At 37.0% G+C, this 126,643-nt stretch overlaps 9 protein-coding genes across 11 annotated transcripts; all 9 read left to right on the top strand.

Moving 5' to 3' along the window:
• The first annotated feature begins 19,133 nt into the window (after positions 1-19,133).
• Positions 19,134-24,247, top strand: LOC114520967. Its single transcript, XM_028541332.1, has 2 exons — positions 19,134-19,249; positions 22,457-24,247. The coding sequence occupies exon 2, from the start codon at positions 22,469-22,471 to the stop codon at positions 24,149-24,151; it is 1,683 nt and encodes a 560-aa protein (XP_028397133.1). The 5' UTR covers positions 19,134-19,249; positions 22,457-22,468; the 3' UTR covers positions 24,152-24,247.
• A 436-nt stretch (positions 24,248-24,683) lies between these two features.
• LOC114520817 lies at positions 24,684-26,939 on the top strand. Its single transcript, XM_028541150.1, has one exon. The coding sequence runs from the start codon at positions 24,684-24,686 to the stop codon at positions 26,811-26,813; it is 2,130 nt and encodes a 709-aa protein (XP_028396951.1). The 3' UTR covers positions 26,814-26,939.
• A 2,110-nt stretch (positions 26,940-29,049) lies between these two features.
• On the top strand, positions 29,050-40,665 carry LOC114520818. The gene is made up of 4 exons (XM_028541151.1): positions 29,050-29,161; positions 34,232-35,031; positions 35,293-35,740; positions 36,186-40,665. Exons 2-4 carry the CDS (start codon positions 34,281-34,283, stop codon positions 40,663-40,665), a joined length of 5,679 nt encoding a protein of 1,892 aa, XP_028396952.1. The 5' UTR covers positions 29,050-29,161; positions 34,232-34,280.
• Positions 40,666-46,271: 5,606 nt separating this feature from the next.
• On the top strand, positions 46,272-49,593 carry LOC114520819 (the record flags this gene model as incomplete). Its single annotated transcript, XM_028541152.1, has 5 exons — positions 46,272-47,158; positions 47,444-47,521; positions 48,203-48,653; positions 49,144-49,216; positions 49,489-49,593. Coding segments are annotated over exons 1-5 (1,470 nt in total), but the record flags the coding sequence as incomplete, so codon positions are not given.
• A 13,353-nt stretch (positions 49,594-62,946) lies between these two features.
• On the top strand, positions 62,947-73,093 carry LOC114520966 (probable serine/threonine-protein kinase irlA). 2 transcript variants are annotated; one of them, XM_028541330.1, is made up of 11 exons: positions 66,733-66,820; positions 67,542-67,633; positions 67,741-67,779; positions 67,886-67,967; positions 68,538-68,584; positions 68,712-68,805; positions 69,419-69,510; positions 69,652-69,762; positions 70,049-70,300; positions 71,182-71,304; positions 72,095-73,093. In XM_028541330.1, exons 1-11 carry the CDS (start codon positions 66,751-66,753, stop codon positions 72,917-72,919), a joined length of 1,827 nt encoding a protein of 608 aa, XP_028397131.1. In that variant the 5' UTR covers positions 66,733-66,750; the 3' UTR covers positions 72,920-73,093. The 2 variants fall into 2 exon arrangements, with proteins under 2 accessions (XP_028397132.1, XP_028397131.1); XM_028541331.1 differs by lacking the exons at positions 66,733-66,820; positions 67,542-67,633; positions 67,741-67,779; positions 67,886-67,967 and adding an exon at positions 62,947-63,117.
• Positions 73,094-75,551: 2,458 nt separating this feature from the next.
• LOC114520821 lies at positions 75,552-82,891 on the top strand. Its single transcript, XM_028541153.1, has 3 exons — positions 75,552-76,339; positions 82,034-82,051; positions 82,821-82,891. Exons 1-3 carry the CDS (start codon positions 75,574-75,576, stop codon positions 82,889-82,891), a joined length of 855 nt encoding a protein of 284 aa, XP_028396954.1. The 5' UTR covers positions 75,552-75,573.
• A 174-nt stretch (positions 82,892-83,065) lies between these two features.
• On the top strand, positions 83,066-88,874 carry LOC114520964 (ankyrin-3-like). Its single transcript, XM_028541328.1, has 4 exons — positions 83,066-83,518; positions 84,291-84,378; positions 85,537-86,622; positions 87,536-88,874. Exons 1-4 carry the CDS (start codon positions 83,169-83,171, stop codon positions 88,343-88,345), a joined length of 2,334 nt encoding a protein of 777 aa, XP_028397129.1. The 5' UTR covers positions 83,066-83,168; the 3' UTR covers positions 88,346-88,874.
• Positions 88,875-89,985: 1,111 nt separating this feature from the next.
• LOC114520907 lies at positions 89,986-101,124 on the top strand. 2 transcript variants are annotated; one of them, XM_028541256.1, is made up of 3 exons: positions 89,986-90,184; positions 94,388-94,646; positions 95,791-101,124. In XM_028541256.1, the coding sequence occupies exon 3, from the start codon at positions 95,809-95,811 to the stop codon at positions 101,011-101,013; it is 5,205 nt and encodes a 1,734-aa protein (XP_028397057.1). In that variant the 5' UTR covers positions 89,986-90,184; positions 94,388-94,646; positions 95,791-95,808; the 3' UTR covers positions 101,014-101,124. The 2 variants fall into 2 exon arrangements, with proteins under 2 accessions (XP_028397057.1, XP_028397058.1); XM_028541257.1 differs by lacking the exon at positions 89,986-90,184 and adding an exon at positions 93,353-93,389.
• A 14,944-nt stretch (positions 101,125-116,068) lies between these two features.
• On the top strand, positions 116,069-120,461 carry LOC114520822. The gene is made up of 3 exons (XM_028541154.1): positions 116,069-117,963; positions 119,995-120,321; positions 120,390-120,461. The coding sequence occupies exons 1-3, from the start codon at positions 116,074-116,076 to the stop codon at positions 120,459-120,461; spliced, it is 2,289 nt and encodes a 762-aa protein (XP_028396955.1). The 5' UTR covers positions 116,069-116,073.
• Positions 120,462-126,643: the final 6,182 nt, after the last annotated feature.

The following is a 126,643-nucleotide window of genomic DNA, read 5'->3' on the forward strand; positions in this document are numbered from 1 at the left end:
CCTCAATTGCTATCACTTTTGTATCATTCACGACAACTGGCGCCACACATTTAATCCCATATTAAATGCCATTCTCTCACGGTTCACAGTTTTCGTATTAAGCTAACACCCGCTTTACACTGTCAAATTTCCTGCGATCACAGTTGGAATTTTCAAACAACAAGTTTTAAAAGATTTGTTGAAAATGCTGGAGGGAACTGTAACACTATAATTAATACGAAGTTATTTCATCCTATATTCACTACATAATGCTTAAAACTTTCGATCTTATAACGCAAAATTGCAACTGTGATCACAGAAACTTTGACAGTGTAAACCGGGCCTGAGAATCATTGCCCCATGTAATTCTTTCAGGGACTAAATTGATTTTACGCAAATAACTAAACTGAATGTATCTTACCCCCTGTGGTATGGTTGCGTAAAATCGTACCACGCGAAACTTCAAAGTACAATATTATGAAACTATGGTTTTGTATTGAGCAATAACTTTCAGTTAGAAAAGGAGAAGAATAAATCAACGCGAGTGTGGGTAACACTGCCCAAAAATCCGTTTTTAAATGTTCTGGTAAATATTTTGTATTTCGCTTGTACCCACACATAGCCCGCATATACGCCAATAGCGTCAGCAAAGAATGCACTGTTATGAATGAATTAACCAGCTGAGTCTTTAATAATTTTATAAGCTATTATTGTCCAGAACTTTTCGAATTTTCCTTCGGTCATATAGATTGTAAAATACAGCTTTGCACAATGTATGCAATTTACCATACTTTAATAAGGTGCATAAACCAGTGGCGTTGCCAGCCCGACAATTAAGTCATGCTATGCTAATATTTTGGTGTTCATTGACTGTGAAAACAATGGATTTCTAAAGACATGAATAAATGATAATAACATAAAACTTGCATAGCATGACTAAATCGTCAGGTTGTCTACGCCACTGCAAGAAACCAACATCCTAGATTAAAGTGGTCTTATAATCGAACGTTACCAATTCAAAGAGTTCCAGGATCGCGTTTTTGTCTTGTGATTATGATCATCATTATGTCATTTGATTTGCTGCAATCAACTAGAAATGTTATAAGACATTACTAAAAGACTTTATTTCGGGATATGGATTGGTTTGTGGGTTCTCGTATAAAACCTTAAGAGCAAGTTTGGTGAGTATATTTAGTACAATAGTGCAGGATTAGTGCAGGATTGCGAGGCAAAAATTATCACTACGAAGACATGCATGCACAGAAACTGCTGTCGCGTGTGATAAATAAATAATTTGAAGCAATTTAATTTGAATTGAATAGATAAGTTATTTATAGTCTATGGGTCTTAGTCTTATACTAACTATTCTATTATTAATAATTATTATACTAATTATTCTATTATTATACTAACTACTCACTATTAACTTCTTATTAACCGAACGCGAGGTCTTTACCGCGAAATATCGGACCGAGGTTAATAAAAAGTTTATTATATGGCATGGTGTAAATCTTCAGGGACTAAATTGATTTCTTTCAAATAACTAAAATTTATCTTGCCCCCTGTGGTGGTTGCGTAAAATCGTACCACGCAAAACTTCAAAGTACAATATTATGAAACATTGGTTGTGTGCTGAGTAATAGCTTTCAATTTGAAAAGAAGAATAATAAATCAACGCAATTGTGGGTAATACTGCCCAAAAATCCGTTTTTAAATGTTCTGGTAAATATTTTGTATTTCGCTTGTACCCACACATAGCCTGCACATACGCCAAAAGCATGCATTGTTAAGCTGATTTTCCACTAGCTATATTTTTCGCGCGAATCGACATTTTACTTTTGTTCCAGAGCTCTCAACTGCAACCATCTGGAACAAATTGCTCAAATACAAAAGAATAAAGTCGCTTCGCGCGAAAAATATCGCTAGTGGAAAACGGGCTTTATGAATGCATAAACCAGCTGAGTCTTTAATATAAGCTATTATTGTTTATTGTCCAGAACTTTTCGAATTTTCCATCGGTCATATAGATTGTAAAATACTGCTTCGCACAATGTACGCATGAATTTGCCATACTATTAAGTTGCAAGAAAGTAGAAACCAACATCCTAGATCGAACGTTACCAATTCAAAGGGTTCCAGCGTCGCGTTTTTGTCTTGTGATTATGATCATCATTAATATCTCGGTATTTAATTTAATTGAGTTTGTCAGCAAAAAGTAATCCTTAGGTTAATGTAGTTTATTTGTTGAGATTCTTTATAAGGATTTTGAACGTCTGGCAACTTAGCAAAGGAACAACACAATGAGACATTTTTGTGGCATATAATTTGGGCAGGAAGCGCTCGAAAAAAGGTCTAGAGGCTCTAATTAACCTAAGTTTTTCCTAGAGGAACAGGAGGACCTCTAAGTTGCAGAGGGTGTGAGCCAGCTCTGTGCATGTTGTTCAGTGAGTTGAGACCTGATGATCTAGGGACCACCATTAGTTATACTGAGACAGTAAGGGCACTCAAAACCCGACAGAGCATGCAAAAACTATAGGTTTTTCTAGAGGAACAGGCGGACCTCTAGATAACAGGGGAACAGGCGGACCCCTGTTCAGGTCAGTCAGCTCGACTCAAATATTGTCTGACTGACCCATCGAGTCTCTAGGTCAGGTCATCAGGTCGCGTTTTCGACCAAAATGACCTGTACGAATGCACTTCACGTTGTGAGGTGTTGTCCAGAAGGACAGCACTTTCTGCCATTGTTTAATCACTGCAATTCATTACAAGTTACAAGAAGAATATCCATAGACTATCTGGAGATAACATATGAATAAACATAACGTATCAGTATATTTACATGCGGATGCCACAGCGGCCAGTCCTTCGCTGTGGGGAGGTGGGTGGGGTTTATTTTTGTAATTTTTGGTTATAATTACTTTTGAAACGCAGATATATGTATTACTGCCTTTCGATAAAGACCTTTAAATATTTGACCGGCGTTGTGGACGCATTGGCTGAGGTCTTGCCAATGACCAATGCATGCATGGGGAGCAGGCAAAATCCTTGCAGAAAAAAGGGGGCCATTGTTCAAGTCCACGTGAAGGGAAAGACCGTCAGAGGAGATTCGATTGGCCGTAACACAAGTTTGCATACGTTGTTCACATGCTAAGATGCCAGAGTTCGTTCAGATTTTGGACTTTATAACTATTAACATGGCTGGTAATGACTGCCTTGTTCTATTGAGGCCTTGACCTTGCCCGGGCTAAAATTAGTGCATGCGATAACTATGACAGCTAGACCAGAGATGGTCCATATGTAGGGTGAAATAGGACCTTCTAGAACATATTACTCCATTTACCGCAAATTTATAACTTGCGTATAAATTTTTTATATAAGGACACATCAAGTTTTTGGTGTGAAAGGCATGTTTGCCAAAACAGGGGCACATTTTCACAAGATCCAGTGTACCATATTCCGGCATATTTGACCCAACCAAGTTCGATCGAATGAATAATATATATTCCGGTATATTCAAACATACCAAAGTCGAGTATGCCAGATTCGACCCTATCAAGGTCCATCGAATGACCCGAGGTCGAATGATTCCGTATTTGGGTATATACGACCATGGTGGAATACCATATTCTTTCGTCTAAATTTACCAAAGCTTTGTTCACAGGGAAACTACATGTAGATCTCGGAAACACTGCTAGCGTGAATCTGTTTTTTGCCACCAAGGCCTGTTTATTTGTAGATTATTATTTGCTTACTATTGTAGATGATTATTTCTGTTTTAGTTTCAGGTTTGGAACAAACATTCCCTAAATGGCGAATGTGTTTTCCGGAGATGCTCTACGAGCAAGTGCTTCGTTTACGGCTGGTGGGAAATTCGTGATAGCCATTAGCACAGATAACGTAGAAGTGGCGAAAGAAGTGTGTAAAACTGTTACTATACTTGGTTTGGGTCTTGGCGCTCTGTATGCTGGTTATAGTTTATTGAAACCAGTAATTGAGGGTGCGGTTGCAAAAGCTCTGGGAGGCAAACGTGATGATCAGGACGCTCGTGACATTAAACCAGGATGTTTGCATGTTGAGTTACATTGTTTCACAGACAAAAGGTTTCTGGAAGTCTTGGCGGATTACGAATCAGAGAGAATGAAAGAACGCTTTCAGGAAGAACTTTTGCTGGTTGGAATTAAAGTGGAAGGACTGAAGGTGAAGATTGAAAACATGGAGGAGGTGTATGAAACAAAAGAAGCTATTAGTACAAGGTACATGATAAAGCTCCATCTTAGGATAGGTGAATAGTTACAAGTTAATAGTTAATGCGCGTTCCTTTGCAATATAATAAATCAAAATCAACGTTATATAAGTATTCTGAGAATGGTTTCACTGACCGGGATCAAATTACAATGGCATAACGCTATACGTTAGCTATTCCAACTGTGCAAAGGGAGAACAAGAGACTGTTAGGTAGGTCTCATTTCCTTCATGCATTTACGAGGTTTAAAACTCCTATGAATTGTTCACTCTTTGCATGTCTTCTTTAACTTTGGTATTAGCAGCTTTTTAACTTTGTTATATCTATTTCAGTAATATATGTAAGGTGACAGTTTTAACATCGGGGGGGATAGGGCCTCTCTTTAGCGCACTGGCCTAAATTATTGATGAATGATAGATATTTCAAAATAGTTATTACTCGGTTTTGCCGCAAATTAGTTAAACTAGTATGACAAGACTTTCGGCGTATATGATGATTTAGGGGCTGTTTACATGAGCCCGGTTACCCGAGATTCAACGAAGCGTGAGAGGACTTCGAGGCATTGAAATAAGTCTTTATGTATGTATGTAATGTAAAACTTTATTAACTGACGCTAGCCTTGTCAACAGCAGTTGTTGATTTCCACAAGGGGCGTTATAACTATGAGAAAAGTTCAATTACAAATAAAGAAGAAAGAGATAAGATAAAAACATAGCTATATACAAGGGATTAAGTTGGAGTGACCCGTTGGTATATAAGGCCCACAGTTGATTTTATCTACCTATTAAGTCGTGCTACAAAATATTTGAAAGAGTATATTGATTGCGCTTCCTTATTTTCACGCGGAAGATCATTCCAAAGTTTAGCACCACTGTACTTAAAACTTTTTTTAAGAAATTCGCGTCTCGGTTTAGGAAGGGCCAGATCAGTGTAAGAATTTCTGAGGTCGTAATTAGTTTGAAGAGAGTTCCTCGTCATCAATACCTCCTTCAAGTTTGGTGCACTACAATCGTTCAGAATTTTGAACAATAATATTGCCTTGCTCATAGCTCGTCTTGAATCTAAGTTTCCCATTCAAGAGCCCGAAGAACGTCAGCAGACCTGATTTCATAACTAGCGCCAGTTATTATTCTGACGGCTCGATTTTGGAACTTTTGTAAATTATCTCTCAATGTTTTGTTACAAACTCCCCAAAGCGGAGAACAGTAATCGAAGTAAGGCTGAATCAGAGCATTATAAATTGATATCAAAGTATTTGCAGGAACATAAGCCTTGATACGCCTTAAGATTCCAATGCCCGCTCCGACTTTCTTGCAGACCATTTCTATATGCTCTTCCTAACTCAATGTTTCATCAAGTTTAACTCCTAGACATGGAATTGAGTGTACTCTGGGAATCAATTGATCATTAATCATTACGGGAAACTCGTTGTCAATTTTAGCAATATTATGATTTGATCCGACATACATTATTTTGGTTTTTGTTGAGTGGTACTGTAGTTTATTTTTGACCAGCCATTGACTAACATTGTTTAAATCATGATTCAGATTAGCATTAAGGTCTAGATAATTTTTCGCAGATGAAAATATCTGTGAATCGTCAGCGTATAAGCATGGGGTTGACTTTTCTAAACAGTCAGGCATATCATTAATATACAGTAAAAATAATAAGGGGCCTAGTATGGATCCTTGAGGGACCCCACAGACAATTCTTTTAGGTGCTGACATTGCGCCATTAACAAATGACACTTGTTCTCTGCCGCACAGATAGGATTCAAACAGTTTTAATTCAATATTTGAAATCCCAAATTGTTCTTTCATTTTGCGCAAAAGAATATTGTGACTAATAGAGTCAAAAGCTTTTCGAATATAAATAAAAACTACACCGTTTAATTCACCATTATCCATATTTTCATACCATGCATCACACATCTGAATAAGTGCTGCCAGCGTAGAATTTTTTGGGCGAAACCCAAACTGATGTTTAGAGAGAAGAGAGTTAGCGTTTAGAAATTCATACAATTGATTGAAAATAGATCTCTCGAAGATTTTGCTAATAATCGGTAAGATTAATATTGGGCGATAATTTTCACATTTTTCCCTATCTTCAGATTTGTGGATAGGTACAACCCAAGCCTTCTTCCAATCGTCGATATAGAGTCCGGTTTTAATACAAAGATTAAAAATCCACGTTAGGTGAAGGGCTAATTATTTCAGCTGAGATTTTAAGTACCCTTGCTGGGATAGAATCAAGGCCTGTCGATTTTGAGGTCTTAAGATTACTTAACATAAGAAATACTTCGTATTCGCTTACTTCGTTCAGAATAAATGGAGTTACTGGACTAGAAACAAGATTTTCTGACAAGTCCAGAGAATCATGGTGAATTTCAGCGGATAGTTTTGGCCCAATGTTGACAAAGAAGTCATTAAAGGCCTCAGCTATCATTAAATTATCAGAGATAATAGTGTCGCCTATTTTTAATTGGGAAATGTTGTTTGATTTATCATTCCTACCTAAGAGGTGGTTAATATGGTGCCAACTTTGTTTAAGATTTTTAGCCTGGGCACAATCCTCAAATTTCTCCCTAAAGTAGCACTTTTTGGCTTTACACAATTCAGAGCCCTGAAAAATTAATTGCCGCTCCAATTCGGATAAACAAAACATAAACCATTAAAGGACCAACCGAGATATCAAACACTCAAGGAAGTACTCCAAATATATAGTGTAAATAAGGGTAAAGTTACCCCTTTGACTGGTTACAGACTTACAGCTTTATACATATAGTTCAGTAGTTTATATGGTATAATCAATTATGTAGTCCTGGCCAAGGACTCTGATGTCCTCAGGGGTCGTGGATACCCATGTTGGACGTCCTCAGGGGTTTAGCAGCTGCTTCCCAGTATTGCTGCTTCACCCAAAAAGAGATCATAGCTCTCCAGATGGGTATCCTAAATGGCCGAAGGGGTCGTGGATCCCCATGGTGCATGGTCATTGTTTACTTTAAGTATGACTAGAATGTATGTAGATTTATGCAAGTCTATGGGGTAGAGGCTGACCGGGAGCACTCCATATTAATTTACTGAAAAATACATTGAACAAAATTTTTTTATGGGTAAGGTAGATGTATCTACATCTCCTATGTCTGTATGGTTCTAAGATTAGTCAAAAAGGACTTGGTATGTGTTAAATTACCAATATTCTTTACTTTCTTTATTCCATAGATTGCAGGAAACTACACATTTGAAAAAATACCAGAATTTAGAAGCAACGGATGAGGAAGAGTCGCCAGAGGTAATATAAAAATGTGCATGTAGAGAAATATTCTCCTATACTCATTTAATACTTCTTCATGCAGCCACATTGCTTTACGCTCCTGCAGAATTTCCCTAGTCTTCCTACTGAAATATTCTTGGATGTTGAGAGTCATGATTTTTGATGCCTCTTATTCCAACGTATATAATTTCATTGATATATAAGTGTTTTAACGTGCAACAACAGCTCTGAAACCTGAAGTCTGAAGTTGTTGTATACTTTTTAGCTGCTTGTATACACGATATAACAGGGTTTTATTGGCTATGCGTCAATTGCAACTCGCGAAAGGGTGTAATTACTAATGGTAATAGTTAACATTCACCAAAGGCGTTAAACGAACGCAAAGTCTCATTACTAAACGAAACAATCTTTAAAATACAGAACGTTTAATAACGTTCGGCTTAATTTATTCGTACGAAAGTTGCCAGCTTGGAGAACTGAACGCTTGCTTGCTTACGTACGGAACGCGAACATCGAATTTGCTTGCATGAGATGTTATAACTCTGGGGCCGGTTGTTCGAAAGGCGTTAGCTTAAACGGTGAATAAGCCAAAGTTTAAAATTACTCTCATACATCTTGTGAATGACTAAATCTGCATCGTATGCATTCAATATGTCCTTCCATTGACATTTGACAATTAAGTAAAGCTATTTACATCAAAATACTTCAGTTCACTTGTTCAATAAATATAAAGTTTTGTTTTCCATTTTGAACTTATCCACCGTTTAAGCTAAACACCTTTCGAACAACTGGCCCCTGGACCTGTGGCGTGTCAAAAATTTTATTTTTCACAACTCAGGGAAACGGTATATAGCTTACTCGCTAATTTTCTAAGATAGTCGTGCATGTAGCTCTGTGCGAATTAATCCCAGTTTTGAATCATAGTACTGGCTTGAATATACTGTATTACGAAAATATTTCAATTCCAAAGGCAAAAGTACTGAATATTTTATTATTCTTAAATCTGATCGTGAATCAAATGATAATATAGAATAACATGTATATAACGCGTATTCTGATTGGTTGAAGCCAGAAAGAAGAAATTTCGCGGGAATTTAATCCGCTCGTGTCTCGCGCGCTTTTCTTAACTCTCGCAACATTCCCGCGTGTTTGGATCAGGCCATCCAAACACGGAAACCATTAAGTAATTGTATATTACTAGACTGTACATGTATACAGCGATGACAAAATTAGTCGGAAACTTAATCAACTTATGGCTGGAATTTGACAATTCCCTGTACCCATGCATGTGTACAATCAACAAGACGTGGTTAATTGATGCGAACTCGACTCACCCTGTTTAGATTAGGCGTGTAGAGGTACCGATAGCTACGTTGACATTAGCGATAAAAATAAATTCTTCAGAAATTGCATATTCTACAGAACATTTACATATATTACAAATGCTGCCAATTAGAATTTAACTTCATACGTTAGAAATTTACATAACTGAATTTACGTTTGTTTGACGTCTTTGGTGAATGTTAACTATTAGGGAGATTTAATATGAGGACGTGAACGTCAAAGACGACGTTAAAATGGCGAATAAATGGCATGATGCCTCCAAATATGGACATGCCACTCCATTTTAAAGTCGTCTTTGACTTTCACGTCTTCGTGCTAAATCCCCCTGATGATTTTAAACTTTTACGTGCGTATACGTATATACGTACAAAAAAATGCGACAGTGCAAAACAGCCCTTATGAAATCAAGGAGTAAATAGAATGATAGGGTTGGATTCTGTTGATGTACTTACACGAACGTAAAAGCTTTAAACCTTCTTAGCGCCTGTTTACATGGAGCGAGTTATCCTGGCTTATAGGCGAGGTAAAACGTGCATCACATGAAAATTCTTATTCATTTAGAAGCGTTTGCGAACCTATATTTATAAACTGCATAAAATTATAATGTAAGACTATAATCAGGTTAAGCCTTTCATGTGATGCGCGTTTTACCTCGCCTAGCCAGGATAACTCGCTCGTTTTGCCGTTACTGGGAACAAAAATCTTGCTCTTTTTCGAATGGGTCCGTGATTGATCTGGGCTCTACATGGATTTCTTCTTTGACTTTGTTTATTGATTTTCTCACAATAGAGTTTCTACATTTTTTATTTTCTTTAAAGAATTTTATTCAAACGAATTCGTCAAAAAAACACAACAACTGGCTAACCGTTGGAGAAATAATCAGATTGATTAAGGAACCCGTCGCATTATACACCTGCAATACCATAGAAAAATGGCATGCAAAGCTGTGTGGTTCTTTGCCAGGCAAATGCTTAAACCCTGTAGATTGTGAAAAGAAAAAGAAACCGCTTGGCCTGTGTCCCTCTTGCAAGCAATGGTACGACGAGCTTGCCAAATCCCACCGGAGAAACGATAAAGGGCAATTTAAAAGCGCGTGGCGCCAAAACTGCGACACATCAAAGTGGCCGAATGATGCTTGGGAGGTTGCCAAGTTCTTTATGCCCAGCCTTGGGGACAACAAAAAAAATGTTGAAGACGCCGAATCCACTGATTTATCGTCTCTTCTGAACGTGCTTGCATGGACGGAAGATGCGGTCTTTGCCCCAGACAGACGTGTTGATCGTAGCCTCGTTGAGGACCTTCGTTCAAAGGTTAGAAACCCTTGGGCGCATGCACCTAATCAAAACCTAGACGAACCCACTCTTAACGATGCTCTTTGTATTGCTGATAAATTTGTTGCCGACCTAGACATAGTTTTCAGTCGTGAAGAAGTCAAGAATTGTATAGAGGATATCAAAGCTTTGAGAGAAAACAGACAAACCAAAGTCACAGAAAACGAGTTGAAGAATCTGAATTTGCGCGAGTTACGTGGAGATGACAGTCAGAAGAAAGGAGAGATGGAAAGTTTGAAAGAAGAATTAAAGTGTTTAAACGATGATCAAAATTCTAATTTACAGGTTATCAAGGAACAGGAGGAAAAATTTAAAAAATTGGAGAGAGACTATGGGTCATTACAAGATCTCATGAAATCATTACAAGATACGGAAAATGTTCAAGCAACTAATCAACCGTGCCAACTGAAGAGCTGTATTCCTGACAAACCAGAAATTTTCATTGGTCGCGACGCTGTTGTAAAGGAACTGATTTCTTCTTTGGTAGAGAATGGCTGTGGAATTGTATCTATCGTAGGTGGACCAGGTTTTGGAAAGAGCACCGTTGCAAAAGAAGTTTCCCATAATTTAAGCACAAACCATGATATTATCGTAATTTTCTCATATTTGCAAAATATTTCAGCTGTATCCGATGTGACACGATGTCTCTGTCTTGACGTCGGCGTTACCCCCGGAGAAGATCCTGAATCATCGTTGATGTCGCGGTTGAGGGATATTGAGCAGAAGGTCGTCCTTGTCATGGACAACATCGAGCAGCTGCTGGAAAGCGACGATAAATCCCAGTTCGATAAATTAGTGCTTAGACTGCGCCAAAATTCACAGCAACGTGTGCAGATACTAGCAACGACAAGAACCGAATTTTTAATTCCTGGGCAAAAATCCGTAACCCATCAAATAAAAGAATTGGATGAAAAATCAAGTGTCGATCTTTTAAAAAAAATGGTGGAATTGAAGACACGTACTTTTCTGAGTTGGCTAACCTATGTGGCTTCCTTCCTCTCGCTTTGTGTCTCGCAGGAAAACGAATTCAAGATCTTTATGATCCTTGGAAGTTAACAAAATGGTTAAGAAAGAAGCCTATGGAGACATTGAAGCCTGTTCAACAAGCCGTCGAATTTTCTTTTCTGATGTTGAAGGATGAAGAACAAAAAGCTTTGGTTCGTCTTTCTGTGTTTGATGGGAATTTCCGAAGTAAATCCGCGAAAAAGGTTATCGGGAAAAATAGTTTGGAAACCATCGATTTTTTGAAAGATCTTGTTGGTCGAAGTTTAATACAAAATACCAGTGATAAGGGATTTGTGATCCATTCGCTCATCCGGCGGTTCCTGTCTGAAAATGTTCAGTTTCATGATGAAAAGGCAGAGGCTCAAGGATGTATGGTGAGTCATTTCCTAAAGATGTGCCATTTATGGACATGGGAGTGTTATTCGTATAACGGGTTTACTGGCGCCAGGGAAAAACTTAAAAAAGACATCCACAACGTCGAGGAAACGCTCAAAATATGTAGTCAAGATCCGGCAACCAATCCAAACACAATCATCCTAGAGTCATTGGCAAGTAGTGACATTTACATGTCTTCATACAGATTTTTTCACAACTTCAGCTGGGATCTTCTTCCAGAAGCAGTTTTGGGAAATTTCTTCGAATCTTGCACTAAACTAGCCAGAAAACAGGAACAAGTAGTTATTGAAATCCTTTTCCAATGTTTAATAGCAGATCAAGAAGGTCGTAAATCTTCGCGGGATTCTCCTGAATACGCCAGCCAAATTGGGATACTCGAGGCAGCGTTTCATAAATATGAAATGGATTTGAAAGACGATAGATTCGTTTTTATGTTTTGTTACGAATTGATTACCCGATATCATTTCAACAGCACACAAAATAACCAACCAGCAGATCTTCCTTACAATAATCTTTCTTCTTTGCCTGAAAGCGAAGAGTTAAGTCTTGAAGAAAAGGTGGCGGAAGCGTATATTTTAAAGAAGAGGGGAAATATTTGCAAATTGCAGGCCAATAAACTGTTCCGCAAAGACGACAAACAGTACGAAGAATACATGAACTCTGCAAAATCATTTTACAATGAAGCTCTATCTTTAGCCCAAAATGCCTTAGGCGATCACGAATTAACATGTTCTCTCCACAAGCTTCTGGGAGATCTATATTTTAACATGGATATGAGAGAAGAGGCACTTGCGTGTTATACCCATGCTATAAATCTACACAAGAAACTACAACTTGATTCTAATGAACAGTTTGTGATGTTGCTCAAAAATTTAGGAGGATGCCTCTCATTTAGTGGTCGCTTCGAAGAATCAGTGGAAAAGCTAAGCGAAGCACGCGATATAGCAAACAAGATCACTGAGGAAAACGCCCATTTTAAAGCCCTGGTGTATTATGAGTTGGCAAAAACATGTAGTTCCTGGAAGCCCGAATGTCAAAAAGCCGTAGAATATGCAGAAAAGGCAATGAAAATGCAAAAGTTGCGGGACCCGCGCAAAGTAGAAGAATTGAGGGAGATCATTGAAAAGGCAGAGGTCGTAAAAAAATTCGTCAGTTCATTACAAGATATCGTCAACGTTCAAGAAACTGATCGGTTGTTTCAATTGAAAAGCCGCATACCCAACAAACCACAAACGTTCATTGGTCGTGACGTTGATGTAAACCAAATAATAACCTCCTTGGTGGAGAATGGCTGTGGAATTGTCAATATTGTCGGTGGAGCAGGTTTTGGAAAAACCACTGTCGCAGTTGAAGTTTCTCATCACTTAAGCAATGACCATAATATTACCGTCTTTTTCTCATCCCTGTCTAATGCTTCAAGTGTTGCTGACGTTAAACGACGTCTTTGTCGTGACGTGGGCGTTATTGCTGGAAAACATCCTGACACATCTTTAACTTTCTGGTTAAAGAGTATTAAGAAGAAAGTTGTCCTGGTGATGGATGGCATCGCGCAAATGCCCAACGGCGATTTTCAATCCAAGTTCACTGAATTAGTGCTTTCCCTCCGTAACCATTCACAGCAACGTGTGCAGATCCTAACAACTTCAAGAATTCAATTTCGTGTTTCAGAAAACGCGGTAAACTATAAAACAGAGGAATTAGATATGACATATAGTGTGGAACTTTTACAAAAGTGTTGTCCTGATGTAGAAGATGAAGATGCATACCTGTTGGCGAAGCTGTGCGGTTTTGTTCCTCTCGCTTTGTGTATCACAGGGACACTAATTCGAGATCTTGATGATCCTTCAAAGTTGATACATTTGTTCAGAGAGAAACCCATGAGAGGGTTGCGGAACCCCGACCAGTGTATCCAGCAAGCCATCTGGGCCTCTATTCAGAATTTGAAAGATGAAGAGCGGAAGGCGTTGGTTTGTCTTTCAGTATTTGTTGGAAATTTTCAGAGCAGCTCCGCAAAAGAGGTAGTTAATAGCAGCTCCGCAAAAGAGGTAGTTAATAGCAGCTCCGCAAAAGAGGTAGTTAATAAGAGTGGCGTGGAAGCCGAAAATTTATTAGAATGTCTCGTGAGACGAAGTTTAGTTCAGGAAATTGGTGATGGGCGCTACGTAATTCATTCGCCTATTAAAAGATTTTTAGCTAAACATGATGAATTTCAAGATGAAAGGAAAATGGCACAAGAATTGATGGTGAAACATTTTCTGAAGCTGTGCCATTCGTTAACCATGGACGGTTATTTACATAATGGTTACACTAGCGCCAGAGAATCACTAAGGAAAGACATCCACAATATCGAAAAAACGTTAAAAATGTGCACCGAAGATAAGGGAAGAGCTCTAGCCCCAAATATCGCAGAGTTGGTGGCGAGCAGTGATCTTTATAATTCTTCTTGCAGGTTCTTTTGCGAGTTCAGCTGGGATCTTTTTCACCCATTCGTTTTAACAAAGTTCATAAAATCTTGTGTTGAACTAGCCAAAAGGAGAAAGCAACCGGCTATTGAGATGACATTTCGATGTTTGGTAGCAGATCAATCAGAGCATACATCGGGACGGAAGTCTCCGGAATACACTCGCCTCGTGCTCGTGGACGCCATCGCTAAAGAATCGCAGAAAAATGACGCGTTATGGAAAGAAGATAGGTCTTTATTTATCCTCTGTCATTATATTTTTTCCCTGTTTGACTCTGATAAACCAATAAATGAGGCACCTCCTGATCTATCAGAGGATAATCTTCCACCATTGGATGAAGACAAATCTGCAAGTCCTATCGCGAAAGCTGCTGAAGCATATTTTCTGTTGGCGCGTGCTAATTTGAACAGGAAACGTGGTATTAAAGTATCCAAGGCTAAGAGTGCCAACGGAGATTCCTATGAATTCTTTAAAAATGCAGAAACACTTTACAACAAGGCGTTGGCGTTGGCTAAAGAGTTGTTAGGTGACCACGAATTCACATGCCGTCTGCACCTACAGTTAGGAGACCTCTATTTAGTAATGCACGATAACACAAAGGCAATAATGTGCTTTACCGATTACATAATTCGGCGCAAGAATCTGGAACTTTATTTTAACGAAACCTTCGTGTATTTTCTCAAGAAATGTGGAATCTGTCTGGCTTATCTTCGTAATTTTAATGCATCCGTGACAACGTTAAAGGAGGCTCGTGACCTAGCTGGAGAGCAAACGCGTTGTAGAGCATTTTTAATTTATGAGCTAGCAAAAACCTATAATATGTGGAAACCTGGCTGCTGTGAAGCGGTGGAATTTGCTAACGAAGCATTGGAGATGCAAGAATTACGGAAAAGCGAGAAAATGGTAAAAACATTAGAGAGGATTCTTCAAATTGCCGAAAAAAATACGGCGTCATTATTGGCGGATGGAAACAATTAGTGATAACATATAAGTACGATGAGAATCAAGTTGATGGTAACCCGGCGAATGCATTAGACTTGACCTTTTTAGTATATTTCTGATGTTCATGCCAATTCAGGACATATCGCAGTGCATTTTAGCCTGAATGAACAAGAGAAAACACTACACTATATAGTAAACATTATATATTCAGTATGAAGAAATGCCTGGCCTGAATGAACAAGAGAAAACACTACACTATGCAGGGTGTATCAGAAAAAACTAGAAGATTTTAAACTGTCCAGAAAACTATCATTTTATCAAAATATCTCAAAAATATATTTACGTCTAAGTATTTTAGCATCTCCTGTCTTATCTAACAGTAAAAACTATCAGAAAAATTAACCTAAAAAAGCGGGAAAACGGTTTGTAAAAGCCTCATTTTTAACCGCTTGCGCAAAGAAAATGAGAGGTTCAAAATCCAAGTTCATTTAAAGAGATGAAAGTTTGGACCCTTTTGTGCAATGTATCAAAATTTCAGAAAATTTGATAAGTCCGCCGTGAAACGTTTCAAAATTGGACTTTTTCCGTTTACTCCGCTCTCGCGTAACCTTTTTTCATGCAAGAATGATTACATGCAGGAGTGATGGTTCGAATGACGTACTTAAACATAACTAACAATGAATACTCTTGTTTCATTGTTTTATTTAACAAAGAGTTCTGTTAATTACACCTGGATAATGCAAAAGATATCCTGTTTAGGAATTGCTAGCTTATTTTTCATATCAAACATTAAAAACAATGCAAAGGCCGCAGTTTGAACCACAGCAAAGGCTTTTTTGGTAACTGAATACCACCGTAGTCATGGGAGCGTAACAAGAGTGCTCGAAAGGTTTCGGGAGGAGTATCCTGACGTACGCTGTCCATCACATGGTACAGTTTACAACAATGTTGCTAAATACCGTACAAACGGGACAAGCTGTAATCTCAACCGGGGAAGATCAGGACGTCGAAGAACTGCGAGGTCTCAAGAAAACATTGCAGCTGTGCGAAATGCGATTGAAAATCAGCAGCTAAATGGAGCGAGAATTAGCGCTCGGCGAAATGGTCTTGGTTTATCTTCGGCCACCTTTAATCGTATAACACGGCTGGACTTACGATTTCACCCATACCAGATGATACGACGACATCAACTGCTTGCAGGAGATTACCAGCGGCGAGAAAGGTTTTGCCAGTGGCTTATGAACAGACCAGCACAATTTCTTCAGGACGTACTCATTGGTGACGAAGCTGGATTTGCCTTAAATGCCTCTGTTAACACCCATAATATCAGAGAGTACTGCGCTCGTGGTGAACGACCGTTGCACTTTCAGTATGAGCGAAATGATGACCGTCACAAGGTTACTGTTTGGGTCGGATTGATGGCAGGTTCCAGCGCCTTTGGTGGATACAAGACGGAGCACCACCTCATCGGAGACGCATTGTTTCCGAGCGCTTGGAACAATTATTTGGAAACCGATTTATTACTTTAAATCGTGCGGTAGAATGGCCACCGCGATCTCCCGATTTGACTCATTTGGATTTTTTCCTTTGGAGCTACCTAAAGTCGAAGATTTATGTCACACCACCGGCAAACTTGGAAGACCTTGAAGCAAGAATTCAACATGAGATGGATATCCTAAGACAGGACAGGCAAATGGTTCGGCGTGCTGTTTTCAGTATGATATTAGTAGGGCAGAAATTTGCGTGCAAAGAAATGGAGGACATGTTGAGAACTAACAACAAATTTTGTAAACTCTAGCTGCTCTTGTTTGCAATTGTGTACTTTTTGACGTTTTTGTGTAGTTTATTTTTAATAATAGCATTATTAGATACAACATCAATGTAAGGTATAACAATAGCATTGTAAGTACGTCATTCGAACCATCACTCATGCATGTAATCATTCTTGCATGAAAAAAGGTTACGCGAGAGCGGAGTAAACGAAAAAAAGTCCAATTTTGAAACGTTTCACGGCAGACTTAATGTTTATCAAATTTTCTGAAATTTTAATACATTGCACAAAAGAGTCCAAACTTTCATCTCTTTAAATGAACTTGGATTTTGAACCTCTCATTTTCTTTGCGCAAGCGGTTAAAAATGAGGCTTTTACAAACCGTTTTCCCGCTTTTTTAGGTGAATTTTTCTGATAGTTTTTACTGTTAGATAAGCCAGGAAATGCTAAAATACTTAGACGTAAATATATTTTTGAGATATTTTGATAAAATGATAGTTTTCTGGACATTTTAAAATCTTCTAGTTTTTTCTGATACACCCTGTATAGTAAGCAATATACATTCAGTATGAAGAAATTCCTGGCCTGAATGAACAAGAGAAAACACTACACTATTAGTAAACATTATATATTCAGTATGAAGAAATGCGCACTAGTTTTTCACTATTTTATCCATGGGTTTACTTTAAGATTGGATTCGAAGCTATTACACTTAGGGGACTGCTCAGTCTGATGGGAAACTCATATGCTGTATATATGGCATGTTTCCTATATCACTTGTAATGAGTTGAAAGACCCACATGCAATATAAAATATGTATACTTGTCGATGATATTTGAATATTTCCATGCTTTGTAATTAGGTACTGTATATTTTTCTAGAACTGTATGTAAACCATATTTCAATACGATTCCCATGCTAACTTGTCGATCATTTTTGTCGTTTCATTCAAGACCCAGCCGGCGGCGATAGTTTACTTCAGCGCTCAAGAAGGCGCTTTAAAAATAACTTAGCTGAAACATAAACCTTGGATTTTTTTATATTTTTTTTAAATTTCCAAGAAATTTCGTGATCCAGATCTTTAAGCAGCCTGGATTCTTGAATCAATAAACGAAACGTCTCAATATTGTCGCCGTTCCGGTATTTATGCCTTACACCTAAAAACTCCGAGACTGCGGTTTATCAGCATGGAGCAATGTTGTGCTGCCATTATTGTTCACACTTATCAACAACATTAAACAATATTGTTGAAAATGAATCAGGTTTAGTTGTTTAAACGTTGTTTAAACGTTGGCCGAACGTTGGCGCCAAACGTTGGCTGAAAGTTGCATTAACGTCGCCGGACATTAATTAGGTTATATGAACATCGAGTTGAACGTTGTACGGACGTTGTATTAACGTCGCGCTGTAACGTTAATCCTAACGTTAATACCACGTTCCTACGAGTTCACAAAAAAACGTTTACCCAACGTTAATAAATAACGTTATTCAAACGTTCGACGAACGTTAATACAACGTTCATACAACGTGATTGTGCTAGCTGGGATATGGGATTATAGCAAAACTATATGGAATTTGCTGAATGTGCTTTCCGCCGTTTTTTATTTTATTTACATGAACATTGTGTTGCGTTTATTCTCGTTCACGTTTACATGCAAATATTTATGGGCGACTGCATGTTTGAATGTTGCTGTATAGCCTTTCATAGAGTAATGAATAAAGACTCTTGAAATTGAAATCGTTTAAAAGGTGGTTTGATACATAAAACGATCATGTGTTATCTCGAGGAAGTCCCAAATAAACCGCTCCAAATCAATAATTTGCGTAACAGTTTGCATTGCCGAGAAAGCAAGCCTATAAAAGCGCACAAAAAAACATAAAATTCCTAGCTGCGTGACATAGTCACTACGCGTAACGAGGATCCTACTTATTGCTAACGTCATTAATTTTATAAAACAGCGCCATGTTATCAAATTATCTGGTGACCTATGCTGAAATTTTGCTAAAATCTTTTATTTACCTAAAGCCTGAAAAAATATGCAAAAAATGCCAAAATGTTTTATTGAGAAGGCAACATCTTCGCATTTTTTTAGACTTGTGTCCATAGTCCGTAATCCGTACTCCTTAATCCGTAGTCCGTAATCCGTAGTTTGTAATCTCATGTCCTTAATCCGTAGTCCGCTACCAGTGTTTTCTACCATGCCAGATTGGAGGGACAAATGATTTCAATTTTATATTTCCTGTCCCTCCAAACAGGCCATAGATGCTTTGCGGTTCCCGACTAAACCCAGTACCCTGCTGGATTGGGAAATGGCTAATTAGTATGAAACCTATATGGCTATAAATCACAAAACTCCTTATTCTTTGCATTAATTCGGACTCGAAGATGTGATTTTCATTCAATCTTCAACAATTACAATCAATAACAAATTCTTTAAGGGATTAAAAAATCGGTTATATGGGATGTCTTTGGGCTTCCGCATAAAAGCAAACGACGTATTTGGTGAGTATTTGGTATATTAATTAATGACCAGTATTAGCAATATAAACAACGTACAAAATGTGACTATAATGGATGGCGTGCCGATATTGAAAAACTCGTGTTGTGTAGAGTCATTTTAAAGCATATTTTGTCGATTTGAATGAATGATTCCTGCGCTTTATTACGTTGGCCTCGAAATCGCGCGTAAGCCTCCTTTATAAACAATACCTCGGATATTTTGTACCCGGTCGCTACGTTTTATGTCGTTGAATACAAAATCAATTTGCTACTACATGAATTCGTGCAGTTTGTCTTGTTAATCTACATATACATTCAGTGAGACGTATAGATAAGGAATTCGGGGAATTTGAGAAATACCTATTGTAACACGATAACTAGCACCACATGAAAGTAAATTAAGGGCTGATTTTCACTGTCGCGTGCTTTGTACGTACGTATATGCACGTAGAAGTTTAAAATCATTTAAATGCTACTTAGGGCTGCATTCCACTGTCGCGTTTTTCACACGTACGTACACGCACGTTAATGAAAATCGTCTTGTAAATGTTGTTGCAAATTTAATTTTATGCTAGGATAAACACATCAAATCATGAACAGAATATTCAATCGTTGATTTCACAAGTATCAATTAAGTGATTTTAAACGTTTACGTGTGTATAGACGTATACAAAAAACGCGACAGTGCAAAACAGCCCTCATGAAATCAACGAGGGAATAGAATGATAGTGTTGGATTCTGTTGATGTACTTACACAAAAGCGCATCACATCAAAGGCTTAACCTGTCATTATGATTTTATGCAGTTTTCATCTCACCTAGCCGTGATAACTGCCCCTGAGTTGTTGTATGATTAATTTTATTCCCGAAAAAAGGCACCAAATCATCAAACAAAATCCAACCCTATATGCATTTATTCAATCATTGATTTCATAAGAATCATTTAAATGATAAATAAATAAAAAAATAAAAATAAAATAAATATATAAAATAAATAAATAAACTTTTACGTGCGTGTATTAGTCATTTCCGAATCGAGCAGGGTACTGGGTCTAGTCGCGCACCGCAAAGCATCTATGGACTGTTTGGAGGGACAGGAAATTTGAGTCTGAAATCATTGTCCCGCCAAACAGTCGATAGATACTTTGCGGTTTGCGACTAGACCCAGTACCTTGCTCGATTGGGAAATGGCTAATACGTACGTGCAAAAAACGCTTATAAAATACTTAAAAGTTTATTCTGTCCCATGTTTGCGCGTCACGAAATCGTACCACTACACGCTACGATCAAAATACAATCTCATGAAATATATAAAAAGGCCAGCTCTAGCGTGTGGCAGTCTTTTTATACATATACAATCGTTATCATTAAGGTTGTCCATGTTAATATATATACAAATATATAAATATCAATCACGTGACCATTACACATGGGTTATTTCGTTCACTTTTAAAGAACAAGAGTTCTTTATTGATAAAGAACAATGCAAACAAATGCGAGATGAAAACTGCATAAAATTATAATGTAAGACTAACCAGGTTAAGCCTTTCTTGTGTGCGCGTTTTACCTCGCCTAGCCAGGATAACTCGCTCGTTTTTCCGTAACAGACAACAAACCTCTTGCTCTTTTTCGAATGGGTCTGTGTTTGATCTGGGCTCTACAAATGACCACAGTTATTAGAATATACATGCATGGTTTGGAGACTAGATGGAAGTACAATACAACACTATTTATTGTCCAGGTTTATGCAAAAAATGGTTCCTTATCCCTCACATGTCTATTGTATTTTTGCCCAACTAACCAATAGCAAAGGCTTGGCTTAGCTCCTCAACCGTGACTTGAACAACATGTTAATTCAGATCTTACTATTGGTTTATTTGTTCAAAATACAATAGACACGTGACGAATAAGGAACAATTTTTTGCATAAATGTTCCCCGACAATGAGTTTTATTGTACTTTTAGTCTTATGTAGTTTCTAAACCATGTATATTCCATAACTGTGACTGAAATGACGGAGGAGTAAATCGCTACAATCATCCCTTGATAATTCGTATCAGGACAGGTTCTTTATGTCGTTTCTAACAGTCTGAACTTTGAAGAATAGTTATAAACGAGGGTTACGTATAATAAGCATTTTGAAACATTCAATTTTCACGTTTTGACTAAACTATTATAGTCATCATCAGGTAAACTGCATGAGTCTGAGAAGTTTGGATGAATTTGAGAACATTAAATTTGATGTGTCCACGTATGAATAAGGTTGTTACAAATCCCCCAAAATTTGTTCCCTAAAATAACTTGCCGAAATAGGAAAATAATATGTTTTAATAATGTTATCTAGAAAAACAACCTTAGAGAGTTTTTCTTAGTATCGAATCCGTTGATTCGCTAAAAAGGAGCAACAAATTCAGTCGGCTTCATCAGCTTGTTTTCATGAAGGAGCGAACCTGAACGGATGACCTATATTACGTTGCTACAGCTAATTTAGTTGAACATCTTTGCATCAAATTCCATCCTCGTCTGGGATATTGTTTAATTGCTTTTTTTCACAGTCAATGAACACCAAAAATATTAGCATAGCGGGACAAATCATCAGGCTGACTACTCTACTCATGCAATTTCGTGCTACGTCATGTATCATTATTATTTATATAATAACGTTAAGAATTCAAGAAATTTCATTGGTCGAGATAATATCTATAATCTGTAAGAGGACAGACCACAGACGCACGGAATGACCTCACAGATAATTTTAACGAATTTAATCAGTAATCTCTTGCTTCATTTTGTTAGCTAATCACATTTTAGCATGTGTCTTAGCTCTTAAGCTAGCCATGCAATAGCATTTCTTCAATCTTATAGATCACGCCTGATATCTGCAAAATTTCTACTTTGACACTTTTCCAAGTGTTGGGGAAACTATTTGACTGTTTAATTTCGGAATTTTTTCGATTTCATTATATAACACAAATAGATAACACTGAATTTGTGATAAGAACAATAGTGGTCACGAGCCGCCGTTTTAATTCAAGAATGCAGAGCGGAAACAGATATTGTTTATTTGCGAAGAATAATGAAGAATTTCTTTCAACTAAAATAAACTTGCATGTAGTATAAAATTAATGATAAAAGATACCCTTTATTATCTTTGACTTTGTTTACTGATTTTCTCACAATTTAGTTTCTACATTTTTTTATTTTCTTTCAAGAATTTTATTCAAATGAATTCGTCAAAAAAACACAACAACTGGCTAACCGTTGGAGAAATAATCCGATTGATTAAGGGACCCGTCGCATTATACACCAGCAATATCATAGAAAAATGGCATGCAAAGCTGTGTGGTTCTTTGCCAGGCAAATGCTTAAACCCTGGAGATTGTGAAAAGAAAAAGAAACCGCGTGACCTGTGTTCCTCTTGCAAGCAATGGTACGACGAGCTTGCCAAATCCCACCGGAGAAACGATAAAGGGCAATTTAAAAGCATGTGGCGCCAAAACTGCGACACATCAAAGTGGCCGAATGATCCTTGGGAGGTTGCCAAGTTCTTTATGCCCAGCCTTGGGGACAACAAAAAAAACGTTGAAGACGCCGAATCCACTGATTTATCATCTCTTCTGAACGTCCTTGCATGGACGGAAGATGCGGTCTTTGCCCCAGACAAACGTGTTGATCGTAACCTCGTTGAGGACCTTCGTTCAAAGGTTAGAAACCCTTGGGCGCATGAACCTAATCAAAACCTAGACGAATCCACTCTTAACGATGCTTTTTGTATTGCTGATAAATTTGTTGCCGACCTCGACATGGTTTTCAGTCGTGAAGAAGTCAAGAATTGTATAGAGGATATCAAAGCTTTGAGAGAAAACAGACAAACCAAAGTCACAGAAAACGAGTTGAAGAATCTGAATTTGCGTGAGTTACGTGGAGACGACAGTCAGAAAAAAGGAGAGATGGAAAGTTTGAAAGAAGAATTAAAGAGTTTAAACGATAACGAAAGTCCTAATTTACAGGTTATCAAGGAACAAGAGGAAAAAATTAAAAAATTGGAGAAGGACTATAGGTCATTACAAGATCTCATGAAATCATTACAAGATACGGACAACGTTGAAGGAGCGAATCAACCGTGCCAACTAAAGAGCTGTATTCCTGACAAACCAGAAATTTTCATTGGTCGCGACGCTGTTGTAAAGGAATTAATATCTTCTTTGGTAGATAATGGCTGTGGAATTGTGTGTATCGTTGGTGGACCAGGTTTTGGAAAGAGCACCGTTGCAAAAGAAGTTTCCCATAATTTAAGCACAAACCATGATATTATCGTAATTTTCTCATATTTGCAAAATATGTCAGCTGTATCCGATGTGACACGATGTCTCTGCCATGACGTCGGCGTTACCCCCGGACAAGATCCTGAATCATCGTTGATGTCGTGGTTGAGGGATATTGAGCAGAAGGTCGTCCTTGTCATGGACAACATCGAGCAGCTGCTGGAAAGCGGCGATAAATCCCAGTTTATTGAATTAGTGCTTACTCTACGCAAAAATTCACAGCAACGTGTGCAGATACTAGCAACGACAAGAACCGAATTTTTAATTCCTGGACAAAAATCCGTAAACCATCAAATAAAAGAATTGGATGAAAAATCAAGTGTCGAACTTTTAAAAGAGTGTTGCCAAAATGATGAAATTGAAGACACGTACTTTTCTGAGTTGGCTAAACTGTGTGGCTTCCTTCCTCTCGCTTTGTGTCTCGCAGGAAAACGAATTCAAGATCTTAATGACCCTATGAAGTTAACAAAATGGTTACGAAAGAAGCCCATGAAAACGTTGAAGCCTGTTCAACAAGCCTTTGAGTTTTCTTTTCAGATGTTGAATGGTGAAGATAAAAAAGCTTTGTCTTTCAGTATTTGATGGAAATTTCCAAATGAAATCTGCAAAGAAGATAATTGGTCGAATTGGTTTGGAAACCATCGATTTTTTGAAAGATCTTGTTGGTCGAAGTTTAATACAAAATACCAGTGATAAGCGATTTGTGATCCATTCGCTCATCCGGCGGTTCCTGTCTGATAATGTGCAGTTTTATGATGAAAAGGCAGTGGCTCAAGGATTTATGGTGAGTCATTTCCTGAAGATGTGCCATTCATTGACCTTAAAGTGTTATTCATATAACGGATTCACTGGCGCCAGAGAATTATTAAAAAAAGACATCCACAATGTCAAGGAAACGTTAGAAATTTGCAGCCAAGATTGGGCCAGCAATCAAAACCCGAACATCACCAAGTCCTTGGCAAATAGTGACATCTACCTGTCTTCGTGCACGTTCTTTTACAACTTCAGTCGGGATCTTCTTCCAAGTAGAATTTTCAAGAATTTCTTCGAATCTTGCATTGAATTTGCCCAAAGTCGGAATCAACCTGTCATCATGGTAATATTTCAATTTTTGATGGCAGATCAAGAAGCTCGTAAGTCTTCATGGGAATCTCCAGAATATACCACAAGAATTGAAAGTGTTACGGAGCCTTTTTTTAAGAATAAAGCGCTGCTGAAAGAATATCGATCTCAATATATGTTTTGCTACCATTTACTTGCCCGATATTACATTAAAACACAAGATAGCCGACTTTCCGGTCTAACGGAAGATGATCTCCCTCCGTTGCCTGAAAACACAGAACTGAGCTCTATGGAGAAATCGTCCGGGGCTCAAATTCTCATGAAGCGTGGAAATTTAAGCAAAATGCGAGCAGATAAAACACCGAAAGAAGATCATGAAACGAAGAATAAATACAGGAGCGTTGCAGAATCTTGTTACAATCAAGCTTTATCTCTTGCCAAGGAGGTTTTGGGAGATCACCAATTAACCTGCACTCTCCATAAGCTTATAGGAGACCTATGTTTTAAGAACGACAGAGCAGTGACACATTATACTGATGCCATAAATCTGCACAGGAAACTGAAATTTGATTCTAACGAGAAATTTGTGATATTGCTCAAGAATCTCGGAGCGTCCCTGGCGTATAATGGTCGCTACGAAAAATCAGTGGAAACGCTAAAGGAAGCTCTTATTATAGCTGAGAAACTCGTTGAGAGAAACACTCCATGCAGAGCCCAGGTGTGTTGCGAGTTAGCTAGAACTTACAGAGACTTTAAACTTGATTGCCAAGAAGCTGCAATACATGCCAAAGAGGCGATGAAGATGCAGAAGTTTCTCCACTTTCAGGACAGAAAAAGGTTGGAAAATATCATAAAATCGGCAGAGGAATATACTGTGGTGCTAAAGATTATCGAGCCGTTTAAAGATAAAGTCGATGTTCATGTAAGGACTCGAATAGAAAGCTGTATACCCAAAAAACCACAAACATTTCTTGGCCGAGACGCTGAAGTCGACCAAATAAAAACTTCCTTGATGAAGAATAACTGCGGAATTGTCTCCATTGTCGCTGAACCAGGTTTTGGCAAGAGCACGGTTGCCATTGAAGTCTCTCATCACATAAGCCAAAGTACTGTCGTCATTTATTCGTTCCTGTCAAATACTTCAACTGTTTCTGAGGTGATCGTACGTCTCTGTCATGACGTTGGCATTGTTCCTGGAGAAGACCCTGAATCATCGTTATTGTCTTGGTTGAAAAGCATTGAAAAGAAAGTTGTTCTTGTTATGGATAACGTCGAGCAGCTGCTTGGAAGCGATGTGAAACCTCAGTTCATTGAGTTACTGCTTACGCTGCGCAAAAAATCACCCGAATATTTGCAGATCCTAACAACATCCAGAACAGAATTCCAAATCCCTGGGCAAACCGTAGTAAACCACCAACTACAAGTGTTGGATGTCAAATCTAGTATTGAACTTTTGAGAAAGTGTTGCGCTGATGAAAAAATTGAAGATATACGTTTGTCTGAATTGGCTAACCTGTGTGGCTTTGTTCCTCTCGCCCTGTGTGTGGCAGGAACACTGATTCCTAACCTCGATGATCCTTCAGAGTTGGTACAGTGGTTAAGAGAGAATCCTATGGAAGCATCGAGCGACTCCAAACAGTGTGTTCTTCAAAAAGTCATCGAGTTCTCGTTTCAGAAGTTAAGTGATGACGATAAGAAAGCGTTGGTTTGTCTTTCGGTGTTTGATGGGAATTTTGAGACAATTCATGCAAAAAAGGTAATTGAAAGAAGTACTAAGTTAGAAACCCTCGAATTTTTGAAAAATCTAGTTTGTCGAGGTTTAATACAAGGTACTGATGATACGAACTTTGTGATTCATCCCTTCGTCAGACGGTTCTTGGCTGATCATGACCACTTTCAATTTGAAAAGGCAATAGCTCAGGGATTGATGGTGAAACATTTTCTAACGATGTGCCATTCGTTAACCATGGATTATTATTCACACAACGGATTTACTAAAGCCAGAGAATCGCTGAAAAGGAACATTCACAATGTTGAGAAAACGTTAAAAATCTGTACCCAAGATCAGACCACCATGTTGAAACCAAACATCCTCGAACTGTTGGCAAGTAGTGAGATTTACAAGTCTTCATCCAGCTTTTTTACTACTTCAGCTTGGACTTTGTCTCACCAACGGTTTTAAGAAATTTCTTTGAGTCTTGTATTAAACTAGCTGAAAGCCGGGAACAACCAGCGATTGAGATCACATTCCATTGTCTGCTAGCAGAACAAGAGGGTCGTAAATCAGCGCGGAAATCTGCTGAATACATCGAGAGAGAGAAAAGAATAAAGGCAGCATTTCAGGAGAATAAAGACGTTTTGAAAGACGAGAAGTCTTTAGACATGTTTTGTAACTATTTCTTAGCTGACTCTGACATCGGCAGAACAATAAATGCACGCTGTTCTGATCTTCTAAAAGATCATCCTCTGCATTCACCTGATAGCAAAGAACCAAGTAATATCGAGAAAGTGGCCAAGGCGCATATGCTGATAAACCTTGGAAAGCTGAAAAAGAGCCGTGCTAAGAAAGCGTCTGACCACAAAGACGAAGAAGGATACCAGGAACACATGAACTGCGCGGAATTATATTACAGCGCAGCTTTGTCGTTGGCCAAAGGGCTTTTGGGCCAGCACAAACTTACAAGCAAGCTCTATACATTATTAGGAGACTTATATTTAATTTGGAATAGGAATGAAGAAGCACTTACGTATTACAAGAATGCGATAAGTTTACGGAAAGAACTGAATCTTGTTTCGGATGAGATGTTTGTGTTCTTGGTCAAGAATTGTGGGGCTTGCCTTGCGTCTCTTTGTCGCTTTGATGAATCAATTAAAACGCTGCTGGAAGCACGTGACCTAGCTGGCAAGCTCGCTGAAAAACACTCTACTTGTAGAACCTCAGTGCATTTCAAATTAGCAAACACATGTCGCCAATGGCAACCTTGTAAATTTGCAAAACAATGAGTCAATGTTTTATTTTTAGTTCACTCAATTGCAATTGAGGAATTAATAAAGCATTTAGTACTCATGGTTAGTTCGAAGAGTCCATCTTTCAATGTTTTCCACTACGTTTGCTCTGTGCAGCCTGGTACTGTATGTGGTATTCAAAATTGCTTTAATTCGACCCTGGACTTTCAAAAGTGTCAATCCTAAAAAAAAACCTATATTCGCTGATAAAAACGTTTAACAAAGTGCTCAATGAAAAACTTTATTTCAATTGTGGGATTCTACTTAGTCATCCTTACTGGCAACGCTTCAGACTGGTGTAACATAAGCCTGAAGAAGGACTGTCCGACATGTACTGTGTATAATCTAATCCATTAGGGTTATAGTATTTGGGTAGGAGTTATTATATTCAAAAATTCTGAGCATGGATTATTACCAAGGATTTTTCCTGCTAAAACCTTGGTTGGTAGATTATAATAAACATACTTGCAGGGAGGTGAGCCCGTTTTAGAGAGTTTTAGTGGTTAGAACGATTGAATTATTGAAGATTAGCATCCATTAAACACTGAGTTTCGCTGTTAAATTGCTTCTATTTTTTCTAATGCTTCATGTTTTTAAAAAATCAAATGTCATTTACATCTGGATTGAAAAGAACCGGCTCCATTTGAATAAGCGACTATCGAATTATGATGCCATAGTAAACCGCCATATTGCCAACCGTGTTATTGCGTAGTGGTAGCCGCTTCTTAAAGAAAATCAGTAAACTCATTCATTTAAAAGTTAAACAGGCTAGAAAATGACGACAAAGAAAATTTGGATATCCAATATTGCCAATATGATGTCTACTAGGAGTGTTTATTTGTGATACGAATTACGAGACGCTTTTGCAATGACAAAACGCAGAGGTAAATGAGCAACGTGAAAATACACCTTCAGCGGTTGAAAACGTGAACCGCAAAGGTCAAACGGCAAAATTTGAACCTCAAACCGTGGCTCGCGGTTAAAGAAAAAGCGTCAAAATAGAGCTCTCAATTTAACGCACCGAGGGAGTCTGGAAGTTTCCCGCCTCTCGAGGTGCGTTAATCACAGACTCACCAAACCTGCAATTATGTTTAGTTTTAATCTCATGCCTTTTCGGGAAAAAGTGTTCAGAAAGTTACGCATTAGCCTGCGTGCAGTAGAGTATGAGATAACTAAATACATTAGTCAAGTATTTATTAACATAAATTTGTTTTCCATTTTCAAAAAAAAGAAATCAAAGCCCACTCTATAACGATGTTTAATTTTTCGGTAACTTCACCAACCCTTCTGGAACAAATTTCCAAATGGATTTTGAAAAGCCAAAAATAAAATTGGAGGGAAGGTTGTGGAAGAATTGTGGAAGCACTTAAATTTAGAGAAGTTAGGAGATTTTTGGAGATTTTGAACTGAATCAATGAATCTCTAAAGTGGTTTGTTTAATTTAGATTATCAGTTCCTTTTCATTTAATTTACAATATCGGCTCAAAATTCGATCAATGAATTGTTTCTTCTATTCTGCGTTTGGTAAGTGTTTTCATTTATATTATATCTAAGTCATTCAACTTCTAAAACTCGTGCAAAGTCAATTAACCACTCTTCACTAATATTACACTACAATGTGAGTTGTGTAACCAAAAATGTGACCAAGACATTACAACTTGTAAACACTAAACACTATAATGAGTTCAATATTAGATTATGAATTAGATTTGAATTATGAATGTAACATTTCATGTGTCTGAAGATGATTCTAAAATCTGATATACTGATATAGAATTAAACCACTACTGTAAATTAAGTGAATTTCAATATGACAGTCAAGATGTAAAAAATGTGCAATCTCATCCTGAACTTTATCTAAAAAACTTTCGGAATTACTGGAAGGTGTACTAGAAGTACTTCATGTTGAAATGGAATTTGTCAGAGTCATTTAGTGCTATGCATTATAAGTCTTGAAGTTGAACTTCTTTTGGTAAACATGTATACATATTATGTAAGTACTGGAATGGATTTCGTAAGGTCGGGTAAGCATTACTAGTATTGCAGTGAGATTTTGCTAAGGGTAAGGATAAACAATAACATATATTTAAGTGGAGTTCCCCAGAGTTAAGCATATGGTTCTGGTATATATAGTAGGGGAAAGCATGTGCTCATATAGAAGGGGTAGGCATATGTTACATTAGAACATCACAAGGTAAAACTAAATGAAGTGGCCTTTATTATTATTATTATGTGAATCCTTCCAGAGGATTAATTAGCATTTCAGTGATCAAACAAAACTGCTATCAAAATAAATGTGTTATGTGCACTTTATCTATATATGTACATACATGTATAAATATAATTTAAGAAAGGCAAATATTGAAAATCATCGCTTAGAATGTTCACTCAACGAGCTTCGAAACTTACAATAGTTTTACTCGCATCTTCTTTCAATAGGCAAATAATGATAGGTTTTTGCATTATACAAAATTAAATGATTGCCTGGCAAGTTCCAATATCACTTTTGGAATACTCACTGGAAATATTTCTGGTGTGGTGTTATGTTCATTATGACCTCTAAAGTAATCAGGAAAATTTGTACAATTTTGTTTGTGCAATCTCTATCCAAGTTCATTGAGTGCTGGAATTTATTTTTCAATGTAGAGGAGTATATGTTAATGAGTTTATCAACTGTGCACGTGGCTCTAATATAAACATGCATGCATGAAAGCAATAAACATTTATTTGATGTATATCTATAGAGCGCCAGCGGTAATCTCATTTGTTTGACAACTCTTCACAATTCTTCACTATAATACACTACAATGTAAGTTATGAGACCAAAAATGTGACCTTGTAAACTTGTAAACACTAAACACCATAATGAGTTCAATATAAGATTATGAATTAGATTTAAATTATGAATTTAATATTTCATATCTCTGAGGATGGTTCTGAAATCTGATATAGAATTAAACACTACTGTCAATTAAGTGAATTTCAATATGACTGTCAAGATGTAAAAAGTGTGCAATTTCATCCTGATTTTATTTAAAACTTCGAAAATACAGCAGGTGTACTAAAAATACTTCACGCTGGAACATGTTTGAACCTCTTTTGGTAAACATATATATACATATTATACTTACTGACTGGTACATGGATTTCTTAAGGGTGTGTGAGCATTTAATACTAGTATTGCATTGAGATTTTCTAAGGGTAAGCATAACATATATTTAAGTGGAGTTTCCCAGAGTTATATAGTAGGGGAAGCATATGCTGGAGTGGGACATCTCAAGGATAAACATATTGAAAGAAATCCTCCAGATAGGGTCATATGAGATGAAACTTCTCTCAAGTATGCATACTAGAGTGGATTTTTCAAGGATAAGCATATGGTATGTTGTACCATTTAAAGTCTGAATCTTTCCAGGGGATTAATTAGCATTTCAGTGATCAAACAAAACTGCTAACAAAATCAATGTTTCCTTTATCTATGTATGTATAAATATAATTTAAGAAAGACAAATATTGAAAATTGTCACTTAGAACGTTCACTTTGAAACGAGCTTAGAAACTTACATTAGTTTTACTCACATCTTCTTTGAATTGGCAAATACATTTTTTGCTTCATACGAAATTAAACAACTGCCTGGCAAGTTCCAATATCACATTTGAATACTCATGCACTGGAGAATTTATTTCTGGTGTGGTGTCTATTTTTTTTTATCTGAGCATTTCCTCCATGTTTGTGCAATCTCTATCCAAGTTCGTTGAGTGCCAGAATTTAGACAAAAGGGTCAGACATGCTATTATATGATTTCTTATAGTTATCAAATTTTTCCGCATTATTAGATTCAGATTCTATTTGTAAAGTAAATATAGTGTTTCTGTTAGTTCTTCAATGTTCCAAATAACATAACATTTTCTTCCTTGAATGTTAAAAAAAGATTAATGACCAATTTATTCTTGTCAAAGTTATTTTAATACGAACGACACTTTCCAGCTTCACTGAAATATTATTCCAAATTACGGAATAATTAATTGGCATACACAAAAAGCTGACTCTGACATGATCAACAAAGTTTTTGAAAATATATAAAAAACGGTGACGGTCTCAATAGAGCCTTATGGACACCCCGCTACACACTGATGTTAAATTTACTCGATCACAGATAAACCACTTGAAGCAAATAATCAACTTTCCCATATGGCGGGAGTTTACTAAACCAAGTGCTGTGACTAACGCCTGTATTCAAAAAGCACACTCACACTCATTGAGTGTGACATTGAAATTTTATTACTAGCCTCGTTTTCGCGTAACTCGATAGTATTTTTGAATAGCTTTTTTAAAGTGCATATGACATTACCATTTTTTCACCAAAAATTCGCAAAAGTCGGGCGATTTGATTGATATGTATCATTCCCCGGTCGGATAAATATAAACAACCATGTAATTATTTACTACTTTACTTCTTGGCTTACTAGTTATTTTGTCATAAAAGTTGCGTAAAAGTAAAATAGTTGTTATTGCCAAGTAGAATATTGTTAAATTTGTTTGTGAAGTAAAAGATTTTTTTTGCCAACATTATGTTGGAACGGACGATGGACCTAACAAGATAACGCAGAAATGCTCCCTTGTGGGCGAAAGAAAACGGAACTGCAAATTGTATGTGCCAAAAGGGAGTCACCAGTTGTTATAAATATAGAGCTAGATTGTATAAGCGGGAGATTGAGATTGTGATTGTGAGCAGATTGTGAGCAGATTGTCAATAGATTGTCAATAGATTGTCAATAGATTGTGAACTGATCGTGAATAGATTGTTGTTAGAACCGAGAATTGAATGTAATGAGATAGAGAATTCAACGTAAATAAACGAAAATGCGAAAGATACAGTCCCTTGAATTAGGAACCAGCGTGTGCGAGCTTCCCTGAACGCGATTGTGGGCAAAGTTCGCGAAATATTCTCAGTTTACTAGCTTTCCTAAATTTGAAAGATTGCATGTAAAGCTGTGCGGCCTTCCACTGTGGCAATGCTCAAGCCCTATTGACTGCGAAACAAAAGTGAAATATTGCGACCTATGTCCCATTTGTAAAGGATGGTATGATGAGCTGGCAAAATTCCAACAAAAAGATGATAAAGGAAAGTTCAGAAGCATGTGGTACAAAAACGCCGACTCGTCAACCTGGCTGAATGATCCTTGAGGGGTTGCCAAGTTCTTTATGTCCAGCCTTGCGGACAACAAAATGAATGTCTGAACGTCCTTGGAAGGATGGAAAATATGACTTTTGCTCCAGACAGCCGTATCGATGACAACCTCTTTACAGACCTTCGTTCAAGTTAGAAACTCTTGGGCTCATGCACCTATAATCAAAAGTTAACCGAAGACTTTCTTAACGATGCTTTTGATATTCCTATTAAATTTCTTACCGACCTTGACATAGTTTTCAGTTGCAATTCAGTCAAGTAATGTGCGAAGGATATCAAAGAATTGAAAGGACTACGAAATCTCACACGAGTGTCTTAAATTAGTTCACTGTGCATTAAGTTAATTGCAAACATCAACATGATGAATGAAGAAATAAAGCTTCTACAAGAAGATCAGGTTCCAACAGTATAGAAATAAAAAAGTTTGGCGAAAAGCTTGAAAATTTAGTGAGCCACTTTGGGTAATTAATAAATTTTGACAACGTCCAAAAAACTGATCGACAGTCCCAAGTAAAGAGCCGCATTCCGGACAAACCACAAATATTCACTGGCCGTGACGCAAATAATATCCTCCTTGGTAGAGAAGAACTGTGGAATTGTCAGTGGGCTGGGTTTTGGCAAGCGTTCTTTAGCATTTGGAATTTCCCATCACTTAACCAGTGACTATAACATCGTCGTCATTTTCTCCTTCGTGTCACTGGCGTCGACTGTTCGTGAAGTGATGGCGCGTGTTTGTCATGACGGTTTGACGTTATTCCTGGAGACGATCCTGAGTCACTGTTGATGTTATTATGGACAAAATCGAGCAGCTGCTTGAAAGCATTATGAAATCTTAGTTTACTTAATTAGTGCTTAATTAACCAACGCAAAAATACAAATTAACACTTACAGATCCTGACCACGACAAGAACCAAATTTTATATATCTGGGTATAACACCGAGTACCATAAGTTAAAAGAGATAAAAATCTCGTGTTGAACTTTATACGACCGGCTCCAGTAATCGAAGTGACCTTAAAAATCTTTGTTTTCTCCATGCTTTATACTTAAGAAATAGAAAACATTTTCTGTGTTTCCACACGCGTGGGAGTTTGGGAGAACAAGAAATAATTAGTGGGGAAACGAGCCCGTAGGAGGAAAAATTTTTTCTATTTCTTTTATAATATAACTCAATAAAAAGATTTTGTACAAATATTATAACTCGATTCAATTACAAATTCTCATTACATCGCTTCGCTTGTCAAGTTCGGCGGGAAAAGTCCCGTGTTTCTATACAGTTATAGAAACACGCTTTTTGACCAATCAGCACGCGCGTACTATAAATGTTATATTATAATTGGTTATATAAAATTTGAGTCATAGGTTTTGTTACTATTAATAATGTTGTATTTTCTTTGATGTAGGAATTAAACGATTTCCTTTATTCGTTGGTTTTCCATGAAAAGCATGTAAATGGCAGTAAGACCCTTCTCAAAAGAAGAATTGAATTTCTTCAAATTTGCATCCATCGTTCACGATGAATTTCCAAAGATGTTACGTTCGACATTTGTGGCATTGTGGGACAGGAAGATTGCACCGTTGCCTGGTTACCAAGTTTGGGACGACTCACCCGCAGTTCGCACACTTCTTTTGACGCTCGAAGGCGGTAAAACTCCCATACCAACCAATAAATCGTTCAAGGATTGGGATTGCACAGCCCTGTTCCAGGCAACTATTTACTCCAAGACCTTTGGAGGCTCCACCAAGACGACACTTAGTGATCAATTCATAAGGGGAAAGAAACCCAGTACTTTCCATTCTTCGCTTACAAGTTTAACTAGTACTGGGAACCAGGATGAAATTATAACTTTAGCAATCGACCAGGTTCGACTGCTTAGAAACTGCTTATGTCACTCGCCTGAGTCAATCTTAAAAAAACATGATTTTGATTATTATGTTAAACTTGCTAAGGATGCTTTTGTCGCAACTGGATTTTCGACAGACCAAGTTGATCATATTGGTAATCTTAAGGAGAGCGACTTTCCAACTGAAAGGGTTAATGAGTTGAATCGAAAAATTAAGGCTGTCGTGCTGGAGAGCAAAAAATTTCTTGAAGAAAGGGTAGAAAAAGGAATAACGAAATTAACGGATGGTCAAGAAAGTGTTATACAAAAACTTGATGAAATTAATAGGAATGTCATTAGGAACCAAAATTCCAATGCAGGTATAAATATAACAATAGTAAATATGTTGATAGAAATTTCTCTTTTGATGTCGCAAGGTTATTCGTCGCTAAATATACCTATGTTTTAGTTGTCGAAATATACGTATTTCTATTTCGGGTTTTTTTTTCATTTTTTGTAAAAGTCTTTAACAATATGCCTGCAGTTTAAAATACAAAAATATGCATACAAAAATATGAGATATTTCGGTTCTACTCTACAATGACTTTTCTCTATTTTTTTCTTCTCTCGGAATTGTTCAGCAACTATGCAAGAAAATCGAGGGTTTGCAGCACTAGGCGCTCTGGGTCCCGCTGTGAACAATGATGAATGTATTATCACATTCAAAATTACAGCAGAAAAAGTGCGACTGGTTAAAGATATTGGACTCGGTACTGTTACTCTCATCGACATTTTCAATGCATGTACAAAAGCTCACCCGTCCGTTTTCCAAGACGCTCTTAAAAGAGGTTTCGGCGATGAAAAAGATGATCAGAAATTTGGGGAGATCAGCCAAGGATGTCTCCTTGTTCCACTGCACTGTCTTACAGATGAAAGATTTCTGGAGGTTTTGGATGATTTTGAATCTGGAAGGCTGAAAAAACGTTTACTTACAGAGTTTTCGCAAATTGGAGTTGAAATAGAAGGATTAGAGATTGAGATAAAGAACATGAAAGAAGTAAACAAAAGGAAGGAGAATATAAAAGGAAAGTACGTATATAAGATGTTCTTTACCTTTGTTTAATTGATGTCATTAACTATAGTATAAAGTAGAATGGCTTAGAAGTGAAATTAAGTTTGGACTGAAATTAACCTTAAATACTATTCGTATATGTAGACTAGTTAGGATCCACGAAAAAAATCCACGTTCTGTGGTCATAATATAAGCAGTGAGTTGCCAGGGTGAGAATGATTCGATATTACCTATTCTTTACTTTCTATTATTCAGTCCAGTACAAATTTTGAAAAATATCGACAAGATAAAATTTTGAATAGTATACGCAAATGTGAGCAATTCTAGACAATTGTGACATACACTAAATTCGCTGCTTGCTTTTTTTTATCGGACTGCCAGGATGCATTTCTCTAGCACAACTTCACGTTAGGCATCGAGTTGCCAGTGCGAGAATGATTCGTTCTTTACTTTTGTATTCAGATTGCAGGAATTCAGTGCAAAGTTCGTTAAATATCGACAAGGTATTGTCAATGTTCAAGGAACTGACAGACAGTCCCATCTAAAAAGCTGCATTCCTGACAAACCAGAACTATTTATTCGCCGTGACACTATAGTAAATCAAATAGTATCTTCCTTAGTCGATGATGCCTGTGGAATTGTTTCTATTGTTGGTGGACCAGGTTTTGGCAAGAGTACTGTTGCAATTGAAGTTTCCCATCACTTAATAAGCAAAGAGAGAGACATCGTCGTCATTTTCTCGTTTCTGTCACAAGCTTTCACTATTCCTGAAGTAATAACGCGTCTCTGTCATGACGTTGGCGTTATTCCTGGAGAAGATCCTAAATCATCGTTAATGTTTTGGTTGAAGAGTATTGAGGACAAAGTTGTCCTAGTCATGGACAACATTGAGCAGCTTCTTGAACGGCATGTAAAGCATAGCTTTCTTGAATTAGTGCGTACGCTTCGCAAAAATTCACAGCAACATATACAGATTTTAACAACGTCAAGAACAGAATTCTCAATTTCAGAAACGCAAACCAAATTTCAAATACGAGAGATGGATGAAACAACATGTATCGAGCTCTTAGAAAAGTGTTGTCCTGTTGAAGTCGAAAAAGCATTCTTGTCTCAATTAGCTGAGCTGTGCGGTTTTGTTCCACTCGCCTTGTGTATTGCAGGAACACTAATTGATGATCCTGATGACCTTTCAGAGTTGATACAGTGGTTAAAAGAGAAACCCATGGAAGCATTGAGGAATTCTGACCAGTGTGTTGAACGAGCCATCGAGTTCTCTTTTCAAAAGTTGTGCGATGAAGATCAGAAGGATTTTGTTTGTCTTTCGGTATTTCATGGGGACTTCCACAGAGAGTCTGCCGAAGAGGTGATGGAGAAAACTGGGGTGAAAACTCACCACTTCCTAAGAAATCTCGTTAATCGAAGTCTCTTACAGCGTAGAGGTGATAAGCGTTTCGTGATTCATTCGCTCATTCGGCGATTCTTGGCTGATTGTGACCGATTTCACGGTGAAAAGGCAAATGCAAGAAGCTTGATGGTAAGCCATTTTCTGAAGATGTGCCATGAGTTGACCAAGGTTTCTTATACACGTGACAGATTCACTAGCGCCAGGGAAACACTTAAAAAAGACATCCACAACGTCGAGGAAACGCTCAAAATATGTAGTCAAGATCCGGCAACCAATTCAAACACAATCGTCCTAGAGTCCTTGGCAAGTAGTGACATTTACATGTCTTCATACAGATTTTTTCACACCTTCAGCTGGGATCTTCTTCCAGAAGCAGTTTTGGGAAATTTCTTCGAATCTTGTACTAAACTAGCCAGAAAACAGGAACAAGTAGTTACTGAAATCCTTTTCCAATGTTTCCTAGCAGATCAAGAAGGTCGTAAATTTTCACGGGATTCTCCTGAATACACCAGTCAAATTGGGATACTCGAGGCAGCGTTTCATAAATATGAAATGGATTTGAAAGACGATAGATTCGTTTTTATGTTTTGTTACGAATTGATTACGCGATATCATTTCAACAGCACACAAAATAACCAACCAGCAGATCTTCCTTACAATAATCTTTCTTCTTTGCCTGAAAGCAAAGAGTTGAGTCTTGAAGAAAAGGTGGCGGAAGCATATATTTTAAAGAAGAGGGGAAATATTTGCAAATTGCAGGCCAATAAACTGTTCCGCACAGACGACAAAAAGTACGAGGAATACATGAACTCTGCAAAATCATTTTACAATGAAGCTCTATCTTTAGCCCAAAATGCCTTAGGCGATCACGAATTAACATGTTCTCTCCACAAACTTCTGGGAGATCTATATTTTAACATGGATAAGAGAGAAGAGGCACTCGAGTGTTATACCCATGCTATAAATCTACACAAGAAACTACAACTTGATTCTAATGAAAAGTTTGTGATGTTGCTCAAAAATTTAGGAGGATGCCTCTCGTTTAGTGGTCGCTTCGAAGAATCAATGGAAAAGCTAAGCGAAGCACGCGATATAGCCAACAAGATCACTGAGGAAAACGCCCATTTTAAAGCCCTGGTGTATTATGAGTTGGCAAAAACATGTAGTTCCTGGAAACCCGAATGTCAAAAAGCCGTGGAATATGCAGAAAAGGCAATGAAAATGCAAAAGTTGCGGGACCCGCGCAAACTAGAAGAATTGAGGGAGATTATTGAAAAGGCAGAGGTCGTAAAAAAATTCATCAACTCATTACGAGATATCGTCAACGTTGAAGAAACTGATCGGTTGTCTCAACTCAAAAGCCGCATACCTGACAAACCACAAACATTCATTGGCCGTGTCAGTGAAGTAAAGCAAATAATATCCTCCTTGGTGGAGAATGGCTGTGGAATTGTCTCTATTGTCGGTGGAGCAGGTTTTGGAAAAACCACTGTCGCAGTTGAAGTTTCTCATCACTTAAGCAATGACCATAATATTGCCGTCTTTTTCTCATCCCTGTCAAATGCTTCAAGTGTTGCTGACGTTAAACGACGTCTTTGTCGTGACGTGGGCGTTATTGCTGGAAAACGTCCTGACTCAACTTTAACTTTCTGGTTAAAGAGTGTTAAGAAGAAAGTTGTCCTTGTGATGGATGGCATCAAGCAAATGCCCAAAGGCGATTTTCAATCCGAGTTCACTGAATTAGTGCTTTCCCTCCGTAAACATTCACAGCAACATGTGCAGATCCTAACAACTTCAAGAATTCAATTTCCTGTTTCAGTAAACACGGTAAACTATCAAACAGAGAAGTTAGATGTGACATATAGTGTGGAACTTTTAAGAAAGTGTTGTCCTGATGTAAAAGTTGAAGATGCATACCTGTTTGAATTGGCAAAGCTGTGTGGTTTTGTTCCTCTCGCCTTGTGTATCGCAGGGACACTAATTCCAGATCTTGTTGATCCTTCAGAGTTGATACATTTGTTCAGAGAGAAACCCATGAAAGGATTGCGGAACCCCAACCAGTGTATTCAGCAAGCCATCTGGGCCTCTTTTCAGAATTTGAGAGATGAAGAGCGGAAGGCATTGGTTTGTCTTTCAGTATTTGTTGGAAATTTTCAGAGCAGCTCCGCAAAAGAGGTAGTTAATAAGAGTGGCGTGGAAGTCGAAAATTTATTAGAATGTCTCGTGAGACGAAGTTTGGTCCAGAAAATTGGTGATGGGCGCTACGTAATTCATTGGCCTATTAAAAGATTTTTAGCTGAACATGATGAATTTCAAGATGAAAGGAAAATGACACAAGAACTGATGGTGAAACATTTTCTAAAGCTGTGCCATTCGTTAACCATGGACGGTTACTTATATAATAGTTACACTAGCGCCAGAGAATCACTAAGGAAAGACATCCACAATATCGAGAAAACGTTAAAACTGTGCACCGAAGATGAGGCAAGAGTTCTGGGTCCAAATATCGCAGAGTTGGTGGCGAGCAGTGATCTTTATAATTCTTCTTGCAGGTTCTTTTGCGAGTTCAGCTGGGATCTTTTTCACCCCAATGTTTTAACGAAGTTCTTGGAATCTTGTGTTAAGCTGGCCCAAAGGCGAAAGCAACCGGCTATTGAGATGGCATTTGGATGTTTGGTAGCAGATCAATCAGGACATACATCGGGACGGAAAACTCGGGAATACACTCGCCTCGTGGACGTCATCGCTAAAGAGTCGCAGAAAAATGACGCGTTATGGAAAGAAGATAGGTCTTTATTTATCCTCTGTCATTATATTTTCTCCCTATTTGACTCTGATAAACCAACAAATGAGGCACCTCCTGATCTACCAGAGGATGATCTTCAACCATTGAATGAAGACAAATCTGCAAGTCCTATCGCGAAAGCTGAGGAAGCATATTTTCTGTTGGCGCGTGCTAATTTGAACAAGAAACGTGGTATTAAAGTATCCAAGGCTAAGAGTGCCAACGGAGATTCCTATGAATACTTTAAAAAAGCAGAAACACTTTACAACAAGGCGTTGGCGTTGGCTAAAGAGTTGTTAGGTGACCACGAATTCACATGCCGTCTGCACCTACAGTTAGGAGACCTCTATTTAGAAATGCACGATAACACAAAGGCAATAACGTGCTTTACCGATTACATAATTCGGCGCAAGAAGCTGGAACTGTATTTTAACGAAACCTTCGTGTATTTTCTCAAGAAATGTGGAATCTGTCTGGCTCATCTTCGTAATTTTAATGCATCCGTGACAACGTTAAAGGAGGCTCGTGACCTAGCTGGAGAGCAAACGCGTTGTAGAGCATTTTTAATTTATGAATTAGCAAAAACCTATAATATGTGGAAACCTGGCTGCTGTGAAGCGGTGGAATTTGCTAACGAAGCATTGGAAATGCAAGAATTACGGAAAAGCGAGAAAATGATAAAAACATTAGAGAGGATTCTTCAAATAACCGAAAAAAATACGGCGTCATTATTGGCGGATGGAAACAATTAGTGATAACATATAAGTACGATGAGAATCAAGTTGATGGTATCCCGGCGAATGCATTAGACTTGACCTTTTTAGTATATTTCTGATGTTCATGCCAATTCAGGACATATCGCAGTGCATTTTAGCCTGAATGAACAAGAGAAAACACTACACTTTATAGTAAACATTATATATTCAGTATGAAGAAATGCCTGGCCTGAATGAACAAGAGAAAACACTACACTATACAGGGTGTATCAGAAAAAACTAGAAGATTTTAAACTGTCCAGAAAACTATCATTTTATCAAAATATCTCAAAAATATATTTACGTCTAAGTATTTTAGCATCTCCTGTTTTATCTAACAGTAAAAACTATGAGAAATATTAACCTAAAAAAGCGGGAAAACGGTTTGTAAAAGCCTCATTTTTAACCGCTTGCGCAAAGAAAATGAGAGGTTCAAAATCCAAGTTCATTTAAAGAGATGAAAGTTTGGACCCTTTTGTGCAATGTATCAAAATTTCAGAAAATTTGATAAGTCCGCCGTGAAACGTTTCAAAATTGGACTTTTTCCGTTTACTCCGCTCTCGCGTAACCTTTTTTCATGCAAGAATGATTACATGCATGAGTGATGGTTCGAATGACGTACTTAAACATAACTAACAATGAATACTCTTGTTTCATTGTTTTATTTAACAAAGAGTTCTGTTAATTACACCTGGATAATGCAAAAGATGTCCTGTTTAGGAATTGCTAGCTTATTTTTCATATCAAACATTAAAAACAATGCCAAGGCCGCAGTTTGAACCACAAACAGCAAAGAGCTTTTTTGGTAACTGAATACCACCGTAGTCATGGGAGCGTAACAAGAGTGCTCGAAAGGTTTCGGGAGGAGTATCCTAACGTACGCTGTCCATCACATGGTACAGTTTACAACAATGTTGCTAAATACCGTACAAACGGGACAAGCTGTAATCTCAACCGGGGAAGACCAGGATGTCGAGGTCTCAAGAAAACATTGAAGCTGTGCGAAATGCGATTGAAAATCAGCAGCTAAATGGAGCGAGAATTAGCGCTCGGCGAAATGGTCTTGGTTTATCTTCGGCCACCTTTAATCGTATAACACGGCTGGACTTACGATTTCACCCATACCAGATGATACGACGACATCAACTGCTTGCAGGAGATTACCAGCGGCGAGAAAGGTTTTGCCAGTGGCTTATGAACAGACCAGCACGATTTCTTCAGGACGTACTCATTGGTGACGAAGCTGGATTTGCCTTAAATGCCTCTGTTAACACCCATAATATCAGAGAGTACTGCGCTCGTGGTGAACGACCGTTGCACTTTCAGTATGAGCGAAATGATGACCGTCACAAGGTTACTGTTTGGGTCGGATTGATTGGTAATGGATCTATCATTGGTCCTTTTTTCTTTCGCCACAGCTTAGACGGCGAAGAATACATGCAAATGATTAATGAGCAAGTCGTTCCAGCTGTAAGCGAAATACGCCGTTTAGCTCCCAACGATGATGGCAGGTTCCAGCGCCTTTGGTGGATACAAGACGGAGCACCACCTCATCGGAGACGCATTGTTTCCGAGCGCTTGGAACAATTATTTGGAAACCGATTTATTGCTTTAAATCGTGCGGTAGAATGGCCACCGCGATCTCCCGATTTGACTCCTTTGGATTTTTTCCTTTGGGGTTACCTAAAGTCGAAGGTTTATGTCACACCACCGGCAAACCTGGAAGAGTTTGAAGCAAGAATTCAACATGAGATGGATATCCTAAGACAGGACAGGCAAATGGTTCGGCGTGCTGTTTTTAGTATGATAAGTAGAGCAGAAGTTTTCGTGCAAAGAAATGGAGGACATGTTGAGAACTAACAACAAATTCTGTAAACTCTGCTCTTGTTTGCAATTGTGTACTGTTTGACGTTTTTGTGTAGTTTTTAACTAGTCTATTTTTAACAATAGCATTATTAGATACAACATCAATGTAAGGTATAACAATAGCATTGTAAGTACGTCATTCGAACCATCACTCATGCATGTAATCATTCTTGCATGAAAAATGGTTACGCGAGAGCGGAGTAAACGGAAAAAAGTCCAATTTTGAAGCGTTTCACGGCGGACCTAATGTTTATCAAATTTTCTGAAATTTTAGCTAATACATTGCACAAAAGGGTCCAAACTTGCATCTCTTTAAATGAACTTGGATTTTGAACCTCTCATTTTCTTTGCGCAAGCGGTTAAAAGTGAGGCTTTTACAAACCGTTTTCCCGCTTTTTTAGGTTAATTTTTCTGATAGTTTTTACTGTTAGATAAGCCAGGAGATGCTAAAATACTTAGACGTAAATATATTTTTGAGATATTTTGATAAAATGATAGTTTTCTGGACATTTTAAAATCTTCTAGTTTTTTCTGATACACCCTGTATAATAACTACAATGAAACACGCAATTTGATTGGTTCGTATGCGTGCAGTATGAGACAATCCTGCACGGAAAGTTTACAATGCCGCTTTGCGCAGGAAATTTGACCGTCGTTTCATTGTAGTTATTTTAAAAAGAGAACACTAAATGGTTTTCCGTGCAGGATTGCGTGATACTGCACTTGGGAAATTGCTCGACTTTTAGAAAGCGTGTTCTCGCAATTTCCCGCGTGCAGTATCACGCAATCCTGCACGGAAAACCATTTAGTGTTCCTTTATTTCATTATTTTTACATATTATTACGTATAGACAGGAAAGTATGCTGCAAAAATGACATCAGCGATGTGATTTTACGTTTATATTTTGTGCATGGAATGACAATTGCAAACTTTCCGATAGCTTAAACTGCGCTATGGCTTCTGCGCAACGGTTCTGCTTTTTTACAATAGGTAGGCTACGTGTTTAAAATTGCTGAAATTTAACATTTTCTTCTTTTTTTTTAACAGTAACTTAATTGGCGAACAAACGTAGTGTTAAAAAAATAGTGTTAAATATAGGCTGTATGTTCTTTAATCTGGATACTTTAAGAACTTTAGTGATTCAAAACGTAAATAAGCGTTATGATTACAGACTGTAAGTGTGAAACTGTCTGTATGTAATTTTCCTGTTTTGTTGTCTTATTAACTGTCTTTAATATTTAAACACACCCCTCATGGAAACCAGCCTAGAGTTGATGGGGCTGGCGTGTTTCTTGGTTTTAAATAAAGTTTTACCTACCTACCTACCTACCTACCTACCTACCCACCTTTATGTAAATATCCCCGTAAAGCCGATCTTTTCTTTGCATTTCGAACACTCTTTGCTAATTAACATCCCTCAAAATTATAATTGCATTCCAAGTTGCAAGGAAAATTGCATAGTGTAACACCACCTTAAATGGGCGGTTATGACAACATTAAATGGGCGGTATAGGCCGTTAACATTAGAAAACATTTTATGCTAGGCCTCTCGCGCGTGTTTCATTCGGTGACGTCACGGATTTTTAAAACCCGCGCAATGAGGCCTAGGGGCTAGGCTGGAATGCAGGGCGCGCTAAAGAGGACTAGTGACTAGTCTGGTGTGCATATAAATTTTTTTGGTTCCGGGTAGTCGATAAATGAAATTTAGCTGCATACCACAATAAAATGTCTTTAGGATAGTGAGTCATCCTATTTTGATGATTTCTTTGTATTCCATTATGTGATTTAAATCATTTTTACGTTTTACAATTGTTACAAATTAAGTTATTACAAATTAAGAAGGCTTATTTCGTTATTTGGAATGGCTTGGCCCACAAAGCTTGGGCTCTCGTTCAAAATGCAACGTATTTGGTGAGTATTTGGCATAATAGCCACTACACTATATATCGACTGATACTAGCTAAAATGTGGTTTATTAAGAACTCTTGAGACATGTTTTGTTATCTTAAATTAATAATTCGTTGCCTCCATTTGTTCATCCATTGCCTTAATGTGTTCCAGACATGCTGTTTATAGTACAGCGACAAGGCCAGACCGTATTCTTTTCCTTGGCTTAGGCTAGTACTATATAATCTTCATTTTAAGAATCACATAATTATTGACAGTAGAATCTCGTTATACACTCTACTATATTACAGCGTCCGACGTAGTGTATAGCCTCAGCTAACTGAGCCTAAAATATCCTAGTTATAAACGGATTCTTTGTAGTTTAATATCCTGTCGCGTAGTTGCTAGTCGTTGAATACAAAATTAAAAATGTGCCATTGCCATTGGTATAGCAGAGCGACTGCATACATAATTCGTACAGTTTACTATCCAATTCTATGTTAATCGCTTTGTCTCGTTTTATAATGCCATGCATTTTGTGCTTGAATCTACGGTTTCTGTATTCTAAGAACCATTGTTTTGTCTTTGATGATGATGATGTAAGCGACTATAAGCTAGTTTATATATGCAGATGCATAATGTCATGCATTCCAACCGTAAGTCCTAATGACATTCTGTCATTCATGTCTCTTCCTGAGCCTGAGAGCAATTTGGTACAAACAAATACGCACATATAGTAATATCATCAATCAAGTTCTTAAAACTTTGCCCAACGTTAGGGTATTACCTTATGCTAATGCAGTGTAAGGTTATTAAAACAATATTAATATAGCTACTTAAAAAGGTTTTGTATGCCATCTGCATGGCAATTTCTTACAAAGTTAATGGTATAACCGCGACTATATAACAGTATAACTGTTAACGGTAGAACTGTTCTCGCCGTGTTACATAATAAATCAGTGAAAAGTGGTCTGACACAATATATAATACAATGTACAAAAACTATGTACAGTTTTGCAATACATGCAAAATACAAACTGAGCACTAAAATATATCACTGTTTGCCTTACGCTGTGTTTTGGATCGATACGATGATTCTAGTCTACGATTGCTTAGCACCTGTTCGGTTCAACAAATTAAACTTGAAATATATTCGTTTACCACACCTTATACCATTTCCTGTCCCTATCGAAACTAATGCATCAAGTTTAACTTGTGCATGAGCTTCAATTTTTGGAATTTGGAAACATTCAATCGTCACGGTCAATCGTCAATCCGTCTATGAACATGGCAAATGACATGCAGTTGTAATGACAGCGTACCACAAGTATCAACTAAAATTCGTCATCGTCCTATATACCAATTTATAATTAACATGCTGGGCCCGGTTGTATCAAGCCATTTTACCTTGAACGGTGCTCAGTTAAAAATTAAATAACACCCTTACGTCCATAGCTATTGCTCTCTTGAATGAGTTAGCTTGAATATTATGCACTGAATGTGTAGTTGTATAAAACAGTATCGTTCTATTAAAGTTAAGACATTTAGTTTGTTTGTTGACTAAAACGATAGATTCGCTTTCTATTTTAATTGAGCTTCCAAGGGAACATTTAATAGTGTTTGTGTCTTGAAGCCCGAAATCTTGAATAGGTTAAAACAAATGAAATCGGTAAAGACAATAAAATTGAAAATATTTTGAAAATTGAAACGAGGGACGCTTGACCTGCATTTACTAAAGCAGAAAGAGTATTTGGAAATCACAGAGATCAGGTACGATTCCTGGCAGGCCGGACTTCTGTATAAGGCAGGCGCTACATCCAACCTTTGTACGACCATAGGATAGAACCTTGACATTTTTTTACAAAAACGCAAATAAATTTATATTTCGTCACTTCTAATGACACTGTCTTTTCTTTGATGTAGGAATTATAACGATTTTCTTTATCCTTCGGTTTTCACTGAAATAGCATCTAAATGGCAGTAAGACCCTTCTCCAAAGAAGAATTAAATTTCCTCAAATTTACATCCATCGTTCACGATGAATTTCCAAAGATGTTGCGTTCGACATTTGTGGCATTGTGGGACAGGAAGATTGCACCACTGCCTGGTTACCAACTTTGGGACGACACACCCGCAGTCCGCACACTTCTTTTGACACGCGAAGGCGGTACAACTGCCATACCAGTCAATAAATCGTTCGAAGATTGGGATTGTACAGCACTGTTTAAGGCAACTATTTACTCAAAGACTTTTGGAATCCCCACAAGAAAACCCATCAAGACACTCAATTATCAGTTCATAAAGGGAAAGAAACCCAATCCATTTCATGCCTCGCTGACAAGTCCAGCTGGAAACTGGGTTGAAACTATAGCATTGGCAATCGACCAAGTTCGACTGCTTAGAAACGAGCTATGTCACTCGCCCAAGCTCACCATGACAAAGCCTGATTTCGATTACTATGTTCAACTTACTAAGGATGCTTTTACTGCAGTTGGATTCCCAACAGATCAAATTGATTATATTGCTAGTCTTAAGGAGTCCGACTTTCCAACTGAAAGAGTTTGTGAGTTAAAGAGAGAAGTTAGATGTATTGAGCTGGAGTACCGCAACTTTCTTGTCATTCTTGATGAAAAGTTAACAACAACGTTGACTGATTTGTGTGAAATCCAAACTCTTCAATATGATTGTCTTCGTGAAATTCAGAAAAATGTAATGAATAACCAGACTACTAAAACAGGTGAATTATATGAGAAGTATAAATTTATATGGAAGTTTCTGTTTAAGTCTCAAGACTTGCTAACTAAAGCTTCTCGTGGCTTAATATGTTATTGGTTTTAAACATTTTATTTCATTAATTGCTGGCTATGTGTAACCTACTCGCAGGCTAATTTTTAATTATAAAATAAAACCTGCAATATACATTTTGCAGTACTAACTACGTTATGTTACTGCCACGTTGCAATGACGGAGCTCAAGTTATTCTATATAAACATGATTGTCCGTTAAATTTTTCCTTCCGTAGAATATTCAGCAATTGGGGATGAAAATTGTGGATTCTCAGCAATCGGTGGTCTACATCCCAGTGTGAGCAGTGATGGAGGTATTCTATATAACAATGATTTTGATTTAAATTTTTTCCGTAGAATGTTCAGTATTTGTAGGAAAATCGTGAATTCGCAGTATCTACTTATCGTCCTCTTTATTTATTCGCCCGAACTGATCGGGAGCGTCTCCACTTTTTTGCGGCGGATTTTTTCGCAAACCAATCACATCGCCGGATTTCAGATATAGCTTCGCGTCGTGCGAATAAATTCGCCTGTAGTGGAAAACGGGCTTTACGATGTGAACAGTGATGGAGGTATTATCGTATTCTGTGTTTCGGCTGAAATGGCGCGAGTGCAGCCTCGTACCCAGGCGCTTTAATAGTAAAATATATAACGTTGCACTCAGGTATTGTATAGATGTCAGCTGAAAAAAGCAAGCGCACAAGGGTGCTTGGGGTGGTTTTGTTTAGCGAGGAAGCTTCCTTTGCCAAAACCACCCCAAGCACCCCCGCGTGCTCGTGTTTCTTTCAGCTAACCTTTGCAATAACTGTATGCAACATTTTTTCACTATTAAAGCGCCTGGGTACGAGGCTGGCGCGAGTACTTAACTAACGGTGGCCTTTTTTACATCCACTCTCTACTATGATTTTAAAGTTGGTAAACAATTGACAAATTTTGTAAACAATTTTTCAAGAAATTGAATATAAGCACGTCTTACCATTTAATGTTTTCCCCAGAATGTTCATCAGTTGGGCAGAAAAATTGGGAACATGGTGCTCTGGTTCCTGATGTGAGCAGTGATGGAGGTGACATCGTATTCCGTATTTCAGCGAAAATGGCGCGAAAGGATAAAGATAAGGTTTTAGATACTACTACTCTTGTTGAAATTTTGTGTTCATGTGAAAAGACTCAACCGTCAATTTTCCACGAGGCTCTCAAAAAGGGCTTTGGCGATAAAAGGAATGACCAAAAGTTTGGAGATGTCAAACCAACGTGTCTTCTTGTTCCACTGCATTGTCTTACGGATGAAAGATTTTTGGAGGTTTTGGATGATTTTGAATCCGGAAGGCTGAAAGAACGTTTGCTGGAGGAATTTTCGCAGATTGGAGATCGAATAGAAATAGCAGAAATCGCGTTAATGAGAATGGAAGAAGTAAACGAAAAAAAGGAGGCTATAAAAAGAAAAAAGTATGTAAAGTCTTTCACTCATTTGAACAATTAAACGTTGTATAGTCTCCTTCGGGTAGTTTCCGATTTTACCGTTTCAGTCTTTTAGGTTTTATATCACTGTGTAATCAAAATTATGAATCCATCAAAAACCAGACCAACTCTGTTGCCTTCACGAGAAAAAACCGGCTGGTTGAAAATTCTCTTAAGCAAGTTTGTCGAGAAGTGTCAAATATATTTATAGAAAACAACTAATTTAGATGATGATTGGTTTATTTTGGCCAAATCATCGGAGACGGGGTTTTTTTCTGTTTTCCAATTCTGTTGGATACAGGCAACTGTTGAATACTTTACTCAACATGGAATTACGAAAAAAAGATACGAAAAAATAAATTTCCTATCTAATGTACATGCCTTACTTTAAGTATAACCCCCGGAGGTCCGCAACCGCCGTTTCAGCATTAGTCAGGAGTGATTTCGTATGTGACAATGATGATTTTTTACAATGTAGATTGCAGCAATCGATTGCCCGTTTAAAAAAAAAGTTGGAAACATTACACGATGTACATCAAGCGTTTTCAGAGGTAGTATTCAAGGATTGTGCTAGAAACAAGTCACGCTTCTGTATACTTCCTTCCTTTCCGTAAGAACATGCAAAGGAACAATTAAGAAACACCTGGTGCTTTATACAGCAATTAATGGATAGCCAGCCGGGTTATAAGGTTGTTAGGGGCCACAGGCCTTAAATGACAACGGCTGCATTCTACTTTTTTGGAAAATTTCGGCTTTCCCAGTACTTATTTCAAAGATTCCGGCAAGGTTTCCTTTTCAAAATGAAATAATTCTTCCTTAACAGGGCACTGATGTGTATGTCAATAGTACTCGCAGCTTGACATCTCTGGAAGATGAAAGCGAAAGGCAAATGAGTCTTCTTCAACGAAGTATTGGTTTTCGTCATGAAAGAGAAGAAATCACGCCCAAAAGAATGTCCTTAAAACATCGTAGTAAAATTCAAAAGTTGAAAACATTGAGCGAATTAGAGAAGGTAATAGTACAGAGTGTACCAGTTAAATGTTAAATCCGGTGTGAAACCTGTTATTGTATCGAGTTGTTGTGTTGTTGATGGTCGTAATGCGTCAATCTTGAGGTCTTATTAGTTATCATTCACCGAAGGCGTTAAACGAACGTAAATTCAGTTATGTAAATTTCTAACGTTTGAAGTTAAATTCTGATTGGCAGCATTTGTAACATATGTTAATGTTCATACGCACATATCGTTTATACTTTATACTGTAGAATGTGCAAATTCTGAAGAATTTATTGTGTTTCAATTCGCTAATATCAATTTCGGATCGAACGTAGCTATGTCGGTACCTGTACACGCCTAATTTATAGATCATTAGATTTGCTAACTTATCGTGTCGTAGATGTCAATTAAGTTGTTCATAATCGTGCAGAGTTTAAAAATATGAAACGTTTCTAGGCACAGCCACAAGAGTCACAAGGGAATAACATTAGTTATTTGTGCGGCCCCGACAATGTAATAAAGAGCAATAAAACTTTCTGGCGATCCTTAAAAAACTTGTTTTATACCTTGACCCCCTGTGAAATATCGATTTGTTATTGCATATTGACATGTACAGTCTAGTAATATAATTTGATTCACGATCAGATTTAAGAATTCCGAAATATTCAGTACTTCCGGAAATAGAAATATTTTTGTAATATATTCAAGCAAGTACTATGATTTAAAAGTGGGATACATTCGCACAAAGCTACATGCACGACGATCTTAGAAAGTTAGCGAGTAAGCTATAATTATACCGTTTTCCCGAGTTGTGAAATATAAAATTTGTGACATGCCACAGGTCAGAGTTATAACATCTCATGCAAGCAAATTCCATGTTCGCGTTCCGAACGTAAGCAAGCGAGCGTTCAGTTCTCCATGCAACCTGGCAACTTTCGTGCGAATAAATTAGGCCGAACGTTATTTAACGTTTGTCCAATAAGAGCTTGCTATTCTCTGGATTCAGCGCTGTTAGCCAATGGGAAACTGTTTTTTAAAGATTATTTCGTTCAGTAATAACGTTTAACGCCTTCGGTGAATGTTGACTATTATAAGGCTATGGGTAAGTTTCGTTTTGGAAATTTATGTAAGTGCATTGTTACGCTGTGCATGTGATGCGGCACTTTGACAGTTAATAAGGCGAATAACAACTGTACTCTTCCTTGTTCTTTTTTAAAGCGTAGCTAAATGCGTATTGGGTAGTTTTGTATTTTAGAGCACGCATGTTGTAAGTTTGATAGTAACTAAAAATTAACAGTAGCTATATGACAACTATTTGAAGTTATAATACTCGTCATCGCGAGAAAGGCCAATTGGAGGTTTTGCATGCATGTATTCCTAGTAATGACTTATTTCAGCAACTATGTTCCATCCCTGTGCTAATTTTGATCATATACTATATTTTCGTAGGCCGAAATACCGATGCAGGCTTTTGTTATTAGGAGGGAACTAATAATAGGCCAGGGTGGTTACGGCACAAATGTTTATGTTGGTATCATGGAGGATGGAAGTGAAGCTGCTGTTAAGAGGATGATACGAGGTGTATCCATGGACACAGCTGAAAACGAAATGAAAATCTTGCGTCTTATTAAAACAGAAAACTCTCCATTTATAGTGAACTATCGACATTTTTACTCTGACATGACCTTCTCATATCTTGTTTTTGATCTCTATGAAGAAAACTTGAAGGAATATGTTCAATTACAAACTATTGAATATCTACAAAAGCATGGCCCACGCATGATAAATGAAGTTCTATCCGGACTTGAATTCCTTCACAAAAAAGGAATTTTGCATAGAGATTTGAAACCATCAAACATCCTGGTTGATATCGAAGGTCACATGAAATTGGCAGACTTTGGGATAAGCTGGGTTATGGCGGACGATGAATCAGAAGTTGCAACAGAAGTTAAAGGTACTGCGGGATGGTTGGCGGCAGAAGTAATTAACGCGATAGGCAGTGAAGTGTGTGTTATCGGTCGGAAATCGGATATTCAAGTTGTGGGTATGACTGCCTTCTTTATCTTAACCCGCGGTGAACATCCTTTTGGTTTGCGGCTTGAACGAATGACTAATATTTCAAAAGGACATCCTGTCAATTTGGAGAGACTTACTGATTGTAAAGCTCGAACGTTTGTGTCGTGGCTGATTAATCACAGGATTGAGGAAAGACCTTATGCTCACGAGGCGCTGAAAGATCCTTTTTTAAATAATGCCGCTTAACTATGCTATTTCGAACGACGAAGATGCACCAAACATTGCGAGGAATTATCGCAAATATTTTCCTATTATGAAGGTCGGGCTACCTGAAAAATATTTTGTGGACTTTGGTATCTTTTTCATAATTATAACAACAATATAACAACAGTATATTTTGTTTTATCTTAGGGCCTCCACAGACTAGGGATTTAGTTGTCAACTAAAAGTTATCGACAACTAAATAAGTCCGATAAAGGATTCCATACATGCACTGGCGCTCAAATTCTGATTTAGCAACCGAAATAGCGCGGAGATTAAAAGTAGTCGACAACTATAACAAAAGTTTTCACACACTAGAAAAACGCAAAAAAATGAGGCCCTCGAAAAGGGAAACTGCTTAGTTGTCGACAACTAATAATTTAGAGTTTAGCTGCCGACAACTTGCGCGACCGACTACGTTTTCTAGTTGTCGATAACTTTTAGTTGTCGATCACAAATAGTTGTCGATAACTAAATCCCTAGTCTGTGGGGCCCTTAAATTGTGTATACATGTAACTCAGTCTGATTAATCTGTTTTTGTAACCACGAGCAAATATAGTATTGAACTTTTAAAAAAGTATTGTTCTGGTTAAAAAGTTGAGGAATGCATTTTTTAGCTTTATTTTTAACCTTTTAGCTTCGATTTTATTGTGAATTTCACAATCTGAATAATTTAAATCATTGTAAATTTTATAGTAATCACCTTCTTAAAAAACTTTATTGTAAATGCATGGTAGATGCATGGTATGGTAATTAATTTTTACATAAAATACAATTGCAAATCTGGCTTAAAAGGTAACTTACAATTACCTATACTTGAGGTTACATTTTTTTACAATAGCTAAACTAGATTTCACATTACACAATACATCTTACAATGGACCTTTTCGGTAATTACGTCACAACATTATCGCTTTAAATTTCGAACCACCTTAAATGAGATGGATTTCAAGTTTTACTCACAAGCCACGTGGAAAGATACAAAACATCCTTCTTCAACACATGCATGAAAAAAATTTTGACAAATAAGCATGGGAGTACGACATAACGCGAGAACGAGGCAATTCTATGTCAAAAACACCAAGAGAACTGATTGTTAGATTAATAAATTCAACGGATTTCAAATGCTTCGACCTATTTGCTTCGAGACTAACTCATCGAGTGGACCAATACGTCTCCCGATTCCCAGACCCTGGGGCGATAGCAGTGGATGCTTTTCTCCAGGATTGGAGCAAGTAGAGGAGTCTCATCCACCCCCCGGTAAACTTTCTTCTTCGAGTTGCATGCAAAATTCGGGACTACAAGGCGACAGTGCTGGTGATAGAACCCAACTGGCCTCATCAACCGTGGTTTCCACAGCTTGTTCAGATGTTGGTCGACTACCCGTTACGACTCCCAACCACCAAGTCATTACTTTAGCTCCCATTTGATCTGAAGGCTCACCATCCACTGTGGGCATCATTCAACCTGACAGTCTGGTCAGTAACCGGGGACTGACGTTTTACAACAACAGGCTTTTCACAAGATGTTGTCGAGATTCTCCTCTCGTCATGGAGTGAGTCCACTCGGAAGCGATATGCAGGGCCTTGGAGGGCTTGGTCAGACTGGTGCACAGAGCGTGGGTGGTGTCCCCTTTCAGCACCTGTAACAGCAGTACTAGCATTCCTAGCTGAGCTCTTGAAAGAAAGAGATCTGGAGTATTGAACAATCGCAGTGTATAAAGCTGCTATTTCACAGACGCATGACCCGGTTGGTTCAGAATCGTTGGGCACCCTGCCAGTTGTATCTCGTTTCATGAAGGGGGTTTTCAGGGCAAAACCTCTAAAACCGAAGTATTGTTCTTCATGGAATGTTTCGACAGTGCTAGACTTCCTGAGAACTCAGGAACCCCTTGAAGAAATCTCCCTAAAGATGTTTACCTTTAAGGTTACGGCCCTTATTGGCCCTCACTACTGCGGCTAGGGCCCATGAACTGGCAGCCCTTGATCTCGACGTTGCCTTAATGAAGGAAGACGCCTGGGAATTCACAATTCCGGATCACGTTAAAAACTCTAGACCAGGTCATCCACAGAGAAAATTATATCTACCAGTTTTTCCTCAGGACACCTCTATTTGCGTTGTGAGAGCTTATGAAAGTTTATGTTGAGCGTACTTCAATGATTAAAGGCTCAAAAGCTCTTGGTGTCGTTCATCGTCCCACACGGTTCTGTTTCGAGTCAGACAGTGTCACGTTGGCTTAGGAAAACAACCCACCTTGCTGGTGTTCCTTTGCAATATACCGGACATTCGACAAGAGGTGCCTCTACATCCACCGCTGCAACAGCTGGTCTGTCTTTGGATCTTATCATTGAAGCAGATGATTGGAGTTCTGCTAGGACATTTGAGAGGCATTACAAACGCCTTGATCGCTCGGTTTTCGCAAAGGCTGTCCTGAACAATAATTAGGAACTGCCTAACATAGTTAATAGATAATGTAACTTCGTTATGTTGAGAATAATCACTTGGTTACCTCCTTATCGCTGAGTATCTGGTTTCTTCAGTCCAGTAGCTATCAAAAGTCTGCACTAGTATTGTGAGTATCAGTCGAGAAGGAGTGAAGGAGAAATGAAATTTCCCCGAAAGGTTAGGTACTTACCTGACGGGGAGATGTAGTTCTCCGAGCTCCTTCGAGAACTGATACGAACAATACTAGTGCAGATCGCGGCGCGAGCGGTCTGGGTACCACGAATATAAATGTTGTCCACGCATGCGCATTCATCCTCTGACTGAGTAAGGTCGCTGAGGTCCAATTCAGGTACCAGTAGCTGGGTGGGGAAGGACTAGCAGAGAAGGGACACTAACTGGCGATCGGTCCCGCTAAGTACGGTGGGGATCGTATTGTTCGTATCAGTTCTCGAAGAAGCTCGGAGAACTACATCTCCCCGTCAGGTAAGTACCTAACCCTCCGGGGAAATTCCATTTCGCCTCCGAAATTACCGCCACTCCGCCAGTAAAATATAATTGCAAATACTAGTAATGTTTGTACTGTATTTGGGCACACAGAACTTGTGCTTGATCAATCATCAATGGTCGTGGCAAAACAACCAATTAAGCTTGAACAATAAGATTTCCTAGAGGATCGTACAATTAAACATTTTGTCAGACTTTAATTTTGGCATAGCGAAAATGTCAAAATGACGCAGATGGTATGTTCTGCCAAAGAATAATTCTAAAGTGTCGTAACAGTAAGACACTTTCCAGACACGATGAAACCAACCGCAATTTATATAGATTCCGTGAGTAAAATTGCGGGTTATGTTTGCTTGTCAGCATGCATCTGTTGGATTTATTTGATTACCTCAACCTTCAAGTCTCAAGCCAGTCATTTTTGCAAAATAAACATTATTGTATACTGAATAAAGTACCCTGACAATTGACACAAAACAATAGCTTGGAAACGAGGCGGGCAATGTAAATTATGTAATCTATTGTTAGTGGGCTTGTTTTCATTGCCCGAGAACAAATTCGGGAAGTGTCTGTATTTATATATTAGTAACCGTGGTAAATCAGCCTGTGATATGTTCATTGAATGGACCTATAATCAATATAGCTCTTAACTTTTGCCTGGCTATTTTCAACAAAATTTGCTGTCCAAAATGTAGTTTACAAGAGTCAATTTTAAAAGTTATAATATGGCATTATAATTATTCTCCCCTAGTCCGGCCACCCAAATAATTTTTGGTTTTTACTAAATATGTCAGTTATATTAGAACCAGTCAACCTGAACTTAATGATGTATCCATAGTGTAAAAACTTACTGTCATGACAAAGTAATGTGTTATGTTGTCATAACTTTTAATGAACATATCAAATATAAACATGGAAAGAAACCTCGACTCAGATATTATACCTTACATTGACAGAAGATTCAGGAGTATTCTTCTTGGTCCGCCCATACTGATTGTTTAGATAGCTATGGAATCGTGAATAAAAAAACCTCTCTTTCCTGGTCAATTTAATAAGACGTCCTAGGAGTAGAACTCCTAGAAGTACTCGTCAGTACTAATTTGTAAGAAAAGATTAGATTGATTAGTTGAACAGTGTACATAACCTTTTTCAATATATGCACATGACAAAAAAGCAAGATTGTTAACAATATTTGTTCTACAATTACCTTCATACCATTCAGAAAACCAAATCTGTTCTTTAATTTCCCCATGTATTTCACCAATAATGCAAAATTCCATGGCAAAATGCATGGTAATAATTAACATACATGCAATTTTGTGACTGTAAGATTCCTATATTTATTATCATTCACTGATGCATAATTTCCCAATTATGACAATACACTTTTTATTTCAATTATTATGACAAAATTTTTTTTCATAAGGCAAGGATTCTGTTTTTAAATAGTTAATCTTTCATTTATGCAAAATTTTTGAAAGGCCATTTTAAATATGAATGGACTTTTGGCACCTAGTGTACGTCATTTATTGGTCGTGACGCTTTAGTAAGGGAAATAGTATCTTCCTTGGTAGAGGAAGAAGGCTTTGGAATTGTCAATATTGTCGTCAACGGTTTCTGAACTAAGACTACGTCTCTGTCATGACTTTGGCATTAATCCTGAAAAAGATCCTAAATTTTCGTTGATGTTTTGGGTAAAGACTGTTAAGAAGAAAGTTGTCCTTGTCATGGACAACATCGAGCAGCTGCTTGAAAGCAATATGAAATCTGATTTTACTGATTTACTGCTTGCCCTGCGCAAAAATTCACAGCAACAGTTGAGAATCCTTACAACAACGAGAACCGAGTTCTCGATTTTTGGGCAAACAAAAAACTATCAAGTAAAAGTGCTAGATGAGGTATCCAGTGTCCAACTTTTACGAGAGTGTTGCCCTGATGAAGATATGAAAGATGCATTCTTGTCTGAATTGGCTAACCTGTGTGGTTATGTTCCTCTTGCCTTGTGTATCGCAGGAACAATAATTCCAGATCTTGATGATCCTTTGGAGTTGATGCAGTGGTTAAGAGAGGAGCCTATGCAAACATTGAGGAACTCCGACCAATTTGTTGAACATGCCATCAAGTTCTCTTTTCGAAAGTTGAGTGGGGTAGGTCAGAAAGAGTTGATTTGTCTTTCAGTATTTGATGGGGATTTCCAAAGAAAAACTGCTGAAGACGTAATCGAGAAAAATGGGCTGGAAACTAAAACATCCTTAAGAAATCTCGTTAATTGAAGCTTGGTACTGGCTAATAAAGATAAGCGCTTCTTGATTCATTCACTAATCCGACGGTTCTTGGCTGATAATGACCAATTTCAGGATAAACCGGCAATGAGGCAAAGATTAATGGTTAATCATTTTTTAAAGATGTGCCATACGTTGACCATAGATTGCTATACGCACAGCAGATTTACTACTGCCAGGAAATCACTGAAGAAAGATATCCACAATGTTAAGGAAATGCTAAACTCTGCAGCCAAAACCAGTTAAGCAACCGAAGTCTAACCTTCGAGTTGTTGGCAAATAGCGAAATTTACAAGTCTTTGTCCAGATTTTTTTACAACATTAGCTGGGATCTTCTTCCCGAATCAGTTTTAAGGAATTTTTTTGAATCTTGTGTTAAACTGGCCGAAAGTTGACAGCAACCAACTGTTGGGATCACATTCCAATGCCTTGTAGCTGACCAAGAAGGTCGTAAATCAGCATGGAAATCTCCGGAATACATTGGTAGAATGGAGAGGATCAGAGCAGCGTTCCACAAATATGAAACGGAACTGAGAGCTGAGAGGTCGTTGTTTGAGTTTTGTTACTATTTTCTCGCTTGTTATGATTCTAACATATCAACAAATACACAGCCTCCTCCAGATCTCCAAGAAGCTGATCTTGATTACAAAAAACTCAGTACTATCGAGAAAGCGTCCCAGGCATATATGCTAATGGAGCGTGGAAATTTATGTAAGAAACGTGCTACAAAAGTGCTTTCAAAAAGCGAAAAGTACTATGAGCACATGAACTGCGCAAAGTCATTTTACAATCAAGCCATAGACGTGTTGGACGACCACGAATTAACATGCGTCCTTCATAAGCTACTAGGAGACTTATTTTTGGATCTGCATAAGAACGATGACGCACTGAAGTGCTATTTCCGTGGTATAGAGCTGCGCGAGAAACTGGAACTTGATTCTAACGAGGCGTTTGTATTCTTGCTCAAGAATTGCGGGGCGTGTCTTTATTATCTTGGTCGTTTTGAGGAATCAGTGGAAACGTTAAAGAAATCCTGCGACATAGCTGACAAGCTCTCTGACCAGGACACCGTTTGTAAATCCCGGGTGTATTTTGTGTTAGCAAAAGCGTATCGTAACTGGAAACCTGATTGCCAAGAAGCCGCAGAATATGCTAAACAGGCAATGGAGATGCGAGAGTTGTTGGACTCGTACATTATAGAGAAATTGGAAAAGATTATTTTAACGGCAGAAGAAAATCGTGGTAAATCGAAATAAGTTGCAAATAGTAAAATTAACAATGCGAACGTCTAGCTTGAGGACGTGTCGTGCTGATGACAGAAAGTGACGTAAATAGACAAAAATAAATGCTTCTGAAAGTAAAACAGGTTGAACAAAAGGCACTTTTTGCACAGCGAGTGGTAATTTTATTACCTTCGGCTTTCTAATAAAAAGGCATAGTTACGCGTAGCTACATGGCTACGTGATTTAACGCACGCACGCACCTTATATAAACGGTGGCAGCGTAATATCTATATATCTATCTACAAAAAATATCGTATCTAGTCGAAAATTTACGATCTTGGAACTTTCTAAAAGGTGGAGAGAGCTTTGCGGTTGAGACTTTATCTTTGAACAAGATAGAGCACCATGTGACAGAGAAAAAAGCCCCACCGAAAGAAATATCAATCAGTTCAGGGCAACGAAAGAATTCTGACCTAAACCTGTTCGAATATCTCTGGGAATAAGTGAAGAAGAGGTCAGATAGAAGACCATCTCGACATCTGGAAGAATGAAAGAGACCATTTTCGCATCACGTGAGGCTGTTGATCCAGATGTAACAAACAAGCTTGTTACGTCAATGACTGGGCATTGTGCCGCAATAATGGTCTCTCATGGTGGCTGTACCAAGTGCAAGACCACTACAAGTCTTTCTACCTAGCATGTTTTGCAATACTATGAATTTTACTAACAAGTGACAATTTAACTGGGGGCCTAAAACTTTTGCACAGTACTGTATATATAAAAATATATAAATAAATTGGAAGCTGTACATCTCATATATGTGTACATTTCATTATGATAATTACGTTATATTGTCGCGCGAGACGGGCGCTCGGGTTTAGACATTCGGATAGTTCCGGTTTAAACCGGAAAACTGTGACTTGAGGAAAAGGGAGAAATGTGAGTTGTGTGAAGGCAGTTTCGTAAATAAAAAGGGAAAATGATGGGATTTATAAATGCTTTTTTTGTGTTGGGAACCCAGGGAGGCAGTTCCTGACATATATGCATATATGTTATATTGCTGGATTATATAGCTGGTTTATATATACACCTTGTGTAAAATGCAAGCGTCCCTCCCATGCAATTAGTTCCTTTAGCTATACTATAGGCCATTTCCCAGTTCTCATATCAACGGAAAGTATTCTTAGTGAAAGTACGATAAAAATATTCATGGAATTTTAGGAGTTCTTTCCAGTACAAGTTTTCCATAACAAGTCGTGCGTTGTCTTTTTTCAATTTATTCATTAAATTTACATTAGGTTTTCCGATGCTAATTTAGATGCAAGCTAGCAGCAGTAACCATTCGGTTAAGCGAGGCAGCTAGTATAATATTATATTAATGTTTCTAATAAATAATTGAAATTAACACACAGAAGAATAGATTAAACGTCTGGGGGCGGTTGTAGAGTTAATCGTAGTTAACTAGAAAATACATTATTCTGATTGGCCAATTCTGCCACTAAAGGTTCGGCCCTAGAAGTTGTTCATATATGAGAGAAAGAATTCAATAATTACTAGTGCATTACTTTTATCTTATCACAAAGGAGAATATGGAAACTCACTTATTTAACTATAATTACATGTAGTTAGAAAAGAATATTGCTTTAATTTGTTTTCTTAGTTTTGACAATCATTCCTTGTATTTTAGCAAAATAACTTGTTTAACCTCAACTTTAAATTTTGATGGACTTGTTTAACCTCAACTAAAAATGTTTGATTTTTTTAATTAACTCTTAATTTCGGGCTAATGTTCAATTTGATCGACAAAATCAAACCTTTTGAATTTTGATTCAACTAATGATTCCATTAATGCTCTTTGCTTTTGCGACAAGTAATATGATTTTTTTGCTATAAATCTCGGCGTCTTGTAATTGATATAAGCTTAATTTGATAGACCAAAAACCATGACCAGCCGACAATTTAAGAAAGTAAAAGTAAAAAGCAAATTCCGAACAAACAAGACATCTTGAGAATCAAAATATAATTCAAACAAGACACAGATTGAGACTGTAAATTTTCGACTTTTTTACAAAGTCATCTTCAGACAGACTTTGTAAGGCATATAGGCTCTATAAGACATAAACAGGGTACAACTTTTGAATCTGACTTGAAAGTGGTTCTTCAAGTCCATTTCATGTAATGATATATAATTAAGTCATTCTACAAGTAGCGTGATGATTGTACGGATTTGGATTTGTACTCGATATTTTATAGACAGTTTACAGTTAAACTGTTATCTCAAGACATATTGCTAGTTATACAGTGCGTCCCCAAAAAAGTGACACTATAGAAATTATTCTATTGTTTTAATTTAGTAATTTGTATGCCTGAGCGCTAAATCAACAGATGCATAGACATCAGCTTCTTGAATTTGAAATAACTCCAATTAGAATAAAAGTCCACTTAAAATAAAAACATGGCTCAACTGACAAAACAGAGTCTTTGTACAGGGTGTTTAAAAAAACCCAAAAACTATTGAAATCACTCGTTAAAATTTGTATGCCGTGTTCACGAATTACAGCCCGTGGATTTAATGCAAATGATAAAATGCTAAATGCTTTGTGTTGCTAGAGAAAAGGGACATGTCGAAGGTCATGGTCCTTGAGATTCACATTTACGTATTGTTATCCATATTTGTAAATTGTAAATATTGTTAATAAATATCATTTTTGCGTACAGGCAAATTTTACTACATCATATGCATGCATAAAAATGCGTATGGCAAACATTTATACACCTGTGGGTCCCAACACAATGCTTGGGCATTCAAACTCTAACAATTGCATTGTTATGGGTAATTTCAATAGTTTTCGTTTTTTTGAGACACCCTGTAGTGTAACACAGTATAATTTCAATAAATTCCCTTGTGCATAATTACGCGCGTTTAAGAGAGGTTTAAAAAACAAGGAGATAATTTTGAGAGAAACTTTTTTGGGACACACTGTATGTATTCGCCATTCCCTTCTTTGTTAAACATATTTTACTTATGTGTTGTAATGCTATTTACATATATAGGTATTTGCATCAGTTAATACAGCGAACTAAAACTATAATCTCAACTAAGTCAAATTTGACCTCCAGGGGCCGGTTGTTCGAAAGGCGTTTAGCTTACACGGCGGATAAGTTCAAAATGGAAAACAGAATGATCTCTTTATCGGACAAATGAGCTGAAATATTTCGATGTAAGTAGCTTAATTTTCGATTGAAGTACGTATTTAATGCATAAAATGCATGTTCAGGCACTCACAAGTTGTATGAGAGTATTTTTAAATTTTGGCTTATCCACCGTTTATTAAGCTAAACGCCTTTCGATGTTTTATTTTAGCTAAAACTTTCTATATTGAGGTTAGTTTACGATCTTAGTCAAATATTTTGCTTGAAATAAACTACGGGAAATTAATTATGCTGCCAGGCTTTGAAATATTCATTAATAAAAATCTGCAAAACACTTAGGATGTGTGTTAAAATAAATTAAAGTATATGCAATTTGCTACAAAACTACTGTTAGAACCATGTATGTAGCGTGCTCCAGTGGCGCTGCCATAATGCCATTTGACTATGCAACTAGCGACGTAACTTACTATATTACTGGGAAGGATGGAAACTTTCGCCTCATTTTTCAACATGTTGACAAATTAAAACACAAATTACTATAGTAAAACGGCACGTCGACTGCTAAATGCCTACCGTAGGTTTAAGTTAAATAATCAAATTATACTTTCATAATAGAAATAATGCTGAATTCAAAAGAAAGCGCTGGAAAAACGTACACAAAACGTACGTAAATTTGCCGAAATTTTCGTGAATACATGCGGGATGTAAGTACCTAACCAAAATGGTGGCGGCAGAAGAATCTGATTGGTCGAGAAAAGTAAACAAAGTATGATCGACTAATCAGATTGGTCGAGAAAGGTAAACAAAGAATGATCGACCAATCAGATTCTTCTGCCGGCCGCCATTTTGGGTAGGTACTTACATCCCGCATGTATTCACGAAAATTTCGGCAAATTTACAAGGTTTGTGTACGTTTTTCCAGCGCGTTCTCTTCAACATGTTGAAAATTGAGGCGAGAGTTTCCATCCTTCCCAATAATATAGTAAGTTACGTCGCTAGTTGCATAGTCAAATGGCAGCGCCACTGGAGCACGCTACATACATGGTCCTAACAGTATTTTTGTAGAAAATTAAATTGCATATACTTTAATTCATTTTAACACATATCTCAAGTGTTTTACGGATTTTTATTGACTTCAACTCATTTGTCTGGGCTTCCTATGGACTATCGAGTAAACTCGAGTCCGTACGTACATGGGCGGTTATGTCTTATGAGCCGTTAACATTGGATTAGAAAACATTTCGTGCTAGGCCTCTCACGCCGGTTTCATTCGGTGACGTCACAGATTTTTAATACACGCGCAATGAGGCCTAGGAACTAGGCTGATTAGTTCATATTATGAGAAAGGACTCGGTTCTAACTCGGAAAACTTAGCTTCAAATATCTAGTTCCGGGTATAGCAACTGCACTAACTGCACTAACATAGCACAATAACACTTCTTCGGGTTATTTCAGCCGCTGAATTCTAATTTGATGAGGTTACTTTCATTTGATTTGCTTCAATCAAGACTTTATTTGGGATATGGATTGGTTTGTGGGCTCTCGTATGAAATCTCAAGTGCAAGACGTAGAATTTGGTGGGTATATTCATAGGCAGCCCAATGGCGAATGGTTTTATTTGATTTAAAAATGTACACTTTGATGAAATTCACACATATGTCATTTATTTATATGCTAATATACTTTTGTTACTTAGCCTACAACGGGCGACTTGCGTGTCTGAGAAGGCAATGTAGGTAGCTATTATATATATAATATATACTAAGGTAGGCAACTTCAATCACAGTATTCACATCGACACACGGAAACAATCCGAAAATACTTCAATTTATCCCTAAAACTAAGCTAAAATAACAACAGAAATGAAATCTACGATAATTTTACTATACACTGACTATATTCTAATATTGAAAACAAATTATGGAAGCGAGAAAAAAGCGAAAAGTTTTTGATATTTTACTCATTTTTTGAATGTGCCGATGCTGGACCCGCGCTGTTGACTTCTGAGAACGTTTGAAAATGACGAATACGTAATCTCATTGGCTGTTTTTTGTTCTCGCTGTGACAGTCTACTTGGGTCATAATAATAGACCAAGTAGGCTCGTGTACACGCGCGAGCGCCACGAGAACGAAAAAATGTCTGGGCTGCCTATATGATATATATATATATATATATATAATTATATATATATATATATATATATATATATATATATAAAATAAATATATACTATATAATGCCTACATTGTCTGAACACTGTCAGGCACGCGAGTCGCCCGTTGTGTAATACACAGGATGGCAGGATTTTAGTTAGCATGAATAATGATACATGTTTCAGTTTAATCAAAATACGGATAGCTTTGTTCTAATTTTCAATGTTTTACTTTTAGTGCACTTTTATTTGAAATAAAACCATTCGCCATTGGGCTGCCTATGGTATATTTGGTATATTATAGTGCAGTATTAGTAATTGAGAGGCACAAATTATCACTATGAAGGCATATATAGAAACTGGTGTCGTCTGATAAATTATTTGAAGCAATATTTTGTCTTAGACCTGCTGATCGCGTCTGTTTAGCGACAAGGGCAGACTTATCTTCACAGAAAGATAAACTGGCAGCAAATTCTCGTTTTTACACCCTAAATTACTATCACGTTTGTAACAAGATGACTGGCGCCGCACGAATGTTAACCTCACATTAAATTAATGCCATTCTCAGTTCACGGTTTTCGTGTTAAACCAAGAATCATTACCCCGTGTAATGCTTTCAGGGACTAAATTTATGCAAATAATTAAAATTTACTATATTACTCCCAGTGGTATGTTTGCGTGAAATCGTAACACTGCAAGAATTTGCAGTGACAATAATATGAAACTCTGCATGGTTGTGAGTTATAACTTTCAAAGCAATAACTTACAAGCAATAACTTTCAAATTGAAAAGAGGAATAATGAACGCGATGTGGCCGGCAATACTTTCCAAATACCCGTTTTAAAAATTTCTACGAAATAATTTCCTTTCCTCTTGTACCCACACCATGCAAACAGCGCCAGCCAAGAACGGCATTCATCGTTCGCCCTGTATTTTACAGGATCACAAAAGTGTAAATTCGCACAAAAGAGCTTCATGGACAATTTCTTTAAATGTTTATAAAAGCAAAATCGCTTCTCGGAGGATTCCAATATAGACTTCAACCAATTTTTGTCTTGAGTTTATCATCAACATCATCTTGGTGTTAAACTTAAGTTCAACAATGATCCATCGTTTATTTAAGCGTTGTAACTTCAGGGCTTTGATTCATGGCATCGTCAGGTTTAAATACGAGGTGTAGAGTTGTGTGTCATCTGCAATACATATGAGAGTAGGGAAGGGTGACATTCAAGTATTATCAAATTGTCTGCTTGTATAAAATGAAGAGCAAAGGACCTAAACATGAAACTTGCGCTATCCCCGTAATGCAAATCAACTGTTATCGACGTTACTCCATTTCCTGCGTCCGGTAGGGTATATGGAAGAAATACTTTTGAAAAAAAATCCTTAGTACCAAAGGTTGAATTGATTCAACTAAAAAAAAATTTTGAATGAAGTCTAACATTACAAGTAACACCACTTGCTGTTATTAATTAATACTGCTTAGTATTATCCATCATTCTTTGTGATCCGAAAAAATAGGGGGCCACCGAACTCGTTTCAGATATAAACTTGATTAAACTCTATTTGGCGGCCAATTTAAAACGCCTCTGTTGCTATAAAAACGGTTGCCAATGAAAGTTCGGCTTTACATATGTTGACGTAAAGTTATATCAAAGTGTTGAGTATTTGACAATTTCAATAAACTGTAGGAAGCCACCTGTAGGGAGCCACAATAGGCAACATCGTAATTCAAACGACTTAATGAATTATTAATTACGTATCAAATGTCACAAAAAAAACCCACTAGAGTAACCGAGTCAACAAAAACACTTCTAGACTTGATAATCTGTAAAATCGATGACACGAAAACAGTTTCAACAGATGTTATTGACCTTGGTATAGGTGACCACAACCTAGTTTACATCTCTAGAAAGATAGGAATTCCTAAAAGAAAACCCAAAATCTTTGAGACAAGGCAATATCACAAATTAAACACCCAATAATTTCAAAATGACTTAAAAGAGCATTTTCTCAATTCAAATGTAGGGTATGATCTATTTTTGAACCAACTACATAGCTCCTCGAGATGTTTCTCAAAATCTTCCTTATTTGTGAGCAAATTTTCGTGAGTCGCCAAACCTGACTATATACTATAGATCTTTTAATGTGTGCGAGTGTGATGACTCATAGTGTAGATATTGATGGCAGTCAGTGGGCTTACAAAAAAAACTTGTTCTGAACTGACCATCATCAATTTCCATTGTTACATCAAGAAAATTTACCTTGGTCTGCGAGTACTCATAGGTAAATTCCAAGCTGGGATGGAATTCATTAAAACTATTTCATAAACTTTAATAGTTTATCCTCACCTTCTAACCAAACAAAAAAATATTTACCTCTTGTTGTTCCAAAAATTCCTTTTCTATCATGTCCATAAAGATACATGCATACGACGGGGCCGTATAAAACTAGAAGCTTGTTATATTTAGTTTACTTGATGAAGATATTAAAGTCGAAACGTTGATAATGATTTTGTGATTGACTTATAAATGGCTTTTTGCCAGGCGATTGCCTTATATATCAAATATAGCTTGAATTGCTGCATGATAGTTCTATATATAGAGAAAGTTAATTTGCCACAGGTGAATTATCACATTATCAAGTCTATTGCTGAATTTCATTGGTGAATCAGTGTCTGCCTATACAGTTGTATAATATAAGTCTCGTTTACACTACACTCAACTTATTGACACGGTATCGCTAAAATGGGTACCCCTGCGTGCCCATTTCATTCGCCCTGCGTGCCCATTTCATCCGTGCCCGGCCTTTGTACTGGTATTCTGAACACTAATAAAATAACGCACTGGTACCCATTTTACCCGTGCCGTGCCAGTATTACTATTAACTGTAAACGGGAATATAGAGTCAAAAGTGCCAGGTTTGTACCGAACCTGACACTATTTCATGGCAATATAGCAGCATCTTTCGAAAAAATGAGGGCATTTCGTTGGGATAAATTAACGTCAGTCGAAAACTAAACTCTTTTCATAGACATTCAGGAACAATGATCGTCTAATGGTACATCGTCAAACTCATTCATTGAGATTAGATATCGACGGCAAAAAAGGCGAAGACAGTATTCCCGGTAAGATGACGTTTTAATATTCAAAGTAAAGGCGCATCTGCTCAATTTCTCAGATAAGATTTAGAATTTTGAACATTATACTCATATCATATGACAAATAACGCTCGATATATAACGCAAATATTCAAACATGTTTCGAACTAATGTAGCTATGTTAATTGTCAAATACATTTGGGAAGAGATAAATTTTGTGTCTAAATTTACTAAATATAACACAAAATAAATTGCCATATAAACTATATATCAGTTAAAACGCAGTAATATACATGTCAGGTTTATAGATTTGATATAGTAGAGTAATAACTTCAACTCTACCTGTTGTGCTGCATGTGACTTAGCAAATTTATCAGAAATTTAGAATTTCTTTTTCTTTTAATCACACAATGAACATATATTTAAAAGTTAAAGCAAAGTTGGGCATTTTAAAAATTTGCTGATGGTATACATGCAATTGCGCATTAATTTCGGCTGTTTTACCTTCCAGCCAAAAAATACAATGAAAATCTGAAATTTAATTCAAGAGCATGCTGGCTCCTTTTCTATCTTAGTGTACTTGGCAAAAGCTACTTTAGTGATTCATTTTCGTTCGAACAGCTCTGCAAATTGTAATTTGTAATTTGGCCCTTATAAACCATGAAAGTTGACTCTTATTCTGTCAACTGTTTATTCACAAATTCACATCGTATTCTTCCGTTACAATTACACTAAAAAATGTCTTTAGATCAAACTCCAACACCAACAAGGTTTTTCAACAACTGTGATGAACGAGGATTGCCTAATAAACTGGGTGAAAATTACGATCCATTTAACATAGTATGTTCTGTACCTATACCACTACTGGATTGCCAGAATACATGTATATTTTTAACGCAGAACATCATTTGCATATTGAGGATCAATAACTTGTATTTAAATTTTAGGACTTTATCACAGCAACAAAACAACCCCATGAAAAAAAGGTATAGAGGTTATTAAGCTTAAGAATGTCATTAATAAAGATATGTGCAAAGTATTCATGTGTAAAGTACTACTGATTTATACTAATATATATTGTATAAAAAATAGAGCGTCGAAAGTGCTGTGGTGAACAGGCCTATCACGTACAGTCTTCAAACCCCAAAGGCATTCGAACATGCTGGACAACTAGGTATCAATAGTACAATAAAATGCTCGTCTTCATTAGAAATACTAAATAGCTTTTATATAGATAGTTTTTCACCTATATATAGAGAAAGTTAATTTGCCACAGGTGAATGATCACATTATTACAAGTCTATTCCTGAATTTCATTGGTGAATCAGTGTCTGCCTATACAGTTGTAATATAAGCCTTGTTTACACTACACTCAACTTATTGGCACGGCATCGCTAAAACGGGTACCCGTGCCCATTTCATTCGTGCCCGGCCTTTGTATTGATAGCCTGAACACTAATAAAATCGGGCACGGGTACCCCCTTTAGCCGTGTCGTGCCAATAAATTGACTGTAGTGTAAACGGGGCTGTGGAGTCAAAAGTGGGTGGGAGCCTAGATTCCTAAATTGCTATTACAAAACAGGAATTCCTCCCAAGGCAGTGGTCATCATTGTGATTAAATCATGGTATCAAGGTTTCTTAAAATAATGTAAAACTGTTACTTTAGAACACATTGAAATATATGTCAGGTTTATTGATTTGATAGAGAGTGATCAACTTTAACTAGACCTGTTGTGCTTCATAGGTTCCAATGACCAACCATTTGTGTGTAACGTTCCGGAATGGCGCCAGGTTTGTAGCAAAACCAGGCTTTCGAAAAGATGAGGTCATTTCGTTGGGATCAAATAACGTCAGTCTAACACTAAACTCGTATAAAATATATGTAGCCTAATGTCGTGTTTTTGTCCTCTTTTCATAGATATTCAGGAACAATGGTCGTCCAAGGATAGATCGTCAAACGCATTCATTGAGATTAAACATCGACGGCGAAAAAGGCGAAGACAGTATTCCCGGTAAGATGACGTTGCTTTATTTTAATATTCAAAGTAAATTAGGAAGAGATAAATTTTATACCTAAATTTACTATAAATAGAGCGAAATGAATTGTATTATATAGAACTAATACTTTAGAACGCAGTGAAATATATGTTAGCTAAGGTTTATTGGGTTCATTGATAGAAGAGTAACTAACTTCAACTAGACCTGTTTTGCTTGATAAGTGTGTAAAAAAGGTTTTGGTTTAGCACATATACATCCAATGTATCCCTTGTTAACCACAAAATGAACCGCATATATTTCAAACGGTTTAAGCAAAGTTGAGCATTTTGAAAATTGGCTGATCGGAAAACTGGGCATTTAGCTATTTTACCTTGCCCCATAAATAGCGCAACAAATAATACAATGAAAATCTGAAATTAAATTCAAGAGCATCCCTGCTCCTCTTTCATTTAAGTGTACTTGGCCACATTTACTTCAGTACCAATTCATTTTCGTTTCATGCAAGAATTGTGCGAATTGTATAATTTGGCCATTTATATAAGAAATTTGATTCTTATTTTTTGAATTCTTTATTCACAAATTCACACGACATTATTCATGTACAATTGCATTAATAAATGTCTTTAGATCAAACTCCAACACCAACAAGATTTTTAAAGAACTGTGATGGAGAAGGATTGTTTGATGAACTGGGTGAAAATGACAACCCATTTGATAGAGTATGTATGTTCTGTACCTACCACTACTGGATTACCAGAATACATATATATATATATATATATATATATATACATATATATTTTTAACGCAGAACATCGTTTGCATGCATTAAACATCAATAACTTTTTTTTTAATTTTAGGAATTTATTACAGTAACAAAACAACCAGATGACATTGTCATCGACACAGGCCTGTCACGTACAGTCTTCAAACGTAGTCAGTCGCCAATGCATTCGAACATGCTAAACAAGGTAACAGTACAATAAAATGGTCTTCTTCATTAGAAATACTAAATAGCTTTTTGGGTGTGTAGCAAAATGTATAGGTCTTTGGTTGTGTGCTATCACGTTCTCAAGTTTTTTTCTGAATTTCATTGTTGAAATAAGTGTCTGCCTACGTTGTAATATAGAGTCAAGAGTGGATGGGAGCGTAGATTCCTAAATGGTTATGTTATAAATCTCTAATAAGAGCCCCTGTCTAGGGGGTGGTCACTATAGTGTGAAGGATGCCATTAAGGTTTCTTAAAATATATTTCAGGAAGAAAGGTCCAAGTTAAATTCCCCACTGACTCGGTTTTTTGATGCCCAAAAAAGGAATACAGGTACTCGTAAGGCCATTCCACAATTCTTTACCTACCCTGGTAATGTCGTTTCAAAGGCTACCCCCACTCCACCTGAAATACTTCACAATACCATTGCTCAGTCCATTCCAACCCGAGATATTGCATATGATGTGGTAACGCCAACTAAAACTTGGGAATCTTGTTCCGTTGCAAAAAGATCAAAAAAGGTGAGACGGAAAAAGTAGAAATTGAACACACGATTTATTAAGAGCATGCATGCTTTATCACAATAAGAGGCGGTAGAAAGTCACAGTAAATTCGCTTAAATGCGAACCTACACTAAAGTGTAGGGAATTAATGTAACTTAATCTCTTTTGATAACTTTGGCCAATTGATGAAACTAGTATTATAGCCATCTCGTTTCTATATTGATCTCACATGCTCATTGGTGTAGAGTTTGGTTTTCTTCTGAGAGGGCTCAAACTTTAGATACATGATATCTAGCTAGCAACACCTTCTGACATTAGATACAATTAAATAGAATAAATTTCCTCTTGATATATAGTTGGATCGGTATAGTTATGGTTTATATGCCAGATAGGCGGAGAATATATTAAGCAATGGTTATTACCTAGCTGTTGTGGGTAGAAAAGCTAATGAAAGATAAAATGAACAAGCTGCCATATATTTTATGATTTTATAACTCGAAAATTCTGTATTTCGCAATTGCTTTTCCGAGTTGCTTGATATATTATTATATTCACTATAATAATACCGTTTCATGTGTATGTAAGGATGCCTTTTGAAAGATTCAACAATGCTCTGATGCAATTATTACTTTCTGGAAGATTTCTCGGGGGGCTTCAGCCCCTCAGCCCCCCCTTCATACTCCACGCCTATGCGACATGCTGCTTTATGCCTGTGGTTGTGATGACTTTAATCTAAATGACCGTTGCTAGCTGAGCGTTTGGTTTACATTAATATCAATATACTTACAATGCAAAACGTTTGTTAAATGTGGATTTAACGTATCGGTTGCCCTTATTTAGCTATAGTAATATTCAAAGTTGTCAAGAACTAATTCTTTTATACATAACGTTGATATAAGGAAAACCAAGAAAAACAAAGCAATAAAAATCTCGGGATAAGCTCAAGGGAGATTTTGAAGTCCATTAAACATTGCGAGAAATTCCAGATTTTGAAGAATATGGATGTGGGAAAGCTAAAGAAGGTAGATAATTTTTGTCTGACAACATGTGTATTTTTAAATCCGAAAATAATAACATTTCATGAATATCATGCGAGTATATTCAACCCATGTCCGAAAAACGTATCACCAGAGCGTTGGATGTTGCAAAGCCTAGAATGAGGATACTGAGATTTCCTGCAAGGTTTCTTTTATTTGACAAAAATTGAGTCGGAAAATCATTTTCAGTTTTTAAAAGCACAATACCACTTAAATTTTTTTATTACACTAAGCACAATACCACTTAAATTTTTTTTATTACACTACCGTTATTTTGCTTTTGTTTGGCCACTGTATTTCCCAATTATATATAATTCGAACTTCGTGCTGAATTAATTTTTTTAAATATCGTCACAAATTTGCGAACCTCAGACATACTCCGTTTTTCCAATAAGCGGAATGATCGAGCGATTCACTTGACAGAGCACAATTGAAAGGAATGTCAAACGAAAATTACGCCTAATGGTAACAGCGCAGAGAGCATAAGACTGGGTAAAATTTATGTAAAACTGTATACTGAGAAACCTTTGCCATTATTGAGAAATCCTGCCTAGAGAATTCGTCTTTGGTACCAGTAGCGTAGCCAGCCTGTCGATTTGTCCCGCTATGCTAATATTTTGGTATTCACTTACTGGGAAAACAATAGATTTCTAAAGACATGAATAATTATAATAACTCGAAATTTACATTGCGGGAGAAAATCGTCAGGCTGGCTACGCCACTGTTTTGTACATGAAGAAGGTTGCTTGTTTTAACTTTTCACTTCTGTTTGCAGGTTGGACCACAGCTACAGTATTTTGCAACACAGAAGAATTTATTGCTTGGGCATGGTTCATATGGTACGTCTGTTTACGTGGGGATTTTACAAGATGGTAGCGAAGTTGCCGTAAAAAGAGTATTGCGTGAAGCTGCCGATGAGAATGAAGTTGCTGTCTTGAAACGCATGGACAAAACGAAATCGCCATATATTCTGAGCTATCGCCATTTTCTCGAGGACAAAAACTTCATGTATTTAATTCTGGATCTTTGTGAAGAAACATTGAAAGAATACGTAGAATCACACAATATTCTTCACCTGCGAGAAGAAGGCCCGAGGATGATCAAGGAGATTTTACTTGGTATTAAATTTCTTCATGACCAAGGAATCTTGCACAGAGATCTCAAGCCATCAAATATATTGGTTGATCTAAAAGGTCAGATGAAATTAGCAGACTTCGGAATCAGCCGTGTTTTGAAAGAAAATCAAACAACAGTTAAAACTTTTGCGAAAGGAACACAAGGCTGGATGGCTGCCGAAGTTATACAAGCGGGTAATGAAGAAAGAATTGGACGTTATAAGAAAAAATCTGATATCCAATCGATTGGTATGATTGCCTTTTTCATTTTAACTGGCGGTCAACACCCCTTCGGAGCTACTTTGCAAGACCGTATGACGAATATCTCAAAGGGAAATCCAGTTGATTTAGACGCACTTGATTATGGTGACGCCAAACGGTTTGTGACATGGTTGATAAGTCATGATCTTGATAATCGACCCTATGCTCGTGAAGCGTTGGAGCATTCTTTTTTGCAAAGCATTAAAAGAGTTGAGGAATTTTGATATAATTTCAATCATTATTACAGCGATATAAGCATAGATGATTGCCATATGGCTATGGAAAAGGCATCTTTTAGACTTTTTATGACCTAAATTTATAACTGAACACATTTGTAACTGAACGCCATAGTTTAATTATAGTGGAGCCATAATTTAAAAACTTTTTTGAAAATATTTTCGATTGATACAAAAAGTGAATCTTTGTTTTGGACATTCAATTATCTGCAATTAACCCCTTTCACTTCCATTAATTTAAATTACATCATATATAGGCTTGAAATTACAACGCGTGCATGGTGAGGTCCAGAAATACCGAATCAAAATATTTGTGCGATTTAAAAAGATACGACACGTTCTGAGAGGGGAATGTTTGAGATGCTGTCACTGGTTACGTCACGGGACGCGAATTGAGGTTTCCGAGTGGAAATAGAAAACCAGCAACATTCCCCACTTTTTCTTGATGTCCTTTCAATAAACAATATATAGCTCGACCTTTAACAATAAAGAAAATTCAACATCAACAATGCCACATGCGAAATGCGATATTTTAATACGATTGTTTACCATGCAGTATCGAACAAGATTTTTCTCAGCGGTGAAAAACTCGGTATAACACTCATGTTCATATAATAAATGGATATGGCAAGGTAATTTGGCATGAACGAATGTTTTTAATTTTTTTTAAAATGGAAGATGCATGGATATTATCATCAAGAGGGATGAAAGATTAACAACAAGTTTAACGTTTCTACTGATTAGACGTAAAGCATTTCTACTACTAATTCCACAAGATGCTTTATTTATCATTTATATTTTCTGAATATTTTTAACTGCAAATTTTAGTCAGAAATTCGAAGCTGCATCATGAGTTACTCAAAATAACAGAGGAAAAGCACATAAGATACTTCCATAATAAACAGGGTGTATCAGAAAAAACTAGATTTTAAAATGCCCAGAAAACTATCATTTAATCAAAATATCTCAAAAACAACTCCGCGATGTTTGATCTAAGGGCCTTGGTCGGGTGAGCTACTCGGAAAGGACTCGGTTCTAACTTGGAAACTTGAGCTTTAAGCTTCTAGTTCCGGGTATAGCAACTACAATAAGATCCTTGGTGTATACAGTATAGTTATTCAATCCTTGGTGTATACAGTATATAGTTAGTCCACCAAAAATATTTGGCTTATTTCAGCCGGTGAATTATCATTTGATGAGATTACTTTCATTTGATGAGATTATACTTTCATTTGATTTGCTGTAATCAACTAGAAATGTCATTATATCGACATTACTAAAATACTTTATTTCGGGATATGGATTGGTTTGTAAGCTTTGTATGTGCAAGACGTCGCACTTGGTGAGTAATTGAATTGGTATAATAGTGCAAATTATCACTATGCGAAGGCATGCTCTAAGAAGCTCCTGTCGTGCGATAAATCATTTGAAACAAAATTTTCTTAATTTGAATTGAATTAATGAGCTCTTTACAGTCTATCTATGCTTAGTCTTAGACCAGCTGATCGCGTCTGTGTACCAACAAGGGCAGACTTATCTTCACAGAAAGATAAGCTGGTAGTAAATTCTCGTTGTTACACGCTATTATTACGCTTCTTCGACAAAGCGTATAGCCTTATATCTGACCTTTCCCAGTTACAAAGAAAACCACAGCCCCAGTTGTGATTTCAACATCCGGTCCGTCATTGAACACAAAGTCAGATGTTACTCATACGTTTATTAAATGGATACAAATTTATAAGAAACTGCGAAATTTATAAGAAATTACTATCACGTTTTCACCAAGAGGTCTGTCGCCGCCGAATGTTAATCTCGCGTTAAATGCTATTCTCAGTTAACAACGATTGCCTCGTGTAATGCTTTCAGGGACAAGTTTGGAAGTTTTATATGATCAATCGCGACATATTACAAATGAGCCGGGCGGTAGTGTTTGGTACTCTTTGTAATTTGAATACATTAATATAGCAGGTGTCGCAAACAACAGACTGTTGCAATAATCTAAGACTGAGCAGCTTGTTATGAAAACATTAAGTCTTTATGCTATTATATTGATTTATTGTCCAGAACTTTCTTCGTTCATATATATAGATGGTAAAATATACGGCTTTGCACACGTGTAAGTTACCATAGTAAGTTACCTTTCAAACCAACAGCCCAGAGTACAAGCCTAACTAAGAGGTGTTCATTTACCGTTACCGACTCTGAAGGTTCCAGATCGTCATTATCTCATTCTGCATTGCTGTAACTGCAGCGCTTTGATTCATGGCGTCTTCAAGTTTAAATACGAGGTATAGAGTTGCAGTGTAAATATATGCAAATGGCATGCATATACATATGAGAAATTGGAAAGATGACTTTCAAGTGGTATCAAATTGTCTGCATGCATGCTTGTATAAAATGAAGAGAAAATCATCTGCACATGAAGCTTGCGGTATCCCATAATGCAAATCTACAATTTTCGACATTACGGCATTTTTGTAATAAATTGGTAGGGTTTGGTAGGGTTTAAAAACCCGCAACTTCCGCTCTAAATGATTGAAAAGCTAAATCTAAACTTTTGTCACTATTTATAACGCGGTTCTTTTATGTAGGAATCATGAGGTTTTTTCATTCTTTGGCATACACCATGAAGTAGCATCACAATGGCAGTGAAACCTTTCTCAAAAGAAGAATTGAATTTCTTCAAATTTGCATCCATCGTTCACGATGAATTTCCAAAGATGTTGCGTTCGACATTTGTAACATTGTGGGATAGGAAGATTGCACCGTTGCCTGGTTACCAAGTTTGGGACGACACACCCGCAGTCCGCACGCTTCTTTTGGCGCTCGAAGGCGGTACAACTCCCATACCAACCAATGATTCGTTCGAGGATTGGGATTGTACAGCCCTGTTCAAGGCAACTATTTACTCTAAGACTTTTGCAATCTCTACGACAACGACCATCAAGACACTCAGTGATAAGTTTTTAAGGGGGAAGAAACCCAGTCCTTTTCATGTTTCGGTAATCAGTCCAACTGGGAACCAGGATGAAACTATAACTTTAACTATCGACCAAGTTCGACTGCTTAGAAACAAATTTTGTCACTTGCCTAAGTTTGGTATGACAAAACCTGTCTTTGATGATTATGTTCAACTTGCTAATGATGCTTTTACTGCAGTTGGATTCCCAACAGCTCAAATTGATTATATTGCTGGTCTTATGGAGGATGATTTTCCAACTGCGAGAGTTGATGAGTTGGAGAGAGAAATTAGAGCTATTGCGTCGGAGCGCATCAACTTTCTTGAGGAACAGCTGAAGAAAACAATGGATGATAGGTGGGAAATCCAGATGTTCTTTAATGAATATTTTTCACAAAATCTTGAAGAAATTAAAAAGTGCGTCATTGATAACCAGACTACTGGAACAGGTAATTAATTATATACGCCAATAATAAATTGATTATGTCAATCTGTATTGTTGCCAAATACAGATTCCTATTGCTTAATATAATTATATACAGTTGTCGTCATAACACACATTTCCCTTCTTAGTTCTTAATCAGTTACCGTTAGCAGATCCTGTAATGATATATAATTAAAACAGCTTTAGATTTGACTACGGTCCCGCTATACGGGCTACGAGATTCGTCTTTATGTCGCGCATACACTTAATGTCACGTGCACCCTGTACCGGTAACCAGCCCGAAGTTTATTAGGCGCCAAGTTTATTATTGACCATCTCAGATGTTGTGCATGACCATGGAATAGCCAGGGTTTCCATTTCTAAGGAAATTTCCTTAGAAAAGTGCTCCACTATGGGGGAGAGGGTCATTATTAATTGCATAAAGTATACATTCTTTTCAAAAGTTCTTTGTTTCTCTCTGCTCACCAATTCCATCCCTGTGTGAGGAGAGCAATATGCAAATAAATTATGGAAGCCCTGGGAATAGCCAATAAAACTTAACCATTTCAGACCATGTGTGAGAGACGGATGCCAAAACGTATGCTCCGCAGGGGATATAAGTTATAAGTTTTAACATTTTGTGAGACGATACGAATCGATATGTTGCTCTTTTAACACGAAGGTGAATACGTCAACGTTATAGTTAATGCCGATGGCGTCTAAATTAAATAGAAAGCTCGGTCTCGCATGACCTTGATTCACTTGAAGCAGTTTGTAATTGACGACTTAAAACTAGGAGGAACATGGTCACTGCCCGCGGTGGGGATAGAAAACTCTTTACCTTTGATGACAATACTATACTCTGGAAAAAGAATAAGAATCTGTTGTGTCTCAAAAGAGAAAGAGCGAGCGATGCAAGGTGCAAGATATGTTTACACGAAGCACCCATTCCAGACGACCAGCAGTCAAGCATGCAGTCGGCTGTTGTTTGCGAAACTCTTGAAGACCTTCACAGAGCCCGCTAGTCGGTGAATTCGAAAGCGATTAAGCCTTATAAGGAACAATTACACATACAACATTTATGATGTTGCAGTTTCAGATGTTTATGGATAAAAATGATAACGTCACAGCGATACAACCACGAATATAGCGAGTGTGTCATTCAAATATGGTAATCAAGAAAACGTTTGCGATGGGAATGAAGCAATGAGCGACACCCTTGTGGTCAGCAATGAAATTGTAAATCTTAATGAGATCAATACGACTAATTTGAGCTAGAACCCCAAAATCAAATTGCTCATTTTAACATCCGCTTCCTCAGGAACAAGAGAACTAACACGCAAAGAAAATTTTGATATCCTAACAATATCTGAAACTTGGCTAAATACAACTGTATCTTCTGCTGAAGTAAAAAAAGAAGGTTTCAATCTTCTTCAGACTTCACAAACGAGGCGTATGTGCGTAATCAGCGTAAAGAATTTAAAGCTTCCGTCATAAAATCCTTTTCCCTAATCTCGGAAAACAACTTCCATCAAGGCATCAACAATGGATCAACGTGCAGTGCAACGAAACGAAATCTTTCCTAATTTGTGTAGCTAACAGACCACCTGCATGTGACTGTCCCTTGAACTGTTTTGAATATGCATGCACTCAAACCAGACTATACGGAAGTTTTATTATTAAATAAGCCAATTCTGATCTTAGGTGACTTAAACTGTAATTGAATGAAGAGAGATTGCGCAGAATATAAATCCCTTGAAAAATTCTCATGTGAAATGAATCTTAAACAAATTATCGAAACGCCAACTAGGATTACGAATTCAACTCGTTCATTGTTCGATGTCATTCTGGTTTCGTCGAGGTCTTTAGTCAGTAGAAGCGGGCGTACTAACCGTACCTATTAGCGATCATATGCTAGTTATGACTCAGCCAGTATATGTTGAATTTAAAATAAAAAAACCCTAAACAAGCTACCAAATATACATTACTGTTCGCAGCTTCAAAAAATACGTGCCGAATGACTTTGTTACCAACCTGGCTGGAAAGTCAGAATCTCTTTTATCTATCTTGGAAAAGAAGACGTAAATAGTAAACATGATCTTTTCAATCATATTATCCAAACAACTTTGAATGCACGCACCGATTACAAAGGTATAGCGATTCGCAATCGACCTTGTTCATTTATTACACAAGACCTTAAAAACCAAATGAAAGAGAGGGACCGATTACACCAGAGATATACGCTTACGCGTGACATTAAGGATTGGGAAAATTACAAGACCTATCGTAACAATATCAAAAATGCTCTTAGGAAAGCAGAGCAAGAATATATCTCTAACGAAATATACAGAAACACAATGATAACCCGAGATCTATTTGGAAAATAATAAATCGTCTTGTACCATCTAAGAGACAAGAGAGCCAAATCTATACTAAAGACCATAAACTTGTTGCAAACGAATTTAACCGATTTTTTTCTACAGCAGGTGAACATGCAGCAAAGAAAGATATTCACTTAGCAGCTACTCATAACATTCTCCCGCGAGAATCTTAAGAAGTCTACATATTCGACGAGTTATACGTTTTTTAAAATCTAATACTAAATCTCCTGGTCCAGACCTGATTAACCCAAAATAAGAGATAATAAAAGATTGCCTTCCGGTCATTTTAGGTCCCCCGACGAATATTATTAACTGTTCATTCCGGACTTCTACCTTCCCGTTGGCATGGAAGAAGGCAAAACTCATCCCTATACATAAGGATAAAGAAAAAGATCATGAATTACCATATAATAATCGACCAGTGTCACTACTAGTTGTAGCGTCGAAAGTGTGTGAAAATTTAGCACTTGAGCAAATGAATTCTTATTTAATAAACAATAAGCGATGAACTCCGCATCAAAGTGGAAATAAAACCTTTCACTCATGACAGAAACATTAAATATTTTTATTACCGATACAATCCTAGATGCCATGGATAAAAAGGAACTCACAGCATTATTTCTGCTGGGTTTTTCAAAGGCTTTCGATAACTTAAACCATCAGGAACTATTTCATAAATTATTTAACGTTGGTGCCCTTTAATTCTAAAGTGAAGTGGTTTTGGAGTTACCTAACCGATCGTTTTTAAGTAACCCGTATTGACTCCACGTCATCGGATCAACTACCAATAACTTACGGGGTGCCCAATATACTTAAACGTCTATAAACGATTTGCAGCTTGTAATAGCAATCTTGAATCATATATAGATGATAGTAGTCAAAGATGATGGTAGTAGAAGTAGTCAACGCCATTAAAAACCTGGAACAAGATCTACATAGGATCGCGACTTGGTGCTGCGAAAATAGTCTCCTGGTTTGTCCAGATAAAACAAATTAAGTTGAAAGACAAAACAAAAATACCAAACAGTTGATCAAAGAGTTGGATGTTAACATTTCGATTCCGTTCATGTTTAAGCTATTAGAACCCATAATGGGCAAAGGATCTAGGGGTGTTAATGGAAAAACATCTACCGGGTGTCCTATAAAAAAGTACTCCGGTTTCATTCATAATAGCTTCTAAATTAGCTAAGCTACTAAACTGAAATAACTTTCACTAGATAAAGAGGGAAGACAAACTTAGATTTTGATATATTACAGTTGTATTTTACTTAAAAATTTACACGGAAATATCAATGTTCAAAATTGGTAGCACATAATTCTGGATGTGTCTAAATTATGCAAAAAACGAATGCACTGCCTAGCCCGTGAGACCATTGCGTCGAAGGAGTCATGGATCATTCGTTGTTCTAGATTACGGCATGCTGTTACGATTGAGTTGCGAAGCTATTCTAAATTTTGCGGTTGCTGATCGTGTGGTACATTCCAAATTTGCTGCTTAAGGTATCCCCAAAGAAAAAAGTCGCATATTGCATTATTTACTGCTAATAGTGCATGTTTCAGTTAAGAAAGGCTTGATTAATATTCGATACGGCATTTTTTGCATAATTTAGACACATCCATTCTGGGACACCCGGTAAATTATAACAAACATATCTCCAAATTAGTTTCATCCAGTCTTCACACATTGTCCCAGATAAATCGCATGTGAAAAAGAGCTTCGACAAGAAAACACTTACAATGATACTAACTTCATTAGTGATTTTTTATAAGATGCTTCATTGTTCCACTGTTTGGTCGAACACCACAAGCTCTAATAATAAGAAACTTCAATCAGTCCAAAATTTTGCAAGTAAATTAATCACTGGATCAAAGAAATATGATCACATCAAAGAATGACTGTTGATAAGTTGCTCTATTTCCGCGATCCGCAATACAAGATATTGAAACCTACTTCAAATACCTCGGTTTAAAACATGGACAGAACGATCATTTTTAGCTCGCCTGCACTTTAGTGCAAGAGAGCTATTGCTATAGTCTTGGCGTCCGCGTCCCCGTCCCCGTCCCCGTCCCCGTCCGCGTCCACACTACATGATAAGTAGAATGTTAAGATGCCACTTTTATTTTCCCATTATTTTCAACTTATCTACTTAAGGAGTCTATTTGTTGCAAAAGAACCATTTACCAGGGGGGAGTGAACATTATACAACAAAATATAATGATAAGGTCAATGTTAACATGCTATATTTTTTCTATACTTTGGCTTTACATCAGAGGAATCATTATCAATATAAGTCATCAATATGCATTGTGACTATTTAGTGCCATTTGGTACGCATTTATACAATAATAAAGAGAGTTTTGCTCAAAATTATTAAATGATAAGGTGAATGTTAAGCTAATTAGCATAATGATAAGGTCAATGTTAAGATGTTATATTTTTTAAATATTATGGCTTTGCATTGGAAGATTCTTTATAAATATAGCTCATCGATATGTCTTGTGACTATATGGTGACATTTAGTACACATTTACACAAAAATAATGGGAATTTTGTTCAAAATTATCAAATGATAAGGTGAATGTTAAGCTAATTAGCATAATGATAAGGTTAATGTTAAGATGCTATATTTTTTAAATATTATGGCTTTACATCAGAGGAATCATCATAAATATAAGTCATCGATATGCATTGTAACTATTCAGTGCCATTTGGTACACATTTATACAATAATAAAGAGAGCTTTGCTCAAAATTATCAAATGATAAGGCAAATGTTAAGCTTATTAGCATCATGATAAGGTCAATGTTAGAGTTATCCAGAGTTATCACGCTCATTACGATTTTCAGGGCTATTGTGTAGCCCTGTCTTTTTTAGTTCAAAGTTGTAGCTGAATATTTAACGAAAGTATTTGTACAACCCTAAGCCAAATGAGAAACTTTCAAATATTTTCACCTGTATGCTACCATATGTTTGTATTGTGCATGTACAATTATAAATTATGAGATTGTGTTGTGACATGCCGTATCAAAATTCAATCGCTTAATATAGAAATCATTCAGGGAGTGAATATATATAAAACATAGTCCAACGTTAAAGTTTAAAGAATATTGTCAGATAATTCGCAATTACAAGCTTTAGCACATAAGTATTTATAAGTAGAAAGCCGATAGGCTCGGAATGCAAAGGCAAATGGCAACGCATGTGACATATATTTGCATATTATTTATGTAGATACACATGCAAATATATTATTAAAGCCAGTTAAATTGTAGACAGGGCCCTATAAGATTTATGTACATACCTTTTCGTTGTTTGATGCATAATCCTTTTTGTGTAGGTATAAAAATCCAATCTTGTCTTTTTCATAAAGCTAGGCGCACACACGACGATTTTAGTCGGCCGATTCCTGTCTAGATTGTCTAGATGGATGTTTTCATCAAAATGTGGCGACTGGCAAGTGGCAATCTATACTTGGTCAGATTAGACCAAGTAGACTCGCGTACACGCGCGAGGCGCGAGCGCCGCGAGAAGGAAAACATGTCTGGGCAAGGGCTGCCTATATGTCTAAACCTGAATGGACCAACTACAGTAAAATCGTTGTGTGTGCGTCCAGGCCTTTTGCCTGGTCCTTTAACTTACCTGTTGATATCACGTGCGCGGATTGTGAGAAACGGAAGAAATATTGGTCACAAATAAAACTAATGTAATTCCGAGGCCAGTTTTGGCCAGTAATTCTGAGGTCACAACTAATATCTGAAGTTTGTGCTTAATATTACCTTCCAAAGCGGATTTTAGCCTTGTAGTTTCTAATAAAAAGATCGGTAATTTGTGCTTCATACAGATACCTTTCATACATTCCTTATTCTAGACAAACAGTGCAGGCGAGCGTTAGGTGGTTTCAGCACCTCTCTGGTCATATCGAGGAACTGTTATTTGGGATAATTTGTAGAAACATTGAAGGAATGTAGCTACACTTTCATAGATTTTTCAAATATCATTAGCTTTATTATTAGTAAATATAGATAAGTATATATAGATACACAATTAAATATAGATATACACTTCTTGAAAAAATCCCACATACCTATGATTTTCTTTCAATTTTTCACTCCTGGAACGTTCAGCAACTGGGCAGGAAAATCATGGATTTGTAGCGCTTTCAATATCTTGCATGGTGGTCCACGTCCAAATGTAAGCAGCGATGGAAGTATGCTATATAACCATGATTTTTTTTAAATCATTCCTTCCACACAAGATGTAGTTTGAGGCATTAATATCGGGGATTTGTAGCACTCGAAGGTCTTCGTCCCAGTAATGGAGGCATTCTATATAACCATGATTTTCATTAAATTTTTCTTTCCGTAGAATGTTCAGCAATTGTGCAGAAAAATCGTGAATTTGCACCACTCGTTTCTCATCCTCCCGAGTTGCGAAGCGATGGAGGTAATATCGTATTCCGTATAACGGCTGAAATGGCGCGAAAGGATAAAGATAAGGTTTTAGATACTGTTTCGCTTGTTGAAATTTTGTATTCATGTGAAAAAATTCAACCATCAGTTTTCCATGAGGCCCTCAAAAGAGGCTTTGGCGTTAAAACGAATGACCAAAAATTTGGAGAGATCAAACCAGCCTGCCTTCTTGTTCCACTGTATTGTTCCTCAAATGAAAAGTTTCTTGAAGTTTTGGATGATTTTGAATCTGGAAGGCTAAAAGAACGTTTGCTGGAAGCATTTTCACAGTTTCGAGATGAAATAAAAATGATGGAAATTGAGTTAATGAAAATGGAAGAAGTAAACAAAATGAAGGATGATATAAAAAGAAAGTATGTATAATTTATAGTCTTTGCTTAACACCTCTGTTTATTTAATGTCATCAACTAGTATAAAATACTGTATATTGACAGGGTATTCTAACATCTCACATTTGAATTTTCTAGCTTTAAAAAATTTCTTTAAAGATTGATTCTAAAGGTAGTTTTAAGTTTAATGAAGGTATATTCATTAGAAATCCATGATCAATAGTTTCGTTATTCAGGCCGTTATATATTTGCAATTTAAAATTGTTCTGCAGTACTTCATCGTGACTAAGGTTGTATCCAAAAAAGCCACGTAAATGGGCCAAAGTTTGTGTTTTTGTATGCAGTCTGGCCAAATTTAACGCGTATGTAATCAAGGACATAGTTTATGGCCGGATTTCTACAGGTAGCTGCCGATTGTACCGTTTCGGTCCTTTGAGCTTTTAAAATCGTTTCCTCAATTAAACCATTTCCCCTTTTCTGTTTCCCAGTTCTGTGTGCCAGTCACATTAACTTAATTTCAATCAAATGAAGTCATCACTCTGTTGATGTGATACGCCAACATTTTCGATTTTTTATTTTGCTGCTAATTTTGGTGTTCTAGACAATGTTAATTATCTAATTAATCGTAGCATGACAAGTCAGGACGACAATTGTGCGGAATTAATAAAGTATCATTCCTGATGCAGCTAGTAGAATCCTTCAAGTATAACCTACAGATATCTTACCACTGTAATTCTCCAACGTCAGTCGGAAGTCGAAATTTTGTATGAAAATGATGGGAAACTTTATTCTCTAGATTGCGGGATTCAACTACGCATTTGAAAGAAAATCAGAATTTGCAAGCAATGCGCGATGAAGAATTTACTGAAAAGTTTATTAAAAAGGTAATAATTATAAGAACGTCTCGCTCTGTTATTTATTAAACTTCAGAGTGCGAGAAGGTATACAATAAATGAAATTTAGTGGCGGAAGTTCAGTTCGAAGTGAAGTTTTCCCAGGCTCATCATTTATGAGCGATACTATTATCTTTCTCTTAAACGAGTGGCGTCTTAGAAACCCATACGAATATGGATTATATTCGTATAAGTAGGGGAATACGGGTGGGGTGGAAGAGATGTCACCCTGAGTGGCGGTTCAAGGATAAGTCAGAATAAATTACTACATCTCTAACTTGCACACATATTCTTATGTTAAAATATCCTTTAGAAATATTTTTAACGAATAGCGTTAATTTTATAAGGCAATTTGAATTCGAAATTTGGCCAAGTAATCTATTCTGACTGATTTATATACCCTATATCCGACAATGATCACCTTTTCCCTCACCACTTCTCCTGACTGATATTGACAGAGCTGCGCATGTGCTGCGCTCGTGCAACGCTAGCGGTAGAACCAATAAGAACACTTGTTAAGTGTATTAACGGCATTAGTTTTGGCTGTGAATATCTAAAATCATTCTCCTTTGGAAATTGCAACTCAAACGTTGGTGATTTTAATAATGATTTGAAGCCAGTGAACTCCATACAACTGGAACGATAACTCCTGACAAACATCCCTATTCAGCTTGAAGCCAAAATATAGTCTTTCTAAGTTTTGAGACGAAATACTTGACGCCAGACGTTGGACTGTGTGTCAAATTAAAGCCATTGAAAAGTTATATTTGCATGGTGTAGAAATTTCAAGACTTAAACTATAAAGGAAATATTAAAAAAAAAAAAAATAAGAACAGTGAAAAATATCACCGTGCAAAGTTAGCAAATTTTGTATAAATTAGTATTACGCACTAAAGTGGTGACGTTTGGTTAGAGTTGCTTTGATTAGAGTGGCTTTTCAATGCTAACAAACAAAAAAATTGAATATTATTGTTGAGCTAAATATTTTGTTCTACAGAAATCTGCGTAAAGCTGAGTTCGATACGAATACCGCGGTTTTTTACAAGCCTTGTTTGCTGCAATTACATGGAAAATAGAATATTTCCATCCCTCCTGACAAAATCTCAAGTACTTAATAGTAGATATTTAAAATTATTGCTTTTTATTAAGCTTTTTGTCGCTGATGTAAATGGCAAAAACACTGATGGAGTCCCAGGGCTACACACTGCTGTTATTGAAGGTTCGGTTAAAATTGTGAAATATCTTGTGGAACAGGGAGCGGATGTGAATGGCAAGAACGTTGCTGGAACGACAGTGCTGCACACTGCTGTTTTTAAGGGTTCGCTAGAAATGGTGAAATTTCTTGTAGAAAATGCGGCTGATGTAAATGGCAAAAACACTGACGGAGTGCCAGTGCTGCACACTGCTGTCAAGGAAGGTACGTTAGAAATGGTGAAATATCTTGTAGAACAGGGAGCTGATGTAAATGGGAAAAACACTGACGGAGCGACTGTCCTGCACACTGCAGTTATGAAAGGAAGGCTAGAAATAGTGAAATATCTTGAAGAAAAAAGAGCTGATCTAAATGGCATAAACAATGAAAGAGTGACAGTGCTGCACACTGCTGTTGCCGAAGGCACGCTAGAAATGGTGAAATATCTTGTAGAACATGGAACTGATGTAAATAGCAAAAAGACACGTGGAGTGACAGTGCTGCACACTGCTGTTGTTCAAGGCACGTTAGAAATGGTGAAATATCTTGTTGCACATGGAGCTGATGTAAATGGCAAAAACACTGACGGAGTGACAGTGCTGCACACTGCTGTTGTTCAAGGCACGCTAGAAATGGTGAAATATCTTGTTGAACATGGAGCTGATGTAAATGACAAAGATACTGACGGATTGACAGTCTTGCATGTTGCTGTGCATACTCGTGCATTAGAAATTGTCAAGTACTTAGTTGAACAGGGTGCTGACATTACTCCTAAAAGTGAAATCGGCACTCACACTCTTGGCATTGACATTCTGAAAATGGCTATCAAAGAAAATTCAGTTGTTTTGGTCAATCTTCTGTTGGAAAAGAACATCGCATTATGGAGAGCTGGAACATTTCTTGTTGAAGGAAGGCAAATGAGTCTTCTTGAATGGAGTATTCACCTTGGTCATGATGAAATTGCAACCATCCTCAAAAGGTCCGTAAATCATCGTGAGAAGATTCAGATGTTGAAAACAATGAATTGCAACCGGTTACAAAAGGTAATAGCTAAAAAATACATGTGATGTTCTTTTGATCTGCGTTCCAACTTAGGCCAGTATCAGGAATACAGGGCGCGGTCATTGACCCGCATGCACAAGTAATAATGTATATTAGAAAGCGATTCGGCGAATTACATGTATTGCATAATTCGAAATATGTCTGTCCTCTAAAATATCATGAAAGTTTTGATTTAATTAGATTTGATATTTAGATATTTAGAAAAATTTATTTTACTTTTCGCATTTATTTACTATACGCTTTAATATTTTTTTACTTTCTTCTTTAACCATAGATAATTTATGGTATTTCTTTCATAGATTGAGTTGCCCAATCAAGTAGTCGAAGCGCGAGTAGTCAAAATAGATTAAAGTAGTTAAATATATAAGCGGTTATTTTGAAGTGTTCGCATTCCAACCACACAATGTTAACGTGCTTTTTAGGGTTTTCATCGAAGTCAACACTGGTGCATAAATATAGTTCCCAAACCAATACCTTACAATACCAATACCTAAAAATCGTGGAAACCCTCGAAAACGTTACCGTGTGCACAAAGATTTAAAATGGAGAAAACGTTTTCAATGAGTACGCAATATTTTCTTTATACACCGTAATATATTAGTTTCGGAAACATATTTATGCATCATTGTTGATTTACGATCTGCAAGGTATAGATATAGAATTACATGAACTTGTATTTCAAATTACGGTTTTCTATGCCTAAATATATCATGCATATTGAGATATAGATCTCGTAATCTTCAATTAATCTTCAAAATCCTAATCTTAACTGAATTTAAGAAAATACATGGCTGGAGTGGCTAGTTTCTATGCCCGTCTCACATTATGCTAGAAATTTAATTGTGACAATATGTCCGGATCCCTTTGCTAATGTTGATCCAATTTCCTCCGTAGACTGGAATACCGATGCAGGCTTTTGTCGCAAGGCATCGATTCAAAATTGGGGATGGCAGTTTTTCTCGTGTCTATGTTGGTATCATGAAAGATGGGAGTGAAGTTGCTGTTAAGAGAACTTTGATACTAATTGGGGATAAAACAGATGAAAACGAAAACGAAATCACGAGTCTTATTAAAAGTGACAGCTGCCCATTTATAGTGAACTGTCGACATTTCTATCGTGACGATACCTTCATGTATCTTATTCTTGATCTCTACGAAGAAAATTTACGACAATTTGTTGAATCATGTAGTATTGAACATCTACAAAAGCATGGTCCACGGATGATTAAGGAAATTCTATCTGGACTTAAATTTCTTCACGATAAAGGAATATTGCACAGAGATCTAAAACCATCAAACGTTCTGGTTGACATCGAAGGTCGCATGAAATTGGGAGACTTTGGAATAAGCCGCATTCTTAAAGACGATGAAACAACAGTTGAAACATTTGCTAAAGGCACTCTCGGATGGATGCCACCAGAAGTAATCGAAGCAATAGACAGAGACGAAAAAGGTCCTTTTAAAAGAAAATCGGATGTTCATGTCGCGGGTATGATTTCTTTTTACATCTTAACCAAAGGTGAACACCCTTTCGGTTCTTCCCTCAATCGAATGAACAATATTCTGCAAGGAAGCCCAGTCAATTTGAAGAAATTTGACGATCGTAATGCTCGAAGGTTTGTATCGTGGTTGATTAATCACAGGATCAAGGATAGACCTTATGCTCACGAAGCCCTGAGGAATTCTTTCGTTAATAAAGCCTAAAGACGGCGAAGTTTGTCTGGATAGACGCACTATTTTTAGACTAAGTTCGTCCTGTCGCCTGATCCGTCTGTAATATAATCCGGCCATGCATCTATACCATTTTTATATCTGCTTATTGACCGAGGGCGACTGCGAAAATACAAAATGTTATCCTTTGTGAATTTTCCGTTCATTACTTTCCCTATCGTAGCTAACTTCACCCACAATTCTTGTATGTATAGCAATATAGACATACGAAGCCCTATGTAAGTCTTTAGTGCTTATTCTGCCATGCGACAGACACTACTGAGTACTGTGATCCACGCCACCGTGATCCACACAATGTTCTTAGAATGATAGTTCACCTGATAGTACTGATGTACTATATTTAAAAGCATGATGCTGTTAACATCAACTTCATGCAAGCTCCGACCTGTCAACCGTCTCTAATAGCACTTGAAATATTACAGAGGGTTAAACTTCAGCACATTGCACAACCATCTCGACATAGTTTTACCAGCATGGCGTGCTCATCTTGACGTTTATGAAATAAAACATCCATTGTTATAAAATCTATGTTCATTTTGATTTTTTTAATCTACGTTTCAAGACGATTCTAAAGATATAAAATCTCATTTTATGACATGGGCACTTTAACAACAAAGTCACATTATAATTTTATATCACCTATATTTACAGCTGTATAATTTAATTTGGAATGAATTTACCCATCACACAGGGAATTCATTGTTGGAATAAAGAGGGTAATTGTTTTTGAATTAATTCAAAATATAGTTTGTTAAATATTTTAAATATTCATTATTGTTTTGATAAACTGATCTTCTAGCTACTGCACTGGGGCCGGTTGTATGAAAGCCGGATAGCGCTATCCACCGAATAGTGATTTTTTCAATCGCTTCAAAATCGCCCGTTATTTGGCACAACTTTGATTAAATCTCAGTATTCCTAAATCGAGGATCCTCTTTAATAATTGTTGCTTTCAAGCTAAAATTTTATCGCTTTTCGAGCATTTTTAGAACGGTTGAAAAAATCACTATCCGGTGGATAACGCTATCCGGCTTTGATACAACCGGCCCCTGAGCAATAACTATCCATTCCCTGCAACCCAAATGCGAGTTTACTGGTATCTGAAGCTATTTTTCATATTTTCCATGTGTTTGAGACCTCGCAATTAAACGTTTTACATTTGGGATTTTTATTTCATCGCAAGGTTTATAAATCACTAAAATCAGTGTATTTCAATATGTTCACATTAGTGTGTGTGTGCTTGGGGTGTGTGTGTGTGTGTGTATGTAATGCCAGTTACCACAGTATATCACCAAGGCACTTGGAGTGTTACCAATACCACGAAATTGTAAATCATAACCCACTCCTTCGCACTAATAAAAATATACGCATGGGAAATTATAGTATCCAGTATACCAAAAAAAATCTCAAAAAAGCACTCACCATTATATTTCTTCAGTGAGGAATAATTATCTGAAAGGCGTATTTTCATCCGCGGTCTGGAGTCCGTAGTCCGTGGTCCGCGATCCGTGTTTTCCACCAAACCAAAACTGCTTCAATTTCCAGTTCCGGTTCCGGTCCAATATCAGTGTCCAATACTGACACTGAAACCCACCATAACAATAAAAATGTTTTAAGTTATCTTGAAACATCTGTCTCGAAACATGTATTTCTCTTATTAATTTTAATCAATGTTTCGCTGGATTCGACGAGGCAAGTTATATTCAGTTTTCATTCTATATTACCATAAATTGGAAATGTCAATAGAAGGCTTCATTGGAATAGTTTGAAAATTGAAAGGCTCTCGTGCAAAAGTGAAAAACGTCGTATTTGGTGAGTGTTTGGTATGAAATAGGGGAGTAATAAACGAGGACGACATACGGAGATAGCGAGTATTATCACGTGCCTATAAACTCCTGTGTTGTGTGGTCAGTAAGGACATATGACATATCTGGTTTTCAAAAGTATAGTATGCTACGTTTTACGTGCAATTATAATGTCTGCTACACATGATTGGACTTGCCGTCCGTTTGCATATATTTGTACATGTATGTTTGGGGAAAATGGACAAAAATTCATACAGGAAACTGAGAATAGTTCAGTTTATATATCACGTTTGTATTATGATGGCTGCCATTCTTCAATTAGACGTCACAGACAGTGGTCACAGACGTCAACTGAGCTTTCATATGCCGAACCTCATGTTAATGAGCTAAATTGTATAAATAATAAATTGTATTGCAATCAGCAACTGTGTCAGAAATAAGCCTCCCTCGCTGCAAGACGAACAGGTTTCGATTTTCAGCATATTTGGGAAGACTTAATCTTGTATTTTTCGAAGTGAAAAGAATCAAATATTCAAACTTATCTTGTTATGAAATTCCTGCCATAGTCCAGTTTTAAGGGTTCAGTTTCAGAAAAGTTCTTTCTTCTATAAAGCAGCAAAAAATGGACAACCTGCTCATTCGATTGGTCAATAAGCCATTTGGGCTTATCTCTGAATCTCATAGCCCCCCACATTTTTTGATGGCTAAAATTATTGAAATAAAGTCAGTAACTGGCTAACATTTAGGACTTAGCCCCCCCCCCCTCACTCTCTAATATGCTCTGCAGGCCCTAAATCTCCTCTGATTTGTGGGGTCGCCTAACTCATTTGTGCACCATCAGTCTATTTCTTGCATTGTGATTGGTTAGTTTCAATTTCCCGGACTCATTGGAGTGTTGAGCAGGGTGCCTGCCTTACATGAGCTTTTAACAAAGTCTGATTGCTTTGTCTTTGGAATTGCAAAATGAAAGCCAACTTTTCTAAGATGATATGATAATATGAATATAATATATAACTAAAGGTTCTTATCAGAGGAAAAATTGCTGTTGATTATCTGAATTAAAAACTTTACTTCTGCCTGGTTGTTTATTTTTAAAATCAGTAAAATGTTTAGATGAATTTTTTGGGGATGACAGTTTTGGAGGACCAGGGTAATAGTGTGACATTAATAAGGGCACAATAACAAGATGCATGAACATACTTAACTGGAGTGGAAAATGAAGAACCAGTAGCATACAGTTAATTTATAATACTTAATTGCAATGATTATAAGGGATACCTTTGGGATAACTTTGATATGTAAACATAAATGAAACAAATATATAATTTATTACAAAATATTAATCAACATATAACCATTTTTAAAAACCGGTGTATCTGTAAAAACCTGAATCTAATTCATGTAATAGTATTGTATAATTCATTTGGAAGTTTACATCTTGAAATGATTTTCTGCCAGGCAATTCCTTTAACAAAACCACCCCAGGCCAAGCACCCCCGTGCGGCGCTAGATTTTTCTCAGCTGACCTCTGTATAATTGCTAAATGCAACGTTATATCATGTTTTTCCTCTAAAGCGCCTGGATACTACTTGGCTGGTACGCGCGTACGCTAATTACGTATAAAAAGTGTCAGTTCTTTACTAATCCATGGCCAAACACTAAGAGTGACGGCTTTCGATATATGTATGTATGTCTGTAAAGTCTTTATTGGAAATTTAGCCACAACAAACGTGTGACTTTACATGGATAATAATACGACCTTTATGTGTATTAACATGATTCTATAGATTAAAAAATTACAAGTTTATATCAACCGTGTTTAAAAACTATTAAAAAGGCATCTATTTACAAAGCATCGTTTAAACCTTTCTGTTTTAACTTTGGGGAGGATGTAGTCGCGATTCCTTATTTCTTATCTGGCAAGAGTTCATAAAGACTATGTTCAGTATCTTTAATTATTTTTCTAAATAAAGTTTTATCTCTCTCTTCAATTAGCGAAGACGAAGATATTATATTCTTTGGTCGTGTATCCATATCGATTAGCTTGTTTGAAAAATTGATGTATCCGTTTCAAGTATTTCTTCAGCAGTACTGAGCCCCATACTTCGATTGCGTTAGTAAACAAGGATAGGATCAAAGTGTCAAATAATTTGGTCAATTGATCACGAGGGTAACCATATAGTTTGCATACTCTTAAGATATGCATTCGTCCACTAGCTTTAGACAATAAACCGTCTACATGGATATCCTAACAACAAGGATCGTCTTGAAAGCTAACACCAATAAGTGTGAGCCATTCCTTTCGTTCAATCCCTCAATTGGAGGTGGTAACTGATTTTATGATCTCTTACTTTTGACCATTTCCAATGTCTTAGATAGATTTAGAGTCATTCTGTTTTCATATGTCCAATCTCTGATGTTTTTAACTTCGTTAGAAGCGGTATCCCCAGAAATGGTAACCGGTGCACTAACTGTCATGTCATCTGCGAATTTGACCAACATATTTTTATCCGGATCTTTTGGTTTTACATCGTTTACCATCAGAGAAAACAGGAAAGGGCCCAATACAGTACCTTGTGGCACACCTCTATTGATATGGACATATTCCGTCTCGATTCCATTCACCACAACTCTCTGTTTTCGGTTAGATAGAAAATTAATCATCCAGTTTATTATATATGGATTTAGATCAGTTGTTTTCAATTTTTCACAAGCGATATCATGAGGAACGGTGTCGAATGCTTTACTTAGATCAAACGATATAACTCGAACATGTTCGGCATCGTCCTCTAACCATTTCAACCAGTTATGCTGGCACTTAAGAAGAGCAGTTGTAGTGTTTGTACCCACTTTATAGGCAAATTGGTCTTTATCTATTATCTTTTTAGCTTGAGGTGATATTTCTTGCTTGAAAACAATTTTTTCCAAAATTCTCATTATAATATCGGTTAGCGTTATTGGTCTGAGTTGGGAACAATCTTTCGGAATTCTTTCGGAATTGGAGTAATATTAGCAAGTTTCCATTTTAAGGGGACATATTGCTGACTGAGAGAGGAATTTAATATTTTAGTAATTATCGTTGCTAGATATTGTGCATAATCTCTCCATACCCAGTAGGGTAGGCCATCAGGACCAGGCGCAGTACTTTTTGTTTCATCATAAAGCGTTCGACCATATATCAACTACAGGAATACGAGTTCCTTCTGGGATTGGTAAGCGTTCTGGAGTTGAGTAGTTTTTGTCAGTATTTATGGTTTGGAAATGGGAATTCATAAGCTTTGGATCAATAGACAGACTCAAATTATTTACTTTAGTCTTTCTTCCTGTTATCTTATTCATGGTATCCCACCATTTTCGCGACCCTTGTTTATGATTTTTGTTCTCTTCATTGACGAATCGGATTTGATTTAATCGAATTAACTTATTGATTCGCTCTTGAATGTCTGGATTTATTCCTATATTTATTTGTTTATTACGTTATTGCATAGATATATAATGGTAATTGCACTGAGTGGAGTGCAATTTGGTGTGAAATCAAACGCGTGATTACAAAATCGCACGACCCCGAAGTGAGAGTGCGATTTGTAATCACAAGTTTGATTTCACAAGTTTGAAGTACAATTTCCACTTATTATATTCATTTTGAATCCTGCCAAAAATTAAAACAAATTCAATACGATTTATTGCCTGAAAAACGGGTTGATCCAGCACTAGTGCACTAATTTGCATCACAAAATAAAGTGGTTATTTTTGGCAGTTTTCTTGTGTCATGCAAATTAGTTCCCTAGTGCTGGATCCACCCCTGGCCTGAAAGAACCGTAAACGGTGTATATTTCATCTATTTTTTTCAAGAAATTTTGGAGGGCATTTAAAAATTCAAAATAATAAAATTTTGTGCCATTTTCCCCTGTTATTTGATTGGATAGTTACACTGAAATATTAAATCTGGCTTCAATCTTATTGGCTTATAAATGATGTGATTAATGCTCAAAAATAGTGCGATTTGGGAATTAATCATACTATTTTTAACCAATCAGATTGCAAGAAACACCATTGATTTCAAAATCATTCATAATAAATAAGATTATTTAATTGCTTTGTTGACGAAAATTGGTAAAACCAACCTGCTGGGCCACCAAAACCGAAAATAAACAGCGTGGTTGTGGCATGCTGACACATCTGCATCAATTTTTATTTTTTAAATTTATAGTTATCGTCACTTCAGTCATCGCGATTGGAATCAGACGGAAACGATTTCGCCATTGAAAGTCGCCTGTCTTTTGACTGTGTTTCAATTTGTCCTACAAATAAACTCGCATCATCAGCTGACGAAAGTTTCAGAAATTTGGCAAGCTCTTGCTGCACCATATTCTGTTGAATTTATCGCTCATCGATAATTTGAGTCGACATAAATCACAAGATTATTTTAGCCGACAATAGACGACTGAGGCGTACCTACTCATTAGAGGGTAAGTCCAGATGAAAGCGAATAAAGCTCGTCTACGAGGAATTAGAATGAATTAATCAAAATTCGCTCTATCTGCATTTGAAGCGAAAGTATATAAGCTCGCAGAGATATTTTGTTAAAAGTTCGTTGAAAGTCGTTCAAACAACGCACACCCACCCACATTTTGACAAAAACGGCGGTATCTTTTCGTTATTTGTGTACAGCCTGAAGATTCCTGTACAGGTAAACAGACTGTAGAGTGTAGTAGACGATTTTTGGTAAGCAATTGTTTTATATCTGCTCTATCTATAATACTATAAGGTATTAAGCACTCTCTAGTATTTCGTAAACGATCCGAGGGTTTCGCTCAAGGAAAATATCATTACTGAGGGAAATATTTCGCCATCTCCTGAGCGGAGGGTCTGTAACTGATATATTACACCGAAAAATTACACCGACGTGTGGATTCCGCCATATTTGCTGCGAAAATTACACGACGGACTGGGAACGAGCGGCGGAGCGGGGTATTCAAAAGTCGAGTATCCTGCGCAAGCGGGTCTCAAGCGTGGTATTCGAGTGAATACCAAGCCCCGTAATCGCTCAAAAATTCCATGGTCATGTGGTATAAATAGAGATTACTTCATGGTTGGCGAGTACGTACCATTTTTACGAGTTGTGAAGGATCGCAAAGCGAACGAGTGAGTTTCCGATTTTTCACAACGAGTTCATAATAAAAATCGTACAACCAACCAACCATGAAGTGATTTCTTTATTAAATGTGTCTAGAGATCGATTTGACAACGACACGCTTTTAATGAACAAAAATACAGCGAGCAAAAAAAATCGAAATTTTATGCATTGACATATTTATTACCGTTCAGTTTCTTTGTAATTTTGTTCAATAGAAGATATCGTTTTTATACATAATTATTCCTAATTATGTTGTATCGATTAACGTAGTTTAACTTTTTGGTTACAAAATCAATCTTTTTATATAATGAAAATTTCATTTTGATACCCTGCCAAATATTTATTATTGCACCAATTATTTCAAAAAAAATGTATTGAGCCACTTCGATTACACTATCAGGAATTTAAACACTGTATAAATGAAATAGGTTATGGATTTTCTCGCATTGTTAACAATATATTACTTTCTTTTGAAGAATTCTATTTCACTAAAAATGAATTGGTCGAACGAACGCAACAACTGGCTAACCGTTGGAGAAATAATCAGATTGATTAAGGAACCCGTCGCATTGTACACCAGCAATATCATAGAAAAATGGCATGCAAAGCTGTGTGGTTCTTTGCCAGGCAAATGCTCAAACCCTGGAGATTGTGTAAGGAAAAAGAAATGCAATGACCTGTGTCTCTCTTGCAAAGGATGGTACGATAAGCTTGTGAAATCGCATGGGAATAAAGATAAGCGACAAATCAAATGGCGCGAAAACTGCGACACATCAAAGTGGCCGAATGACCCTTGGGAGGTTGCCAAGTTCTTTATGCCTGCTCTTGGAAACAATAAAATAACCGTTAAAAACGCCGACTCTACTGATTTATCATCTCTTCTAAACGTCCTTGCGTGGATGGAAAATGCAGCCTTTGCTCCAGACAGACGTGTTGATCTTAACCTCGTCACACAGCTCCGTTCAGAGGTTAGAAACCGTTGGGCTCATGCACCTGATCAAGAACTGGCTGACGCCACTCTTAAAGATGCTTTTGATATTGCTAAAAACTTTGTTCGTGACCTAGACAGAGTTTTCAGTTGTGACGAACTCAAGAAATGTATAGAAGATATCGAAGTTTTGAAAGCTAAAGGGCTAAGCAATGCTACGGAGGAGATACTGAATTTTCTGCGCGTTGAGTTATGCGCAGATGTCAGTCAGATGAAAGATGATCGAAGTTCTGACAGGCAGGTAATAAAGAACCTAGAAGAAAAGTTGGAATTATTGGAAAAAGATATTGAGTCATTACATCGCGTGGTCAACGTTCAAGTAAGACAAGACAGCTGCATTCCTGACAAACCCGAAACTTTTATTGGCCGAGACGCCATCGTAAAGACAATAACGTCTTCCTTGGTGGAGAAAGGGGGCTGTGGGATTGCCACCATTGTGGGTGGACCAGGTTTTGGGAAGAGCACTGTTGCAGTTGAAGTTTCCCATTGCTTGAGAAATGATCATGATATTGTCGTTATTTTCTCATATCTGCGAAATATTGCAACTGTTCCCGAAGTGATACTACGTCTTTGTCATGACGTTGGCGTTAATCCTGGAGATGATTCTAAATCTTCGTTGATGTTTTGGTTGAAGAGCATTGAGAAGAATGTTGTTCTTGTCATGGACAACATCGAGCAGCTACTTGAGAGCGATGTGAAGTCTCAGTTTAATGATTTACTGCTTACGCTGCGAAAAAATTCACGCTTACATTTGCAGATCCTAACAACTTCAAGAACGAAATTCGTAATCCTTGGGCACACCGTCTTAAATCACCAACTGGAAGAGTTGGATGAAAAATCTAGCATCGAACTTTTGAAAATGTGTTGTCCTGATATAGAAAGTGAGAATGCATACCTACCTGAATTGGCTAAGCTTTGTGGTTTTGTACCACTCGCTTTGTGTATCGCAGGATCGAGAATTCAAGGTGGGGATAATCTTTTGGAGTTAATACAGTGGTTGAAAGAAATGCCGATGGACACACTGAGGAATTCTGATCACTGTGTGCAACAAACCTTCGAGTTCTCTTTTCAAAAACTGAGTGATGAAGATAAAAAAGCGTTCGTTTACCTCTCGGTATTTGAAGGGAGTTTCCAAAGAGACTCTGCGAAAGCAGTAATTCAGAGAGGTGAGTTGCAAACCGAGAATTTCTTAGAATTACTGGTGGGACGAAGTCTAGTACAGAAAACTATCGAAAGGCGCTTTGTGATTCATTCGCTTATACGCCGATTCCTTAGTGATCATGACCAATTTCAAGATGAAAAAGCAGTGGCTCAAGGATTAATGGTGAGTCATTTTCTAAAGATGTGCCATTCGTTGACGATGGATTGTTACTCGCATAACGGATTCACCAGCGCTAGGGAGTCACTGAAAAAGAATATTCAAAATATAGAGAAAACGCACAAAATTTGCAGCCAAGATCTGGCAACCAATTCAAACCCAAATATCTCTGAGCATTTGGCCAGTAGTGATATTTACAAGTTTTCGTACAGATTTTTCCACAATTTCAGCTGGGATCTTCTTCCAGAAACGGTGTTAAAGAATTTTTTTAAATCCTGTATTAGCCTGGCTGAAAGTACAAATGAACCAGTTATCAAGATCCTATTCCAATGTTTGGCAGCAGATCAAGAAGGTCGTAAATCAGCATGGAAGTCTGAGGAATACGCTGGCCTAATTCAGAAAATCGAGGCAGCGTTTGAGAAAAATAAAGCAGCATTGAAAGAAGATAGATTCGTATTTATGTTTTGCTATCAGTTACTCGCCCGATACCAGTTTAATAACTCATCAAATTGCTTACCGGCGGATCCTACCAAAGATGGTCTTCCTTCTTTGCCTGAAAACAAAGTTCTTCGTCCGATTGAAAAAGTGGCGGAGGCATATATTCTTATGAAACGTGGGAATATAAGCAAAATGTATGCAACAAAAAGGTCTAATAAAGTGAATAAAAAGACGAAAAAAAAGGACAAAGAATACAGGAACTTCGCAAAATCATTTTACAATGATGCTTTATCTTTAGCTAAAGAGGTGTTAGGCGATCACGCATTAACATGCTCTCTCCTTAAACATGTAGGAGACGTATGCTTTAACTGGGGTAAGAAAGATACGGCAATGACTTACTATAGCGAAGCCGTGAATCTTCACAAGAAACTAAAACTTGACTCTAATGAGCAGTTTGTAATGTTGCTAAAGAATTGCGGAGGGTGTCTTTCGTTCCTTCGCTGCTTCGACAAATCTGTTGAAACACTAAAGGAAGCTCGTGACATCGCTGACAAGATCGCTGAGGAGCACACCCTTTGTAAAGCCAAGGTGAATTGTCAGTTAGCAATAACTTTTAGTTCCTGGAAATCTGATTGCCAAGAAGCCGTACAATATGCAAAGGAGGCAAAGGAGATGCTAGATTTGCTGAACTCACGCGACAAAGAAATACTGGAAAAGATTATTAAATCGGCAGAAGAATATAAGGCGGTGCAAAGTATCGTAGATTCATTGCCGGAAGTCATCACCAATCACAGATCTGATGGAAGGTTCCGACTGAATAGCTGCATACCTAAGAAAACCCCGAAATTTACTGGCCATTGCACTATAGTGAAAGAAGTGATATCCTCAATCGTGGAGAATGGCTGTGAAATTGTCTCTTTAGTTGGACCACCGGGTATCGGCAAGACTACAGTTGCCATTGAAATTTCCCACCACTTAAGAGAAGAACATGACATCGTCGTCATTTTCTCGTGCCTGTCATATGCTGTAACTGTCCCTGAAGTACTACAACGCATTTGTCACGACGTTGGCGTTAATCCTGTAGCAGATCCTGAGTCATCGTTGACGTTCTGGTTGAAGAGTATTGAAAGAAAGGTTGTCCTTGTCATGGACAACATCGAACAACTCCTCGAAAGCGATGTAAAATCTTATTTCATTGAATTACTGCTTACCCTTCGCAAAATTTCATCGAAAAATTTGCAGATTTTAACGACGTCAAGAACCCAATTCGTTATTCCAGAACAAACATCATCGGTAAACCATCATATTCAAGAGTTAGACGAAAGCTCAAGTGTCGAACTTTTGAGAAAGTGTTGCCTTGATGAAAACGTTCAAGAAGCGTATTTGTCTAAATTGGCTAAGCGGTGTGCCTTCGTCCCACTGGCCTTGTGTGTCACAGGAACACTAGTTCTAGATCCTCATGGTGTTTCAGAGTCGATACAGTGGTTGAAAAAGAATTGTGCTTCAGGGAACGTCGACCACCGTGTTCAAAAAGCAATCCAATTATCTTTTCAGAAGTTGAGTAAAGAAGATCAGAAAGCATTGGTCCGTCTGTCGGTATTTGATGGGAATTTTGCAACAGGTTCTGCAGAAGAGGTAATTGAAAAAAGCGAGTCTAAAACCATGGAATTTTTGGAAATTCTTGTTCGCCAAAGCTTAATACAGAGGTTCAGTGATAAGCGCTTCGTGATTCATTCGCTAATTCGACAGTTCCTGATTAATGATGACCAATTTCAAGATGAAAAGGAAAGGGCACAAAGACTTATGGTGAGACATTTTCTAAAAATGTGCCATTCGTTGACCTTGAGATGTTTTTCAAATAACGGATTTACTAGCGCTAGGGACTCACTGAGGGAAGACATTCACAATGTCGAGAAAACGTTGAGGATCTGCAGCCATGATGAAGCAACGAAAATATTAAAACGTAGTGATATTTACAATTCTACATGTTGGTTCTTCTACAGCTTCAGCTGGGATCTTCTTCAAGGAACAGTTTTGAGCGATTTCTTTGAATTTTGTATTAAATTGGCCGAAAGTCGAAAGCCAACAGCTATTGAGATCACATTTCGATGTTTGGTAGCAAATCAGGAAGGACATAAATCGGCATGGAAGTCTCCTGAATATTTTGACCGAGTGAATGACATCGCGGTGGCGTTGCAAAAGAATAAAACGTTACTAAGAAAGGACAGGTCCTTATTTACGTTTTGCTACTGTATTTTTGCTCGGTTTGACTCGAAAAAAGCAAAAATTGCAGCCCCTCCTAATCTTTCAGAAAAGGATTTTCCGCCTTTACAAGAAAATCAATCAGCAAGCCCTATCGAGAAAGCAGCTGAAGCATATTTTCTTATGGAGCGTGGAAGTGTAAACAAGAAAGACGCAAATAAAGTATTCCGTATAAACAGAGAAAAGTACAATGAAAAGTACAATTGTGCAGAAAAATTTCACAAGCAAGCTTTGTCGTTAGCTAAAGAGTTTTTCGGTGACCACGAATTAACATGCGTTCTACACAAACGGTTAGGAGACTTATATTTTGACCTGCATAAAACCAACGAAGCAATGATACACTATTCTGATGCCATAATACTCCGCAAGAAACTGAAAATTGATTCAAACGAGCACTTTGCGTTCTTGCTCAAGAGTTGTGGGGCGTGCCTTTCTTATCTTGGTCACTTTGATGAATCAGTGGCAATGTTAAAGAAAGCTCGCGACATGGTTGGCAAGCATACTTATTGTAGAGCCTCCATGAATTATGCGTTAGCGAAAGCGTGTCGTGCCTGGAAATCCGATTGCCAAGAAGCCGCGGGATATGCTAAAGAGGCAATGGATATGCAGGAATTGTTGGAATCGCACACAGAAGAAACATTAAAAAAGATTATTCAAACGGCAAAAGAATCCTTGAATAGCCTTGAAATTTAATTTCATGCTGTTAATTGAACTTATCATGCACGTTTACTTGTTGATGTTTTACGATATTCATGTTTCACTTTGCGATATTGGTGCAGCTTTTATTAGTTCTAACACTATCTCAGCCAGAGTGTATTTTAGATTAAATCGATATATATATATATATATATATATATATATATATATATATATATATATATATATATATATATATATATATATATATATATATATATGTACGAACGTAACTGAAAAACTCGTAAACAATGATATTTTAAGGGATGAGTACATTAGTACATTACATACATAATTCTACACTAATTTTCGGTTCATAATTTATCTCAAGTTTTTTCATAATTTTCATAAAAATATAAATAAGCAATTTTTTGATCAGTTATATAATTATATGGTTTAGTTACATTCACGACAATTATTATGTTAACAGTCTTAAGCACAGTGATTTTAAATATTTATTGCAATGATCAAATAAGATAGGTGGAGTTGTCAGCAAAATGAAAGAAGTTTAAAAGATGATCAGAGTTCCGATAGGCAGGCTATTAAAAAACTGGAAGAGAAATTGGAGATTAATTATAAGTCATTACAAGATTTTCAAAGCCTCATTCCTGACAACCAACAAACGTTTGTTGGCTGCAAAATTGAATATCAAATATTATCTTTCTTGGAATGATAGTGGAATTGTCTCTATTGTTGGTGGACCTGGCTTTGGGAAGAGCCCGTTGGCAGTTGAAGCTTTGAATCACCTAAGCAATCAGCATGGGTTTGTCGTTATTTTTTTCTTTTTTATCGTATGTTTCAACTGTTCCTGGTGTGAGACTACGTCTTTGTCATGACTTTGGTATTAATCTTGGAGAGATTCCGGAACCATCGTTGATGTTTCTGTTAAAGAGTAGCGAGAAGAAAGTTGTCCGTGTCATGGATAACACCGAGCAGCTGCTTGCATAAAAGGTTGGATGAATTTTTTAGTGACGAAAAAGTGTAGCCCGAATGATTTTGAGAACGACGAAGATCAGTAGAAAGTATTGGTTTGTCTTTGGTATTTGTTGGGAAATTTCTCTCTGATTCTTTGCCGATCATGCCCAATAACAGGATGAGAGGGCATTGGCACAAGTCTAATGATAAAACATTTTCTAAAGCTATGTCATTCCTTGACCGTAAATAGTTATTCAGTTAACGGTTGAAAAAAGATCATGCAATGTCGAGAAAATGCTAAAAATATTATGCAGTCAAAACCAGGCAACTAACCTAAAGTCTAAACCGGGATATTTGCGAATTATTGGAAAGTAGTGATATTTTCAAGCTTCATACAGGTTTTTCCACAACTTTAGCTGTGATATTCTCGCAGAAATGGTTTACAAGCAAGCTCCATCGTTAGCCTAAGAACGTCAGGCGATCACAGACAAACTAACATATATAATGTGCTCTCCATAAGCTTTTGGGCACTTTTGTTTTAACTGCGAATTACATTTATTCAATAAATCTGTACAAAACCCCGAAAGTTGATGGTGTCGTGCAATGTGTTAAACCACCCATGCATGCGAGATCTGCATATTTTGACCTGCGTAAGACCAACGAAGAGACCAACGAAGAGATCACGTACCATGCCTTTCGCTTCTTCATCGCTTCGCCTTTAATGAATCAACGGAAACACTAGTAGAAGCTCGCGCGACAAAGCTGTGAAGTGCGCTCAGAGAAACCCACCTTACATAGCTTCGTTGTATTTTGCGTTAGCAAGAACTTGTTGTGACTCGAAACTTGATTGCCATGAAGCCAAAGTATGTGCTAAAGAAGAAATGAAGATGCAAGAGTTGTTGGATTCACGAAAAGTAGCAGAGGAATATGTTACATGATATCTCCAGCGATCTATCTTCCAACTAAAAAACCCTGATTCCGGACACACCACAAACATGTATTGATCGTGACACTATTGTAAGGCGAATAATATTTTTCTTGCTTGAAAATGGCAGTGTGATTGCCTCTATATTAGCTTTACCAGGTTTTGGGAAAAGCAGTTGCAGTTGAAGTTTCCTATATCACCTAATCAAAGACCATAATATTTTCTCCCATGTTCTCATTTTTGTCGCATGCGCTTCAGCTATCCCTGGGAGTAGACAGCGTGTTTGTTCTGGTTTAAGAAGATTCAGAAGAAAGTTGTTCATTGTTATAATTTGTGGAAATCATCGAGAAGCTGCTTGGAAGCAATGTAAACCCCCCGTTCACTGAATTAGTACATAATCCGGCCCCCTAGAAATTCACGCGAACATTTGCAGATCCTGACAACGTCAAGAAACAAATTCGCAACTAATGGCAGGACACACCGTTGTTAACCTCCAACTATAGAACAGTTTGATAAAAAAATCTAGTATCGAACTTTGAGAAGGCGTTTTCCTCATGAAGAAATTAAAGATGACCACTTGTCTAAGGTAAGCTAATAGAGAAAAGCGAGTTTTAAAACCGTGGAAATTTTATTTAAGCTAGTTAGTCGCTATAATATTCTTGTATGTTTGCATGGTGACGTCAATAAGTAAATTAGCTTATAAGTTCACCCCGTAAGTATTTAATAGGCTACTTTTTGGCAGTATTAAATACTTACGTGGTGTACCTACAAGCTAATCCACTTAGTTAGTCGCTGTTTAATACAAGATACTAGTGATAAGCGCTTCATGATTCATCCGTTAATATTGCAGTTCTTCTTTGATCATGACTAATTTTAGGTTGAACAGGCGCCGGGTGGCTTTATTAAATATGCACCTTTTATGGCCCGCAACATGTTATAATTTCCGGTCATGCTTTATAACTATACATCTTGCTATTGTAAAACAGCGAAAAGTACTTCCAAACCTTGAATTGTCCCCTGTACTTTACTTTAACCAAATAATCATTGAAGGATAGTTGCAAGATCGGTTCACTTTGCAAGATCGGTTCAGTGAACACTGCACAAAATAAGTCGTTTTTCACAAAGTGCACTGTCCTATATGCAACGTGAAAATAATCCTAAGGATGCACGATATGACTTTCGGGAACCGAATCCACTTCAAGAGAATTTAGTTTTTAACATTTCATCCTCCTATTATGGGGATGACTTAATTTCGTAGACTTACGTATGCCTTGCATGCCAGAAAAAGGGGGGCGCCTTTTCTAGGACTAAGGGGAGAAAGGGGGGCGCCTTTTCTAAGACTAAGGGAGAAAGGCGGGCGCCTTTTCTAAGACTAAGGGGAGAAAGGGGGGCGCCTTTTCTAAGACTAAGGGGAGCAAGGGTGGCGACGGTGAATTAATATTATTTGTATTAATTAAATAATATTATTCCATTGAGACCCCGTTTACACTAGAACGAAAGTTTCCGGATTTGTAAAATTTTCCGGATTCATTGTTACACACATGTATCGGATTCGTCAGGTGTTTACACTACACTTTAGTTTTCTCTGTATGCGGATTTGTCGGTTTACACTCACATTATACTTGTTCTTGGAGAATTGTTTGGTCGTCACGTTTGAATTTCTTCGGATTCGTCGTACAAAGCGTTTGCACAAGAAAATTTTCCGGATTCAAATGTTTCTGGATACGAAGTTTCCACAAACTTTTACGGATTCAAAGTTTCCGGATATATACGGCTTAAAACTGAGTACATTTTCTATCGGATTCGTTGCTGCGTGTGTAAACAGCAACATGAATCCGGTACTAAAACATTCCGCTTTCGTGATGAATCCGAAAACTTTCGCTCTAGTGTAAACGGGGTCTGAAAGTCGAGAGGTAAAATGCTTAGAAGATAAGGTCGCAAGGCCGCTAGGTTCTAGGCTAAGTATCCTATTCAAGTACGTTCGTGAAGTTTAAATTTGGAATGCCATTAAAATTCATACCAAAGAGTGTCGCTACGAATTTTCTACTGACTACCCGGGATTGCCCTTTATCGCTCCGACGTCTCTGTTCTCAAAGCATACGTCACTCTAATGGGGCAGTAATTCGGGATTTAGCTTCAGCCTTCGGCCTGGGATTTGCAGTCAAAAGTATTCAGAAAATATGAATGATAATTCAAGCATCTTGTCGAATTAATAGAAGAAATGTTTGACGTCTAATCAGTATAAACGTTTAAACTTGTTGTTAATCTTTCATGCCTCTGCATGATAATATCCATACATCTTCCATTTTAAAAAATTTAAAAGCATTCGTTCATGCCATTTCCTTGCAATATCCATTTATTATATGAACATGATTGTTATACGGAGTTTTTCGCCACTGAGAAAAATCTTGTTCGATGCCGCATGGTAAACTATCGTATTAAAATATGGCATGTTGCATGTTAAATCGTTCACGTCTCATTTTTTTATTGTAATAGGTCTAGCTATTATTTAATATTGAATGGTCAGAAATGATGTCAAGAAAAACTTGGGAACATTGCTGGTTTTCTATTTCCACTCGGAAACCTCAACTCGCGTCGCATAATTTGAAGCAATATTTTCTTAATTTGAATTGAATAGATGAGTTATTTTGAGTTTATGTGTTTTAGTCTTAGACCTGCTGATCGCGTCTGTTTAGCGACAAGGGCAGACTTATCTTCACAAAAAGATAAACTGGTATAAAGTTCTCGTTTTTTCACCCTAATTGCTATCACTTTTGTATCATTCACGACAACTGGCGCCACACGAATGTTAATCCCATATTAAATGCCATCCTCTCACAGTTCACAGTTTTCGTGTAAAACAATCATATTAAAATATTGCATTTCGCATGTTGAATCGTTCACGTCTCGTTTTTTTATTGTAATAGGTTCAGCTATATTGTTTATTGAAAGGTTATAGAAAGGTATAAAGAAAAACTTGGGAACGTTGCTGGTTTTTTATTTCCACTCGGAAACCTCAACTCGCGTCGCGTGACCGTGACGTAACCAGTTACACCATGAAACCAAATGTTAAAAAAAATCGACAATCGATCAACGCCTGTTGACAATCTAGGCAAATACGCATACCTTGAGCTTTCTTTCCTTCAACACAGATTCATGCACTAACGAAGGCCCGGGAAAGCTTACATGTGGGCGATACCCTAACAAACGTATAAGAACAATGTGTTTTACCGTAGCGGGGATATCGCAAATCTTGCTTTCCAAGATCTGTAAAGTTAAAATTACCTGATCGTTTCTCACGCATATTAGTCGAACGGTAATGGGCAAAAAGATTAATGAGCTAGTCCATAACAGTTCGAGTTTGATTCCAGAAAGTAAATAACGTTAATTGGGGAACATATAACGAGGGTTATCCACATGGTGCATTTAGGATAGGGCAGCATAAATTATACGGCTTAATTTCCAATTCAAAATACCTCAATACCAACGCTATTGATTATTCATTTCTAAAGAATACTTTCCTTTAAAATCTATACCAATATTAGTGCTGCAGTAATTTATTCTGACTTAATTACCCTGGATCCGCCACTGGGGGTTACAACTTATGAATTACAACAAATAATGGCATAAAAACGGTTCTTTCGAAAGTCCATTTGGTGTAATGATAGTTATCGACAGTTTGGGGGCACGCTTTATGTATTCGCTATTCCCTCTTTGTTAACCATATTTTACAATGTCGTGTAATGCTATTTGCATAGGTATTCTCATCAGTTATTACACTGAACTAAAATTATAATCTGAACCACGTAAATTTTACCTCGAGAGACGTAGAACCGCAGAACAAATTTGTCTATGTACGCCTATTTGGTACTGTATGGTCGTTTGCTCATATTGTGAGAAAGGACTCTGCTCTAACTCGGGTTCTAGTTTCAATACGCGAAAAAACTGGGAACTAGCATGCGCTAATATGATAATATCTACCTACCAAAATACACTCATTTGGTATAGAGAAGTCTTTAAAAATCTTTGGCTTATTTCAGCTTGTCAATTCTCATTTGATATGGTTACTTTCATTTGATTTGCTGCAATCAACTAGAAATGTTATAAGACATTACTAAAATACTTTATTTTGGGATATGGATTGGTTTGTGGGTTCTCGTATGAAACCTTAAGAGCAAGTTTGGTGAGTATATTTTGTATAATAGTGCAGGATTAGCGATTGCGAGGCAAAATTATCACTATGAAGACATGCATGCACAGAAACTGCTGTCGCGTGTGATAAATAACTAGTTTGAAGCAATTTAATTTGAATTGAATAGATGAGTTATTTACAGTCTATGTATCTTAGTCTTAGATCTGCTGATCGCGTATGTTTAGCCGCAGGGGCAGGCTTATCTTCACAGAAAGATAAACTGGTAGTAAATTCTCGTTTTTACACCCTCAATTGCCATCACTTTTGTTACTATCATTAGCGACAACTGGCGCCACACATTTAATCCCATATTAAATGCTATTTTCTCACGGTTCACAGTTTTCGTATTAAGCTAACGCCCGCTTTGCACTGTCAAATTTTCTGTGATCACAGTTGGAATTTTCAAACAACAAGTTTTAAAAGATTTGTTGAAAATACTGGAGGGAACTGTAACACTATAATTAATACGAAGTTATTTCATCCTATATTCACTACGTAATGCTTAAAACTTTCGATCTTATAACGCAAAATTGAAACCGTGAACACAAAAACTTTGACAGTGTAAAGCGGGCCTAAGAATCATTGCCCCGTGTAATTCTTTCAGGGTCTAAATTGATTTTACGCAAATAACTAAAATTTATCTTACCCCCTGTGGTATTGGTTGCGTAAAATCGTACCACGCAAAACTTCAAAGTACTATATTATGAAACTTTTGTTGCGCGTTGAGCAATAACATTCAATTTGAAAAGAAGAATAATAAAACAACGCGAGTGTGGGTAATACTGCCCAAAAATCCGTTTTTAAATGTTATGGTAAATATTTTGTAATTCGCTTGTACCCACGCATAACCCGCATATACGCCAATAGCGTCAGCAAAGAATGCATGGTTATGAATGCATTAACCAGCTGAGTCTTTAATATAAGCTATATTATTGTTTATTGTCCAGAACTTTTCGAGTTTTCCTTCGGTCATATAGATTGTAAAATACATGCTTTGCACAATGTATGCAATTTACGATACTAATAAGGTGCATAAACCAGTGGCGTAGCCAGCCCGACATTAAGTCATGCTATGCTAATATTTTGGTGTTCATTGACTGTGAAAACAATGGATTTCTAAAGAAATGAATAAATGATAATAACATAAAACTTGCATAGCATAACTAAATCGTCAGGTTGGCTACGCCACTGCAAGAAACCAACATCCTAGATTAAAGTGGTCTCATAATCGAACGTTACCAATTCAAAGGGTTCCAGGATCGAGTTTTTGTCTCGTGATTTTGATCATCATTATCTCATTTGATTTGCTGCAATCAACTAGAAATGTTATAAGACATTACTAAAAGACTTTATTTCGAGATATGGATTGGTTTGTGTGTTCTCGTATAAAACCTTAAGAGCAAGTTTGGTGAGTATATTTTGTACAATAGTGCAGGATTAGCAATTGCGAGGCACAAATTATCACTATGAAGACATGCATGCACAGAAACTGGTGTCGCGTGTGATAAATAATTTGAAGCAATATTTTCTTAATTGGAATTGAATAGATGAGTTATTTACAATCTATATGTCGTTAGTCTTAGATCTGCTGATTGCGTTGGCTTAGCGACAAGGGCAGACTTATCTTCACAGAAAGATAAACTGGTAGTAAATTCTCGTTTTTACGCCCTCCATTTCTATCACTTTTGCATCATTCACGAAGACTTTGCGCCACACGAATGTTAATCCCATATTAAATGCAATTCTCTCACGGTTCACAGTTTTCGTATTAAGCTAACGCCCGCTTTACACTGTCAAATTTTCTGTGATCACAGTTGGAATTTTCAAACAACAAGTTTTAAAAGATTTGTTGAAAATTCTGGAGGGAACTGTAACGCTATAATTAATACGAAGTTATTTCATCCTATATTCAGTACGTAATGCTTAAAACTTTCGATCTTATAACGCAAAATTGAAACCGTGAACACAAAAACTTTGACAGTGTAAACCGGGCCTAAGAATCATTGCCCCGTGTAATTCTTTCAGGGTCTAAATTGATTTTACGCAAATAACTAAAATTTATCTTGCCCCCTGTGGTATTGGTTGCGTAAAATCGTACCACGCGAAACTTCAAAGTACTATATTATGAAACTATAATAATAACATTCAATTTGAAAAGAAGAATAATAAAACAACGCGAGTGTGGGTAATACTGCCCAAAAATCCGTTTTTAAATGTTATGGTAAATATTTTGTATTTCGCTTGTATCCACACATAACCCGCATATACGCCAATAGCGTCAGCAAAGAATGCATTGTTATGAATGAATTAACCAGCTGAGTCTTTAATATAAGCTATTATTATTTATTGTCCAGAACTTTTCGAATTGTCATATAGATTGTAAAATACAGCTTTGCACAATGTATGCAATTTACCATACTATTAACTATTAAGTTGCAAGAAGCTAGTGACGTAGCTAGCCCGACAATTTAGTCATGCTATGCATGCTTATATTTTGGTGTTCGTTGACGTTTGGTGAGTATATTTAGTATAATAGTGCAGGATTAGCAATTGAGAGGCAAAAATTTTCACTATGAAGACATGCATGCACAAAAGCTGGTGTCGCGTGTCATAAATAATTTGAAGAAATATTTTCTTGATTTGAATTGAATAGATGAGTTATTTACAATCTATATGTCTTAGTCTTAGACTTGATGATCGCGTCTGTTTAGTGGCAAGGGCAAACTTATCTTCACAGAAAGATAAACTGGTAGTAAATTCTCGTTTTTACGCCCTCAATTTCTATCACTTTTATATCATTCACGAAGACTTTGCGCCACACGAATGTTAATCCCATATTATAATGCCATTCTCTCGATGTTCACAGTTTTCTTATTAAGCTAACGCCCAGTTTACACTGTCAAATTTTCTGTGATCACTGTCGGAATTTTCAAACAACAAGTTATAAAAGATTTGTTTTAAAATACTGGAGGGAACTGTAACACTAAAATTAATACGAAGTTATTTCATCCTATATTTACTACATAATGCTTAAAACTTGGGATTTAATAACGCAAAATTGCAACTGTGATCATAGAAACATTGACAGTGTAAACTGGGCCTAAGAATCATTGCCCCGTGCAATTCTTTCAGGGACTAAATTGATTTTTTTCAAATAACTAAAATTCATCTTGCCCCCTGTGGTATTGGTTGCGTAAAATCGTACCACGCAAAACTTCAAAGCACAATATTATGAAACATTGGTTGTGCGTTGAGCAATAACTTTCAATTTGAAAAGAAGAATAATAAATCAACGCGAGTGTGATTCGAGTTTTCCTTCGGTCATATAGATTGTAAAATACAGCTTTGCACATGCAATTTACCATACTAATAAGGTGCATGCATAAACCAGTGGCTTAGCCAGTCCAACAATTTAGTCATGCTATGCTAATATTTTGGTGTTCATTGACTGTGAAAACAATGGATTTCTAAAGACATGAATAAATGATAATAACATAAAACTTGCATAGCATAACTAAATCGTCAGGTTGGCTACGCCACTGCAAGAAACCAACATCCTATATTAAAGTGGTCTTATAATCGAACGTTACCAATTCAAAGGGTTCCAGGATCGAGTTTTTGTCTCGTGATTTTGATCATCATTATCTCATTTGATTTGCTGCAATCAACTAGAAATGTTATAAGACATTACTAAAAGACTTTATTTCGAGATATGGATTGGTTTGTGTGTTCTCGTATAAAACCTTAAGAGCAAGTTTGGTGAGTATATTTTGTACAATAGTGCAGGATAGCATTGGAGGCACAAATTATCACTATGAAGACATGCATGCACAGAAACTGGTGTCGCGTGTGATAAATAATTTGAAGCAATATTTTCTTAATTGGAATTGAATAGATGAGTTATTTACAATCTATATGTCGTTAGTCTTAGATCTGCTGATTGCGTTGGCTTAGCGACAAGGGCAGACTTATCTTCACAGAAAGATAAACTGGTAGTAAATTCTCGTTTTTACGCCCTCCATTTCTATCACTTTTGCATCATTCACGAAGACTTTGCGCCACACGAATGTTAATCCCATATTAAATGCAATTCTCTCACGGTTCACAGTTTTCGTATTAAGCTAACGCCCGCTTTACACTGTCAAATTTTCTGTGATCACAGTTGGAATTTTCAAACAACAAGTTTTAAAAGATTTGTTGAAAATTCTGGAGGGAACTGTAACGCTATAATTAATACGAAGTTATTTCATCCTATATTCAGTACGTAATGCTTAAAACTTTCGATCTTATAACGCAAAATTGAAACCGTGAACACAAAAACTTTGACAGTGTAAACCGGGCCTAAGAATCATTGCCCCGTGTAATTCTTTCAGGGTCTAAATTGATTTTACGCAAATAACTAAAATTTATCTTGCCCCCTGTGGTATTGGTTGCGTAAAATCGTACCACGCGAAACTTCAAAGTACTATATTATGAAACTATAATAATAACATTCAATTTGAAAAGAAGAATAATAAAACAACGCGAGTGTGGGTAATACTGCCCAAAAATCCGTTTTTAAATGTTATGGTAAATATTTTGTATTTCGCTTGTATCCACACATAACCCGCATATACGCCAATAGCGTCAGCAAAGAATGCATTGTTATGAATGAATTAACCAGCTGAGTCTTTAATATAAGCTATTATTATTTATTGTCCAGAACTTTTCGAATTGTCATATAGATTGTAAAATACAGCTTTGCACAATGTATGCAATTTACCATACTATTAACTATTAAGTTGCAAGAAGCTAGTGACGTAGCTAGCCCGACAATTTAGTCATGCTATGCATGCTTATATTTTGGTGTTCGTTGACGTTTGGTGAGTATATTTAGTATAATAGTGCAGGATTAGCAATTGAGAGGCAAAAATTTTCACTATGAAGACATGCATGCACAAAAGCTGGTGTCGCGTGTCATAAATAATTTGAAGAAATATTTTCTTGATTTGAATTGAATAGATGAGTTATTTACAATCTATATGTCTTAGTCTTAGACTTGATGATCGCGTCTGTTTAGTGGCAAGGGCAAACTTATCTTCACAGAAAGATAAACTGGTAGTAAATTCTCGTTTTTACGCCCTCAATTTCTATCACTTTTATATCATTCACGAAGACTTTGCGCCACACGAATGTTAATCCCATATTATAATGCCATTCTCTCGATGTTCACAGTTTTCTTATTAAGCTAACGCCCAGTTTACACTGTCAAATTTTCTGTGATCACTGTCGGAATTTTCAAACAACAAGTTATAAAAGATTTGTTTTAAAATACTGGAGGGAACTGTAACACTAAAATTAATACGAAGTTATTTCATCCTATATTTACTACATAATGCTTAAAACTTGGGATTTAATAACGCAAAATTGCAACTGTGATCATAGAAACATTGACAGTGTAAACTGGGCCTAAGAATCATTGCCCCGTGCAATTCTTTCAGGGACTAAATTGATTTTTTTCAAATAACTAAAATTCATCTTGCCCCCTGTGGTATTGGTTGCGTAAAATCGTACCACGCAAAACTTCAAAGCACAATATTATGAAACATTGGTTGTGCGTTGAGCAATAACTTTCAATTTGAAAAGAAGAATAATAAATCAACGCGAGTGTGATTCGAGTTTTCCTTCGGTCATATAGATTGTAAAATACAGCTTTGCACATGCAATTTACCATACTAATAAGGTGCATGCATAAACCAGTGGCTTAGCCAGTCCAACAATTTAGTCATGCTATGCTAATATTTTGGTGTTCATTGACTGTGAAAACAATGGATTTCTAAAGACATGAATAAATGATAATAACATAAAACTTGCATAGCATAACTAAATCGTCAGGTTGGCTACGCCACTGCAAGAAACCAACATCCTATATTAAAGTGGTCTTATAATCGAACGTTACCAATTCAAAGGGTCGGCCAGGATCGCGTTTTTGTCTCGTGATTTTGATCATCATTATGTCATTTGATTTGCTGCAATCAACTAGAAATGTTATAAGACATTACTAAAAGACTTTATTTCGAGATATGGATTGGTTTGTGTGTTCTCGTATAAAACCTTAAGAGCAAGTTTGGTGAGTATATTTAGTACAATAGTGCAGGATTAGCAATTGCGAGGCACAAATTATCACTATGAAGACATGCATGCACAGAAACTGGTGTCGCGTGTGATAAATAACTAGTTTGAAGCAATTTAATTTGAATTGAATACATGAGTTATTTACAGTCTATGTATCTTAGTCTTAGATCTGCTGATCGCGTCTGTTTAGTGGCAAGGACAGACCTATCTTCACAGAAAGATAAAATGGTAGTAAATTCTCGTTCTTACGCCCTCAATTTCTATCACTTTTGTATCATTCATGAAGACTTTGCGCCACACGAATGTTAATCCCATATTAAATGCAATTCTCTCACGGTTCACAGTTTTCGTATTAAGCTAACGCCCGCTTTACACTGTCAAATTTTCTGTGATCACAGTTGGAATTTTCAAACAACAAGTTTCAAAAGATTTGTTGAAAATATTGGAGGGAACTGTAACACTATAATTAATACAAAGTTATTTCATCCTATATTCACTACATAATGCTTAAAACTTGGGATTTATAATAACGCAAAATTGCAACCATGATCACAGAAACTTTGAGAGTGTAAACCGGGCCAAAGAATCATTGCCCCGTGTAATTCTTTCAGGGACTTAATTGATTTTTTGCCCCCTGTGGTATGGTTGCGTAAAATCGTACCACGCAAAACTTCAAAGTACAATATTATGAAACATTGGTTGTTCGTTGAGCAAAAAGTTTCAATTTAAAAAGGAGAAGAAAAAATCAACGCAAGGGTGGGGAATACTGCCCAAAAATCCGTTTTTAAATGTTCTGGTAAATATTTTGTAATTCGCTTGTACCCACACATAGCCCGCACATACGCCAATAGCGTCAGCAAAGAATGCATTGTTATGAATGCATTAACCAGCTGTGTCTTTAATATAAGCTATTATTGTTTATTGTCCAGAACTTTTCGAATTTTCCTTCGGTCATATAGATTGTAAAATACAGCTTTGCACAATGTATGCAGTTTACCATACTATTAACGATCAAGTTGCAAGAAACCAGTGACGTAGCCAGCCGGACAATTTAGTCATGCTATGCTACTATTTTGGTGTTTATTGACGTTTTGTGAGCATATTTGGTATAATATTGCAGGATTAGCAATTGCGAGGCACAAATTATCATTATGAAGACATGCATCCACAGAAACTGGTGTTGCGTGTCATAAATAATTTGAAGAAATATCTTCTTAATTTGAATTAAATAAATGAGTTATTTACAGTTGATGTGTTTTAGTCTTAGACCTGCTGATCGCGTCTGTTTAGCGACAAGGGCAGACTTATCTTCACAGAAAGATAAACTGGTAGTAAATTCTCGTTTTTACACCCTTAATTGCTATCACTTTTGTATCATTTATCAAGACTGGCGCCACACGAATGTTAATCCCAACATATTAAATGCCATTTTCTCAATGTTCGCAGTTTTCGTATTAAACTAAGGCCTGGTTTACACTGTCAAATTTTATATGATCACAGTTGGAATTTTCAAACAACAAGTAAAAGATTTGCCGAAAATACTGAAGAGAACTGTAACACTATATGATTACTAAGTTATTTCATCCTAATATTCACTACTAAGTACTAACTTCTTATTAACCGAACGCGAGGTCTTTACCGAGAAATATCGGACCGAGGTCTTCTTTTTCCGACTGAGCTCGAGCGAAGAGCGAGGTTTGTACAAAAAGATCGAGGTCCGATACTTCTCGGTAAAGACTGAGCAAGCGAGGTTAATAAAAAGTTTATTATATGGCATAAGGCATGTATATGTACGGGCCTAACCCATTGCCCCGTGCATGTAATTCTCTCAGGGACTAAATTGTTTTTTTTTAAATAACTAAAATTTATCTTACCCCCTGTGGTATGGTTGCGTATAAAATCTTACCACGCGAAACTTCAAAGTACAATATTATGAGACATTGGTTGTGTGCTGAGTAATAACTTTCAATTTGAAAAGAAGAATAAAAAATCAACGCGAGTGTGGGTAGTACTGCCCAAAAATGGGCAGTACATATATATAAAGGCTAATTTCCACTCCGGAAAACGAGCAGCGGGTCGCATTTTTTTCCGAGCTGGTCCGATCCATGAAGTGATTTCGGATCGGATCAAAAAAAGTCAAAACGATTTGAACTTTTTTTTTATCCGGTCTCGGACGCTTTCGGATCAATATAAGCCAAAAATTTCAACAGACGGCGCACGCGCGGATTATCTTTCGTTCCGATCCGATCCGCTGCTCGTTTTCCGGAGTGGAAATTAGCCCTAAGTTAATCACAAAAACATTACGTTTCGACTAAAGAGATAATAAAGTCGAAACGTTATGTTTTTGTGATTAACTTTATAATTACAAAAACAGTACGTTTCGACTTAAAATATATGATTACTAATAACTTAGTAATTATATATTTTTGAGAAAGATAATAAAGTCGAAACGTAATGTTTTTGTAATTAATATATAATATATATATATATATATATATACAAATATATATATATATATATATATATATATATATAGTGATTAATATATAATATATATATATATATATACAAATATATATATATATATATATATATATATATATATATAACCAAGATAATCGATACATATATTGTGATCAGTTACTCATTTTACTTCGAGTTAAGTGACATAGTATACTCCCAATTTTAAATCTCTCACTCAAACACTATTTTCTACTTGTTGTATAAGTTCTTTGCAAATATTGTTTATTTGCGAAGACTGATAATGGAGAATTTCTTTGAACAAAAATAAACTTGCATGTAATACAAAATTAATGATAAACGATACTCTATTTCATCTTTGACTTTGTTTACCGATTTTCTCACAATTGAATTTCTACATTTTTTATTTTCTTTCAAGAATTTTATTCAAATGAATTCGTCAAAAGAACACAACAACTGGCTAACCGTTGGAGAAATAATCAGATTGATTAAGGAACCCGTCGCATTATACACCTGCAATATCATAGAAAAATGGCATGCAAAGCTGTGTGGTTCTTTGCCAGAGAAATGCTCAAACCCTGGAGATTGTGAAAAGAAAAAGAAACCGCTTGGCCTGTGTCCCTCTTGCAAGCAATGGTACGACGAGCTTGCCAAATCCCACCGGAGAAACGATAAAGGGCAATTCAAAAGCACGTGGCGGCAAAACTGCGACACATCAAAGTGGCCGAATGATCCTTGGGAGGTTGCCAAGTTCTTTATGCCCAGCCTTGGGGACAACAAAAAAAATGTTGAAGACGCCGAAACCACTGATTTATCGTCTCTTCTGAACGTGCTTGCATGGACGGAAGATGCGGTCTTTGCCCCAGACAGACGTGTTGATCGTAACCTCGTTGAGGACCTTCGTTCAAAGGTTAGAAACCCTTGGGCGCATGCACCTAATCAAAACCTAGACGAACCCACTCTTAACGATGCTTTTTGTATTGCTGATAAATTTGTTGCCGACCTAGACATAGTTTTCAGTCGTGAAGAAGTCAAGAATTGTATAGAGGATATCAAAGCTTTGAGAGACAACAGACAAACCAAAGTCACAGAAAACGAGTTGAAGAATCTGAATTTGCGTGAGTTACGTGGAGACGACAGTCAGAAGAAAGGAGAGATGGAAAGTTTGAAAGAAGAATTAAAGTGTTTAAACGATAATGAAAATCCTAATTTACAGGTTATCAAGGAACAGGAGGAAAAATTTAAGAAATTGGAGAAAGACTATAGGTCATTACAAGATCTCATGAAATCATTACAAGATACGGAAAACGTTCAAGCAACTAATCAACCGTGCCAACTGAAGAGCTGTATTCCTGACAAACCAGAAATTTTCATTGGTCGCGACGCTGTTGTAAAGGAATTAATATCTTCTTTGGTAGATAATGGCTGTGGAATTGTATCTATCGTAGGTGGACCAGGTTTTGGAAAGAGCACCGTTGCAAAAGAAGTTTCCCATAATTTAAACACAAACCATGATATTATCGTAATTTTCTCATATTTGCAAAATATTTCAGCTGTATCCGATGTGACACGATGTCTCTGCCTTGACGTCGGCGTTACCCCCGGAGAAGATCCTGAATCATCGTTGATGTCGCGGTTGAGGGATATTGAGCAGAAGGTCGTCCTTGTCATGGACAACATCGAGCAGCTGCTGGAAAGCGGCGATAAATCCCAGTTTATTGAATTAGTGCTTACTCTACGCAAAAATTCACAGCAACGTGTGCAGATACTAGCAACGACAAGAACTGAATTTTTGATTCCTGGGCAAAAATCCGTAACCCATCAAATAAAAGAATTGGATGAAAAATCAAGTGTCGATCTTTTAAAAGAATGTTGCCCAAATGGTGGAATTGAAGACACTTACTTTTCTGAGTTGGCTAACCTATGTGGCTTCCTTCCTCTCGCTTTGTGTCTCGCAGGAAAACGAATTCAAGATCTTTATGATCCTCGGAAGTTAACAAAATGGTTAAGAAAGAAGCCTATGGAGACATTGAAGCCTGTTCAACAAGCCGTCGAATTTTCTTTTCTGATGTTGAAGGATGAAGAACAAAAAGCTTTGGTTCGTCTTTCTGTGTTTGATGGGAATTTCCGAAGTAAATCCGCGAAAAAGGTTATCGGGAAAAATAGTTTGGAAACCATCGATTTTTTGAAAGATCTTGTTGGTCGAAGTTTAATACAAAATACCAGTGATAAGCGATTTGTGATCCATTCGCTCATCCGGCGGTTCCTGTCTGAAAATGTTCAGTTTCATGGTGAAAAGGCAAAGGCTCAAGGATGTATGGTGAGTCATTTCCTAAAGATGTGCCATTTATGGACATGGGAGTGTTATTCGTATAACGGGTTTACTGGCGCCAGGGAAAAACTTAAAAAAGACATCCACAACATCGAGGAAACGCTCAAAATATGTAGTCAAGATCCGGCAACCAATTCAAACACAATCATCCTAAAGTCATTGGCAAGTAGTGACATTTACATGTCTTCATACAGATTTTTTCACAACTTCAGCTGGGATCTTCTTCCAGAAGCAGTTTTGGGAAATTTCTTCGAATCTTGTACTAAACTAGCCAGAAAACAGGAACAAGTAGTTATTGAAATCCTTTTCCAATGTTTAATAGCAGATCAAGAAGGTCGTAAATCTTCGCGGGATTCTCCTGAATACACCAGCCAAATTGGGATACTCGAGGCAGCGTTTCATAAATATGAAATGGATTTGAAAGACGATAGATTCGTTTTTATGTTTTGTTACGAATTGATTACCCGATATCATTTCAACAGCACACAAAATAACCAACCAGCAGATCTTCCTTACAATAATCTTTCTTCTTTGCCTGAAAGCAAAGAGTTAAGTCTTGAAGAAAAGGTTGCAGAAGCATATATTTTAAAGAAGAGGGGAAATATTTGCAAATTGCAGGCCAATAAACTGTTCCGCAAAGACGACAAACAGTACGAAGAATACATGAACTCTGCAAAATCAATTTACAACGAAGCTCTATCTTTAGCCCAAAATGCCTTAGGCGATCACGAATTAACATGTTCTCTCCACAAACTTCTGGGAGATCTATATTTTAACATGGATAAGAGAGATGAGGCACTTGCGTGTTATACCCATGCTATAAATCTACACAAGAAACTACAACTTGATTCTAATGAACAGTTTGTGATGTTGCTCAAAAATTTAGGAGGATGCCTCTCATTTAGTGGTCGCTTCGAAGAATCAATGGAAAAGCTAAGCGAAGCACGCGATATTGCAAACAAGATCACTGAGGAAAACGCCCATTTTAAAGCCCTGGTGTATTACGAGTTGGCAAAAACATGTAGTTCCTGGAATCCCGAATGTCAAAAAGCCGTAGAATATGCAGAAAAGGCAATGAAAATGCAAAAGTTGCGGGACCCGCGCAAAGTAGAAGAATTGAGGGAGATTATCGAAAAGGCAGAGATCGTAAAAAGATTCGTCAGTTCATTACGAGATATCGTCAACGTTCAAGAAACTGATCGGTTGTTTCAATTGAAAAGCCGCATACCCAACAAACCACAAACGTTCATTGGTCGTGACGCTGATGTAGAGCAAATAATAACCTCTTTGGTGGAGAATGGCTGTGGAATTGTCAATATTGTCGGTGGAGCAGGCTTTGGAAAAACCACTGTCGCAGTTGAAGTTTCTCATCACTTAAGCAATGACCATAATATTGCCGTCTTTTTCTCATCCCTGTCAAATGCTTCAAGTGTTGCTGACGTTAAACGACGTCTTTGTCGTGACGTGGGCGTTATAGCTGGAAAACATCCTGACTCATCTTTAACTTTCTGGTTAAAGAGTATTAAGAAGAAAGTTGTCCTGGTGATGGATGGCATCGCGCAAATGGCCAACGGCGATTTTCAATCCGAGCTCACTAAATTAGTGCTTTCCCTCCGTAACCATTCACAGCAACATCTACAGATCCTAACAACTTCAAGCCGCATTCAATTTCCTGTCTCAGTAAACACGGTAAACTATCTAACGGAGGAGTTAGATATGACATATAGTGTGGAACTTTTAAGAACGTGTTGTCCTGATGTAGAAGTTGAAGATGCATACCTGTTTGAATTGGCGAAGCTGTGTGGTTTTGTTCCTCTCGCATTGTGTATCGCAGGGACACTAATTTCAGATCTTGGTGATCCTTCAGAGTTGATACATTTGTTCGAAGAGAAACACATGAAAGGATTGCGGAACCCCAACCAGTGTATCCAGCAAGCCATCTGGGCCTCATGTCAAAATTTGAGAGATGAAGAGCGGAAGGCGTTGGTTTGTCTTTCAGTATTTGTTGGAAATTTTCAGAGCAGCTCCGCAAAAGAGGTCGTTAATAAGAGTGGCGTGGAAGTCGAAAATTTATTAGAATATCTCGTGAGACGAAGTTTAGTTCAGGAAATTGGTGGTGGGCGCTACGTAATTCATTCGCCTATTAAAAGATTTTTAGCCAAACATGATCAATTTCAAGATGAAAGGAAAATGGCACAAGAATTGATGGTGAAACATTTTCTGAAGCTGTGCCATTCGTTAACCATGGACGGTTATTTACATAATGGTTACACTAGCGCCAGAGAATCACTAAGGAAAGACATCCACAATATCGAGAAAACGTTAAAACTGTGCACCGAAGACGAGGCAAGAGTTCTGGGCCCAAATATCGCAGAGTTGGTGGCGAGCAGTGATCTTTATAATTCTTCTTGCAGGTTCTTTTGCGAGTTCAGCTGGGATCTTTTTCACCCATTCGTTTTAACAAAGTTCATAAAATCTTGTGTTGAACTAGCCAAAAGGAGAAAGCAACCGGCTATTGAGATGATATTTCGATGTTTGGTAGCAGATCAATCAGGACATACATCGGGACGGAAAACTCGGGAACACACTCGCCTCGTGGACGCCATCGCTAAAGAGTCGCAGAAAAATGACGCGTTATGGAAAGAAGATAGGTCCTTATTTATCCTCTGTCATTATATTTTTTCCCTGTTTGACTCTGATAAACCAACCAATGAGGCACCTCCTGATCTACCAGAAGATGATCTTCCACCATTGGATGAAGACAAATCTGCAAGTCCTATCGCGAAAGCTGCGGAAGCATACTTTCTGTTGGCGCGTGCCAATTTGAACAAGAAACGTGGTATTAAAATATCCAAGGCTAAGAGTGCCAACGGAGATTCCTATGAATGCTTTAAAAATGCAGAAACACTTTACAACAAGGCGTTGGCGTTGGCTAAAGAGTTGTTAGGTGACCACGAATTCACATGCCGTCTGCACCTACAGTTAGGAGACCTCTATTTAGTAATGCATGATAACACAAAGGCAATAATGTGCTTTACCGATTACATAATTCGGCACAAGAAGCTGGGACTTTATTTTAACGAAACCTTCGTGTATTTTCTCAAGAAATGTGGAATCTGTCTGGCTTATCTTCGTTATTTTAATGCATCCGTGACAACGTTAAAGGAGGCTCGTGACCTAGCTGGAGAGCAAACGCGTTGTAGAGCATTTTTAATTTATGAATTAGCAAAGACCTATGATATGTGGAAACCTGGCTGCTATGAAGCGGTGAAATGTGCCAACGAAGCATTGGAGATGCAAGAATTACTGCAAAGCGAGAAAATGGTAAAAACATTAGAGAAGATTCTTCAAATTGCCGAAGAAAATACGGCGTCATTATAGGCGTACGGAAACAATTAGTGGTAACATTTTGTCGTTTCTCTCGTTCATTCATTCTCTGAATGAACGAGAGAAAACACTACACTATATGGTAAACATTATATATTCAGTATGAAGAAATGCCTGGCCTGAATGAACGAGAGAAAACACTACACTATATGGTAAACATTATATATTCAGTATGAAGAAATGCCTGGCCTGAATGAACGAGAGAAAACACTACACTATATGGTAAACATTATATATTCAGTATGAAGAAATGCCTGGCCTGAATGAACGAGAGAAAACACTACACTATATGGTAAACATTATATATTCAGTATGAAGAAATGCCTGGCCTGAATGAACGAGAGAAAACACTACACTATATGGTAAACATTATATATTCAGTATGAAGAAATGCCTGGCCTGAATGAACGAGAGAAAACACTACACTATATGGTAAACATTATATATTCAGTATGAAGAAATGCCTGGCCTGAATGAACAAGAGAAAACACTACACTATATGGTAAACATTATATATTCAGTATGAAGAAATGCCTGGCCTGAATGAACGAGAGAAAACACTACACTATATGGTAAACATTATATATTCAGTATGAAGAAATGCCTGGCCTGAATGAACGAGAGAAAACACTACACTATATGGTAAACATTATATATTCAGTATGAAGAAATGCCTGGCCTGAATGAACAAGAGAAAACACTACACTATATAGTAAACATTATATATTCAGTATGAAGAAATGCCTGGCCTGAATGAACAAGAGAAAACACTACACTATATAGTAAACATTATATATTCAGTATGAAGAAATGCCTGGCCTGAATGAACAAGAGAAAACACTACACTATATAGTAAACATTATATATTCAGTATGAGGAAATGCCTGGCCTGGATGAACAAGATAAAACACTACACTATATAGTAAGCATTATATATTCAGTATGAAGAAACGCGCACTATAGTCTTTCACTAGTTTATCCATGGGTCTACTTTTAAGATTGGATTCGAAGCTATTACACTTAGGGGACTGACACTAAACTGTGCCTCAGTCTGATGTAAAACTCATCTGCTGTATGTATGGCATGTTTCCTATACCACTTGAAATCAGTTGAAAGACCCACATGCAATATAGAATATGTATACTTGTCCATGATAATTGAATATTTCCCGGCATGCTCTGTAATTAGGTACTGTATATTTTTCTAGAACTGTATGTAAACCATATTTCAAAACGATTCCCATGCTAATTTGTCGATCATTTTTGTCGTTTCATTCAAAACCCAGCCGGCGGCAACAGTTTACTTCAGTGCTCAAGAAGGCGCTTTAAAAATAACTTAGCTGAAACATAGACCTTGAACTTTTTATATATTTTATAATTCTTCCAAGAAATTTCGTGATCCAGATCTTTAAGCAGCCTGGATTCTTGAATCAATAAACGAAACGTCTCAATATTGTCGCCGTTCCGGTATTTATGCCTTACACCTAAAAACTCCGAGACTGTGGTTTATCAGCATGGAGCAATGTTGTGCTGCCATTATTGTTCACACTTGTCAACAACATTAAACAATATTGTTGAAAATGAATCAGGTTTAGTTGTTTAAACGTTGTTTAAACGTTGGCCGAACGTTGGCGCCAAACGTAATACAACGTTCATACAACGTGATTGTGCTAGCTGGGATATGGGATTATAGCAAAACTATATGGAATTTGCTGAATGTGCTTCCCGCCGTTTTTTATTTTATATACATGAACATTGTGTTGCCTTTATTCTCGTTCACGTTTACATGCAAATATTTACGGGCGACTGCATGTTTGAATGTTGCTGTATAGCCTTTCATAGAGTAATGAATAAAGACTCTTGAAACTGAAATCGTTTAAAAGGTGGTTTGATACATAAGACGATCATGCATGTGTTATCTCGAGGAAGTCCCAAATAAACCGCTCCAAATCAATAATTTGCATAACAGTTTGCATTGCCGAGAAAGCAAGCCTATAAAAGCGCACAAAAAAACATAAAATTCCTAGCTGCGTGACATAGTCACAACGCGTAACGAAGATCCTACTTATTGCTAACGTCATTAATTTTTATAAAACAGCGCCATGTTATCAAATTGTCTGGTGACCTATGCTGAAATTTTGCTAAAATCTTTTATTTACCTAAACCTGAAAAAATATGCAAAAAATGCCAAAATGTTTTATTGAGAAGGCAACATCTTCGCATTTTTTTAGAGTTGTGTCCATAGTCCGTAATCCGTAGTCCGTAATCCGTACTCCTTAATCCGTAGTCCGTAATCCGTAGTCCGTAATCTCTTGTCCGTAATCCGTAGTCCGTAGTCCGCTACCAGTGTTTTCTACCATGCCAGATTGGAGGGACAAATGATTTCAATTTTATATTTCCTGTCCCTCCAAACAGGCCATAGATGCTTTGCGGTTCCCGACTAAACCCAGTACCCTGCTGGATTGGGACATGGCTAATTAGTATGAAACCTATATGGCTATAAATCACAATAAAACTCCTTATTCTTTGCATTCGGACTCGAAGATGTGATTTTCATTCAATCTTCAACAATTACAATCAATAACAAATTCTTTAAGGGATTAAAAAATCGGTTATATGGGATGTCTTTGGGCTTCCGCATAAAAGCAAACGACGTATTTGGTGAGTATTTGGTAAATTAATTAATAACCAGTATTAGCAACATAAACAACGTACAAAATGTGACTATAATGGATGGCGTGCTTATAAGAACTCGTGTTGTGTAGAGTCATTTTAAAGCATATTTTGTCGATTTGAATGAATGATTCCTGCGCTTTATTACGTTGGCCTCGAAATCACGCGTAAACCTCCTTTATAAACAATACCTCGGAGATTTTGTACCCGGTCGCTACGTTTTATGTCGTTGAATACAAAATCAATTTGCTACTACATGAATTCGTGCAGTTTGCTGCTATTCAAATGTATTTAAGGTCTTGTTAATCTACATATACATTCAGTGAGACGTATAGATAAGGAATTCGGGGAATTTGAGAAATACCTATTGTAACACGATAACTAGCACCACATGAAAGTAAATTAAGGGCTGATTTTCACTGTCGCGTGCTTTGTACGTACGTATATGCACGTAGAAGTTTAAAATCATTTAATGCTACTTAGGGCTGCATCCCACCGTCGCGTTTTTCACACGTACGTACACGCACGTTAATGAAAATCGTCTTGTAAATTTAATGTTGTTGCAAATTTAATTTTATGCTAGGATAAAGTATAAACACATCAAATCATGAACAGAATATTCAATCGTTGATTTCACAAGTATCAATTAAGTGATTTTAAACTTTTACGTGTGTATACGTATACAAAAAACGCGACAGTGCAAAACAGCCCTCATGAAATCAACGAGGGAATAGCCAATGATTGTGTTGGATTCTGTTGATGTACTTACACAAAAGCGCATCACGTCAAAGGCTTAACCTGTCATTATGATTTTATGCAGTTTTCATCTCACCTAGCCGTGATAACTGCCCCTGAGTTGTTGTATGATTAATTTTATTCCCGAAAAAAGGCACCAAATCATCAAACAAAATCCAACCCTGTATGCATTTATTCAATCATTGATTTCATAAGAATAATTTAAATGATAAATAAATTAACTTTTACGTGCGTGTATTAGTCATTTCCGAATCGAGCAGGGTACTGGGTCTAGTCGCGCACCGCAGAGCATCTATGGACTGTTTGGAGGGGAGGAAATATGAGTCTGAAATCATTGTCCCTCCAAACAGTCCATAGATGCTTTGCGGTTTGCGACTAGACCCAGTACCTTGCTCGATTGGGAAATGGCTAATACGTACGTGCAAAAAACGCTTATAAAAATACTTAAAAGTTTATTCTGTAAATCTGTCCCATGTTTGCGCGTCCCGAAATCGTACCACTACACGCTACGATCAAAATACGATCTTATGAAATATATAAAAAGGCCAGCTCTAGCGTGTGGCAGTCTTTTTATACATATACAGTCGTTATCATTAAGGTTGTCCATGTTAATATATATACAAATATGTATATAAATATCAATCACGTGACCATTACACATGGGTTATTTCGTTCACTTTTAAAGAACAAGAGTTCTTTATTGATAAAGAACAATGCAAACAAATGCGAGGTGAAAACTGCATAAAAATAATAATGAAATACTATAACCAGGTTAAGCCTTTCTTGTGTGCGCGTTTTACCTCGCCTAGCCAGGATAACTCGCTCGTTTTTCCGTAACAGGCAACAAACCTCTTGCTCTTTTTCGAATGGGTCTGTGTTTGATCTGGGCTCTACAAATGACCACAGTTATTAGAATATACATGCATGGTTTGGAGACTAGATCGAAGTACAATACAACATTATCTATTTACTGTCCAGGTTTATGCAAAAAATGGTTCCTTATCCCTCACATGTCTATTGTATTTTTGCCCAACTAACCAATAGCAAAGGCTTGGCTTAGCTCCTCAACCGTGACTTGAACAACATGTTAATTCAGATCTTACTATTGGTTTATTTGTTCAAAATACAATAGACACGCGACGAATAAGGAACAATTTTTTGCATAAATGTTCCCCGACGATGAGTTTTATTGTACTTTTAGTTTTATGTAGTTTCTAAACAATGTATATTCCATAACTGTGACTGAAATGACGGAGGAGTAAATCGCTACAATCATCCCTTGATAATTCGTATCAGGACAGGTTCTTTATGTCGTTTCTAATAGTCTGAACTTTGAAGAATAGTTATAAACGAGGGTTACAGCGATTCCGTATAATAAGCATTTTGAAACATTCAATTTTCACGTTTTGACTAAACTATTATAGTCATCATCAGGTAAACTGCATGAATCTGAGAAGTTTGGATCAATTTGAGAACAATAAATTTGATGTGTCCACGTATGAATAAGGTCATTACAAATCCCCCAAATTTGTTCCCTAAAATAACTTGCCGAAATAGGAAAATAATATGTTTTAATAATGTTATCTAGAAAAACAACCTTAGAGAGTTTTCCTTAGTATCGAATCCGTTGATTCGCTAAAAAGGAGCAACAAATTTAGTCGGCTTATTCAGCTTGTTTTCATGAAGGGGCGAACCCGAACGGAGGACCTATATTACGTTGCTACAGCTAATTTAGTTGAACATCTTTGCATCAAATTCCATCCTCGTCTGGGATATTGTTTAATTGCTTTTTTTCACAGTCAATGAACACCAAAAATATTAGCATAGCGGGACAAATCATCTGGCTGACTACT

The sequence above is a fragment of the Dendronephthya gigantea genome, unplaced genomic scaffold (genome assembly GCF_004324835.1).
Source record: "Dendronephthya gigantea isolate DGI-Jeju-01 unplaced genomic scaffold, DenGig_1.0 000018F, whole genome shotgun sequence".
In the NCBI taxonomy this organism is placed as follows: domain Eukaryota; kingdom Metazoa; phylum Cnidaria; class Anthozoa; order Malacalcyonacea; family Nephtheidae; genus Dendronephthya; species Dendronephthya gigantea.

Coding starts and splice junctions, on each gene's coding strand:
- LOC114520822 (XM_028541154.1), top strand. CDS start 116,074: ATGAATTCGTCAAAAGAACACAACAACTGGCTAACCGTTGGAGAAATA. Junction 117,964..119,994: donor CAAAGGCTCAAGGATGTATG/GTGAGTCATTTC, acceptor GGAAATTTTCAG/AGCAGCTCCGCAAAAGAGGT. Junction 120,322..120,389: donor AACTGTGCACCGAAGACGAG/GCAAGAGTTCTG, acceptor TTCTTCTTGCAG/GTTCTTTTGCGAGTTCAGCT.
- LOC114520821 (XM_028541153.1), top strand. CDS start 75,574: ATGGCAGTGAAACCTTTCTCAAAAGAAGAATTGAATTTCTTCAAATTT.
- LOC114520964 (XM_028541328.1), top strand. CDS start 83,169: ATGGCGCGAAAGGATAAAGATAAGGTTTTAGATACTGTTTCGCTTGTT. Junction 83,519..84,290: donor AAGGATGATATAAAAAGAAA/GTATGTATAATT, acceptor TTTATTCTCTAG/ATTGCGGGATTCAACTACGC. Junction 84,379..85,536: donor CTGAAAAGTTTATTAAAAAG/GTAATAATTATA, acceptor CTTTTTATTAAG/CTTTTTGTCGCTGATGTAAA.
- LOC114520967 (XM_028541332.1), top strand. CDS start 22,469: ATGAATTCGTCAAAAAAACACAACAACTGGCTAACCGTTGGAGAAATA.
- LOC114520818 (XM_028541151.1), top strand. CDS start 34,281: ATGGCAGTAAGACCCTTCTCAAAAGAAGAATTGAATTTCTTCAAATTT. Junction 35,032..35,292: donor GAACCAAAATTCCAATGCAG/GTATAAATATAA, acceptor GGAATTGTTCAG/CAACTATGCAAGAAAATCGA. Junction 35,741..36,185: donor AAGGAGAATATAAAAGGAAA/GTACGTATATAA, acceptor TTTTGTATTCAG/ATTGCAGGAATTCAGTGCAA.
- LOC114520907 (XM_028541256.1), top strand. CDS start 95,809: ATGAATTGGTCGAACGAACGCAACAACTGGCTAACCGTTGGAGAAATA.
- LOC114520966 (XM_028541330.1), top strand. CDS start 66,751: ATGGTACATCGTCAAACTCATTCATTGAGATTAGATATCGACGGCAAA. Junction 67,780..67,885: donor AACAACCCCATGAAAAAAAG/GTATAGAGGTTA, acceptor TATAAAAAATAG/AGCGTCGAAAGTGCTGTGGT. Junction 70,301..71,181: donor TTGCAAAAAGATCAAAAAAG/GTGAGACGGAAA, acceptor CGTTGATATAAG/GAAAACCAAGAAAAACAAAG.
- LOC114520817 (XM_028541150.1), top strand. CDS start 24,684: ATGGCAGATCAAGAAGCTCGTAAGTCTTCATGGGAATCTCCAGAATAT.